This window comes from Polypterus senegalus, chromosome 10 (assembly GCF_016835505.1).
Source record: "Polypterus senegalus isolate Bchr_013 chromosome 10, ASM1683550v1, whole genome shotgun sequence".
NCBI lineage: Eukaryota > Metazoa > Chordata > Cladistia > Polypteriformes > Polypteridae > Polypterus > Polypterus senegalus.
In genome coordinates, this window is record NC_053163.1 from 179,730,346 (window position 1) to 179,874,524 (window position 144,179).

At 41.8% G+C, this 144,179-nt stretch overlaps 1 protein-coding gene and 1 long non-coding RNA gene across 2 annotated transcripts; both read right to left on the reverse strand.

Annotated features, from left to right (window-relative positions):
* Positions 1 to 11,818: 11,818 nt before the first annotated feature.
* On the reverse strand, positions 11,819 to 110,559 carry LOC120538377. Its single transcript, XR_005635449.1, has 4 exons — positions 110,455 to 110,559; positions 109,514 to 109,575; positions 90,700 to 90,806; positions 11,819 to 13,323 (listed from the first exon to the last, which is right to left on the reverse strand). It is a non-coding gene; the product is annotated as an uncharacterized LOC120538377 (long non-coding RNA).
* Positions 48,095 to 61,148, reverse strand: wu:fa11c10 (protein FAM110A). Its single transcript, XM_039767866.1, is given in 3 exon segments — positions 48,095 to 49,899; positions 49,901 to 50,923; positions 61,041 to 61,148. Coding segments are annotated over 2 exon segments (1,038 nt in total). The 5' UTR covers positions 50,642 to 50,923; positions 61,041 to 61,148; the 3' UTR covers positions 48,095 to 49,602.
* Positions 110,560 to 144,179: the final 33,620 nt, after the last annotated feature.

Below are 144,179 nucleotides of genomic sequence, written 5' to 3' on the forward strand. Positions count from 1 at the left end.
CTGCCAAGCTGCCGTGTAGCCTGTCAGGTAAATAAGGACTTGCACGGACGTGGCATTTGCTTGTTAGGCTACGCAGCTCAAGGGGCTTTTCCATTTTAGTTGATGAGCCGAGTTGAACAGAATGTTTCTCACCACCCAGTTGTGCTGCTTGTATTCCCATAGAAACACAAAACCCTGCCGCATCAGGCACTTGGGTGATCTCATTCTTCTCATAAAGTATTACTGAAGTGAGATCATGGCAAATGAGGAGTGAAAGGGAGATGTGCCCACTGGCAAAAGGGCAAGCACAGTGCAGAAGACAGGCGCGTGAGGATCAGATAGGGTAAAGAATGACAATAAATGGGTGATCTACAAGACAGCTAGGGGGCGATACAGTGTGGAAACTAACATCGGGTCATTATACGCTGCTCAAGAAAATGAAAGGAACACTTAATCATCAGAGTCTTAACACCAAGTCAATGAAGCTTTAGGGATATCAATCTGTCCAGTTAGGAAGCAGAAGCGATTGGGAATCAACGTCAGCTGCTTTGGTGCAAATGAAAGTGACAACAGGTGACCTGGAGGGGCAACGACAAGACACCCCCCAAAATGGGAATGGTGCCCACAGACAATTGCTCTCTTCGTATCCTTCCTGACTGATTCTCCACTAATGTCCTTGTCCATACTGGTACCATGAGGGAGTACCTACAGCTGATTCAGGTTGTACAGGTAGTCCAGCTCCTCCAGGATGGCACATGTGCTGACGCAAGAAGGTCTCAAGAGCGTGGAGGAGATATCAGGAGAGAGGCTGTTACACGAGGAGAGCTGGACAAGGTTGTAGAAGGGCATCAACCCAGCAGCTGGACCGCTATCTGCTCCTTTGTGCGAGGAGGAACAGGAAGAGCTCTGCCAGAACCCTACAAAATGACCTCCAGCTGGCTACAGGTGTGCACGTTTCTGATCAAACTATCACAGACTCCATGAGAGTGGCATGAGTGCCTGACGTTCTCTAGTGGGACCTGTGCTCACATTGCATTACTGTGCACCTTGATTGGCATTCGCCAGAGAATACCACAATTGGCAGCTCTGCCACTGGTGCCCTGTTCTCATCACAGACAATAGAAGGTCTGCACTGAGCACATGCAACAGCCATGAGAGTCTGGAGATGCTGTGGTGAACGTTGTGGAGCCTGCAACATCCTCCAGCTTGTCAGTGATGGTCTGGGGAGGCAAATCCTTTGTGAGGCCCCAGAGGCACATGTTTATTTTCTTCTTCTACCCCTTACAGCACCACACACAGTGCCCCAATCAGCTACAACAGCTCAGTCCTTTCCCTTTCGTTCTTTTTCTCTATTCTTCTTCTCTGCTGCCCTCACTCCTCCACTCCCAGGCTCTCTCCTCTGCTTCCCGACTCTGGCTCCCAGAATGAAGTGAGGCGGCCCCTTTTATAGTTCACCCGGATGTGCTACAGGTGCACCCAGATTTTCTTCCGGCAGCACTTCCTGGTGTGATGGAAGTGCTGCAGTCCAGGGGTCTGGGATCATCCAGGCAGCGACCCCCAGGCGGTGGCCACAGTCCCCAATAGCATTGAGCTTCTAAGCACTAATCCCATGGCCCCGATGCAAACCAGGGGGGGCTGCACTCTTGTGTCCCAGGAGAGGCATTGTCTCTCTCCCAATCCTTCCATCCTTCAGGCATCCACTGCACCTTGTAGGGTCATACTGACCTCCTCATGCTAGGCAATGGTAACCTGAGTGCTGTTAGGTACCAGGATGAGCTCCTCAGAGCCATAGTCAGCCCTTACACTGGTGCAGTGGGCACTGAGCTCTTCCTGGTGCAGGACATGCCCAGCTTCATGTGGCCAGAGTGTGTAGGCAGTTCCTGGATGATGAAGACATTGACGCCATTGACTGGCCTGCACCTTCACCAGACCTGAATTCAATTGAGAGCCTCTGGGACGTTACGTATTGGTGCCTCTGATGACGCCACGTACCACCACAGACTGTCCAGGAGCTCACTGATGCCCTGACCCAAATCTAGGAGGAGATCCTCCCAGGACACCAACCACCGTCTCATCAGAAGTGGCTTGGTAGGAAAATAAAAATAAGCAAATAAAACAAAGCAAATATTGGTAGAACTAATTCGGCATACCTAAAAAACGTAACACTAAAATCAGCATACTGTCAGTCATCAGGAAACAAAGGAGCAAAGCCTTAAGCTCTTAAAAAAAATTAACACAAGAAACAGAACCATAGCAATTTCAAATTGTTACTTCATCATTGTTGTTGAAAGGACTGATGGGTTTCTTCTGATTCCCCATAGCCCCTTGGGATTAATAAAGTATTTATCTGTCTATCCAGCCATGTTCTGACCTTTACTCACAGGGTAGATGTGTTGGTTTTGGATTCTCAAGAGTTCCTCGATGTTCAGCATCGATTGATCAATAGAGATGGTTAGCTAGGGTGGGTTTCTTGAGTCACAGTTCCTTGGAGACCTTTGCATGAGATTACACTGCAGGAGAAGTGACTTCATCGGAGACTGCTAAATATGGCCGATTCGTTCATTGCTGTGCATTCTGAAAAGATCAGACTCAACACACTCATAAAGGTTTGGGACAGCCATCCGTGGATTGTCCCTGGCTGCAATGGGTTTTGATGCGATGGAGTCCAAAAACAAACTGACTTGAGTTTGTAAAGATGGCGGTTTGTAAAGACGTTACACCCAGAAGTGACTTTGTCCTAGGCGCCGGAATGGGAAGTGATGTATTCAAGGACGAATCAGAAAGTTTATCCCACGGCTGGTCTACAGAGACAACAGAAGGTGGTTTAGTGCACCCTGTCACCCCCTGGCCTGGCGTAGAATTACCCTCACTTGGTCCATACAAACGTCCTCCTACTCGCACTTGTGTGACAGCATGTATTTTGTGTTTCAGAGGCCTGTTGTTGAACGGATTTCCTTTTTACTTTAAAGTACATGATGAACAGGTAAGTGCAAGTTATAATTCCAAAGAATCAAGACAAATAAAATTAAACCAAACCACTTAGCCTAAAAGGATTTAGGGAAAGATGGTGTGGTTGGGCAACTTGGATTGTTCACTACGCAACACTCTAGATGTCACCTTCCTCCTTCATTTTTATAAGTTTCTTTTTGAGACGCCTCTCTCTTAACCACATCTTATATTTTTGATTGGTGACTCTGAACTTTCCCACTGTTTCTAACTGTGGCCTGTGACGGACTGGTGTCCCTGTTTGTGTCCGGTTCTTTGAGGCACTTGTTGGTGTGATTGTCTCGCTCAAACCCTCTGCCGTTCCTGAATTCGACCATAAAGAAGTATGAAGAGAAAATCCATTGATGGGTATGGCACATGCTGAGAAATTCACAATTAGAAGACCTTAAGAAGCTCACTACTCTGCATGCCAACAAGCAGCCATCTTTATTTAGTGTGGGTGGACTTCAGCCAGGGTATACCTGCACTGCTCCAAAGGTGACATCATGTCGCCTTTGGGGAAATTAGCTGAGAAACCTCCTGGGTGGAGAGACCAGAATTTGAACTCCTAACAGGGACAGAAGCCAGAAACGCAGTGCCAGAGGGCAGAATGTGTCTGCTGGCAGCTCGGTGGCACATGCAATTAAACACAGAGCTGGTGACATTGGCTTTCTCTTCCACAAATTTATTTCAGGAGGAAGAAAAATGTTAAATGAGATGAAGCTTGATGCAGCTTTTAGTAGATGTTGAGTGTTGCCTCCCTGACACAGACTGACGTCCGGACTCAATGTCCCCAAAATACCAACGTTTTATTTTCTTTTTCCTGCAACACACAATGCAAGCACAAATCTTTTCAATAACTCAGTCCTTATCTTTTTGTCTTTTTCTTTTTTTTTTCTTCACCGCCTCCACCCCTCTCCTGCAAGCACCATCCTCTTCCACCAGACTCCGGTGGCCCCTGAGATGTTCCTCAATTAAGTTCCGGCAGCATTTCTGAGTGTGGCGGAAATGCTGCATTTTAAACCCGGCTCCTCTAGTGCTCCGGAATTATCCCAACGCCCCCTGGTGGTGGCCACGTGAACCAAACGGCTTGAGCTTTACAGCCCCATGCTCGTGGCCCCGATGTAACCCAGGGTATCTGTCCTTTCACGTCCTGGGGAATGGCTTGCCCTTTTCTTGGCCCCCTGCTTTCCCAGGCTTCTCGACAAGGCACGATCCCCGGCCATCCGTCACACGGGTAAAAAAAAGTGAAATATAAAGTGAAGTATAAAGTTTTTATTCTCAATTTCCAAGCCACCTTCAACATCCAGCCCCGTGACCCAAATGAGTGAAGCGCAAATCAAGGTGAAGGTCTTTAAGGCCCCAGTCTCTGTCTCATGGCACTCCAGTCACTTGGATCCTCAGGGCCTCATTTCTCTAATCAATTTTTTTTTAATAGTCCATGAACTGTGTGATAAGGTTTCTTCTTTAAAAGAATAATACTCAAACAAAGAAAAAGTTTTGGGGACCGTCCCCAGATGTTGTCGTCCAGACAATCAAAGAAAACACGATTCAAAGTCTTAAAAATAAAACAATGAACAATCTTCCTGAGAAAAATGGCGACTTTATAGAGGGAAGGATTATGGGACAGGAAATGGTTGGCAGTAAGTGACGTTTGAAAACAGGAACCGGAAGTGACGTCATCAGGATGGGACGGAGGTGATGTGAATTGATGGAGCGAAGTGACGCCATCATGGTGGAACCGGAAGTGACGTCGTCGTGGCCAGTTTGGAATCCGGAAGTGGAGGAGTTATTTTTCTTCCAGTTTTCTGTCGGGCAAAAGAGATTCAGGTAAGTACCACGTGACAACCCTCTATCTCGCGATGTTTCACTCACCTTTTAGGCTCTTTGACTGCCTCCTAATCGCACATGTGTGACAACTGTTAAATAAGATCCATCACCTCCATGAAGACCAAACTTTGCATCTTCTGGGCGCTGATCTTGCCAATCCTTGCCAACGGATCAGAAGAAGGGACCTTGCTCAAAATGGATCCGAACAAACTCAGGGTATTCCAAATGTGACGTCTGTGACAGATCCTAGGAGTCTCACTTTGTGATCTCATCACCAACGAAACCATACAGGCAAGATGTCAACTGCAACCCACCATCAACAAACAAATCCAGCAGGGAAGGCTGAGGTATGCACAATAAAAAAAATAAAAATGAAAAAGGTGGAAAAGACAGAGTCTGTGATGGAGCAGAAAGAAGAGGCACAAAGTCATTTTTTTTTAATGCACGATGAGTCACTCTTACTGAGGATATGGTAATAAAAGATCTGAGGACAACGTTTTGGAGTGAATACACTCACTGACACTCACTGATACCAGTCAATCCTTAAATACATGAGAATGTGCAAACTCCATGCAGACCCTAGAACTATGAGGCAGGAATGACAGCTCTGCGCCACCACTCTGTCTGTGTTAAAGCATCTGAACTAAACTTACTAAACTTGAGTAAAACTAAATGTATGGCGATAACATGCATTCACGTGTCAAATGCACCCCTGTCTCATGACACTCAATGCCCATGTAGATGGTGGTTACCTAGCATTATCACCTGAAACCCACCACCTTCATTTTTAATTTAATTAGATGAACTGCGGTCTGGTAACGTTCTGCGGCTTATTGCTGGCATATCGTAGTGAATGTAGTGAAAGTCTTAACCATAACAATATTTAACCAAATGTATTACTTTGATAAAAGTGAGTACTAAGGAGCTTTAAAAATTTGAGTGGAAAATGCAACATCGCGTGACACGTGGACGTGTACCAGGTGGCTACCATACTGCACTCTCTGCATTTGCCACTTCATTTTTTTTATTGACTACTGAATTAGTATTTGAACATCGTTTGTCAGGAGAATGTTTTGATTTACGGGATTGGGATTGTGCATTTCTTTCCATATACTTCTACTATTTACTTTCTCGCATACGAAGTATAGCGAAAGTGATGTAATAGTTCAAAAATTCAGTTTTGAGACTTTGATGAATCTCATTGTTTTAGACCTCCCAGAGTCAGAAAATAGCACTTTTGGAATTACAGTCTGTCTGTCTGTCTGTCTGTCTGTGTGTATATACGATAACTCAAGTACGCTTTCACTTAAGTCAACCAAATTTTGCATACAAGTATTGGGTACAAAACGTAGATTTCTACCAGCTTCTGAGCTATTTCTGCTTACCGGAACTGGTACTTCAGCTTTTATACATGCAGCTGCAGAGTCTGATTTATTCAATTTTACTTTTATAATTTTTTAATATATTATATTTGATTTCATGTTGATGATTCTTTAATGTACATAATATAAAAAGACATAATAAATAATTGCCTTGCAGTTTACTCCTCAAATATCCATCCCCATATATGACAAACTCTCGGGGAGACCACTCCCGATTGTTTTTCATTATTTTTAAAGTTATGAGATTTCCACGCCGCCATTTTATTTGACATTTTGTATATTTGAGCAGTTGCAGCCATGTTTGTTGACCACTAGAATGTGACGAAGGTCCCACAGTAACTGATCACTATTTAAGATGGAAGAGTGCTGCTCATGCTGTTCAAGTTTCTCGACATAATTAATCTTCTCACTTTTAGGACTTTTGCTTGTTCTTCAACTTGGGTTTTCTGATTCATGGGTTGAGTTTTGGCTTTTTTTTTTTTTTGGTTTTTGACCTCCTGTTTTTTGATTCTGGATTTTTTTGGCTTCATTTCCTGATCCTTTTCGTCTTCCTGATGTTTTTAGCCGGCCAGATAAGCAGCTCATCAGGTAGCCCTCACAGCGTTGGAGTTGTGTGGTGGAGTCCCGGCCTGGTTTGCTGCCTGTGTGGCTTTTGAATGTTCTCCCGAGTCCACTTCCACACACGTCTCCACTTGTTGGGCGTGGATGTAGGCATGAGTGGGCATTGTGAGGGTTGGTTTGTGCCGTGCACCCAGTACAAAACTAGCCCGAGCCTCATCCCCGAGTCAGATAAAGCAGGTCAGCTACACGAGGTGCTAATCAAAGCGCAGACAGGAACAGGACCCTTTTCAGCAGTCATCTCTAACTTGTCACAAACATTTTAATTCCGTATTCTTACCTGCAACTCTGCCCATTGTTTCATTTTCTTGCATGTTTAACCAAACATTCCCATTCCATCCAACGCTGACATTACAGGTTGGGCCTGGTGGACTTGGAAAGTGAATTTACAAACAAGCAGGAGCCGCACCGGGCTCACTGGCTCGCTTGCCTTGCAAAGAAAAGGAAGGTCAAGAAGTCACATTCTAGTGACAGAGGGACGCTGCGCAGGCGATTGTTGCCGAGCCCGGAGCTGCTCTTTGTTATGCATTTTTGTATTCGCCTACGCGAGGCTGGTCAGGACTTGTCTGGTGCCTGCAGGGCGGCCAGCGCAAGCGTATAAGGGCGACCGTCGTAAACGTGTATGCTGTGGGATTGATTTACTGGGACTGGCGTCGGTTATAAAGGCACTTAATAAAGCAGGAACAAAATCAGGTCTCAACATTTAAATGCAACAAAACCAGGGCGATGCCATAGTGAATATTTAAAAGTCAGAAGCTGGCAAGTTAAGAAACAACACTTCTGGCCTCCTTCCTACAGTTTCAGTCACAAGTGCCACTGGTGACAGCGCGACGTGCCACCGTGTAATCTTTTTTGAATTCTTTTACTGTCATTCTACGCTGTTCTGCATATACTTTTTTTTCCCATTCCACTATGACAATGCTTACCATGAAAGATGCTATACAGTCAGCTCCATAAGTATTTGGACAGTGACACAATTTTCATCATTTTGGCTCCGTACACCAGCACAATGGAACTGTAATGAAGAAATAATTACATGATGGAAGTGAAGGCTTTCAGCTCGAATTCAAAGGGTTTGACAGAAACACAGAATGAGCCATTTTTATACATGGGCCCCCAGTTTGAAGGGCTCAAATGTATTTGGACAACTGACTGACAAGCTCTTCCATAGCCAGATGTCAGCGGGTCCCTCATTATTTCATTAACTATTAACTCTTTGAGGGCTGAATAACTTTTTCCAAAAAACACAGTTCTCTGAAAAGTATTGAAAGCAACAGTTTCCCACAGAAATCAACATACAATGTCAGTTGCTGTGTGCCGTGGCCGCCAGTTCACCAGAAATGTCTGGCAAGCTGCCTGCCAGGCTGTCTTTGCAATATTCAGGGGTGGCAGCAGCTATCGCGGTCACAGTACATGACAATCTGGTTTGTACTTCTTGTCACTGTAAGTGGCTGTCCTCCGAGGCGAGCACTGCCACAGGCACATCAGCTACACAAACCCGTTCAGCACCACAATCCGCTCATGCTGGTGGTACCTCACATTCATTTTCAATCACTTGTATCAAAAGTGCAGTCTGAAACGTCAAAGTCCAATTCAATTACACAAATAATAAGTAAAGCGTCATCCACAGACTATTTTTCTTTACGCGTTCGCCTTGATCTCTCGTCAGATGTTGATGCCATGTTTGCTCCTCGCTACTCATGTGAACACTGGGAATCTTAGTGAAACCAATGAAGCTAACATTCTTTCTAGAAAAGAGAGTCCAACTAAAACAGAACAGCGGGTTTGGTCACCATTTAATTACCACCGTCAACCCCTTCTTTTGACAAAAGTCGACATCAGCCCTGAAAAAGAGTTAAGCAAGCAGAAGGTTTGGAGTTGATTCCAAGTGTGGAACTTGCATCTGGAAGCGGTCGCTGGGAACTCTCAATACGGGGTCCACAGAGCTGTCCATTCAATTAAAAACAGGCCATCGTTAGGCAAAGAAAACAAAACAAGCCCATCCCGAGAGATCGCAGTACCAGCGGGAGGGTCAAATCAATCCTTAAAAAGTAGGAACACGCTGGTGAGCTCAGCAACACCAGAAGGCCTGGACGACCATGAAAGACAAGTGTGCTGGGTGATTACAGAAATCTGTCGTTGATGAAGAGAAGACAATTCACAACATTTTGTCTTGGGAGTTCGGCCCATCACTGTCAAAGTCTGCAATCAAGAGAAGACTTCATGAAAGTAAAGACGGAGGGTTTGCCACAAGGTGCAAACTACTGGTAAACCTCAAGCACAGGAAGGACAGATTAGACTTTGACAGAAAATATTTTTAAAGAAGAAGTCCAGTGTTGGAACAGTGTCCTTTGGACAAAGAAAACGAAGATCACTATGTGCCAGAATGATGCCTAGAGAAGAAAATGAACAGCTCATGATCCGATGAATACCACATCATCTGTACAACATGGTGGAGGCCGTGTTATGACATAATCAAGCATGGCCGACAATGGGAGAGGGTCACTGGAGTTTACTGAAGATAGCAGAAGTAGCAGGATGAATTCTGAAGTGGCGAGGCCTGTACGATCTGCTCAGATTCAGCCAAATGCTCCGAAACTGAATGGACGACACATCACAGTACAAATGGACAATGAGCCAAAATGTACTGTGAAAGCAAACCAAGTGCTTTTCAAGGCAAAGAAGTGGCGTTTTCTTCAACGGCCAAGTCAATCAACTGCCCTCAACCCAACTGGACATGCATTTCACTTGCTGAAGGCAAAACTGATGGCAGAAAGTCCAACGACCAAGCACCGACTGAAGTAAAGGCCTGGCGAGGCATCAGTAGGGTGGAGAAGGCCATGGGTTCAGACTTCAGGCAGTCATTGACTACAAAGGATTTGCAACCAAATACTGAAAATGGCCAAACTAATATACTCGGCAAAAAAAGAAACGTCCCTTTTTCAGGACTGTGTATTTCAACAATAATGTTTTAAAAATCCAACTAACTTGACAGATCTTCATTGTAAAGGGTTTAAACAATGTTTTCCATGCATGTTCAATTAACCATAATCAATTAATTAACATGCACCTGTGGAATAGTCGTTAAGACCTTAACAGCTTACAGAAAGTAGGCATTTAAGGTCACAGTTCTAAAAACGCAGGACACTAAAGAGACTTGTCTACCGACTGTGAAAGATGCCCAGGGTCCCTGCTCATCTGCGTGAACGTGCATTAGGCATGCTGCAGGGAGGCATGAGGACTGCTGATGTGGCTAGGGCAATAAATTGCCATGTCCGCACTGTGAGACGCCTAAGACAGCGCTACAGGGAGACAGGAAGGACAGCTGATCATCCTCGCAGTGGAAGACCACGTAACAACACCTGCACAGGATCGGTACATCCGAATATCACACCTGCGTGACAGGTACAGGATGGCCACAACAACGGCCCGAGTCACACCAGGAACACACAATCCCTCCATCAGTGCTCAGACTGTCCGCAATAGGCTAAGAGAGGCTGGACTGAGGGCTTGTAGGCCTGTTGTAAGGCAGGTCCTTACCAGACATCACCAGCAACAACGCCGCCTATGGGCACAAACCCACCTTCGCTGGACCAGACAGGAGTGGCAAAAAGTGCTCTTCACTGATGAGTCACGGTTTTGTCTCACCAGGGGTGATGGACGGATTTGTGTTTATCGTCAAGGAATTGAGCACGCCTGGGACCTGTTGGATCGCAGGGTGAGGGCTAGGGCCATTCCCCAGAAATGTCCAGGAACTTGCAGGTGCCTTGGTGGAAGAGTGGGGTAACATCTCACAGCAAGAACTGACAAATCTGGTCCAGTCCATGAGGAGGAGATGCACTGCAGTACTTCAAGCAGCTGGTGGCCACACCACATACTGACTGGTACTTTTGATTTTGAGCCTCCCTTTATTCAGGGACACATTGTTAAACATTTTTAGTTTATGTCTTATGGTGTTGACTCCTTTAGTGTTCATACAAATATTTACACATTAAGTTTACTGAAAGTTAAAACAGTTGAAAGTCAAAGGACGTTTCTTTTTTGCTGAGTATATAATCAGAACTATAATGACCAAACAGTTCTGAGCCCCTGAATACGAGGAGACCAAGTATAAAAATGGCTGTCGTTTCTAAGCAGCTCATACAACACTTTTGTTAAACGCCTTAAATTAAAACTGCACTTCAGTCACATCTTAACTGCTTTGTTTCAAATCCATTGTGGAGGTGCACAGCACATATTTATGGACCCAACAGTGTATGATAAGATTTTCATTTAATACGTTCAAAAAAATACCACACTTTTTCTTTTTCTTTTTTACTCTATTAAGAATTTCAAAAACAAATGACATTGCTTTTCCACATAGTCACCTGACACTCTCTCTTGCATGTTCAAGCTTTATAACACACTGGTGAGGCCTCGTCTGGAGTCCTGTGGATTTAGGAGTCATAGTGGACTCCAAGCTATTGACTTCCCGACAGTGTTCAGAGGCCATTAAGAAGGCTAACAGAATGTCAGGTTATATAGCGCCTTGATGTGTGGAGTACAAGTCACAGGAGCTTCTGCTCAAACTTTATAACACACTGGTGAGGCCTCATCTGGAGTCCTGTGTGCAGTTTTGGTCTCCAGCCTACTAAAAGGACATAACAGCACAAGAAAAGGTCCAGAGAAGAGCAACGAGGCTGATTCAGGAGCTACAGGGGATGAGTTAGGAGGAAAGATTAAAAGAGCTGAGCCTTTACAGTTTAAACAAAAGAAGATTAAGAGGTGACCTGACTGAAGTGTTTAAAATTATGAAGGGAGTTAGTCCAGTGGATCGAGACCGCGATTTTAAAATGAGTTCATCAAGAACACGGGGACACAGTTGGAAACTTAAGGGTAAATTTCGCACAAACATTAGGAAGTTTTTCTTTACGCAAAGAATGATGGACACTTGGAATAAGTGACCAAGTAGTGTGGTAGACAGTAAGACTTTAGGGACTTTCAAAACTCGACTTGATGTTTTTATGGAAGAAATAAGTCGATAGGACTGGCGAGCTTTGTTGGGCTGAATGGCCTGTTCTCGTCTGGAGTGTTCTAATGTTCTCTCAAACACGACCAATCACTGCTGCTCCCTCCTTCACCATTTCCAAACGAAAATATAAAAGTGAGGAAACGTTTTGAACGTCCCTCGTATTTGAGATTCCGGCCAGAATGAAAACCGATGACCGTCACAGGCGTAACAAAGTCATTTAAGGAGACGCTCAGCAGATCTTTTTGCCATTGTATTGATTAGCAGTTGGTTAAATGACCTCTTGATGAGCACCGCAACTGTGGAAAATGGCCTTTGGGGAGTGTTTCTAAAGGGCATCAGGGAAATCAAGCGAAAAGCTCACTTATCTGAACAAAAAGGTTTTAGAAGGCAAGTAAGTGTGAATTTGTCACAAATGCCAAAGCATAAGTCTGTAGAGATGAGAGGATCTACCCACCCCAGAGACCCCTTCAGTGTCCATCTGTCAGCCTGCCACCGTCTATACACTTGGAAGTTGGGCCCAAGCCACGGATTGGTGGGTTCAGGTTGGGGGTTAGAGGGGGGTGGTCCGTTCACTGGTGGGTCACATGACTGTCACTATTACAAACATTGTAAGTGTACAGCAGAGCAGCTACAATGGCAGAGGAGCAGCAAAGTGAATGTATAGAAGTGAGAGGTGACAAGGTACAGTTAGCACTTTTATTAAACACACACACACACACACGCACGCATCTAACGTCTTGTCATGTTTCTCAAACCATTCTTCAACAATTTCTTTTGCAGTGGGTACATGACAACTGGCAAGTCTTCCTGGGCACATGACATCAGCCAATTTCTTAAGCCACCATGACAGAACGCTCTGTCTCTTTACTTACCCATTTCAGCAGTCTCTTCCTGCTACTCTTTTCAACGTGTACTGCATTCAGAACACTTCATTTACAAAAAGCCATGTTACCCCTTAATGGTTCCCGTTATTCTCCCACAAAATCAACACATCACACATTAAACCTGAGAACTGATATTGTTTTATGGAAGGTACAGTATATGCTCATTTTGAACCGGATGCCAGCAACACGTTTCAAACTAATTTGAGACAGGGGCCTGTTTACCACTGTGTTGTATCTCCTCTTTTGTTAACAACACCGCTGTGGGATGCAGGGAGCCACACGCATGCGCAGTGAGGACAACTTAAAGCTTCTGGTAAAGGTAATATCCTGCCACTCCAGGGGGGCTGGCACTGTGGACTGATGTCTATTCTCTTTCTCGGACTTCAGACTGGAAGATTGATGGCATCGCCACCACTGATGTCACTTCCTGTGTCCGTCCACCTGGACCTGCCTCTTCCTCCAGGAAGTCCTCAAAAACCGGATGTTCCACAATCTTAGAGCCGTTGCAATTGGACTCGTGTCTACAAAGTCATTACCCGGTTTTCTTCGTTTTTTTGTTTTTCCCAACAGTTATACGGGGTTCGCCATTTGGTACTCCAAACCTTTATGCTTCTTTGTCTCTTTTCCTACAAGGCTGAAAAATAAAATTGGCAGCTATGAGAAAAGCAGGCACTCCAAATAGAGAGTACAGTTGTGCTTGAAAGTTTGCAAACCCTTTAGAATTTTCTATATTTCTGCATAAATACGACCTAAAACATCATCAGATTTACACTCAAGTCCTAAAAGTAGATCAAGAGAAACCAGTTAAATAAATGAGACAAAAATATTATACTTGGTCATTTATTTATTAAGGAAAATTATTGAATATTACATATTTGTGAGTGGCAAAAGTATGTGAACCTTTGCTTTTGGTACCTGGTATGACCCTCTTTGCACCAATAACTGTAATTAAACATTTCCAGTAACTTTTGATCATTCCTGCACACCAGCTTGGAGGAATTCCAAGAACAGCTTCAGCTCTGGGATGTTGGTGGGTTTCCTCACATGAACTGCTCGCTTCAGGTCCTTCCACAACATTTCGATTGGATTAAGGTCAGGACTTTGACTTGGCCATTCCAAAACATTCACTTTATTCTTCTTTAACCATTCTTTGGTAGAACGACTTGTGTGCTTAGGGTCGTTGTCTTGCTGCATGACCCACCTTCTCTTGAGATTAAGTTCATGGACAGATGTCCTGACATTTTCCTTTAGATTTCTCTGATATAATTCAGAATTCATTGTTCCATCAATGAAGACAAGCCGTCCTGGCCCAGATGCAGCAAAACAGGCCCAAATCATGATACTACCACCACCATGTTTCACAGATGAGATAAGGTTCTTATGCTGGAATTTAGTGTTTTCCTTTCTCCAAACATAACGCTTTTCATTTAAACCAAAAAGTTCTATTTTGGTCTCATCCGTCCACAAAACATTCTTCCAATAGCCTTCTGGTTTGTCCACGTGATCTTTAGCAAACTGCAGACGAGCAGCAATTTTTTTTTGAGAGCAGTGGCTTTCTCCTTGCAACCCTGCCATGCACACCATTGTTGTTCAGTGTTCTCCTGATGATGGACTCATGAACATGAATATTAACCAATGTGAGAGAGGCCTTCAGTTCCTTAGAAGTTACCCTGGGGTCCTTTGTGACCTCGCCGTCTATTACACGCCTTGCTCTTGGAGTGATCTTTGCTGGTCGACCACTCCTGGGGAAGGTAACAATGGTCTTGAATTTCCTCCATTTGTACACAATCTGCCTGACTGTGGATTGGTGGAGTCCAAACTCTTTAGAGATGGTTTTGTAACCTTTTCCAGCCTGATGAGCATCAACAACTCTTTTTATGAGGTCCTCAGAAGTCTCCTTTATTCGTGTCATGATACACTTCCACAAACATGTTGTGAAGAGCAGACTTTGATAGATCCTGTTCTTTAAATAACACAGGGTGCCCACTCACACTTGATTGGCATCCATTGATTGAAAACACCGGACTCGAATTTCACCTTCAAACTAATTGCTAATCTGTGAGGTTCACATACTCAATAAATAAATGACCAAGTATAATATTTGTGTCTCATTTGTTTAACTGGTTTCTCTTTATCTGCTTTTAGGACTTAAGTGAATATCTGATGATGTTTTAGGTCATATTTATGCAGAAATATAGAAAATTCTAAAGGGTTCACAAACTTTCAAGCACAACTGTAGGTGCAGAATTTGAACCCAGGACACAGCAAGGCACCACCATGCATACAGACTAGTTACCAACTGAGCTGACACGGACTCGCCGTTTTGTTGTGCAAGTCCAGTTCTGCGCAGAGGCCCTCATACGCAGCTCCTTGTAGGGACAGACTGTGGTGCGATTCTGCAATAAAACTCACACACATCTTAAGGGTGGGAGAGGACATTCCACGCATGTATGCTGTCAATTCTGAACAAGATTCATTTTGTATTAGCAACCCCTCAAAAGACATGGGGTTCTTTATTTTTGCTCCGCAATGTAATCTTGTCGGCTTTTAAAGTGTGCTTCACAAAATAAAGACTCGATGATTAAACACGTCTGTTTAGTTAGGGTGCGACTGTGAACTCCCCAACTGGATTCTGACCCGGCGTTACACTCTGCACAGCCTTCGTCGTGTTCAGAATAATTTCATTTTCCCTTTTCAGACGGGTCTGTTCCCAATCTTCTACTTATTCATGTGTCCCTTTCGTCAATAGCCTTTGTAACTCACTTCTTGTTTCTTTTTAACTTCCGCACAGGCGGCTTATTACACATTATATTATCTTCCTCCTTTCTTTGTGCTCGCTTTATCACTTTCACTTCCCAAGAGTACTTTGGCTATTAAAGAGTTCAACGGAACAAATCGTGCATCCCTTCGGACAGATTTGTCGATAAAGTGTGGCACAGATTTAAAATAGAGAAGTCTCTGTGACCAGAATGACTTATCCGTCTGTTAAATTTGTTATTTCGTTCTTTAGAATCTTTCAAGGGTGAAGTCTCAGTCAATGCAGGAACCTTCATCTAAATTAATTTTTAGTTACTGGAATCCCTCAAGTGCTTGTGTCTCAGTAAGGCCTTTCCTTTAAGATATAAAATTCAGCTCCTTCATCATTTATATCAATCATGCCGTGAGGTCATATAGGACATGTCTCTGATATGCAGGGCTGGGCTCAAGTGAACACTACACACCTGGGCAATGGTGGGTAAAAACTCCCATGATTCATCGATTCAATCAAAAAAGTCCTCTTGAAGATTAAAGTGCACTGCACACTGGTAGCCATATGGGATATCAAAGAGTGGGGAATAATGGGGGTGATTAGGGGCACCCCACCAACTCATGGCAACCCTACAGCCTGGCCGATGGCCATGCCCACTAACCATGCGGAACAGCACCCAAGAGCTCCAAAATGGTGGCCCCCATAGAAACAAATACACAAACTGGCAGCGCTCATAAGAAAACAAATACACACAGGAAAAAGAGAATAATAGTAAAAATCATGGACACAGCTCTACTCTCACCAGTCGAACTGTCTCTGTGTACACAGGTTTAGATAAATTAACACATGCGAGAGCATTTCAACTCCTCAGAGATGGTGGCCATGTCACAAGCTGAGAGAGCGTTACTGGATTTGATAGGTACCGACATCCAGTATTGTATTTATTAGTCATGCTTGTTATAGTCCACTTCATTAGCAGCAGTGAGGAGTAAACCCTGCTGAATTTACGTCACCTTAAATATGGCAAAATGCGGAAATGTTTGAGAATTTTGGGAAAATGCTATTAAGTCAATGGAGGAGTTACAGAATTGTCAGGAGTAGCAGAAAAGTATGTGAGGGTGATGCAGGACATGCCTGAGGACAGTGGGACTGAGGTGAGGGGTGCAGTAAGAACGACAGCCTGGGTCAAGGGGAGAGTGGATTACATCAAGGAGCAACTCGGAGCCCTTTTCGGTTTGCAATGGTGATGGCCAGCTTGACACACAAGTCTCTGTGGAATGTAATGTTCATGGATGACATTGTGATCTGGAGTGAGAGTAGACAGAAGGTTGAGGTTAACCCGGAGAGGTGGAGGTACGCAGTGGAGAGAAGGGGAATGAAAGTCAGTAGGAGAAACATGGAGTACATGAGTGTGAATGTGGTAGAAGGGTACAACTGCAAGGAGTGGAGGTGGCAAAGCTAGATGAATCTAAATACTTGGGTTCAACAGTTCAAAACAATGGAGAGTGCAGCAGAGAGATGGAGAGTGCAGGCAGGGTGGACTGGGTGGAGAAGAGAGGCAGGAGTGATTTGTGATAGAAGAGAAACTGCAAGAGTGAAAGGGAAGAAGTATAACGGTAGTGACACACGCTATGTTGTGTGGTTTGGAGACGGTGGCACTGACGAAAAGACAGGAGGCAGAGCTGGAAGTGGCAGAGTTGCAGATGATACAATTTTCATGTGGGTAGGCAGGATTAAGAACAGTTATATTAGGAGGACAAACACAGGTAAAACACTTTGGTGACCAAGTAAGAGAAGCTGAACTGAGACGGTTTGGGCACATGCAGGAGAGAGATGAGGGGTACATCGGGAAAACAATGTTGAGGTTGGAACCGCAAGGCAAGAGGAAAGGACAAAGGCCAAAGAGGAGGATCATGAATGGGGTGTGGAAGGACATGAAGGTAGCTGGCTTGGCAGAAAATGATGTAAAAGACAAAGATAGATGGAGATTTATGATCTGCCGTGGTGACTCTTAAATAGGATCAGCCAAAAGAAGAAGATGATGATGAAGAATTTAAGGCAAAGGAGGAGACACTAAACTAGTTGAGTGGATTATAATGGTGCAATTGTCTGTCAAATATTCCTGAGGGCTAGAGAAGTGTCTGCCAACTTTGCTGGACCAAATATTGTGGCAAAAATGTGACACTTCAAGTCCACAATACTCTGAGTACTTTATAATCGCCATGCACCTCCTGACTGACAAATACCCATAAAGCCTGTGATGCAATGGATCAGAGTTTAACACTAGGGAGATGCTGCTCCTGTCACTACCTGATCTGTGCTACATAGAGAGAAGTGTAACATGCTTAATCTCACAGTGAAGGCACAATGCACAATGAACCTATGTAAAACAGTAATTTTTATAAAAGTCTCATTATGGTCAACTAATCTACATCTCAAATAAAAATGCTTCAGGTTAATTTAAATGAATGCTGGGTATAAATTTGGTTGGAGTACCAATTGTGTAGTGTTATCATGCATGTGAGTATACACCCTAACTTATTCATGCATGTGTGAAGCAGGTCGAACGGTGACGAAATGTGTGAGGTGGGGTCGCTTACAGCACACATGCTTGAACGTTCTGAGTATGTGCAACACAAACTGGCCAGGTAGTGCAGATTGTGTAGTGATATCCCCATCCAACAGGGTTGCTCCAGCTCTGTGATATCACATTGACCTCAAAAAGCATCATGGGGCATCGGGAAAAATCTAATCTAAATTGGCTGCACAGGCTACTGGTGAATGCAGGAGATTCACTGGAAAATACACTTTGAACTTGAGTTCACAGCTCACCACCGCACAAATCTTCAAATTAAGATGCTTCATGGTGCAAGTCTACAGCAACTCAGATGTCGGCATGGGTGGTATTTGCACTGTGGATGGGTGGAGTGTAGTGGGCGCTGCTCAGAGAAGGAGGGGGCTGACACAGAGGGAGATTAAACTGACGTGATCAGGGAAGTGCACCACTCACAGTGGTCAGAGATGGGCTCTGTAGGACTGATGAAGGGACCCCTCCATTTAGCTTATGCCACATAGTGCTTGCTTTGAGGCAGAGAACAGGAGTTTGCAGTTCACCACCACGCTTTGAAATGTATAAACACAAAAATCCTAGGCGAACGAAACAGTAGAGAATGTGTACACTGTCAACGCTGGCGACACACAGACAATAGCCAAGGGTCAGGTGAGTAAGTCACGGCCACATTCCCACAGTCACCTGCTCGTCGACTGCTCATTCAGCACAGTTAAGGTTAAAGGTATAGTATTCATGGCAAAGCTTTTCTGAATTAAAAGAAAATTAGTGTGTCACACTTACACGTCTGCCTCGGATAATGTAGAACTTCAGATAATCAGGGTTCTACTGTATTAGTATTAGTGCCAGTAAAAAAAATTACAATTGTTGTATACAGAAAAGTACTCAACTACATTGAACTTCTGCTACATCTGAAGGACAGATACAATAAGTCCCTAAGCCTGATGGAACCTGGAGATGTTGCAATGTCTTCTGTCGGCTGAAGCGGGTTTCTCAATTTGATGCCTACTCCATACCAAACTATAACCGAAGCCCATTGTCTTAGGGAATTTCGAAAGGCGAAGCCAGGGAACACAGCTAACCGAATGCGGTATTCAAAAAGACACTCATCATCAAGGCTGACAAAATCCAATTTGGACAGTAGAAAAAATTTAAAATTTTTCAAATCAGTTGTAGGACATAATTAAGCAAAACAGTTAAAAGTGAAGCCACAGTGATCTATAAATCTTTACTGGGGGCACTCCATGATTGTTAAAAGAGGAGCAAAGGCAGAAAGTGTAAAAATTGTGAGTGGCCCATCGACACTTTTGTTAATAGTGACGGAGACAGGAGTTACATTCTGAATATCTGACATTATCGTGTCATAAATGTCTAAAGAGATAAAAAACCAAGAAAATGGTCTTCACATGCAGCTGAATCATAACAGTGATGTGTGCCATCGCTACCCTGTCTGTGCATGCAGCCATTATCAAACTCAAAATCACAAACGCCACACAGACGGCACCCTGACCAGGGAGCTCACAGTCAGCATGGGATATTACCAGAAACACTAAACCAGTCTGTCACCCGGCCACTCGACTACTGCTGCTGCTTCAGCTCAGACCATCAGTGATCAAACTGTTTTTTTCGACAGAGCTCCCTGGTCTGAGTGCCGTCTGTGCGGAGTTTGTGATTTTAAGTTTGATAATAGCTGCATGCACAGACAGGGTAGCGATGGCACACATCACTTTTATGATTCACCTGCATGTGAAGACCATTTTCTTGCTCTTTATCTCTTCAGACGTTTATGACAAGATAATGTCAGATATTCGGAATGTAACTCGACAGAGTTCAAGTCACTCATTGACTTCTTGAATGCTGGGAATTCAGAATAAATAAACTGTCGTGTGGCGCCTTGAACTAAATGATAAAACATTTGTGACCAACCAACACAACACACATAAGTACAATAAAATGAAAGGCTTTTATTCAGTGGAAACGTTTTCCACCCGTTTCCCAGCAGCACCAAGCACAGTATAGTCCAACTGTCTGTTTCCATCTGCCTCCACTTCTCCTGGTAGGCTTCATCCCTCTTCCTCCCAACTCTGGCTCCCTGAATGCAGACAGGTGGCTCCTTATGTTCAGAATCCCAGAAGTATTTTCCGGTGTCGCATAATTGTGGCCCTGGAGCACTATATAAAAGGGTTGAGCAGTTCCTGCAGCACCGCCTGGCGGCACCCCTAGAACCCAACAGGGTTGAGCTGACAAGTATCAATTTCCCATAATGCCCTGTAGGAATCTGAGGCACCGTTGCACCCCAGGGGGCTGCCAAACAGCAGCTTGGAGGAGACAGAGCCCTTCATAAGCCATCTCCCTCAGTCCTTCTATTGAGGAGGAGTCCCAACCAGGTAATAGTCCCGGCCGTCCCTCACACATTTTAACAGTGTAGCACACTGACTGAGCATTCGCGCTGCTGTTTTGTCCAATCCCAGTTAGGACCGTGGCTCCTCATCACAACGTAGCCAGCGAGGAACACCACTGAATTTACCCCCCAAAAATTGATATACAGCCTCAATTCAGCTTTTCTGCCTTCCTCCTGGAGTATTACAAGGCCTAAGGATGAGAAATGGGTCACCAAACTGCTGGAGCAGAAAGTTGGCAAGCGGGCCACGCTGTGCGGATGCCAAATGCAAAGCACCAGGGAGAGCTTAGCACAATTTCAAAATGTCACACTAGCCTCTGAGTGCCCTGGTGTCACGGAGGAATTAGCAATTAATCGGCCAATTTAGAGGGCCGCACGTGGCGCTGCATGGGAGAGTAGCTGCTGTTGCCATGGTGGAGAAACCTTTTGTACCAGGAGGAGGATGGCTTGGAATGTAAATCACCAGGCCCAGACTGCCTTCTACAGAAGAGAATCTGCTGCTAGACAAATTATTTTGCTATTTCTAAATAAACCAATTAAATTTAGATTATGAACATACTTGTAATGCTCTACACGACTGCTGGTCTCCTTCAGAAAGGTCCCCTGTCCTAAAGGCTCGCTTTCACCCTTGCAGTGCAATTTGCAGACCACCTTCGATGTCTCAAGGGGAGCTCAGCTTTGAATTCTGACCTCCTTACGCTAAGGATGTGCGTCAAAACAAGTCCTAGAAGGGGACATAAATCAAGCTGATACAGTGAATTCAGAAAGACCTCTGTCACTTTCTTGACACTTTATTATGTTGTAGGATCGTTGATTTGACCTCAGTTCCCTGAACGTGCATGAATTGCGAAGAGCAAACAACCTCTAAAATGGCATCAACAGCTGGTGGGAGGCCAAAGCGAATACACAAAGCAAAATACTATGTGGACCACGTTTTACGTATTATGGCTGAATTGGATTCCGATTTTGATGCAAGTGATCAGGAGATGAAGACTGGAAACAAAAGTGAGGTCCCAGCATCAGCTGATCATGGTGCTGAACACGTTCGCCCGGGAGGTCCGCCACCTTACAATGGCAAGAGGTACAAACCAGATTGCATCACAATGCGACCTTCACCGGCGTGCGAAGACAGCCAGGCAGCTGACCCGCCACACATTCCTGCTGGCCATCGAGCCGCCCGAGTCACAGCACACAGCAAAAGATGTTTTATATTTATTTATTGGTGCATCATGTGCTTTTCACAAAACTGAGTTTTTTGGAAAAAATATCTAGCCATCAAGCAGTTAAAATGATGGATGGTAGCAAATCTTCTCCGGTTACATGAACTGTTCAAGTTACTTTCAAGCGGTCTTATTTCAATCTGAGCTCCTTCCATTGTCTCATTTCAAGGCAAAGCATATTGGTCCTTCAACATCGACTTATGTTATTGCACATAATCTGGGATCACTGACTCCATATATTAGGTCTCATGTAAGAAGAAAAAAAAAAAAAATCTACGTGCAATTTTTGATACAGAACGTAAATTTGACAAATGGATGAATGCCGTGGTAAAGAGCTGCTTTTTTCAAATTAGGGCTACTGCAAGAGTCGAGCCATTTGTAACATATGACTTGCAAAAGCTTATTCATGCTTTGGTCTTCATTACCACAATTCTCTTGATGTTGGTGTCTGTTGATCATCTGTGATCAGCCTCCAATTGGTTCTAAAATGTGTCTGCAATGGTGTTAACTGGCACCAAAACAATACAGGTACTCGCATTTAAGTTCTCCCGCGGATAAGTCGGGTCTTGATTTTACTGTATAATGTCTGGTATTTTATAATGTTGATTGTATAAGTCGAATGTGGAAAACTCACACTATCGGTCCATGAGATTACGATATGCTAAACGCCCAGCTCAGAGAGAGTAACCACGGAGCATACTGCCTTTATGTATTGTGCCTACGTGACCACTTTTGTAATACCCGAACTATTCCGAATGACGTTTACACCGATTTGTGTTTTTTGTGTCTCACACCCTCATACACCTTTATCGTAAGAGCATCCGTTATCTACGATGGAGCGTTCGATCAGAAGAAAATATGAAGCTGGTTTCAAATTAAACGTCGTTGAAGTGGCGAAAGAAATTGGCAACAAAATTCAATATGTCTGTGAAACTGCTGCGAGATTGGAGGAGGCAAGAAGATGTAAAAAAAAAAAATTTTTTTTAAATTAAAGTGTCGTATTTTTGAACGGGCATGCGTATAAGTCGGGGTCTGATTTTATGATTGATTTTTCGTTTCAAGACCAGACTTATACGTGAGTATATACGGTAATTCACCTGCGTTGGCTTCCTTGCACTGGCTTCCAGCCGAGTATAGGATGAATTGTAAGAACATACGGTTTACAGCACAGCATGGATCTGCTCCTTCATATATTGAACTACTTACTCCGTATTTACAATCGGAGCACTCACGTCTTCAGATTACGTATGATTATGTGTTCTGCGGACATATTGGAAGCGTACAGGTGACCGTGCTTTTGGAATGCTCTGCCATACGAAATAAGAGCTGCTGCTGTGATTAATAGTTTTAAAATCACAATTAACAACGTTATTCTCTGGCATTTGGCTCCTAGCAATGGGCTTATTTTATAAACTTGTTAAATAAAATACTAATAGATACAAAGTGTACTTATTTGGCTGTATTTACATGTATTTGCTTTTACCTTTGGGAACTGTGTTTTTACGGAGTATTTTTTTTTATTATTGTAAAGCACTTTGGTCAACATGAACTTGTGTTAAATGTGCTTTATAATGCAAAGCTTTGTTGCCAATTCCGTAGTTGCGTTTGCAGAGAGTTTTCAAAGGTTTCAAAACTCAGCTACCAGAAAGGCTTCCCGGCAGTTAGTATGACTTGTTGTAAGGATTCTACAGACCAAGAAAAACTGAAAAGCTGTACTGAAATTAAAAACAAAGTTAACACAAAAAATAAAAGTCGATAACACACACACAAGAAAAAGAAAGGAGTTCACGTCCATAATGTTCCATTTAAGGATTAAGCGTCTACATTACATTTCTTAAATTTTCTCTGTTATTACTTACACAAGGACCTACGTTTGACACAAGTACGTATGTATGAATGTTTGGTCAGAGAACTATATGCCCCTAAGGCCTTGAACAGTTCAAGTTTCTTTCAAGCGATCTTAAATCAATCTGAGCTCATTCCAATGTCTAAAGACAGAAATACAGCAGAGCATTAAGAACATTCTATTACATTTTCAGCTCAGAGCAGGTTAGACGGAATCTTCCATTATCTATGGGAAAGTGACATTCTATTCAAATTAAGCAAAAATAAGGTAAATTGATCATTAAAAGATTATTCTTTTACAACTTCTGCGTGAGCCTTCTTGGGTTCTCAACTTTGACACACTCATGAGTCTGCTCCTACAATTTAAGACAAAATTCAGCCGGTTTGATTTTGACAGAACAGCTCCCAGACTGGCTGGTTCACGGGACTACACTGCAGCTGACACCGACTAACTGGGATCATCTACATCAAGTCTATGACTGGGAAACTGTTGGGGAAAAAAAATAAACATTTTGTAGCCATAAACTAACCAAACAAATTCCCTTCTCCTATTTTGAGCAAGGTTCAATCCATCTTAGTACCAATCATTCTATTAGAAACGGCCATCGTGAAGAAACGCACTGCGTACACCCAGAAATGAAATCACATTGTTGGCAACAACCCTGATCACTTCGCTCGCCAACCCCCGGGCGGGTGCTATGCGCTAGCTACTTCACGGCTCTGCCTCTCGTGTATGCATAATTTAAACAGACTTATTTTCATGGGAATTGTTACATATGCATAACAGACCGAACTAATTTACATTAAGGCGCGTAATTGACCATAGTAAAAAAATAGTAAAACGTAATAATTTGAAAGTAAATTATGTTTCATGTTGCATTAGGGGTATTTGTTGCGTTATACATTTTTTTTCTGTTTGACTTTGAAATTAACATGCAAATACTTTCTAACCGTACACTTTTACTGTAAAACTTCAGTACAAACAATTTTTTTAATTAACGTTTTGTCAATATTGCATTCAATTTTGATACTGGGTTTGGACTTACCGGCAGTTGTACGTTGAGTTGTCACGATGTGAGTGAATATTGTTTCTCTCTCTAATAAATAAACCGACTTTTTTGAATGTTTGTCCCTGTGATTTGTTCATTATCATAGCAGAAGCTATTCTAACAGGAAACTGTAAACGTTTTAATACGAATGGCATATCAAGATCTCCTTTGGTGTCTAATGTTATCCCCTGAAGATGTACTACGTTACCTTTCTTGTCGCCAGTTAAAATTTTACATGTCAGAATTGTTCGACCAATTTTGAATACAATTAATCTTGTCCTATTGCATAGCCCATCACTCAGACATAAATTATGCAATAACATTACGATACATCCTCCTTTCAACAGTAATTCAGCTGGTGGGAGACCAGACGGTGTTAACGGTTGTAGATATTCTATGGGATATTGTAAGTTGATATTTTTATCTTCCGCACCATCACCACCAAATGTTTCAGCATAGTCTACTGATACGCATTTAACCAATTTGTCGTGTAACCGATCGACAATTGTCGCGTTTATTTGTTTGACGTCATCGTTTCTCAGTGCTAAGATTGCCCATGCACTCATTTCTTCTGTTGATAACCCTTCAGGATGAAATTCTTCAATAGGATTTGGACATAATACGTCTTCTTTAACTCTTTCAGGGCTGATGTCGACTTTTGTCAAAAGGAGGAGTTGACGATGGTAATTGACTGTAAACTGTGACAAAACCAAACGTTATGTTTTAGTTGGACTGTTGTTGCTAGAAGGAAAGTGTTGACCAAGATTTCCTGCACTCCCATGAATAGCAAGGTGCCAGCAACGGCAAAAATGGCACCGACATCTGGCGAGAGATCAAAGCGAATGCGTAAAGCTAAACACTCCGTGGACGATGTTTTGCCAATTATTTCTGAACTGGACTATGACTTGCCGGACTCAGATTTTGATACAAGTGATCGAAAAGGAATGTGAGGTTCCAGCTTCAGCTGACTGGTCCCCAGCTAATCGTTATAATGACAATGTTCGCCAGGGAGGACAGCCACTTAACAATGCTAAGAGGTAGAAACCAAACTGCAGTGCACTGAGACTTTGTCTCAGCCCCACAGACAGCCTGGCAGCAAGCCTGCCACATATTCTTGGCAAACTGGCAGCCACAGCATGCAGCAACAGATGTTTAATGTTGATTTCTGTTTGCTTTACAGAAAACTATGTTTTTTGGAAAAAAATATTCAGCCCTCAAAGAGTTAATTGGGAACTTCAAGTGAGGAAAACATAAAAAATTATAAGAGCTGAGCGCACAGGAAGTGTGTCTGTCAAAAGCATTCACACGAATGAGAGGACTGTGGGCGTTTGTTGTTAACCAGAAATGGTTGAGAGTTGGGCGGGACTTGAAAAAAATCTCTTGGCAATAGCCTCGTCTCTTTTCTTTTATAAGAGATATATAGAGATATCGATATAGATAGATATAGATATATGAGAGAGAGAAACAAAACCCCAAAACTCAAATGAAATGCGTTCAGAGTCTGGCATTTAGAAATCACATTTTGGAAATAACTTAACCACTTAATAAGGTAGCACTACACCACAAGAAAAACAAAATTCAAAATTATAATAATGGCATAGAGACAATGTGATCACATCCAGGGTAAACTTGATATGACACGTGTCACACACGTGCACATGGGAGACTGCTTAAGAGCTTAAAGAACTGTAATTATCCGCCAGACCAGGGGTTGGCACTGTCCTCTGATGCTTTCTCTCTGCAGACCAACTGAAGGAACCTCCCTCTGATGACATCACTTCCAGCTCCCCTGGACCCACCCCTTCCACCATTTTGTTACTCTGTAATCTGTTCGTTGCAGACCTCTGTCTGTAGAGACCTTTTATAGTTTGTTTTGCAAACTGTTCCAAGTATACAGGGATATATACAGTAGTATATCCCAGGCCGGCACCACCATTAAGGCAAATTGGACATTCGCCTATGGTCAGATCATAATTGGTGGGGTGCAGGCTAGGGAACCCAACCGTATGGGTTAGTTACCAAACAGTTGGTTGGTACATTAATAAGCTTGGCCTGGGGCTCAAAATAATCTAACACCGGCACTGGGTAAACCCCAACTCTTTATCCTGGTTTTGTCTCCATTTATTCCCCACAATGTAATGTTGCCGAGAAAGAAATGCATCACCATAGAAAAATGTCAATGTAATTATAAAATAAACAAATCAGGACGTTTCCATAAATCACCAGAAATCCATTTTTTACACTCTAGTCGTCCTCAAATTTCTGGTAGCACAGATCACCCGTCTCTAATGTAGAGGACTTGCTAGCAGCGGTGTTTTAGGTGGGAAGCTGCGTTGCCAGGGGTCCGTATGGTGCTACTAACCCTAATCCTTCTCTTCTCCAGTTCTTCACTCTATTTTCAAGCTCCCCATTTCCATCAGGCTTCTCTCATCGGTCAACACCAGCAACCTTCAGAGACCCCCTTCAATAGGGCAGTTTTGCATGGTGGGTGTTGCTTACAAAACTCTGCTAATTTTTCAGAGAATGTTGTTTTTCCTTATTGAAGTCAAAGAATGAAGTTAGGCTAATGAAATAATGCAACAGCAAAGGATGCTGGAGTGAGAAAAACGTGAATAACCCACATGGCCTGCGGGAGTCTACCGACAGGTCAGAAATTCATGTAAATGTATGAAAGCAGGACTGGGAGCGTCTCATCATGAAACAAACGTTTCATTCGCTCTGCTTGCATTCATCTTTCACTGGGATTAAACCTAACAGACTGCATAGCATTGTGGGAGTTTGTGCGACGGTATATGAATTAAACTAGCATCAAACTGCAACGTGTCTTACCTGGCAGGTCACTCAGAAACAGTTGTTTCAGTTTTAATCAATGAGCTGCTGGTTTACTCGTTTGGCACCAAAATAGAACAAAAAAAGGACGTTTTAATGATATCAATATTTCCAACTAACCTGAAAAAGGTGGCAATGGGTGCCGTGCTCCCCATTGTGCAGAGCAATGTCAAGTATGGCTGGAAGTCAGACTATGAAGCGACTCTCGTCAGAGGACAGCCCAAGGCCAGGAAAGCAGTTCGACAGGCCACATCAGGCGAGGCCTCTTGGGACTGTGGGATGCCAGATGGGCTTTGCTCGGTGACAAGCATGAAGCTTTGACAAGCTCTTCTGGACACCGCTTGTGCAGGACTGAGTACAGCTGTTCACCTCAAATCCCCCCGCTCCCCCATTTGACAGTCACTGGCTTACATGGGATTAAGCCAAACCCTGGGGCTAACATTTACGCGATCGTTGGCCGAGACATCATAGGGGCAGGGTGGGGGGGGCAACAGCATTTTCATAAAAAAACAAAAAAAAAGCTAATTTCAGAGCAGTCTGGTTCAGAAACCACAGGAGAAATCTTTTCTGATAACTCTTCAAAAAAAAAAAGTGTCTACTCTGAGGACCATCAGAATTCATTTCCCTGACCTTGTAAAAACTATACATTTGGTTATGCTAATTTCTTAGTTTTTAAATCTACTGGAATCATTTTCCTCAGGTAGGTGCCATTATCTACTTAGAGACAAATTCCTATGCAAGAAATATTTAGGAAAAAGAATATTTCAAATAAGTTATCGCATATACTCACGTATAAGTCGGGTCTTGAAACCCGAAAAATCGATCATAAAAATCAGACCCCGACTTATACGCCTGTTCAAAAATACGATGTCATAATTTTTTTTCTTTTTAACATCTTCTTGCCTCCTCCAATCTCGCCTCAGATTCTCAGACACATCGAATTTTGTTGCAGCAGCGCAGTTCCCAATTTCTTTCGCCACTTCAACGACTTTTAATTTCAAACCAGCTTCATATTTCCTTCTGATCGAACGCTCCGCCCTAGATAAGGGATGCTCTTACGATAAAGGTGTATGAGGGTGTGAGATACAAAAAACACAAATCAGTGCAAATGTCACTTCAGAGTAGTTTGGGTATTACCGTGTGGTCACGTAGGCACAATATGTAGAAAAGAAGGCCGTGTGCTCCGTGGTTACTCTCTCAGCATATCAATCTCTTGGACCAATAGCATGAGTTTTCCGCATTCGACTTATACGACCGACATTATAAAACACCAGAAATTATATGGTAAAATCAAGCCCCGACTTATCCGCGGAAGAACTTATCTGTGAATATATACGGTATTTGTTCCCCCAGCCCACATCAAGCCCATACAGATTTGTATTTCCCCTTGGATTAAGCTTCATGCATCTCCATGTATCCCAATTCCTACTCCTTATAAAACCGTTCAAGGTCTGACGACTTCAACCGTAAACATTCAAGACTCTCCAATGGGATTCCACTGAGGGGTATCATTATGGCTCACTCTGCTACCCCAGTGATGCTTTAAACTGTGTGCCTGGATTGACGCATTGAAACTCTGATCGTAAATTGACCCCGTCTTTTAACACCATCCCCCTAACAATTCTCATATCCGACTACATCTAGTGGCATAGCAGTCAGTGCGGAAGCTTTACAGCTCCAGTGTGGCGTTCAGATAAGTCAATAGCAGGACCAAGAATTGAAGTATACATATACTCACTCCATCATGTCTCATCCCACATGCTAAAGACGTTCAACTTAAATAAATAAACTAGATAGAACTGTGGGTGTGTTCAGGGGGTAGATAGATAGATATTGCCCGGCCGGGACACCCTTTTGAGGAGAGGACCAGGGGAGTGGACATATCACCAGCAGTACCTCCCCCAGGACACGAGAGGGCAGCCCCTCTGGTTTACATTGGGGCCACGTGACTGGAGCTTAGAAGCTCCACCCTGCGATGGCCCTTGGCCACCACCAGGGGGCACCTGGACTGTTCCGGAGCCGTGGTCTACAGCACTTCTGCCACACCCGGAAGTGCTACCAGTAGAGGAACCGGATTCCCTTGCAGCACTTCCACCACACCTGGAAGTGCTGTCAGATCAAGGAGCACCTGGAGCACTTCTGGGTACAGTATAAAAGAGGTCACCTCACTCCAGCAAGCGAGCCGCAGTCAGGTGGAAGAGGATGGAGCTTGTGAGGAGTGGAGTAGAGGTGGCAGAAGAAAGGAAAGGTCTGTGAGCATTGTGACTAATTGTGCACTGTGATATTGTGTTGTGGAATAAAATGTGTGTGGTTTGGACATCTGGTGGTCTCAGTGTCTGTGGCATCTCCCGATCTATAAACAAGAGAACAATTATAAAGATTTGGGGAGACCACCCCATATATATTGTCGCTACCAACACAATATGGTCACGAGTAATCATAAAAGACTGAGTCTCATGAGACTGATGGGTTTGTTCTTCTACTTTCTTGGCAGGAAGAGGTGGGATAGGAAGGGAAGTGAAGTCAGTAGAGAGGTGTGGTCTAGAGCCAGAAAGGGGTGGGGTTTTTTTTTTTTTTTTAAAAAAAGTGGTCTTCCCTTCTGAACGTCGGCAGAAAAGGCATTAGTGCTGTTCATCAACCCGTCTCTGTTGCTTACCCTCATCTAAGCCCTTAGACTGCCTTCCATGCACACGTGTGTGACAACATATACACACACACACACACACACTTACACTGGAATGACTATAAAGCAAGAAAAATTTATAAGAAAAGTTCTGACTTGGTGGTCACAGTCACAGTGAGGTCAGATGTAGACATATTGCAGTTGATATAAAGGAGCCCCCGTAGTGTTTCTTGACACACTTCTGTTGAATGATTCATTGGCTGAATGTCCTCAGTATTGGTGTGTCACAGAGATGACGTTTGGCATCGTTCATAATGGCCACTCCAGGTGGTCCAGAGTGTGTCCTATAACTGAGCCTGCCATTTTAATTAGCTTGTTGATGCAGTGGGCCTCTCCTGAAGTGATGTTGCCAGCCCAACACACCCCCAGCACAGAAAAATCAAACTGACCATCACAGAGTTATAGAAGATGTGAAGGAGGTCACTTTACATCCTGTTTTGTCTCTTCTCATATAGTAGTTCTTCTATGTTCCTAGACCAATCCAACCGCTCATTAACACGGACCACCTCTACATCCAGTCCTTGATCAGCGACAGGACGTAGAGGCTCTTTGGTGCGGTGAAAGTCAATAAGCAGTAATAATGAGTGAGTGCTCATAAGGTTTGGCTAGCGCATGTGCCCGATGCCATACAGTCAATGTAGCGGAGGTTAAGCTAAAGTCCCGAGTGGAAATAAGTGGATTCAGAAATTTCTGAAATCACCAGCTTATCGTTTCATCTCTTTTGGTCAAATGCCTAAGTGTTTCTAAGAGAATGTTAAGACTTTAAGGCCTTGACGTGTCCAAGTTCCATTTTGAAGCTTTGTTTTATATCCATCTTCCTATATAATACGTTACCATGGCTGTTCATTTGTCCGTCCAGGATTTTAAATCACTGCTGATACCAGCATAGGTGAGACATCCCCACTCACAATTACAGCAGCGGGTCCAGATGGTGTATCGCCACGACTGCTGAAGGCCTGTGTGCTGGAACTGGGGAGTCCTCTACAGCGCATCTTCAACCTGAGCCTGGAACAGCGGAGAGTCCCAAGGCTTTGGAAAACATCTTGTATCATCCCAGTCCCAAAAGGTATCACGTCCTAGTGAGCTGAATGACTTCCGGCCTGTTGCTCTGACGTCACATCTGATGAAGACCATGGAGTGGCTGCTGCTTCACCACCTGAGGCCACAGGTCCGCCACGCCCTCGACCCTCTGCAGTTCGCATACCAGGAGAAGGTGGGAGCGGAGGATGCCATCATCTATATGCTACACTGATCCCTCTCCCACTTGGAGAGAGGCAGTGGTGCTGTTAGAATTATGTTTTTGGACTTCTCCAGCGCCTTCAACACCATCCAACCTCTGCTCCTTAGAGACAAGCTGACTGAGATGGGAGTAGACTCACACCTGGTGGTATGGATCGTGGACTATCGTACAGACAGACCTCAATATGTGCGTCTTGGGAACTGCAGGTCTGACATTGTGTTCAGCAATACAGGGGCGCCGCAGGGGACTTTACTTTCTCCGGTCCTGTTCAGCCAACATACATCAGACTTCCAACATGACTCTGAGTCCTGCCACGTGCAAAAGTTCACTGATGACACTGCTATTGTGGGCTGCATCAGGTGTGGGCAGGAGGAGGAGTACAGGAAGCTAATCAAGGACTTTGTTAAATGGTGTGACTCATCTTAATACCAGCAAGACCAAGGAGCTGGTGGTGGATTTTAGGAGGCCCAGGCCCCTCATGGACCCTGTGATCATCAGAGGTGACTGTGCAGAGGGTGAAGACCTTTAAATATCTGGGAGTGCAGCTGGATGACAAATTGGACTGGACTGCCAATACTGATGCTCTATGTAAGAAAGGTCAAAGCAGACTTTACTTTCTGAGAAGGTTGGCATCCTTCAACATCTGCAGTAAGATGCTGCAGATGTTCTACCAGACGGTTGTGGCGAGTGTCCTCTTCTACGCGGTGGTGTGCTGGGGAGGCAGCATAAAGATGAAAGACGCCTCACGCTTGGACAAACTTGTTAAGAAGGCAGGCTCCATTGTAGGATTAAAGCTGGACAGTTTAACATCTGTGGCAGAGCGACGGGCATTAAGCAAACTCCTGTCAATCATGAAGAATCCACTGCATCCACTTAACAGGATCATCTCCAGACAGAGGAGCAGCTTCAGCGACAGACTTTTGTCACCGTCCTGCTCCACTGACAGACTGAGGAGATCGTTCCTCCCCCACACTCTTCAATTCCACCCGGGGGAGTAAATGCTAACATTAATTTTATTTTAATTTTTTTCTTTTTTTTCATTTTTATTACTATTTAATTTAATATTGTTTTTTGTATCAGTATACTGCTGCTGGATTATGTGAATTTCCCCTTGGGATTAATAAAGTATCTATCTATCTAAAACCGTATGAACTATTGACCTGAAATTTGGTACATATATACTACGTTATCTCTACGATCCACTTTTGGGGTGATGTTTGACCTTCAAGGTTATTCCTCTTTTTATTTTATTGTAGAATCAACTCTCAGCAGTGGCTAGCCGTGCGACGCATGCGTACGGGTGTCGTTCTCATCCCTACCACCTTTGCCGTCACTTCCTCTACCTCTTCCTATCTTTAAATTATTCTTGAAGCAGACTGAAGACTTAAGTGCCTGCTTAAGTGAAAAATTAAGAAAAACGCACTAAGTAATTGCAACACAAACACCGATGTAAATCAGTGTAAATGCGAAAAGATGCCAATGGAAGAAGAGAAGAAGCGGGCCGCTAGGGTGAAGAAAAGAAGAGCTGCTCAGGAAGCAGCAAGAGCATCAACCTCTGAGCAAACGGATGCTAAACGTACAGAGAAAGAGTATCAAGTCAAGTGTATTCACTTCACGTTATCGTGTGGTGCGTCGTTACTGGTGGATATACTGTATAATTAAAATAAATAAATAAATAAAAAGTCACGTTTTCAGTTCATTTACAATGTACTTATTTGGCTTTATCCAAAGTGACATACTGTACAACACTTATGATACAACTGATAACAATTCATTTTTGTTCTTCCAGTGGGTGCACAGACACGTCAAGCAACTTCCTTGTGGTCACAGTGTCAGTAGCGAGATTTGAACCCACAACCTCAGGGTTTGAAGTCCAATGTATTAACCACTATACCACCCACTTCCCAATGTCTTAATGCCACTGCTGCTTATTTCAAAATGCATTTTTTTCACAATAGTTTGGCCTCTTGTCAATCAAGACAGAGACCACCAGTGCCTACTGGTTAATCCGTTGCTTATTGAAGGAGGAAGTCTACCCAAAGATCTTTAGCACTACTTGCCTTCCCACTGGTGACAATGGTTGGTGGGCACAGTTCCATTTTGCAGATGAAATAGAAAGATCATTTAACACACACTACTAATCTGGGAGAAAATCGATGATGTACTGGAAATTCTCCTGACAACATTTACTGCATCGCTACGCCACATTTTCATACAGCGGATGTAGCAAAAAGTGCTTTACACAATGGCAAAGAAATAGTTTCATGTAACTAAATTTAAAAAATTAGAAAGTAATGTACTCTTAGCATACAAAAAAAAAAAAAGAAAATACATTTCTTACGTATATAAGTGTGCAATTAAGAGAAGAGGAGCCCTTAAACATTGACAGATAAGCGCTGTTCAAATGTTGATTAAGATGTCATTGAGCACTGGACTCATCAGGTAGAAGGGTGCTTTCATCCGATTGGCCAACCCAGTTGTAGAACAGCCAATAGCAGGGAGGCGGCTTGTTGGCCGAGGTATGCAGGACTCTGAACAAATCAGAATCCTTTCATGTGATGTAATCTGCTCTTGCATTTTGCTTTGTAGCGTGTGCTATTAATATTTTACTATTGTATTGTGTTTAAGGTGGCAATGTTAACAGATCTGAAGAGGACTACTTGTGTTCTGTTCCGTGTTGTATTTACTAACCCACTACACGCTCAACCTTCTTCCATTTTTTTTTCCACCCCTACAATGTTTTCTTTTTTGATTTTGGGAGTTAATTTTTTGTCTTTTTAGGGAGTCGAGGCTGGGGGGCTGTCACAAAACAGGGCCTGTTAAAGCCCATTGCAGCACTCCTTGTATTGGCTAATTAAACAGATTACAAATGCAAGCTTTCGAGGCAGCGAAGGCCCCTTCATCAGGCGAGGTGCAACAAAGAAACTGAAAAATACACTGTGTGCACAATTATTAGGCAAGTGAGTATTTTGACCATATCATCATTTTTAATGCGTATATTCCAACTCCAAGCTGTATTAACTTGAATGCTTATTGGATTTAAGCACGTCAGGTGATGTGTATTTGTGTAATGAGGGAGGGTGTGGCCTAAGGAGATCAACACCCTATATCAAGGTGTGCAGAATTATTAGGCAGCTAGTTTTCCTCGGGCAAAATGGGCCAAAAAGAGATTTAACTGACTCTGAAAAGTCAAAAATTGTAAAAAGTCTTTCAGAGGGATGCAGCACTTTTGGAATTGCTAAGATATTGGTGTGTGATCACAGAACCATCAAACATTTTGTTGCAAATAGTCAACAGGGTCGCAAGAAACGTGTTGAGAACAAAAGACGCAAATTAGCTGCCAAAGATTTGAGAAGAATCAAACGTGAAGCTACCAGGAACCCATTATCCTCCAGTACTTTCATATTCCAGAGCTGCAACCTACCTGGAGTGCCCAGAAGTACAAGGTGTTCAGTGCTCAAAGACATGGCCAAGGTAAGGAGGGCTGAAACCCAACCACCACTGAACAAGAAACATAAGTTGAAACGTCAAAACTGGGCCAAGAAATATCTGAAGACAGATTTTTTTCAAAGGTTTTATGGACCGATGAGATGAGAGTGACTCTTGATGGACCAGATGGATGGACCTGTGGATCAGTAATGGGCACAGAGCTCCACTCCAACGTGGAGGTGGGGTACTGGTATGAGCTGGTATTTTTAAAGATGAGCTAGTTGGACCTTTTGCATTGAAGATGAACTCAAAATCAACTCCCAAACCTACTGCCAGTTTTTCGAAGACACTTTCTTCAAACAGTGATACAGGAAAAAGACCATGATTTTTATGCAGGCCAATGCTCCATCACTTGCATCGAAGTTCTCCACTGCGTGGCCAGCCAGTAAAGGCCTTAAAGATGAAGGAATAATGACATGGCCCCCCCTTCCTCATCTGACCTAAACCCTATCGAGAACTTGTGGGCACTTCTTAAACGCTAGATTTACGGGGGAGAAAAACAATACACCTCTCTGAAGAGTGTCTGGGAGGCTGTAGTCACTGCTCCACAAAAAGCTGATCGTCAACAGATCAAGAAACTGACAGACTCCATGAATGGAAAGGCTTAGGACTGTTATTGGAAACAAGGGTGGCTATATTGGTCACTGATTGATTGATTTATTTTTTTTGAAATGTCAGAGATGTTTATTTGTAAATTTTGATGTGTTTGTTTATTATTCTCACTATAACAGATGAAAATAAACAAGTGAGATGGGAAAATTTTCATTTTTCCTTTAGTTGCATAATAAATCTGCACACTAATAGTTGCCTAATAATTGTGCACATATGTATTCCCCTGATGATGTTCACACTCACATTTCCGTTGTGAAACATTCAGGTTTATTAACATTTTGGATTGACTGATAGCACTGTGTTTGTTCCATATTAAAATTAATCCTCAAAAATACAACTTGCCTAATAATTCTGCACTCCCTGTACTCTCACTCCTACTGGGACGGCAAAGTGATTTTTTTCTTTCATCTTAACCACCTTTTTGTTCAAATGTTAGCAAAATGAACACATCCGAGATGAATTAACCCTGAAAGAAGAGAACAATGCACTAATAAAATGTAGAGATAAGATAACCAGCACTACAGAAAGTCCTGTAAGGATTTTGTTTTTCAGGTGTATAGGCCTCTGATGTAGTCAGCTGGTCTGTTAGTCCACACGTCTGCTCATAAAACTCTTGTCTCTATTCAGACCATTTTGCCGAGTGTACTGCTATGCACTCCTTGTGTGATTTTGGGCTATATAAAAACCAAATACGAGTACTAAAATTTCAACAGGTCTTCAACAGATGACACAGCTAGAATGAAATTTAAATTAAGTTAAAAATGAAATGTAAAAAAGATTGCAGAAATGTTAATATGAGATAATATACAGTACAGGTGTTTACTGCTCACTATGATGGGAAATTGCCCCCTCGATCATCTATCATGGCCCAATGCGGCTACAGAATATCAGTGCACAAATACTGCCAATCTCCCCTAACATCACGTGCTCTACCTGCTAAGCGGGTCTTTAATTGGTGGTGGGCACTGTCAAACTCCTCCTAGCAGCACCAGCCACTCGGACTTTTTCACACATTCGCTAACTGAACGTTAGTTTCTTCCTCCACTGGGCCTTTGAAAATGTTAGCTTCACACCGCAACATTAGATTTGCTGAATCAGCCTGGTGGTCTGGTTTGTGTTCTGAAGACCCGATTAGGTGGGCATGGCTTGTGGTGCCCTGGCTGCTTCATATCATCATTGCGAGCCCAAGCTTTCAGATAGCCTAACTTCACGGTGGGCAGCAGCTGCCCGTTTCTACACATGATATTGCAGATTAGACGGGTTGCATTCCCAAAGTGGGTTCTTACTTGCAGATGGCAGTGGAGACGTAATTAAAAATAAAGCAAATCATGAGTCAGATTCATGCACAATTTATAAAACTCTTCCTTTTTTTTTTTTCTTCTTAAAAGCCCGTATACACAAAGCCTCGCTCTCCACGGAGAACATCGCCGAAGCTTCTAAAGCTCCGTGACATACGAGTCTTTCAATACGCTGGGCTGCTCTCGTTTATTACCACGATGCATAAAACATGAAACAGCACTTACAGCAGCACTTTGGGTCTCTCCGATCTGGTTCTGTGCCTTTCCACTGAAAAAGTGTGCCGTGTGGAGTCTTTCGAGCTTTTCTCCAGGGACAGGTATTTGAATTGGGCGAGAGGAGCCCTTGTGCCTCTGATCATCCAACATTTCTTACTGTTGCGACTTAAAGGGGCTGCTGTGAACTGGTTCAGGTCATATCTAACTGGTAGACACTATTCTGGGACTTCAAATTCCTCTTTTTCAACTACTGCTCCTCTTAAATGTGGTGTTCCTCAGAGATCCATTTTGGGTCCTATTTAATTCTCTATACACCTTCACCCGATTGGAGCGATTTTTAGGAAATCTAACATTTCTTTCCACTGCTATGCTGATGATACACAGCTTTATATTCTCGTCTGCAACTCTGCAATAAATCAACTGCACAACTGTCTTTCTGAACTATGATCCTGGATAATTTTCTTGATCTGAATCAAAATAAAACGGAGGTGCTTATAGTGGGTCCATCAGCTAAAACCCAAATTGGTCTTGGACTTCTCGGCTCTCTCTCTGTATTTTGCAAACCAAGTCTTCAATCTTGGTGTTATCTTTGACAGTAAGCTCTCTCTTGAGAAACAGATTAATTCTGTAGTTAAGAGTTGCTTTTTCCAGCTTCATCTATTAGGTTAGATCAAGCCTTGAGAAAGCTACTCATGCTTTTATCTTCTCTCACCTCGATTACTGCAACTCGCTGTGTTCTATGATTAGCAAATCCCTGATACGCAGGTTACAGTTGGTCCAGAATGTTGCTGCTCACTTTCTGGTTGGGGCAATAAAGTCTGATTTTGTTTCTCCAATATTAGCTTCTTTACACTGGCTGCCTGTCAGTTTGAATTGATTTTAAAATCTTGTTGCTAGTTTTTAAATCTTTACATGGGCTTGCTCCTGCCTATTTATCTGAATTGTGTGCTTTACACCAGCTATCTAGAGTGCTTAGATCTTCTAGTCAATTGTCTCTTGTTGTCCCTCGTACCAAGTGTCAAACTAAGGAGGACAGACAGAGCATTTACAGCTGCTGCTCCTCGTCTGTGGAACTCTTTACCTCATCACATAAAGGAGTCGTCTATAATTGAACTGTTCAAAACGAGATTAAAGACTCATTTCTATTCACTTGCATTCCATGACCTTCAGCAATACTGATGGTTTCCTCATTGTGATTATGTAACATTACTTCCATTTATTTATGCTCATTTTATTTATATTTTTCAGATATCTCTAGATATCGATAGAGAGATAGATATATATATAGAGACACAGAGATATAGATATCTGTACAGTTAGGTCCATAAATATTTGGACAGAGACAACTTTTTTCTCATTTTGGTTCTGCTCATTACCACAATGAATTTTAAATGAAACAACTCTGATGCAGTTGAAGTGCAGACTTTCAGCTTTAATTCAGTGGGTTGAACAAAATATTGCATAAAAATGTGAGACAACTAAAGCATTTTTTAACACAATCCGTTCATTTCAGGGGCTCAAAAGTAATTGGACAAATTAAATAACTGCAAATAAAATGTTCATTTTTAATACTTGGTTGAAAACCCTTTGCTGGCAATGCCAGCCTGAAGTCTTGAACTCCTGGACATCACCAGATGCTGGGTTTCCTCCTTTTTAATACTCTGCCAGGCCTTTACTTTCAGTTGCTGTTTGTTTGTGGGCCTTTCTGTCTGAAGTTAAGTCTCCAACAAGTGAAATGCCTGCTCAGTTGGGTTAAGATCAGGTGACTGACTTGGCCATTCAAGAATTTTCCACTTCTTTGCTTTAATAAACTCCTGGGTTGCTTTGGCTGTATGTTTTGGGTCATTGTCCATCTGTATCATGAAACGCCCAATCAATTTGACGCATTTAGCTGGATTTGAGCAGACAGTATGTCTCTGAACACCTCAGAATTCATTCGGCTGCTTCTGTCCTGTGTCACATCATCAATAAACACGAGTGTCCCAGTGCCACTGGCAGCCATGCACGCCCAAGCCATCACACTGCCTGCCTCCACCGTGTTTTACAGATGATGTGCTATGCTTTGGACAATGAGCTGTTCCACGCCTTCTCCATATTCTGGTAGAGGTTGATCTTGGTTTCATCTGTCCAAAGAATGTTTTTCCAGAACTGTGCTGGCCTATTTAGATGTTCTTTAGCAAAGTCCAATCTAGCCTTTCTATTCTTGAGGCTTACGAGTGGCTTGCACCTTGCAGTGCACCCTCTGTATTTACTTTCATGCAGTCTTCTCTTTATGGTAGAATTGGATATCGATCACGCCACCCCTGGAGAGTGTTGTTCACTTGGTGGGCTGTTGTGAAGGGGTTTCTCTTCACCATGGAAATGATTCTGTGATCATCCACCACTGTTGTGTTCTGTGGACGTCCAGGTCTTTTTGTTGCTGAGTCCACCAGTGCTTGCTTTCTTTCTCAGGATGTACCAAACTGTAGATTTTGCCACTCGTAATATTGTAGCAATTTCTCGGATGGGTTTTTCTGTTTTCGCAGCTTAAGGATGGCTTCTTTCACCTGCATGGAGAGCTCCTTTGACCGCATGTTGTCTGTTCACAGCAAAATCTTCCACATGCAAGCACCACACCTCAAATCAACTCCAGGCCTTTTATCTGTTAATTGATAAGACATAACAACGGACTTGAACACACCTGCCCATGAAATAGCATTTGAATCAATTGTCCAATTACTTTTGGGCTCCTGAAATGAAGGGATTGTGTTCAAAAAATGCTTTAGTTGTCTCACATTTTTATGTAATCGTTTTGTTCAACCCACTGAATTAAAGCTGAAAGTCTGCACTTCAACTGCATCGGAGTTGTTTCATTTAAAATTCATTGTGGTAATGTACAGAACCAAAATTAGAAAAAAGTTGTCTGTCTAAATATTTATGGACCTAACTATCTATCTAATTCTGGCCAGCAGCCCACAGTGAACCAGAATCAACTTCAAACAAGAAAGAAAAAAGTAGGCCAATGTGCCCGGGCGACAAGGGAAATCAGCCTCCAACTGAAAGAGCTCGACTGCTCTGCCATCCCAGCTGGGCAGCGGGCATAAGCAGCTTTCAGGGATTGCTTCAGATGGCAAAAATGAAAAATGGTTTTTCCCTCCCCTCCTTCCCACGCCCCACCTACACGACTCTAAATTAAAAACTCACACTTTAAGAATGAAGCTGTGAGTTTACACTTGGCAGAGGCAAACAGGCAAAGCCTGCCTCGTGGCTTCCCGATCAGGTTCATGTCACCTCACGTGCTTCTGTCAAGGGAAAAATTAAAATTTTGCAGCTCGGAGTTGCAGGTTAACTCTTATTGGGGACATAACTCTGCACAAAGGAGAAGTGAAGACAGCAACTGCCAAAGTTACAATTAGAAATGCCAGGAGGAACCAGTCTTACCGGCTTCATGGAGGCAAAAAAGGTAGAGCAGCACATACAGTACCCGGAGCAAAAAAAAATAAATAAAAATGACAAATCACAGAGAACTTCCATTCATTAATCGGTCCTCCTCTTTCACTGCAGGAGGCGAGCCCAGCTACGGAAAACGAGAGCAGTAATCAGTGCTGCACAGGAGGCCAACATCACAGGGGACGCTCTGGAGGGACTGCAGGAAACCCAGAGAGAGAAGAAGAAAGGGAATGCTGGACATCAAGGAAGACTCTGTGCCCAAGCACCCCAACACACCCTCTTCTCACGATGGACCAACTGGTGACCAAACCAGACAGACTCGTCATTAGGGGGCAGATGCAAGTAGTGGGATATGCGTGTGTGTCAGCAGCACTCGACACAAAGCAGAAGGGTCTCACCATACGGAGGCCATTCCTCTAACAGACCCACCATTAGGTTACCAGAGGATGACAGCCCAGGTGGATACATGGGGCCCATCTTGAAAGCACGGGACACAAGTTTTATGACCTCTTTGTTAAATATTGACACAAGTGGGTGAACACAAGGACAACCACGAGGAGAACTATGAGAAGGTGGCAGCACAAGGCACAAACATCAGCAGCCAGTCATCGGCCAGGCTTTAAAACCCCTTTCATTTTTGCCACTTAAAATCATTATGTGACAAGGTTCATAACTGAAAAAAGAAAAGAGAGTTGTGCTTCCCTTAAATCAGCAAAATGAAGTCCTTAATTTGAATACATCTCCGGTTTTGCATGTCCGTTAGACCACACAGGTGACAATCTCACTGTCGCCTGCAGACGTGACAATTTAATACCACCTTGCTCCCTTCACAGGGCCATCTTCAGTTCCACCTGGGGGTGGTAAACGTTAACATTCTACAAAGCAATTGTCTGTTTTACCTTCATTTTTATCACTCTTTAATATTTTTATCAGTATGCTGCTGCTGGAGTATGTGGATTTCCTCTTGGGATTAATAAAGTATCCATCTCCGGCTTAGTCCACACCAGCATTTTCACAGAGTACCTGAAAGTATCTTCACCCACACTAAAACAACCAAACGCACCATCGGTGGAAAGCAGCAGAGGACGTTTTCCCCCCATGCTAGACATTCACTGGCAGCTTGCATTTACACATGAACAGCAAAAGGCAAATACTAAATAAATATATAAAGAAAGTTGTTTGGACAGGGGGTGGCACGGTGGTGCAGTGGGTAGCGCTGCGGCCTTGTAATTAGGAGACCCAGGTTTCCATGTTCTCCCCGTGTCTGCGTGGGTTTCCTCCGGGCGCTCCGGTTTCCTCCCACAGTCCAAAGACATGCAGGTTAGGTGGATTGGCGATTCCAAATTGTCCCTACTGTGTGGGTGTGTGTGCCCTACAGTGGGCTGGCGCCCTGCCCGAGGCTTGTTTCCTGCCTTGTGCCCTGTGTTGGCTGGAATTGGCTCCAGCAGACCCCCCCAACCCCGTAGTTAGGATATAGCGGGTTGGATAATGGATGGATGTTTGGACAGGCGGGTGAAAATGTTATTGAGTGTAACACACAAGTGTGAGAAAATGTAATAAGCGGGATCCAATCAGGGCAGGGCCATGTGATATGCATGAACCAATCATAGCCCAATTACAGTCTGCTTTAATAACTTGTCATCTGCAATGTTGAGCTGGCATTCTCCAGAGCAATACAGTTTGGGAAAGCGTTTTTTTAAAAAAAAAAATCTGTTTTCTGGGGTTAAACAAACATCAGGGTAATGTGTACAAAAGGCAAAGATCTCTAATCTAAAACCTGCATCTATAAACAGAAAATAAAAAATTAGTAGTGTGGCTGGAGACTCCGTTAACATTCGTACCTTTGAGATGTTCCAGCAGGCAGAACAGGGTCACAATGCAGACTCCTTGGTCCGCCGTTCAGCCACACCGACTCGCCTAACGTACAGCAGTGGCGGTGGTCTGACGTGTGTGGAGGTGCAAGTAGGGATGTGCGTTTTCAACGTACGGCTTCAAGCTCAGTCTGGGATTTTGAAAACTGGACAATACAGATCATATGGGGGCAGTGGAGCAGATATGCACTTTTAAACAAAAAGTAGGAGGTTGAATTGAATTTAGTTTTGTTAAGCTTGTTTTTACGGAATGTTACAATGCTCTTAATTTAAAAAAAAAAAATTAAATTGTAATGCTGCTAAATTCCATTTTTAAACCTACATACTGCCACTGTTTTGTACCACGGTAAACAAGAATGCAATAAAACTGAGAACTTTACCATAGTTAGTAGACATTATTAGGATGCAAGATGGATAAACAAGAATACAAGGCAGAAACTTCAGTTAATGGCGTTCATAAACACACACACACTGCAGGCCCAACTACCTAAAACAGAACGCCTGGTATTGTCGGGCTTCTGTCAGTCCTTGAACAAAAATCACAGTCGTCATTCCAGGACAGATGGTCATTCCTCTTACACCCAATGATGTTTCAACTCTACTTTCAACCTCACAACGCTGGAAGTGCACGAAAAAGCACAAAAAATTGAATTCAAAGTATATTAATAATATAATGAATGAATAATATAATATAAAGCGCCTTTCACTAACCCAAAAACAAAAAAAAAAATTTTTACACAGAAGACAAAAGTTCATAGAAGAGGAAAGTTTTAAGTGGAGATTTAAATGGCGACAGAGAGACGGAGGAAGAGAGTTCCAGAGTGGAGGGGCCAGAACGCTAAAGCAGTGCTTCCCAAATTCAGTCCTGAGGACCCCCTGTGGCTGCAGGTTTTTGTTCCAACCCCGTTCTGTTTTTAATTAAACTCCTGGGCTAATTAAGTGATGTGTTATTTCCCCAAGTTGTGTCTTGGGAACAAATATAGAAATTAGAAATCTAAGTTTGGTTAAAAAAAAAGTTCTCTCTCTCTATATATATATATATATCTATCTATCTATCGATCTCTCTCTCTCTCTCTCAGGGGGGTCGAACTCCAGTCCTGGAGGGCCGCAGTGGCTGCACGTTTTCATCCTAACCCTTTTCCTAATCAGTGACCAGTTTTCACGGCTAGATTTTTTCTCCCTTCATTTTAAGAGCCATGTTTTTAAAGATTCAGTCCTCTGAAATGACAGCCAAACAGAAATGAGAAACAAGCTAACAGATGACCAGCTAAATTGGGGCTTCAAACTCCAACTAGATTTTTAATGAGAATCCCATTCATTCTGCTAATTAAGCTTGTGTTTTGAGCACCATCAAGATGTTCTGGTGACCTGAGAGATCACCTTTACTGAAACCTTCACTTTTATTTTCACATATTGTGTGATGGGCACAGGTGAGCTAGCCATGTGGCAGCTCGTTTTTTGCCTCATTATTGTTTGGCTGCTAATTAAGGAAAAAGAAACTACTAAGGGGGCCTGAATCAAGTTAATTAAAATTAAGATGAAAGAAGCTAATTAGCAGCAAAAGCTGGTCACTCATTAAGAATATGGTTAGAATGAAAGCCTGCAGCCACTGCAGCCCTCCAGGACTGGAGTTCGACACCCATGATATTATATCTCTCTATATATATACTCGGCAAAAAAAGAAATGTCCTCTGACTTTCAACTGTTTTTACTTTCAGTAAACTTAATGTGTAAATATTTGTATGAACACTAAAAGAGTCAACACCATAAGACATAAACTAAAAATGTTTCACAATGTGTCCCTGAATGAAGGGAGGCTCAAAATCAAAAGTACCAGTCAGTATGTGGTGTGGCCACCAGCTGCTTGAAGTACTGCAGTGCATCTCCTCCTAATGGACTGGACCAGATTTGTCAGTTCTTGCTGTGAGATGTTACCCCACTCTTCCACCAAGGCACCTGCAAGTTCCTGGACATTTCTGAGGGGGAATGGCCCTAGCCCTCACCCTGCGATCCAACAGGTCCCAGACGCGCTCAATTCCTTCGACGATAAACACAAATCCGTCCATCACCCCTGGTGAGACAAAACCGTGACTCATCAGTGAAGAGCACTTTTTGCCACTCCTGTCTGGTCCAGCGAAGGTGGGTTTGTGCCCATAGGTGGCGTTGTTGCTGGTGATGTCTGGTAAGGACCTGCCTTACAACAGGCCTACAAGCCCTCAGTTCAGCCTCTCTCAGCCTATTGCGGACAGTCTGAGCACTGATGGAGGTATTGTGTGTTCCTGGTGTGACTCGGGCCGTTGTTGTGGCCATCCTGTACCTGTCACGCAGGTGTGATATTCGGATGTACCGATCCTGTGCAGGTGTTGTTACACGTGGTCTTCCACTGCGAGGATGATCAGCTGTCCTTCCTGTCTCCCTGTAGCACTGTCTTAGGCGTCTCACAGTGCGGACATGGCAATTTATTGCCCTAGCTAGCCACATCAGCAGTCCTCATGCCTCCCTGCAGCATGCCTAATGCACGTTCACGCAGATGAGCAGGGACCCTGGGCATCTTTCTTTGGGTGTTTTTCACAGTCGGTAGACAAGTCTCTTTAGTGTCCTGCGTTTTTAGAACTGTGACCTTAAATGCCTACTTTCTGTAAGCTGTTAAGGTCTTAACGACCATTCCACAGGTGCATGTTAATTAATTGATTATGGTTAATTGAACATGCATGGAAAACATTGTTTAAACCCTTGACAATGAAGATCTGTCAAGTTAGTTGGATTTTTAAAACATTATTGTTGAAATACACAGTCCTGGAAAAGGGACGTTTCTTTTTTTGCGATTATATCTCTATCTCTATCTCTACATCTATCTATCTCTACCTCTACCTCTCTCTATCTATCTCTATAACTACATGTGACCTGAAAACACAAGTGACAAGACAGGATGCTTGACACCTTTGACTCCAGTCATGGGTCCGTTGCCTTTACTGGGTATATATGAGCTAAGCCTCCTCTTTTGAAAGAGTGTTACCAGTTACCCATAGTTCTCTGGGTGAAGAAAAACCACTTCATGGTTACGCAAAATTTTCCCTGAACAAGTTAACCACGGTGTCCAAGTGATCTTATTGAACGCACTCCTTTAACACAAAGATTTGATTTTCACACACAGCAGAAAGTATTTTTTCTGGGATTTTAATCCCAAAAAGTATTTACATGTTACACCCTTTTCTTTTGAACACCATGTATATTATGATCCAAAAAACTTGTCTTGTAATCGCCTAAAATGTGCCCAACATATACTGTAAATATTTACACTGATCAAGGTAATTTGCCATTGAATGCTTAATTGCCATGTAGTAAAACCCTAATTGACTCTTAATTTCTCAGATGGCACATAACTTGATTTGTGAAAATGAATTTCAGCAGGGAAGACGGTGGCACAAATGAAGGGCACAGTTTGTTTTTCTGACAAGTCTGCCATTCTAGTGCACTCAGTCAGTCTGTCGGGTCACGCAGCGCTAGAGTTTAGAGCCTTAATTATTATTATTATTATTTGACCAGACTGAGCTAATTGACACCAATCGTTGGTGCACTGGATTAAACTTGCGTTGCTAATGGCTAGAATGGACGGCGTACATTTGTCTTTTTAAAAAGAGATTTTAGCCGATTTCAAGCCACTGATACTTTTCCTTGACCTTGTGTCCATTTTACAAACCCAGGTTGCCATTAGAACTGGTCAGTGGCATTTTACATTTAAAATATATTCTCTCAGGGTGCTTTACAGAGAAAAACATGGTTACTGTCAGAATAAAACAAACTTTTTTTCGCTCTTGCCTTAATGTGCTTTGTGTTAGTCTGACCTTGCTGCCTTGCCAAAGCATATTGCAGATTTATCTAATGCTGGGAAGAATGAAGTAAGCTCCACCAAATATTATACTATTGAAACATTTATAGATATTATACTATGTAGGAAAGGGTAGGTTGCTTTTTAGACTATCTCTATATATTAAAATGTACCAAGCAGTTATATGGGAATAATGTATTTTTTTTCTTCTTAATATTTTCATCTTGATTGTCATTCTACTTTTCTAGGTGCTCTGATTGTTTAATTAATCCACTATTTACTGATTAGTGGGTCTGACGCTAAGGTAGCTGCAGCCTTTGATTATTCCATGTTGTTTGCCAGCGTGTCTGCTCTGCTCATTTTTAATTGTCATTAATTAGATTACAATGAAGGAGAAAAACTGCACAGAGAAAAGGGCAAAAATAGAATGAATTCAACAAAAGAGAGTTAAGCATTTAAATCAATAGCAAATGCAGAAATATTTCCAAATGTCTTATAAATGTAAAAATCATGCTGCTGTGCTTTTCTGAATGTCGAATAGAAGAAAAACTAATCCCAGCTAATTAAAGGAGCTCAGTGCAGCCACAGGGGGTCCGCAGGACTGAGGTTGGGAAACAGCGCACTAAAGGACCAGCCCCTCAGGGTGGAGAGTCTGCAAGGCGATGACAGCTCGAGGACCTCAGAGAGCAACAAGGACTGTAAGGAGGTAGGAGCCGAGTGAGGCAGAGCGGGGCAAACGTTATGCAGGGCTTTGAAGGCGAGAAGCAGAATCTGGAATTTAATCCTTGATGGATGCTCGGAGAAGATGTGAGCAAACAGATCCATACTTTCAGATTTATAAAAACGTTCAACGCTTCCGATGTTGCATGTGCAAAGTCTGTCATTTAAAATTTCAGAGGCAAGTTTTTAAATCCGTTGTTGTTGAGGAATTGTTTGCCTTTAAGCCTAAATCCCTCCGGACAACAGAGGCAGAGTTTAAAGCCGACTGGCAGAAGGTGTCCAGTCCTGGAACGAGAAATCTAATGTCAATATAAACTCAATAATATGCGATCTACCAACCTAAACACACACACACACACCCCTTTAGGATATGAAATGCAAACACAGAAGCCGGCTGAGCTGACAATCAAACCAATGCGTTGGGCAGCACGTCCATCACGCCGCTCTCACAGGCGACTCACTGGAAAGAGGAAGACAAATCAGGCATGCTAAAGCACAAACTTTAAAAAGCAATGAGGACAAAGCACACCCCACTTTAGGAATGTATATTTATTTTACCATGAAAAATATTTACAGTACAGAAAAAAAAAAATTAACAGTACTATTTTCTTTTCACAAAATGAAGCTGGTGTTCTAAATGCCCTACACGAACAAGAGGGCATTACAAATGCGCTGTTTCATTCATGTCGGTGCCAATCTGAAATGTCTTAAATCAATCTGTAGACAGTTTAATGTAAACTGAAAATAAAAAAGGAGCAAATGCACAAAACACACACACGGAAGTGTAACCTTCCAAGGCAAAGGCGTCTCCCTTTTGATGCACTGGCAAAATTACACAACAGACGTACACACCCACCACCACCCTACCACCAGCTGGGCTGGGTGGCACTTAAAGCCAACGGCTCCCTCGTCCGTCTCTTCTTTTAGTGCTCCAAAAGAAAAAAAAAAAAAGTCACGTGTACACTTATGAACTTTGTCAAACATGATATATAAGCTGCACAAAATCAGCCCAGAGCATAGATTTATGAATATTAGAACCACAGTGCAAGCGCAATGGAAGACAAGAGCCCCTTTGTCAAGTGACCGGTGGGTAATTCCACAAAGCGGCCGTACATTTAGCCTTTAGGTTGGCTTCACTTTCTATTTGGGGGGTGATGAGGTTAAGCTTACAAAATAATAAAACTGTAAATGAACAAAAGGAAAGACGACAACTGGACTCACAGCTGGAGGTAAAAAAACAAAAAAGTGGGAACAATTGTCGGCCTTTGCCTAAACGTTCAGCTTCTGCCCCTTTATCACCCTCTTCACTTCATTTATTCAGGTAGCTGTTTATGTCTAGAAACACATATATTACTCTGGCTTAATAAATATGAATGAAAAAAAATCTATTTCAATTTCAAATAGTTCTTTGATATACCCCTGCCTCCCCAACTTTACATTTAAAAAAACACATTCATTTTCTTTCCAGAAACAAAACAAAAACTGACATCAGTACACTAAGAGCGGAATTTCCCCAGAATGCTCGACAGGACCAGAGTTTAACTTGATAACAAACCCACATGTTTGAAACTCGGCCCACATGGTGAAGTCACGTTTGATTCATGCACCTGGTTAGGCTGCCCCCCCTTTTCAAAACGACAAAGCTTCAAACTTCCAGGATTTCGTACCGTTAGTACCAGTTCTTTTTTTTCCCCCCCCAGTGATGCGAGTAAGCAGTGGGTGTAATAGGTCGTGTTTCATTTCTAGTCGTAACCAATCGTACGTGCTGTTCAATATTTACCAGATACTGTGCCAACCTTTTCCCAACCCCCCCTTATCTGCATCTTTCTGTCTGGCTAAACAAGAAACTGCTCTCTCTGTGCCACACACACACACACACACATATATATATATATATATATACACACACATATATGAAATAATGGAGAGCAGATGTAAGCAATATGTGCTCCAGGCTTTCGGTCGAATCTTTGGTGCGAGATGAAAAGATCCGACCTGTAGTGGTTGTGCAAAATCTGATTACATAAGTAGGGTGATGGTGCCTTTTGCTACTCCTCTGACACAAAAGGCGCCCTAAAAGCTGTCCGATTCTAGCACGGGAAAAGCGGACAAACATCTGTTCACAGTCCATTCATATTTCCTCAGGACCTGGAGAAGCTACGATTTTGGTCTCATCACAGTCGCTTAATCTGTCAAGATCAACGACACCGTCCCTTTTTGTCTTTCCATTCACTTGCGTGACCGCTCGAATGCCATTCCCCACATATTTTCCATGTGCTCCCGGCTGGCTGTTGCCTAACCCAAAGCGTGTGACACCTTGTGAAAGCTCACCGGCGAACGGGAATAAGAAGCAAAACTAACGGAACACCAGAAAGAGCAACTACACCTCCCCACGGTGAAAGAAAGAAAGGGGGACTCAATCTGCACTCCGAATCGCCAGCCCCTCGCTGCTCTAAATGAAAAGTTGCAGACATAAATGACATTTTGTGGCTTTAACTCACTCACCGCCCCCCCACTACCCCTCGTGTTGAAGCTAGACTAACTAAAGATTAAACGTCAGGTTCATCGGTGGCATTGACCAGTGACGACTCTCTTTTGATTACATTTCACCTGCAGCACTTCTATTGTAATCTGCATTTTCAGCTCTTTTTGTGGATCAGCAGCCAGGCCTTAAAGTCTCTTTCACTTTTGCCACTTAACACTTTTTTTTTTCCCCCCATTCATTTTAAGGGCACTATATTAAGAGAGAAAAAAAAAAGGCAACAAACCCATTCTTTAGAGGTCAATCATTTCAAAATAAAAAATGAAAGCAGTCAAATCAATGGGAAGTCACTTAAGAGCGTGCCCATTTTGTCCTTTCAAAACTACACATTGGACACCTTCTGCGTTTCCCTGGCTTGCCGGATGCCATACAGCCACTTAATGACCCGAGCATTCCTCTCGATGATGGAGATGCCATAGGGCACACGCTCATTGGACTTCTCCTCCGTGTGGTTGCTCTGTTGGGATTGGCCGCACTCCGAACTGGGCGTGCTGACACTGGGAAACTTGTTGGAAACAATATCCGAGCTGGCCCGTACAAAGTGTTCGACGCCAATGTGCTCAATCTCCTGGGGGTCTAAGCCACAGTAGTTAAAGAAGCGCTCCAAGTCAGCGGTGGCCCCGAGAGTACCTGTCACTCAAGTCCGATTTGGAACGGTGCAACGAGGGCTGCTTGCGTCCACTTTCTGCCGTGCCCTTTCGAGAACTTCTGGAACTGGTGGATGAAATCCTAGTGATGGCAGGAGATGGAGGAGGGGGGCTGATGAAGCCCAGGGTTTTCTGTTTCGGCTGTTGAGTCACCAGAGGTTTAACGTCCACTCTCCGTACTGTCACCGAACTGGGTGCATTCTTGCACAGGGTGCTACAGCTGTCCGAAAGTTTGGAATATCCTGTGGGCTTGTCGGCAGAAATTTGCTTTTCCCATTTAGGCGTCTGCGGTCTTGTGACAGCAGGGCCGTCGGGCACAAGTTTGGGAGAGGACAGGGGGCTGTCACAGATATTGATCAGATTATTCAAGATATCCACATTAAGAACGTTCCTTCGTCCTTCCCCCCTTCGCAGTGCCAGAGGTGCTTTCCTGGTGGGGGTGTTTTGCAGGAGAGCGGGCGTCAGGGGTTTCTTAATCACCGGCGGTTTCACAGGCTCCTGCCGAGTGCAGACAACCTGCTGGCTCTTGACATACTTTGCCTTGTCGGCCTCCAGTCGCTCGACTGCGCTGGGCTTCTTGCTGCTGGGCTCAGGCGGTCGACGGAAATATTCCGGCCCCTTGTTGAGGATTCGGAAAGGCATGGCAGATGTGAAGGTTGCGCTGGATGAAACTTGCCGGACCATTCTGTCTGCTTGCAGAGTTTCTACTGGCATAGTGAGAAGACCAAAAGCTTTTTTGTGGCTTTTGTCCCCACTCCCTTTTCAGCACTGATCACTTTTATTCCAAAGCACCCAGCTACGCAGTGTCAGGGGTCACATTCCATATCAACTCGCCTCAAAGAACAAGACCGCAAAAGGTTAACAGCAGATGCTTACTAATCAGTCTTTGGAGGCAACAATCCACAAGGAAATAAAACAGAAGGAGGCGCACGGCTTCTGCTCCGCTGCTGGCAGTTCACAGCACTTTCTCAACTTCCTCTTGTAAGCGTCCGTCTCCTAAAAGGGAACAACAGAAACAGAAGATGTGTAACTCTTCGCTAAAAGCACTTCCAACACTACAAAGCAGGCAGCTCAGCACAATACTATCCTTTAAAAGGGAGCAGGGCTCTGTTTAATATTTGAAGCCGGCCCCTCCTCCTCTCAGATTCCCTTTTTCCAAATGGCTGCCAATAAGTCGCTTCGGAAGGCGGAGTTCCCAGACTTCACTCTGCCCTATAGGCTACGTCTTGGACATGCCTTCTAAGTTGACACGCCCCTCCATTCAAATCAATTCCCTTTGAGTAAAAAGGATAATAGAGCCTTGAAACCACCACCACCACCCCCCACCACATTAATCCTGTTGTCTCAGCTCCAGCTAATTGCAAATTCTCAAATAGAATTAGAGTTAGCTGGTTTCGTCTGTTCTGGAAGACCTGTGGGGTAAGGCCGACAGTGAGTGACGCATTTCACCTGCTGGACCAATGGGCGCTTCAGAAGGACAAAAAGCAGATGGGATGTGGTCCTTCTGGTCCAAAGTGAAGCTGCACCTTCAGGCTGTCAAGTTAGCCTTAATGGGCCCCCAATAATCACATCACGCCAATGTGGCACCCTTTCTGCACAGTTCAGCTGCTAATGTCATTAAATAATTGAGAAGTTAAAATGGCCAGATGTTATATTTGTCTAGGAAGCCGAATCCCTTTTTCGGAACTAAATTGAGAAAAGGGAGCATCACTTTGGCTTTGTTTAGAGCTAAATGTCTTTTAAGAGCTGTAGCCCTGCTGCGAGCACCACGGGACGGTAAACATTTTCATTGTTGCTACTCGTACTTTCACACGCTCACACAATGCCTTTTATCAACTCAAAGAGTGCACGATTTTAGAACACTTTGTTTTGCATTGTGAGCCAAGGAGTCCGGTTTGCTAGGACTTTTTTTTTGTTTTTAAATACAGTCACACTCCCGATACACAATTACAAAAACAGCGGCTTCAAGACATGAAGGAGAAAAGGAAACCTCAAATACACTGGGATATTCAATCACTTAACAAGAGAACTGCACCTCAGATTTAAAACAACGCAACTCACTGCATCTCCTAACCCTGTACTTCAGGTCACAGCAAGTTCCCCCCAATTTAACAGTGGCTTCTCCAGAATACAAGCTGGACATGCCGTGTTCCTTTGTACCTCCATAACACTGAATTGTGGCAAGAAAACATCTGCAGCCAAAGAAAGAAAGAAAGAAAGAAAAAGAACCGGGTTTTTGGGGGGGGAATTGGGGGTTGAAAACTGGGTTAAAGAAAACCAATCTTTATTGTTCTATTTAACAATTAGAGATCTGGGCCACATTACCAAACGTGCGTCTGGAAGAACATTAATCCCCCCCCAGATGTCGATTTCTCCACACCGATCAGGATTAATTACACATTTATGAGTGACTTCCATTGCAGTTTGACCCCCCACCCCATAGTTCATGAAATTGCAAGCCAGAGTCGTTTCCATAGAGCTAATAGAAAATCAAATTCCTCTTTAGATGCAAGCTTGGGGTGGAGATGTGGAAGGGGCACGTGAGATGACGACTTAACGCATTAAACCGTGAACGTGCTTCATGTAATATTTAAAAACTAGCAGATGCAAGAACAGCAATTCTTTCCACATAACCACCGCCAAATCTACTGCGACCTAAACTCCCCAAACTGTCCCAAGGTTTTAAAGGATATTTAATGGGGGGGGTAAGAGAAGTGCAGACAGAGTGAAGTTTTCTTCCTAGTAATTCTGTGGATCTCCAAAATAGAGAAACAGGAGACTGCTCTAAGATTCGTCATCTGTGAGGATGGCAGAGTGATGACCATCAGGTCCACAGAAGGCCTTTAGAAAGTCGAAGGACGCAAGGCTAAAAATGCCTTACCCCAGAGTGTGTGCCACACAACACATTAGGCGCTTTTCCACTGCATAGTACGGCACAGCACGGTTCAGTACAGCTCACCTTGGTTTGGCTTGGTTTGCGTTTCGACTGCAGTTTAGTACCGCTTTAGAGTGGGCGGGATTATTCACGTGGCGTTATAGTTGCACCGCCTCTACTGCCGTGACACCGTGGAACTTTTACAACAACACGCAGTCAACGACAACACTTTAGCTCGACGACGCGCAAGGGTAAGCATCTAAAAAAAGCACATCACTAGCTAACTTTTATCACTGTTGCAAAGCATAAAATGAACTTAACTGCCAGTGTAACATTAAAATCCTGATTCTGTATATTACAGATCTTCCACATTTTGCAAAAAGTCGCCGCAACAGACCATCTGTTTGGACATTTAACCGTGCTTCAGAGTGGTGGGATGTGATCGTTCCCGGTTTTACAAACACTCAGTGGCTGGAGAACTTTGAATGTCTGAAGAAACATTCATCCACTTATGCAACAAACTGCGTCCAGCGATGGAGAGACGGGACACAAACTCCTGCGTGTGTGTACCTTTAAAGAAAAGCCAGTGACGCAGTAATGACGATTTTCTCCGGCCAATCAGTGACCAGCAGAGTTTACACGTCATGTTTTGGTAACGGTTCGGCGCGCTTGGAACCTCGGCTGAGGTGGTACTAAAAAAAGCACCAGGTACCAGGTACTGTTCCCAGTGGAAAACCCCCCAAATGTGAGCTGAACTGAACCGTGTCCTGCCGTACTATGCAGTGGAAAAGCACCAATTGCAGCGGACGATTATGGTACTAGAGTCCTGGTTTCAAATGATCTTTGGAGCGTGTCAATGTTTCTTGCCATGTCCTCGTCCTTCACCTTCTCCCACACTCAGCACTGGGTAAGCAGATTACAAAATGGATGGACAATGAAAGAAATGTCTGTTTTCTTCCATTTCACACCACCATTTGACTGCAAGCTCCAACAGCAATATTAAACCAAACTTGCATAGGGAGGGCCAGCCAGGCTGAACCAGCGCCAAGGTTGTTGGGGTGATTTGTCAGGCCTGCAAGATCAAAGGGCTTACAGGCCCCTGCCGAGACTGCATTGCATGCGACACATTTGATTCAATTTGAACAGTGCTATCTATGCAGATAAGTTAAACCAGGCACCACCATGATGTTGCTCAATTTTTACTCAGACTCGATGGCTTCACCTTTCACCTACTATGCCATATGGACGAATAGTGAAATTGACCATTTGTGTCAAATCCGCACAATGTTTTACTGAAACTTGTCATCTCCATGCATCTTTGAGGGACTCGCCACATCCAAGATATAGTCTACTCTCTTATGCGATGTGTGGGCACCATAAAAGTTTAGGAAATGGGGCTGTGGTTTTACCGCTTTGGTGTGACACAATCTGCCAGTCCCTTTTGGAGAAGCGCTTACCGAATCCAAGACATTAAGAGGACAAGCAGGCCCAGTAGTGTAAATGGAACTAGAAGCCCTGAGGCTTGCAGGCCAATGCTGTAGACCAGGGGTGTCAAGCTCTGATCCTGTAGGGCCGCAGTGGCTACAGGTTCTCTTTCTAATCATCATCTTCTTCATTAGTGACCTTTTGTGGCTGCTAATTATCTTCTTTCGCCTTGATTAACTTGACTAAAGCCATTTTTTTTCCTTAATTAGCAGCCAAACAATGAGACAAAAACGAGGTGCCGCATGACCAGCTAACCAGTCCCCATCACACAATATGTGAAAATAAAGAAAGGTAGAGGTCTCAGGAAGGCCGATATCCGAGATCACGAAAACAGTTTGACGGTGTTCTAAGGAAAAACAGAAAAAATCAACAGCTTTGGAAATGTCTGCTGTGGCTGAATGAGCCCAGCAACCACCTGTGGAATTAAATGATGAATTTAATCATCATCAGCAAGAATTGGCTCTCTCATTAAGAAACTGGTTGGAGTCCGAAACCCCAATTTGGCTGGTCATCTGACAGCTCATTTCATGTCTCATTTCTGTTTGGCTACTATTTAAAATGATTGAAAGAATCCAATCAGAGGACCGAATCCTTAAAACCAGATATTAAACTAAAGGGAAAATAAGTTAATTAGCAGTGAAACCTGGTCACTGATTAGGAAAAGGGTTAGAATGAATGAAAACCTACACCCACTGCGGCCCTCCAGGCCTGGAGTTCGACATCCGTGCTGTAGACTCTTGGTCAGCAATAAATGGGTCACGCCTCACTGCAGGCTAGAGACAAACACGCCCAGGTCATCTTTATTGCAGGACTAACATTTCCACTTTAATAAGACACTCCGACAATAAATTCTAAGTTTAGCAGCCTTGTGTATCAATAAGTTGCAGTGCCGTTTCCTTTCTGTTTAAGTGGGCCCCATTATTCACTAAAGAAAGAAGCGGAGATGTCTTATTGGACAAATGTAACAGCAGAGGGAAGGAAGCTAAAGATTAGACAAAAAAAAAAAAAAAAAAAAAAAAAGACAATTTAGAAGGGCACTAATAGCAGGAAGTTACTCTTCTTCTACTGGCCTTGTGATGCAAACACTGAGTAGACAAGCAAGCAAGGAGGAGAGACAAAAATAAAAAATGTGCAAGAAATGCAAGGGCAGGAAAAATAAAGCACGCTCAGCAATTTGTTATCTTGCACTCTGCAACCTTCAGGCACAATGTTTCAGTAAGGACATAGATGGAGGAGCTTTTACTCCTGCACAGATTTTTTCCAGGGCTACGTTGTGAAAAGGGTTGAGCCACCAGCCCCATTGTTGCGGAATAGAACACGGGAGCGCCATTGAACAACAAAACGAGTGAAAAGTGACACCAAACTAAAAATGCACCCCTCCATGACGGCAGCTCTGCTCCCACCTAGTTAAACCAGACAATGCCCGAGACGTTGGCACTCTTGTTGACAGTTTTAAAATGGTCGTAGGCACTGACTGTAAATGGGAAGGGGGAGAATCTGCATTAAGAGAACAGTCCTGGAATCAAAAGTTGAAGGAGGCTGGGGGCCGGAGCCTAACTTGGCAACATCTGATGGGTCATGGCACTCTTAGATTACTGGGCATACTCACAATCTGCAAATTTGGGGTAATAAACAAAACCTGCATGGCTTTGGAATGTGGGAGGACACCCAGCATGCCCAGAGAAAGACATGGGGTGAACATGCAAAGCCCACAGTGAGCCAAACTTTGAACCCAGGAGGTGTAAGAATGCATCACAAACAACTACAATAAGCTTATTGTTAGAAACATCTCTGGGTAGCACTGTGGCCAGTAACATTTCCATCCTCAACAGAACAGTCTCACAGACATGCTACGCAGAATATTTTCAATGATATCCCATCATTTACAAAACTTGATCCCACATAATGGCAATTCACCCATCATCATTTACCCCCCCAAGATGGAGTTCTTTATTAGAGTGCGTGTTGGGGAGTCAGCTTTGGACAAGGATTGAACAGTAGGTCATGGGTTAAAGAAAAAGTAAAAATTAAAAACAAGAGACCCTCTACAAGTATTATAATTAGAAAAATGTTCTTGGATGCACAGACGGACCAGTAGAGGCCACTAAACCACTTCAATGGCAGAATTCCAGTTCAAAGTTAAAGCTGGCTTCAAGACAATAAAGATAACATGTAATGAGCATAAAACTAAGAGGTATAAGAAGGAATTGAACCTTTTCAGTTTAGCAAACAGATTAAGAGGACATGATTGAGGTGTTTGAAATTATGAAGGGAAAACGGTACAGTGAACCTCAGTTGTTACTTTAAAATAAATTTTGCCACAAGTACAAATGGCCACAGATGGAAACTTGAGTGGAGATTTTCTACAAACGTTGGAAAGTTTTTCTTCATGCAAAGAACCACAGACATGGAATAAATGACCAAGCAGTGTGGTGGAGGGCAGGACTTCAGAGCTCAAATTGCGGTTATTTTAAGCAATCTGTAAGAATAGGATGGACAGGCTTGTTGGGCTGAATGGTCCATTCTAATGTTCTAACATGATGTACTGCATATAAATGCTACTAACTGATACCTTACTGTAACTGCTCTGCATAGACCCAAAAGTCACATTCCCTAGGTGTATGTGGCAACGTGTTTCTGGCAATGTATGAAAAGCACACACACACACACTCCCTAGGCAGTATATAGAATGACAAATGCTATTTAGGCAAAGTATTAAGAGAGTCATGAAAAGGCTTTTATTGAAAAGATGTATATGAAAAGAAAAAATACAAAAAATATAGGACTTTAAGGAAAAGAAAATAAAATATGAACCTACTTGTTGCAACAAGGAAGGAAAAAAAATTGTTGCACTTAATTGTCTTTCGCACAAATGAGTACAAGAGTCCATGATGTAGAACTTAATAGCACCAACGCCTTCTTTAACAGGATAAATCAGTTTACTTTTGTTTTCCACTAACATCACATCATAGCGATTCAGCAGCCAATGGTCCCGTGGGTTCCTTCTTAGTAGTCAGCTTGGCCTTTTTTTACATCGCTCACTAACTTCTGGTAAGTAGTTTCGGTTAGGAAAAAGAGTTTTTTGCAGCATTGGCTCGCACTTCAGACAGTTCATTGTAGAATCGTCGTTGCATGTCAACATCCCACAATTCCTTCTCGGACACTACACCTTGCTCTTCCATTTTCATACAGCACAGTAAGGGCTAGAGTCTTTGCTGAACAAATTCAAAGTAGCGTATTTTGTCACTTCCGTACAAAGACTGAAATGCAAATGAGGCAATTCTCCATCTGAGGTGAGCGTCAAGTCACGGGACATTAGAAACGTCATTAGCGGAAGTATTTTATACTTTAACCGGTTTGTCTTTCGGCATTGCATAGAATGCCTAGGAAATGTGTGAAATATTAATCGTTTCATATTTTGACATCCAATTTTTGGCATTCTATACAATGCCTGCTTTTCATACATTGCCAGTAACAACGTGTTACCCTCCTGAAAGCTATTTGCCAACTTTGATCATACCTCCGTTTCACTTGGAATGGCTTGGTAGCTCACAGCTTCAGTAAACAGAGTTCAATTCCCAAGCCTGCCCTGACTTTATGCAGTTTGCACGTCATACCATAAACACGTCTGGTAATCGTGTACGTAGTTGTAAAGTATGTTTACCACCTAAACTCCTATTTATTGCATTTATCTTCTGTGACTATATTTACGTATGCATCAATGCAAATGTGGCACAAGAACTTCACCATGCTCTTACAGTGTATGTGACAATAAAGATCTCTAATTCAATCGAATGAATTAGCTTGGCCAAAAACTGAGCCAGTGGGAGCAAAACACATCAGTGCTTCTGTCTCACCTTGAAGCTTACATTATGTAAGTAAATGAGTGGAGACATGGATTTTGGTAGGTTAAAATTTAAGTGGCCGGCATAACACACAAACGCAGATCTCAGATGTCAGGAATGGAATGTACACTTATAGAAAAATGGGGAAGTGATGGTTTTTTCATTTTGTGGTATGTACATAAAAATTGTCAATGTAGCATTATGAAGGAATTTGGCTTGAATTTCCAGTGAAAATTAAACAAAAAAAAGTACAGCTAGCTTTAAAATGATACCCACCAAAGTACCACCCTGCTAATCCAGGAGAGAACTGCAGACCAACTTGTTTAGCAGGCATCTATACTAAAACTGCAAAGGAGAGTGAAAGATGGCACTATTCCATGCTTGGCTCTAGGAGTTTGCTTACCAGGAGGTTTGAACCTTTGTATTTGACACCCTCCTCATGGAGAGTCCTGGGATTGCCATTTTATGTCCTGTCCTTGGTCATTATCAACACATCTTTATTCTATCAAAGATCATTTCCATCTTTTCTGGTTGCAAATCTGCGTTCACACTAAAATTTCAAATGCCAGTCTGTCATCATAGCGTTCTTCTGCTGGGGGTGGGAGACCAAATCCCTGCCCAAGGGCTGCTGTATGGCGTCGACAGGTAGACCCTGCGGTCTGCACAAGTTGTGTCTGGGTAATTCCATTTCCACCCTATTATTGCCATCTGTACAGACAAGAGTGAAATTCTGAACATATGTGAACACCATACACGTGTCAGCACTCTGGCGCCATGATTAGGGAGTATAACTATTAAATTCATTAAGATAAATTTGTGAAACAAGGCTGGCCTGCTGCGAGGGTGCAAAATGATTGTGCCCTGCACTGGACTAACAGCCCTTCACTACCTCTGGAGGAAGACTCCCATTGCCGGGGGCAGATTTAGATAAAATCGATAGGGTATACAAAGGCATGTTCAGCTGTCTGCAGTCAACATGCACATGGTGAAAGCCAACTGGGATTAGAACGTGCAAGTGACAGGTAGCGTATGTCCAAGGCCACTTTTAATGGCACGTTTTCATCATTTGCTTGTTTTTATTTATTTTTTTAAACTAAATGTGTAGGTAAATGGTACTATTTACAGGCAAGGCACAGACAAACACACACTTTAATATATGTATGGTACTTGTACTCTTCAGACACACTACATACCAGCAGTCCTCAGTTTCACTTGGGTTTACATGGGGTTAACACAGCAGGACACACGTTATCACTTTCTTTCATCCTCAAGCCACAGTCAACACACCAGAACCATACGGAGCCTCCCATTCTGTGGTGGGGACAGTCAGGCCATCAGTTACAAGTTGTGATGCAATCACTACGCAATGAAGGGATTATCCATTTCTTAGCAGAGTAAGCATTTTTTATATAAACACTTCTCCAAAAGGGTTGAACGACCAGACAAACACACAGAAACGGTAAAGACTATGACTTGGAATACAAGGAGATTAGCAACTTGTTAATAAACTGATAAGATCACAGCTATAACACATCAGTTCTCAAAATAAAAGCCTAACTTTTGCATACAAGGCAATAGCTATATGAAAAGAAATGACCTCTAATATTCTCTTCTCGCTTACCAACGTCACAAAACACGTAAAAATATTCAGACAGAGTTAAGAATTGTGGGAATTTGATGCCCAACGCAACAACACCGGGCATCAAACCCTGCTGAACATACCTACAAGCTACGGAATCCGAATTCACCAGTCCAGTTTGCGCTTCATTTTCTGGGCGAGTTGTGCTATACAATTCTGAACTGACCGAGTTCAAAAGTGTGACGGCGAGTGTATCCACGTGCAAGTAAGCCTGCAATTAAATTCTGTGTAAGCTTGGTTTGTGCTCGGGATGGCCAAGATAGACACTGGGTCAATCGTGATTTTAAATTAGATTAAGAAGTTTTAAAGAAAAAAAGTTACATTTTCAGTTGCAGTAAAAGGATAAAAAAACTCATGTGTCCATTTCTTTAAACCACTTCAAATCAATACTGGGTCACGAGGACACCTAACTCTACCTTGAGCACAAGGATAGAATAAAATAGTGGCAGGTCACCATCAACCTATCATAGAAGACACTCCGAGCACCTAAAGCAAACTCGCAAAAAAAGCCGAGGACAACAAGCAGACGACACAGGCAGAAACGGACCCGGGAGGAAAACTTCTGTGAGACCGACCACAAGACTTTGTACTTTTTCCACTGTACAATCAATTCTATTACAGACAACTTTGGTATAAGTACCATGTTTAAAAGAAAGATTAAAAAGTCGCAAAGAAATATCTAATCTACCTGAACGGAGCAGCATGAATAGAGACCTCAGGAAGACAAACATGCAGAGGTTAAAACAAATGAATCCTTAGCAATCTGATAATCGCTTGTGCTTTCAGAAAAAGGTAGAAAAGCAAATTCTTTCTATTACCCTGCAAGATATACTGGTTTACATTTTAACAAGAGCCGGCCTAGAGTAATAAAATATCCTGCAAATCTGATGACTGGGCTGCTTTTGTACCAATTTTGACTGAAGCCAGCTTCTGTGTAATTATATAGCAAATCTATATTTACAAAATAATTACACTTGAGGGAGACTTTCATTCAGCCACAACTGGCAAACAGAGAAATTGCCACAAAAGTTATTTATACACCTTTGTCTCTACATTGCAAACTCCCTATAAACCCAATGAGCAATACTGTAAGTAAAACACACAAGATTGTAATCCAATTAAGCTTTGCAGGCCTGGCAGTCTGCATGTTTCCTGGTACAGACCGGGACTTCTGCCTTGCAAAGTTAGAAGAGAAGAAAAAAAGAAAAAAAAAAAAGAAAATCTCACTGAGGGGTAAATACTTAAACATGAAGCAAACCCTTTACTTACAGTTTTAATGAAAAACAGCAGCAAGATCCAAAAGTCACAAAGTTGAGGCAGACAGAGGAGACAGCAGCTCCTGCTCATGACAGCTCCTACGCAGACAGGCAGTTGTGCAGACTGTCGCTGGAGTTAAGAGCTCGGCAGCTCTCATCAGGAAGGAGGTGGGAAGGCAGGAAGTAGTGCACTAGTCACATGGCACACCTTACCTGTGTGAGCTGGAATTCCTGAACGCTGCTGCCCTCCAGGCACTTTCCAGTTCATCCTTCACTCAGCCTTAAGCACAATGTGAATTCTTCAATGTTTATAGGTCTCTGAACGCAGAACTATATTTTCAGCCGTCTGATAGCATTACTGACATAAGAATTATTGATATTTGGGAATGACTAAACTGGCCTGTTTTGGTCTTTACCCATTTTATTGTTTTCGGTTTTGTTTTTTTTTATATAAAATAGGGATACAGTTTAATGAAAAGTTACATTTTCAAATATATGTCAGGCACAAGTAGTTGGAGCAGTCTTCTATCCAAATTAATATTTAAACCACACAAACGCCTGGCATTTCAGATGTTTTACAGTAGGGAAAAGTGGCAAGGATAGGAAACAAAAAACTGTCATGAAGAAAAATCAAGGTTCACACTTCCAATAAGAGTGGCATAGCTCTTGTTTATAAACCAAGTAAACTGACAGTAAATTGTCATTCAGCTCTTTCTGGTAAAGGAATATTCAACCTGAAAAGTTACATTGTTATGTTACTTACCAGATGTAGTTTGTAGGGACTGCAGAAAAAAAAAAAGTTTCAATGAGAATGAACATAATGTTCCTATTTATAACAGGAGCATATGGTCACCAATGCATGCAGAGAGAGAGAGAGAGAGAGAGAGAGAGAGAGAGAGAGAGAGAGAGAAAACAAAACACACAAACTTTATTCATGTTGCATACTTCATACGCCAAGTAATACAATCGTTTGATCACTATGTGCAAAACACTTTTTTTGGCTAAAATTATTGTTAAGCACTTCACAAACTGAAAAACTCCTTACCATGGGGTGTCACACTTAAATTGAAGACTTAATTCAATGGAGTCTGGTCCTCCGTTCAAAAATTGGCCTGGTGATGAGCGGTGCCTGGTTTCCTCCAAACGTGACGCCTGGCATTCACACCAAAGAGTTCAATCTTTGTCTCATCAGACCAGAGAATTTTGTTTCTCATGGTCCGAGTGTCCTTCAGGTGTCTTTTGGCAAACTCCAGGTTGGCTAACATGTGCCTTTTACTAAGGAGTGGCTTCAGTCTGGCCACTCTACCATACAGACCTGATTGGTGGATTGCTGCAGAGATGGTTGTCCTTCTGGAAGGTTCACCTCTCTCCGCAGAGGACCTCTGACAGAGTGACCATCGGGTTATTGGTCATCTTCCTGACTAAGGCCCTTCTCCCCCGATCGCTCAGTTTAGATGGCCAGCCAGCTTTAGGAAGAGTCCTGGTGGTTTCAAACTTCTACTTACAGATGGAGGCCACTGTGCTCATTGGGACCTTCAAAGCAACAGACATTTTTCTGTAACCTTCCCCATATTTGTGCCTCAAGACAATCCTGTCTCGGAGGTCTACAGACAATTCCTTTGACTTCATGCTTGGTTTGTGCTCTGACATGAACTGTCAACTGTGGGACCTTCTATAGACAGGTGTGTGCCTTTCCAAATCATGTCCAATCAACTGAATTTAACACAGGTGGACTCCAATGAAGCTGCAGAAACATCTCAAGGATGATCAGAGGAAACAGGATGCACCTGAGCTCAACTTTGAAAGTCATGGCAAAGGCTGTCAATACTTATGCGCTTGTGATTTCTCAGTTTTTATATTTTAATAAATTTGCAAAAACCTCAAGTAAACTTTTTTCACATTGTCATTATGGGGTGTTGTGTGTAGAATTCTGAGGAAAAAAATGAATTTAATCCATTTTGGAATAAGGCTGAAACAAAATGTAGAAAAAATGATGCGCTGTGAATACTTTCTGGATGCACTGCAGATGGATAAATATGAAAGGCACTATACGATATCCTTTAAAAATCTGTGTGATACTCTCTGATATTGTCCAACTTTGATCAGCACATTCCTGTTTGATCATAGAATTTCTCTGTTCTGCCTGAAAAAAAAACAGCAAATATTCTCTCTTCCATCACTTCGAACTACATGGAGTTAGTAACATTACAAAAGTAGAGCATTCCTTTCTTAATTATTCATTAATCTTGTTATTTATACAGCACATAGTAAGTCCAAGTGCTTTAAGAACATATTAAAAAGAAAAAAAATCTAAGAAAGCAAAACATCTAAAAAAACACAAAGCTTTGTTAGCCAATGAAAAAACGACAAAAGTAAAAGGTTCACCCTAATAAAAAAAATGCTGTAGTCTGATCGCCACCGAGAAGAGCAAAAAGAACTCTAACTGGCAAGTATGGGGAAGACAAGAAACTTCTTTGGGTTCCAAGGCCAAAAGACCACCTACCCTTTCCTACATATTATAAATACCTATAAATGTTTCAACGGTATAAAGATCATTTTGTGGAGCTTACTTCATTCTTCCCAGCATTAGATAAATCTGCAACGTGCTTTGGCAAGGCAGCAAGGTCAGACTAACACAAAGCACATTAAGGCAAGAGCGAGAAAAACATGGTACTCGCCTCAAGTTTGTTTTATTCCGACAGTAACCATGTTCTCTCTGTAAAGCAGCTTGACAAAAATCTATATTTTAAATGTAAAATGCCACTGACCAATTCTAATGGCAACCCGGGATTGTAAAACAGACACAAGCTCAAGAAGTATCTGTTGCTTGAAATCGGCCAAAATCTGTTTAAAAGACAAATGTACACGTCCGTTCCACCCATAAACAACCCGGATTAATCCAGTGTACCAACAATTGGTGTCAATTAGCTCAACTCGAAACTCTAGCACTGCGTGACCCCGACAGACTGAGTGAGCTTACTAGAATGGCTGACTTGTCAGAACAACAAGAAACTGCACCCTTCATTTGTTCCACCATCTTCCCTGCTGAAATTCATTTTCACAAATCTGGTCAACTCAAATTATGTGCCTCTGGGAAATTAAGAATCAGTTAGGGTTTTACTACATGAGAATTAAACATTCAATGGCAATTTACCTTGATCCGTGTAAATGTTTACAGTATATATGTTGGGCACGTTTTTTTGGATCATAATATATATGGTGCTCAAAACAAAAGGGTGTACCATGTAAACACTTTTGGGAATAAAAGCCCAGAAAAAAAAAATAAATAAATTCTGCTATGCGTGAAAATCAAATCTTTGTGTGAAAGGAATGGGTTCAATAAGATCACTTAGACACAGTGGATAACTTATTCAGAGTAAATTTTGTGTAACCGTGAAGAGGTTTTTCTTCACCCATAGAACTATGCGTAACTGGTAACAGACTCTTTCAAAAAAAGTGGAGGCTTACCTCATATATACCCGGTAAAGGCAATAAACCCCATGACAGGAGTCAAAGGTGTCAAGCATCCAAAGGTCTTGGCACTGAGTGTTTTCAGGTTTGGCACCTACGACAACTTTGCTAACACCTCAGCATTCAGTATCCTGAGGAAACCCAAGTGTAATTCCTGATAAATTGGTTATTAAAAATGGATAAATGAGTACATACACAGTAAGCCGAGAAAACGTGATCTCTCAGCATATAACTGAGCCACGCGTGTCTGTTCTACTGCAGCTCCTGCCCAGGCTTGGCTACACACGACCTCAAATCTAGTCCTTTCTAATTAGCCCTTCCAAGATGGACAAGCCCTCAAAAAGGGATCAGGGATTATGGGTAAACATGGGAAGTGATGTTGCAAAGTTTCTCAGAGGCTCTAATGAGACAGCCAGGTATTTGTAATGAATGTTTACTCTGAACAAGGCAAGAGCAGTCTTGCAGAAATTCCACTGAGCCAATCACCATTCAGTGTTCCCCCCCCCCACTTTCAAGCACCAGTGTTTCACACTTCAGGATAAGCTTAGGTGGGATAGAAAGGTAACAGCAGACCAAAGGCTATTCAGCCCTGCTAAGTTGAAGATTTGCTAGTTAAAGGTTTTTAGATCCCCCAGTAACCCAAGTTGGGTGTACAACTAATGAATGTAAAGCAGTTAAGAAAATAAAAGCAATGCAAGACCAAGGTGGCTGATTTGTGTAAATAGAAAAGGGTCATTTGCATAACCTAATTACCCAGCCGGCGTAAGACTAAATCAATTAGCAGTCTTTGAAACGACTGCATTTCAGGCTCAAAATCCACAAGCTAATCAGTAAATGAAACAGGTAGGACAGGATTTGAGCAGCAGCTTGCAGTGCCAAGGAGGTCAAGAACCTCTGCTGCTATTTCCATGTTAATATCTGAAGGACGGCAACACAGCGTCAACGGAAAGATTACATTTAGGCTAATCTGGAAGATTAGTGGAAAAACAAACATGTTAAAAAGGGCAAAAAACCATTATAGAAAAAAAGAGGGGTTGACTAAATCAAAGGGGAACAGAAAATGGATGGAAATACAGAACTTACTTTGCCTGAGCTAACATTTATGCTGCTGAATTTCTGCTTTAATAGACCCAGTCACTAAAAATTACATTATTTTTTTTTGTCTCATTTAGAGTGTGCTCTGGGCTTCAAGTAGCCACAGACTAAAAACAAGACTGCCCAGCAGTGGATTTTCCACTTTAATTTAAACTGAAGAAAGCGGAATTATATTCCCATTAGTACTGTAAGCATTTTGATTTATTTTTAATGCCAGAAAACCAAATAAAAATGAGCGACTTTAAGTGTAGCTCCAATATGCATTTTCTACTTTCACAAACAAATGACTGAAAACAATGTAAACTTGCTGAAATAGGATGCAGGGCAGCCAAATCTAGGTTGGGCTCTGGCCTTGTGCCCAATGCTGCCAATCAGGCACTACCCGCCCCTTCAACTAAGAATTGGATTAGGCAGGTTTAATAGGAAATGGTAAGAGTGAAAGAGAGTGAAACCAAAACGGACTACCATAATGAAGGATTCTGCACATCCTCCCTCTGCGATGCCAACACGGGGGACTTTCAGCCAACAAATGATTCAGCAGAAGTGTGTCAAGAAACGTGATGGAGCTCCATTACACCAACAGCAATGTGCCTGTATAGGGTGGTCCAGTTCTAATTATGCAATTTTCATTACGGTATAACTTAAGTTTATTACATAGAAAAATTGCCCGAAAAATCCCAGACCATCGAGAAGTGCGCGAACGGACATGAATCATCGGCGCCAAACTGGAATAATACCCGCATAAATCAAAGTAATCCAGACGATCTGGACCCGCATAATTAGATCTGGACCAGCCTGTATAGTGCCTCACTAGGACTGCTCTTTAGATGTTTCTAGTCATTCTGGTGTATATCTGAAAGGTGCTCCGTTAATGAAATCTACTCTATATACAGAATATAAAATCCTAAACCCAAAAATGCAACGATTTTATGTGATGTTTTTATGTCACACTTTAAAAATCGGGCTTATTGTAAAACCTACATACTGTATATATGTTTGATATTCTTTTCAGAATTTATCAAACTTTAATGTGATGCTGCTATACTTTCAGATTTAGTCAATTTTTTAAATTATAAACTAAAAAAATATCAATAACTCCCATCCCGTGAAACGAGACTTTGTGCCAAGAGATTTAACCAGGCTCGGGGCCAGAAATAAAAGACAAAAGAGTAGAACAGCTGCTGTACAGGCTTTTAAATGTTCGAAGCGCCGTGTAAAATGCAGATTACGCGACATGGTGGCAGCAGCAGCAAATAAAACAGCTGATTGAGCAAAGAGGAGGCTTAATTTAAAAAAAAATAAAAAATAAATATTCCCATTGTATCACCATTTAAGAGGTGTTTCGGAGGAGTGACTGCATCTCCTTGGGGTGCATTCAGCCCCGCTCTTCGCAACACGAGCGCCAGAGATGCGGAGTACAGTAGCTGGCGTGTAGTGCAGGCCGGGGAGGTTGACAAGCAAACCCTCTATAAATTTCTCTTTTGTACATTTACAGATTTTACCAATATTCTGGCCGCAAAACTACAAAAGGTGCAACACAATTCAGGCAAGCAGACTAAGATGTTATTGTATGTACTGTCTAAAATTACCTTTGTTCAAGGTGGAATACAAGATGTGGATACATTAAATGACAGACATTGTATATATACTCTTATTCAAAAGTTTGGAATCATCCCAAAAAATGTGTTTGCTAGAACGGACGAAAGAACTGTTAAATGGATTACAAATATATAACCAGTGGGGTCGCCCCACAATAGATCACCACAAATTGTTTCTTTGGATACTTTTATAAATTTTATTTAAAACAAACTACTTAATTTTGAATTACACTATACAATAAATATTTTAAAAACACCTTTCGCACAGTAGGAGCACAAAATGTTTAAGCTGTGGGGACTAAAGTCTCTTCTGAAGCCCTGGAGTTTAATTCATTAGGTTCATAGTAGATCCTCCCCTGGCCATTAGCAACACAGGAAAGGTCTTGGCTAAAATTTTTAAGAATTATTTTAATTTATTATTATTTTTTTTAATTCAAAGTATCAATTTCTACTTAAAAATATTACAATTTGAGTAACTGTAAAACTTTTGAACAACAGTGTTTGTTGATTTACTATTTTTTTTTTTTTATTATATAAACCTGTTGCACATTTTAAATAATCTGCTCCAGGCCACAGAGTGAATCACAAGCATTAATTGAATGAGAATACTCCACCCAACATAAAATACTATACACACAGACACACACAAAAATGTCTTTAAAAAATGTTAAAGGGTTTTTACTCTCTGAACCCAACTACCTTGGAATAGCTGCACTCTGCAGAGAATGGCTGCACAGGCAAACAGTTACAGAGAAGATCTGGCAGAGTCCAGCTTTAACATGTTCATCCCAAGGATCAATACATGTAAATATAATTAAAAAAAAAACAAACACACAGATGGAAAAGGAAAAGGAAGATGGGGAGCCTACAGTGCCAAGAAAAAAGTACTGGCCCCCTACTTGATTTCTTCGGTTTAAAATTTGCGGCAGGGAGGGCTTTCAGATTTCAACCAAAATCTCACATTAGATTAAGGGTACCACAGAAAACAAAACATTTTTGATTTAGTTATGTAATTTATTGAATTAAAACTGTGGTGTTGCGTTAAAAGTAAATTGTCCCGTTACATTTAATGAATGGTTATGCCAACTTTAGCTGCAAGGAGTACTACTATTATGTTTAATTGTTGGCATGATGTTCATTCTGTAGGATGGGTGTTTGCAATGCACCAGACAGGAGACGCATCATCTAAAATGTTTCACTTTGGTCACATCTGTGCCCAAAATATTCTCCCAAAAAGGCATGGGGTTCATTGATGTGCTTTCCAGCAAATGAGACAATCATTTATGTTCTTCTAAGTAAACCATTGCTACTGCCTTGCTTCTCCTCTAGTGAATACTGCCCACTGCCGAAGCCAGTAAATCCTGCAGTTCTTTAGATATACAGTACATATTTTTTTTTAGGATATCTTGCAACTTTCTGGATGCTGTATGGAGTGCCCTCAAGAGGCATTTTGGCAGGATTCACTACTGTTGCAAGTGTTTTCCATTTGGACATGATGGCTTTCACTGTGGTTTGGAGGAGTCCCAGGGTCTTAGCTACGAAGGCATTACCATTTCCAGACCAATAAACTTTTCCCTGATGCCTTCTGGAATTTCCTCTGATCATGGCATTATGTACTTGGTTAGCCTTTGTGCTGGTAACTTGATGGCACAGTGAAAATAAAGGAGTTCTGTATTGAGCAGGGCCGACTATAAATCAACCCTGACTGTGTTCAATCAGCTAACTTTGGTTATCCCTTTATGTTGACTAGGATAAAATTTTTACTTTCTTGTATACAAAATATGGAAAGTATTGTAAATCGCTGAAAAATTCAACATCGAGATTGACAAATCCACATTTCAGACCTTCTTGACTTTCTCGTATGAAGTATAGGGAAAGTATTAGACTGCTCCAAAAATTCCATTTCGAGATTGACGAATTTTGACATTTTAGACCTCCCGCAGTACCGTCTGTAAACACGATAACTTAAATAGGTTTCCACTTCGCTCAACCAAATTTTGCATACAAATATTCGGCACAAAACGTAGATTTGTACCAACTTTTGAGCTATTTCCACTAACTTGAAGTGGTACTTTTATTCATGCAGCTGCAGAGTCAGATTTATTCAACTATACTTCAAATTAATAATATATTGAACAATTATTAGATTTGATGTTGATGCTTCTTTAATGTATAGAATATAAAAATATAATCTGTCTTGCAGTTTACTCCTCAATATCCATCCCCATATCAGAGTTGTACGAGAGTGTCTAGGGGAGACCACTTCCAATTATTTTAATAAACACACACACCTCCATATGCAGCAAATGTAGAACCTCAGTAAGACAAAAGAATATTGTATGTATATATCATAAATGTTGCAAGCCTCCTTTGATAAAAGGTGTCGGGCAAATAAGTAAACGTAAATCCCTTAACCACCCCACCCATTTGAAGTCAACTTTCCAACCATTTGTTTCATCTCTCTAAAGCAGTTGGTGGCATAACTAAAGAAATATTCTTCTTTTTAATCTGTAATGATGGCTTTTTGAGAATTACACTTCCTAAAAAGAACAGGTCCAAGGAACAATTCCCGAAGGTTTCCATGCCAAATCACTGATGCAGCTGATGGCACATCATTTTCAGGCTTCTATACATATTGAAACCTATGTTGTCAAACTAAAGGGCCCCATCACACCCTCCAACAAGGCTGCAGATTTCATTTACAGGCGGTCGAGACCTTCACGATATCCCTAGCGACTCAGTCGGACTGGTCTGCAGCTCATGCCAACAAAACCAATTGGGTTTAATTTTATCTTGCGTTGTAGGGGTGGGCAGTGAATGTCTGCGAGATTTAATCACCAAGGAGCACTCAACCCAGACATGCAGTGCTCATAAAGGCAGTTACAAGAAATAAGGAACAAAGGTGTTTTTGGGCTTCGCAAAAGGAAGAGGGAATCATCTGTCTGATTTCCAACATTTTATATTCAGAAGTGGAAAAGAGACAAGCCAAGATGGCAAGTGAATTTCCCGCAACTGTAAACCCTTTGCACTGCATGGTCAGGGAAAAAAAAAAAAAAGCACTCTCAATGCTTTAGAAATGTAAAACTATGCTGAAATGTTATGGAGTGGTGTAGTTTGTCCTCTCCATCTGCGATTACCAGTTGTGTAAGCAGACATCCTGAACATAACATGAACAGCAACTTCGAGGGAACCTAGAGGACAACAAGCCCGATATTTGGGGAGGTTGCACATTTTACCAATAATTTGCTTGGGATTTCTCAAAGTTTGAACAGTTTCCTGCCACATCCCAGAGAGACACATTTGTTTAACTAGAAACTTGGAAAATTGTGTCTTCACTTAATCATCATGGAATATTTTGCATGATCAATGACAAAAAATAAATAAAAATAATTAACTGCAAAACTATGTATTCACAACACACTTGCAGTAGGATGAATTTGTCTCATGGGCACTGCAGGCCACACAGGATACAAGGATTATTTATTTTGACTGGATAAATGGAGTGGCCTTCAGATATGTAAAGAAAGAGAGCTTTACTTGGGTCACTTGTTCTCTGAGAATTGGTCAAGGTCTAGTCATCAGGATAAAGATGAAACCTATAAAAATGACAACTATTGCAAAGAGATAAACGAAATGATTAAATGTACATGAAAACCAAAATTAAAGCCGAGGGTGCTGTAAAAATCAACCATTTTAAAAGGTAACAAATATTTTGCATGGCAACCAGGGTAAAGCAAACAAAAGATGGGATTGAAGAAAAAGTAGAATGCGAAACAAAACAGTTTCAATCTTTTACGTCCATCTTAAAAGTGTGCTGGAAAGGGCAAGGCACTGAATGTTAAACCTCAAGGGTTCCGGTTTAACTTCTGGCTGTAACCCACTGTGCGACACTAACCAGATCACTTAATCTGTCGGTGTTTCAATTGTTAAAATAACTGAACATTTCGTATTGTATTCCAATTTTGGAATTCATCTTGAATAAAGGCCTAAAAGAATAAATAACATTGTGTCTACAAACCAAGATCAATATTCATTTTAAGGCAAACTACAAGTTTCTTGAACACACACACACACACACTGAAATTGAGTCAATGAAAATAATGCAGATATGAGAAACAGCTCTTGAAAATATATGAAATACTGCAATATTGCTGCTCTAACAATTTAACAGATTTTTGGAGTTTGATTAAAATGTTCACTAAAGTGCCACCTCCAATCAGCTATGCTTAGGTCCATTATATGCCAATACTTCCAAAAAATAAAAATTGCAGAAACAGATTAGATTTCTGTAAACCTCCATTGTGATATTTGATATATTTCTAGGCTCACCTTAACAGCACAAGTACAGGGAAGCAGGACTCAGCTTCCTTCCTAGCTCTCACTTGTTGCGGCATTTCCATTTCGTGCCTCTAACTGGAGTAACTCTGGTTCCTCTCCTGTCCTATGGGTAAAGTTATATGCCGGAGAACTGATGTTCTGTCCAGGGTTACTTTCCCACCTTATGTCGTGTGCTACATACATATTTGTATCATCCAGTGTATGCACTGCCACTTCAAAGGATAAAGACTGGAAGTAATAAGGACATAATTGAGCTAGGCCAGGCCAAGCCATGAGTGCACTCCGTTTACAGTCACCAATTTACCTACCCTTATCTCTTGGGGAAGGTGGAAGGAAAACCACAAGCAGGTAGGCAGGACACACATACTCCACACTGACAACACCCAGTGCAATATTAGCAACCCCATTTTTCTTACAAACTGTTTAGTTTGAGGCAAAGCTGCCCTCTGCATTACACCGGTCACTCTGCTTTATCAAAGCATGCCAAAAAGGTAAAGATTTTACTATCTATATATCTGCAGTGGGCTGGCGCCCTGCCCTGGTTTGTTTCCTGCCTTGCGCCCTGTGTTGGCTGAGATTGGCTCCAGCAGAACCCCCCATGACCATGTAGTTAGGATATAGCAGGTTGGATAATGGATGGATTGATATAGATATTAGGGGGGTTTTGACCACTAAAAGTGAAACCCCGCTCGCTTCGCTCACCATCCCCCAGACAGGTGCTATGCGTTATCCACTTCACGTCGCTCGCGTATGGGGAAGCATATGTACAATTTAAACAGATTGTTATTTTCCTGGGAATTGTTACATATGCATTGAACTATTTTATATTACTGCGAGTAATTAACCATAGTAAAACGTAATAAATTGAAAGAAAATAATGTTTCATGTTGCGGTAGAGGTATTCGCTGCGTTATACGTTTTTGTTCTGTTTGACTTTGCAATAAACATGCAAAGTTACACTTTTGCTGTAAAATTTCAGCAAAACAATTTGGAATTAACTTTGTCAATATTGCATTGAATTTTGATTCCATTTTGGACTTCCATCGTGACAACGCAACATAACTGCCCGTGAGTGAATATCATTTCTTTCTAATAAACAAACTGACTTTTTTGAATGTCGGTCTCTGTGATTTTTAATTGTCACAGCAAAAGCTGTTCTAAAGGAAAACTATAAATGCTTTAATAGGAATGGCATATCAAGATCTCCTTTGGTGTCTAATGTTATCTGCGGAAGATGTACTACATTACCTTTCTTGTCGCCTATTAAAATTTCACGTTAGAATTGTCCTACTGCATAGCCCATCACTCAGACATACATCACGCAATAACATTACGATACATCCTTCTTTCAATAGTAATTCGTGCAGTGGAAGATCGGACCGTGTTAACCGTTGTAGATATTTTTCATGATATTGTAAAGTTGATGTTTTCATCTTCTGCACCATCACCACCAACTATTTCAGCAGTCTATTGATACGCATTTAACCAATTTGCCATGTAACCGATCAATAATTTGTGTTAATCGTTTGACTTCGTTTCTCGATACTAGGATTGCCCGTGTACTCATTTCTTCTGTTGATAACCCTTCGTGATGAAATTCTTCAATAAGATATGTACATAATACGTCTTCTATTATTGTTAACTTAAGTGAGGAAAACGTTAAAATTTATAAGAGCTGTGAGAGCAGGAACTATGTCTGACAAAAGCATTCACATGAATGAGAGGCGAGGACTGTGGGCCATTAACAGGAAATGGTTGAGAGGAGGGTGGGACCCCCTCTACCAACCTGAAAAAACATCTCTTGGTCAGGGGTGGGAGTTGATTTGTTTTCAATCCTATTTTTGTAAAAATTGGATTTATTTGTATGGAATGTTGTGTGATTTCAATAAAGAAAAAAAAATTTTGCAATAGTCTCGTCTCAAGATTTACTTTTATAATAGAGATATACTGTACGGATGTACATGTTAATCATTGAGTGACATGTCTGTTATATTGTTTAACAGAATGTGTCCGTTAATGCATATAAAATGTTCATTAGTTAATTTACTTTTGTAACCAACTTCTGTATGGGTATACCCTCTAAGCCTGTATTCAGTGAACACAATACAAATAAATAGAAATAGAAAACTGAGAAGATCTCTTACAAAACACACACATTGTCTCTAAGATGCAGTTGAGGTTTCAGTTTGGTGACTTCGCCTAACTATGCTTTCCATATTTACACTGTAGCAGTGCCTTTAATTGACAGCATGTGGAGATGAAAAAAGATATCACCAAGCCACTTCTCTCACGAGGAAGCTGACAGAGATGTCACCTTAAGTGTGGAGTAAGAAGGCCACAGCGATTTACTTCATAGCATCCTCAAATCTACATGCAGGTATTTGGGATAACAGTATGCAGTCTGCCTCCCAAATATCTGCTCTACTTCAGAACGCTTTTGTCACGCACCTAACATGACCCCAACAATGCCACACCAAGCTGAATGGTGCAGGAATGGCTTGGCTTACTAGTGGGGAAATCAATGAGGCAACAGCAAAGCAATGACCCAAATGGGACCAAAGAGTGCTGAAAGGAAAAGGCATCAACAAAAAAAAAAAAAAACACACAACATGAAGCAGTGTCGAAATCGTTAAAGCCTCTAAGCTTGGTTTCATAATGTCACTTTATACAAAGGCACACACTACTGTGAGATATGCTAAACAGGTTTTTACTAAAATATTACACAATCAAAGAATCAATGCATGGATTAAAATTATCTGAATGGAAAATGGTTTTGGAACAGCATTCTCCAGAAAAGAGAACAAAGTTTGAATCTGCACACACATTAGTTAAATAAATAGTAAGAGACATCTTACAGGAAATAAAATGACTCCTCTGAAGTAATGGTATAAATAATACAATAAAAAAAAAAAACGGGCTGGAAAAATCTTACCACATTAAGTGAATGTTAATTGACAGATTTATAGGAGCTCATATCTGAGTAACTCATTAACGAGTTATTCTGAAACTTGTTGAATAGCAAAAGCAGCTGCTGTATGAATTTACCTCCAAGATTACGGAGGACCTGGGGCCCAAAAAGGTAGACAAATGAACAGGGAAAACAAAAAAGAAACCAACTCAACAGGCACCCCTTCATTTTTAGCTCACTTTTCAAAAGATCATGGATGTGGAAGGTAGTGCCCACGTGAATAATGGAGAAACACTCCTCCAGTCAATGTTTCGCATGATATTTAGGACATTTGTATTGTAAAAACAGAGCAAACAATGACAATGTATGTGCCTTACCGAGCCCATGTTATTGCTGAAGGGCCAGAAAATCTGATGGTATTGAGAGAGGAAAAAAAAAAAATAAGTGTGTTGGGGGTTAAAATTCAAGTCCGCGGACAGGCTTTTAATGATATCAATTTAACCACCATTTCGTTCATTTACCTAATTAAAGTGATCAGAATTTTCAAATTAGGAGTCGAATCGGGTGGATTCCAACTGAAACATACAATGAGTTCGTCAACAAGAACCCAGATGAAAACATTGCTGTGAAATTTATCCTAACCAGTTAACGTTTTTCTTCAGATAAAAAAAAACACAAATTCATAATCAAGTAGCATGGCTAAAAATGAGTAAGTTGGGGGATTTCAAAACTCAACTTGGTGTTATACTGAAGAAGCTGAATAAATAGGATAGAGTGGTTTATCCAAGTGAATGGCCTGTTCTCACCATGACTGAGCTAATGTTCAAAAAGGTGTACAGCTAGGAACATGCTATTTAACCAGAACAAAAAAAACATATAGTATAAAAGTTTCCGAAGCTAAAGAGAAGGTTCCCATTAACATATGTAATACATGCTGCTTAACTCAAACAAATGTCTCCAGATGCCACGAAAGTGGACTATTTCACATGACTCTTCACATGATAGCAGCAAAAAGTGGATCCAGCAATTTGTAACTGCAAGCAAATAAAAACCATCACCCATGCATTAACGTGTAGACATGAAGAAATCCAGACTATGCATAGACCACTACTAAGCATCCGATTCTGACCCGAACAGCAGCACTAGCCAGTGTGTTACTGTGCCACTCTTAATACATATTAACTATTGGGTTACTAGTATTTCATTGAAAACTACAATGTGGAGAGGGGTTGGGGGGCGTTATATAATGATTGTAAGGTTTTTTCCAACCCCCCCTAATGAGGACCTCAGCTGCAAATGTTGAAGGTCATTACATATCATCTCATTTGGCATAGCAGTAAAACCTGCTGCCTCAAAGATCCAATAACCTGAGCTCCACTCCCACACTCAGCCATTATATTCACATGGTGCTACAATGTTCTTTCTTTGTCTAAGTCAGTTTTCAGTCTACAGCCCCAAATATTGTACAGGTGTCTCTGATGTGATCGAGCAAGGATGTGTTATCTACAACGGCCTTGTGCCCAGTGCAGCCAAGATAGACCCCATCCTCCTGTGAAGTATAAATAACATTTCCACAGGGACACTTTTTAAACACACATCCATGAAAAGCCCTTACTAAAGTATGCATAAAAGACACAAAAACAAAATGTATATTATGCAATGCTATTATATAAAATACTTTTTCTTTTAAACCCAGAATGGTGTAATCCAGGAATGGACAACTTCTCGGGCAAATCAACCGCATCTGTTAAGGTCCAGCACCACTATTGGTGATACCAACTCCAAGACAGACTAAGAATCATCACCACAAACACCAAGAAAGGTGTAATTGGTTATAATTCTTTGCTTTAATGACTTATGTTGGGTGCAAAGAGAAAACCATTATTTCACATCAAAATTTTGTATCTTTGTAATTCAAAAGGAAAAGCACACTGAAGTTTCTACATTCCTTTAACTATTGTGTGGCCACACTTGACTAATTCTGCAGGATCTTTAATGGTGAAAAAGAAAGCATTCTCCAGTGCAAAGACATTTTGAAAAATTGCTTTAGTTTTCTAAATATTCTCATGAAAAGTAATAAAATGAGAAATCTTTTAGGATAAAACTTTTAACCAGAGATGCTTTATGAAACTCGGCACAGAGCTTCTGTTCAGAATGCAGATCTTGAGCCCGGTCACTCTCTGTATGGCGTTTGCACACCCTCCCCATGTCTGAGAGGGTTTATACTACCCCAGCCACCCCATTCTCAAACATGGGCAGGTCAGCTTAACTGAAGATTGCAAACTAGCGCCTGTGTTTAGGGTGGGGGGGAGGCTATGAAATGGTCTGTCCAGAGCAATTTCCTGCATGACAAAGAGGACAGAAAGACTACCCCACCTCAACCCTGAATTGGACACAGGTCAAGTGTTCTGGTTCAGTCTCTGTCTGTATGAAGTATCTACTTTATTTTTAAAAATCTGTACATATCCGCTCAGCACTACAGTTTTGGATCTTTTTTTAGTTATTAGTAAAACTACATGGCCATCATGTAAGGGTGCAGGGTGTATTCACTCACACACACAGGACTTCCATCTTCTCCAGGTCTGACCCCGATCTTGCACCCAGTGCTGCTGCTGTACGGTAGGTTCAGATTTCCTAGGACACTGAATTGAATCAAGAGCACTGGAGAAATGTCAAGCCACACTTTACGCATATGGGAAGGCAGCAAGTGCACATGAGCACTGGAACAACCTGCGAAGTGATGATTCATACGGCCGCCTCTGGAACACACCCATTTGACAAAATGTCCCAAGGACTCCTGCTTTACCCAGAATTGTTATATGGGTCACTTTGGGTGACAAAGGAGCTGGAGCCAATCCTGCTTGGAGGTTACAGATGCCAGGAAAATGAGGTACAAAGATTTGCCAGAGAAAGAAACTATACATTTTCTATAGAGTTTTCATTGTGAACACCAAATGGCAAAGAGGTATCAGAAATTAGCATACAGCCGAAATACTGCATTATACAAGCAGGCTAAAAACAGTCTGCTCAGGTGTGCAGGAGACTTCGACTGGTAAAAAAAAAATAAATAAATAAAAAGCAGGAATCCATGTTCCTTGTTTTTCAACTCCCCAGTCACACCCAAGTCCTTGTTCAGTGTTTATCAACATTTGAGGAATTTTTTTTATGACACCAAATGGCGTTTAAACTTTATAACGTTTTCTGTTTATGACCGCCATTTACTTCCTCAAACAAAACCTGTAAGCTGGTCAAATAATTCTACAATTTATTAGTTAGCCATTGCAAACTATAGCTCATCCGAACGATGAAATTAAATGCAGAAGGTAGAACAAACACATGATAAATAAACTAGACAAAAGAGGTTAACCAAAAATGAAAACCCATTAGGATGCCAGAGACCAGAGCTTTGCGAGTCAGGTTATGTTTCAGTAAGGAAGAGTGAAATATCGGCCACTCATTTCAGCTCCTTTTGTCAGCTTAGATATACAAGACACACAATACGTTCCGGCCAGTGCCAGCTTGTCACGCATCCTACAATTAAATAGTAATGTGTCAAGTGATTACAACTCAAAGCAGTGAGTGCTGGAGGATTCTGTAATCTTTACCAGACAGACTTATTGGTGAAGAGTCCGAAGTCACCAAAGTGTAAAACACTCATCCTGCTGAACTACATTTTGCATTCAGATTTTTACATACCATATGTGTTTGGGCTGAACATTAGCCACACCATCTGTTGCACACACTCAGTTCAGTGAACTGGATCAACAAGAGTTTTTTTTTTTATCATCATTAGAAATTAAACCATCTTTGTTAAATCCAAATGATCATTTTACATTGAATGTGCATCTGTGGATCATTTCCCACTCCTTCCAGATTTCCAGGAACTTGTCAATACCAGACATTTTGTCTATAAGGATAAACAGTCTTTTGTGGGCATGTCCCTTAAATGAAAACTTCATCAAAAATAAAAAAAGGATATAAATTACTCACTCCAGGTAATTTAAATCACTGGCCAAGAATTTTAATCTCATGCTTTCCAGCAAAAAGAATAGAGAAAAAAAAAAAAAAAAGGTTTGATATAACAGGCCGATGGTGACCAAAGCTGTACAATGGCAAACAATGTGAAAAGTATCCAATGGGTTTGGGAAATTCATTACTAGTGCCACATAATTCAAATGAAGTCACCCTTTCATATGTACAAAACACATGTTTACAAAGAAATAAATAAAATATAAAGTTAAACAGAAAAGAATCCCCACACATCATAAGCCTGGAACTAAAGCCACATGGGATTGACTAATTGAAGACAGGACTCTTGACCAACAATTATGGAGGAAAGACAGGTATTCAATTCAAAAACTCTGTTTAGTTTCCCACAAGTGACATATTTAACATGTCAGCAAAAATACGGACAATGTTTCGGACAATGTAAGGCTAGGACTGGATGACCCAACGTGAATTATGCAACATGAGAAACAAGACGTTTCATGGATATTTTTGAGGTTTGCTTTTATCCACGGTTTGTCCCCACAGATGCCTATTCCATAGAAATGTTATTTTCATTAAAAACAAAATTCATTCAATAAAATAAAAATTTAAAACCAAAATCCACCCCCCAAAAGACGAGACACAGCCAACAAAGCAAATCTTTGAAGCAGCAAGGAAGAATATCCTCCCTCCCCAATATGGAAGCTTGTTCTAAAAAAGTTTTGAAAAGAGAGAGAGAGAGAAATTTAGCTGGACTATTCCATTTAACAATACCACTGATGATGTCAACAATCAATTCATATTCTGGCCAAGCTAAAAAAAATCAGCAGAATACACATATATACATACACATGTACACACACACACCAAATATTTCAATGTATTGGCTCCAGTGTCTTGTTTGACATTTTTCACATTTGAAAGTCCCCACGGTTGTTAATTTAACAAACATTAGCAGGATATGCTATGTGCCAAGTCCCAATAATGTTAATCAGTAATTTGCCAAGCCCAGTTTTTTCCACAGGCAGGACTGTGGGAACTGAAGCCTATGGGACACAAGGCAGTTACCAAGCAGAGACCCTAGGGCACAGTCATAGACACACAGAGGCAAAGGGAGGAACCTGAATGAATTTGTGGGGAGAAGCAACGATTGGAAGAATACGCAAATTGCTACTGGGTGAGGTGGCTCACTGTGTCCAATTAAGATTAGTCTGAAGGGTTTCAATTAAGAAAATGTACAAATAAGACTATTTTAATATTTTCGGGGGTGTAAATCACTTTCACAGGATTCAATATTGCATGGATTTTAGTGGGATGATCCACTGATTTTCCAGGTAAATGTTCACAAGGGAAAGTGGCAGTATCCATGAATCTGTGTACAAACTTCAACACTTAGATGTTTTGTTTCACTATACCACTTTGGAATTCAGCCGTATGCAGTTATATAATGACTAACTCCTCATGTAACTGCAGACTTGTATGCATTATCACTTAAGCCTCCTACAACTAGATTACTCCCATTGATTGTGTTTTAAAACACAAAACAGTAGTAAGAAAAAGAAACAAATGAATGAAATTAGACACAGGTTTAGAACCTTGTTGGGAAATGCTAGTATATGAAAAATTGTTATTTAAAAACTAATGCGCAAATCTAAAAGAGCCTAATAAAGTTTTTTTTTTATTTTTGCTCTGCACCATTATTTAGGTCAGATAAGAAATAGTGATCACTACTCTGGCGTGGCATCCAAACCCTCACTAACTACAAACCTCTGCCACAGGCTTGTGAAGGGGACATCACACTGCTCAACTACCTAAATGACTTCTTTGGCCGGTTCAAGACACCAACATAGAAAACCATGACCCCATCCAATCCCCAGTGAACAGGCTATACGTCTGGCCCCAGCCAGCGTGAAGAGAACCCTTTCTAGGATCAAGCCACGGAAGGCAGCTGGACCAGACAACATACCTGGTCATACTTTGAAGGACTGTGTCGAGGATCTCAAGGATTTCCTTGCCGTCATCTTTAACATCTCCCTGAACCAAGCTGTTGCTCCTACATGTTTTAAAGTCACAACCAAAATTCCTGTCCCTAAGAAACCCTACTCATCGGCCCATAGCACTAATTTCCACCATCATGAAATGTTTTGAGCAGCTGGTTATGCAGAGCATTAAGTCCATTTTCCCCCCCCATGACCCGTTTCAGTTTGCATACAGGTCAAAACAGGTCCACAGAGGATGCCATTTCTGCTGCTCTCCATCCATCCCTCACTCACCTGGACTCAAAGAACTCCTATGTGCAAATGTTGTTCTTAGATTATAGTTCAGCATTCAACACAATCATTCCCCAGCAGCGAATACCAAAACTCAGTCACATGGGACTCAAGACCGCTCTCGGCAACTGGGTGTTGGACTTTAGAACATTAGAACTCTCTAGACAAGAACAGGCCATTCAGCCCAACAAAGCTCGCCATTCCTATCCACTGATTTCCTCCAAGAAAACATCAAGTCGAGTTTTGAAAGTCCCCAACGTCTTACTGTCTACAACACTACTTGGTAGCTTATTCCAAGTGTCTATCGTTCTTTGTGTAAAGAAAAACTTCTTAATGTTTGTGCGAAATTTACCCTTCACAAGTTTCCAACTGTGTCCCCATGTTCTTGATGAACTCATTTCAAAATACAAGTCTCAATCCACTGGACTAATTCCCTTCATAAATTTAAACACTTCAATCATATCACCTCTTAATCTTCTTTTGCTTAAACTGTAAAGGCTCAGTTCTTTTAATTTTTCCTCATAATTCAACCCCTGTAGACCTGGAATCAGCCTCATCGCTCTTCTCTGGACCTTTTCTAGCGCTGCTATGTCCTTTTTGTAGCCTGGAGACCAAAACTGCACACAGGACTCCAGATGAGGCCTCACCAGTGCATTATAAAGATTGAGCATAACCTCCTTGGACTTGTACCCCACACATCGTGCTATATATCCTAACATTCTGTTAGCCATCTTAATGGCTTCTGAACACTGTCGGGAAGTTGATAGCTTAGAGTCCACTATGACTCCTAAATCCTTCTCATAAGGTGTACTCTCGATTTTCCAACCACCCATTGTGTATTCAAACCTAATTTTTTTACTTCCTAAGTGACTTTCTTACAGGGAGGCCACAAAATGTGCGAGTCTGCAAGAACACCTCTAAGACCATCACGTGGAGCACAGGGGCCCCACAAGGGTGTGTGCTCAGTCCGTTGCTCTTTACTCTGCAGACCCACGACTGTGTACCAATTTACAGTTCCAAACACGGTTTGCGGGTGATACAAACGTAGTTGGCCTCATCACCAACGACGAAGCCAACTATAGAAACGAGGTGAGCCAGTTGGTCCAGTGGTTTAAAGACAACAATCTCTTTCTGAATGTGGGCAGGACCAAAGAGATTGTGGTCGATTTCAGGAGAGGTCATCCACAGCACCCACCACTGACCATCGATGGTGTAGCTGTGGAAAGGAGGAGTAGCACTAAGTTCCTGGGGACATACATCTCCAAGGACCTCTCCTTGTCAGATAACACCACATCACTGGCCAAGAAAGCCCAAAACCGCCTCTACTTCTTACGCAAGATGAAGACAGCACAAGTTCAAACCCCCCATCATGTGATCTTTCTACCGGGACACAATCGAGAGCATCCTCACTAGCTGCATCCCAGTATGGTATGGTGGGTGCACTGCCTCCTGTAGGAAGTTCCTGCAACGCATAGTGGATGCAGCCAGTAAGATCATTGGTGCCACACTGCCCTCCCTCAAGGACATTTTCCACACCCGCCTCACCCGTAGAGCCATTAGCATTGCTGGGGACTCTTCCCACTCCTTATATTCCCTCTTCAGCCTCCTCCCCTCAGGGAAAAGGTATCGGAGCCTCCAGGCCCACTCCACAAGACTGTCAAACAAAGCGGTCAGGATGTTGAACTCTGTCCACTATCTCCCCCCCCCCTTGCCCCCTGCCCATAGACCGTAACAAGAGTCCTTATCTACCAAGTACCCTACTTTAGCTGGTATTATATAAGGACTCAATCTTACATTTGCTGCGGTCTGTCTTTTTGTACATCTCATAAGCTACTCTATAATGCACCTTCTCACTTTTTACTGGAAGTGGCTTTTGCATTACTGATTATTGCAAACTGTACTTAGGTTTACTTTACAAGTTCTAATTTTATTTATGTTATACTTATATACTTTTTTTATATTTAATTTTCTTGTATTACGAAGACGAGAGAGAAACAGTATTGATTCTTCTGTATGTTCTGTACATATAGTGAATTGACAATTAAAGGCTATTTGATTTAAACAAAAATCAATATTTATATAATATCCCAGAAACGTTAACCACATACTCTCAATTCTTTTCAACAACTGTGCATAAACTGCCATTTATTTATTTTTTTTTTAATGAAAGTTTAAAAATGTAACATTCAGTTAAAGAAAAAAAAAAAAAAAAAATGTGCCTAATATCCATTTCATGGAGTATTATAAACGGGACAAATTTTAAACATATTTGGGAAATGAATGGTGAGCGATAACTGATAAAACCACAGTAAGAAAAACAAACACACATCCTTTACAGGAAGCCTGGAAAATGCAGATACCATTCATATGACATTTTGATCATGAATTAGATTCACCAGCCAAGAAGAAGAAGAAAAAAAGGTTGAAGATTCATTTATTCTTATCCAAATAATTGTACTTACCTAGCCTGAGGTTTATTTTAGAATTTCAATATAAAATTAAGACATTAGCAGATTTAAAATTAAAAACTGTACTGATGTTTTACTTAAGTTGCCTTTTATTTCACTGAATGTTCACACAATCCTGCATACCAATTTACACCAAACAATGGGTCGTTTTTAATTTTACATTCTGTACTCATTGTAGCCAAATTAAAGGAGGCTTGAATTTGTTACATTAACTACTAAATAACAAATCAGAAAGTGTTGGAGAATGTCAAAAAAAAACTCAGAAAGAAAACTTCTGCACCACCCCTTAACCTGTGTAAAGACAGTAGAGTCTTTAAAAATACTGTATAAACCGTAACAGAGACCAAAATGACATGCAAACAAATCAGACATGACAGAAAAGATGGACAGAGAGCTAGAGAAGAAAGGCACCATGATAGATGGGTAAGCAGACGATAGGTTATGGACACCAAGGTGAAATGGCAGAAAAAGAAATCCAGAGACTGTTTGGTACTAAGAAGCCAGGATTAGCCATTCTGGACAATACTCTCTCTCTCTTTTTCTTCCCATATAAGTAATGTTTCTCAGACTGCCTTCTTCCATCTCTGAAACATTTCTAAACTTAGTCCGATTCTTACCCAACACAGTACTTAAGCATTGGTTAATGCCCTAGTTACCGCACGTATAGATTACTGTAATGTTATTCTATCTGGCATCCCACAAAAACTTATTCACCGCTTACAACTTCTTCAAAATTCTGCTGCCAGGATAATAACTTGTTCTAAATCCACTGAACATATTACACCTATTCTCCCTCAACTTCACTGGCTCCCTGTTAACTACACAATACAAAATACTGCCGTTAACATTTAAAGCTCTCCACAACCTCACTGATCTCCTACAGACTTACACTCCCTCAGATCCTCATCAGCAGCTCTACTTTCCGTATTACACATCAAACTCTGTTCTGCGGGAGCTTGAGCATCTGTCATAGTGCTGCTCCTCAACTCGGGAATTTTCTTCCCTCGCATTCGTCAGCTTGATTCAATATCACATTTTAAAATTTTGCTCTAAAAACTTTTCAAACTGGCATACCAATTGTGAATTTTGCACTGTTACTGCCGGTTATCTTTGTTTGTTTGCCAATTATTGCTTTTAATTTATCGTTTTGTTTTTATTTGACTAATGTTGTTTAATTTCATTGTAAGGTGACCTTGAGTGCTAAGAAATGTGACTATTAAATAATATGTATCATCATCAACATTTGACTTAGACTGTACATAACTGTTTTTATTTGGCCAAGCCCACTAACCATAAAAGCTGGTCACCTAACACAACATTCCCAGTGACTCCATGCCACTAGTGTGGGTCTCAATCAGAAAAACAAAACCCAACAGGGTTGACTGTCTTTAATCGTAGGGGTGGGCTCTGTGTGCAAGAGAGTTGGACAACCAATGAAGGCTCACCCAAAACGTACAACGCACATAATGCAGCCATGTGGAATAAAGAATGCAGCTGTTTTGGGCCTCACAAAGGAAGGGAGGTCCGGAATGGTAAAATAAATAAATACGTAAATAAATAGGGCAGAGAATTTGTCTGAACGCCTCATAGCTATTGACCCATTGTAAAGGTCCAGTTCCATTAAGTATTTTCTTGGCTAGGAGAAAAAGGCAAGCTCACCTGTGCTGGAAGGTCACCACTCAGTTGGTCAATGTGTCATGGGCAGGGATTTTTCAGTCAGTTAAATTGGCATGGAGTGAAGTGAAAGCAGCAGAGATGCTGCAGTTCACAGGGGTTAATAAGTTACTTGTATTTGTACTCTCTCTCTCTCTACACAGTCCCCGCCTGGAGTGCCAGCAGGAAAGATACTTGAGGCTGCTTTTAAAATGGAATCCTTTTTATGTGTGTCTCCCTTTTGAGCACAGACACCCTCAAAGCATTAATGGCTCCTTAACGTGCTAATGTCTGCATTTGTTCCATGGGGGTGTGATATTTGCGTGTTCTCGTAAAATTTAACACAAACCCCATGCTTACGCTTAAAGGTATCAAAATGTTTTTGGATCTACTGTAAATCTACTTTCCAGCCATCAATGGTTAACCACTAATGCTAGAATAGATTTGTGTCTCAGTTAGTGGGGAAAAGACTGGAATTTGCGCATTCTTCTGCCTCTGTGTGTTGGGCTTCTGCAGGATATGGAAGGAAAGAGCAGAGCCCCATAACTCACTAAGTACTTCACCAGTTTGAGCGTCCCCTATGATCGGTTATTGACTTGAATCCAGTTTTGCTGGAAATGGCCTCTGTACCCAAGAGCCCGACATGGAAAAGCACTTAAGAGTTCAGTACAACAATTACAAATAAGGGATGAGATGACAAAAGTAAGGCATACACACAAAACAATGTTAGAAACAAGAAATAAGCAACATGCACAAAAATACATAATTCTACCTACATAAAATGTGAAGGGTTGTCACACAAACTTGTAAACCTCTGGACTTAAAGTCTGGGTTTCAATCAAGATCATGACTCAATGCCATGATACGCATTAACAGGCATCTTTTGAAGGAGTGGGCTCCCTTGGCCATGAAACCGAGCTTCAGGTCTTTTAAAGCAAATCGCCCACATGGCCACACAAGGTGGCCGACACAGCATGTGGTTTTGCCGACAGGTCAAGACAGCACATTGCACAGGCAAATTGATCTTTTTCATCACAAGGACCAGTCATACACACCGAGCACAACAGAAAGTTATACAAAATCAAAGGAAATATTGGTGTGGTCTCCCCATGCCACATTCGTAGCCTTCAGGTCCTTTGCACAAAAAGGGACATGGCGGTCAAGAAAACGGCCATGCATGCACATAGCACTTCTGACAAGCACAGACCCACAACAATATCAGAAGGCAGTGACAGACATTGTAGCAACCTTGGCAGAGTGATCTGGGGAGCTGCGTTTAGTGAGAGCATGCACCACCTTTCTTTGAGAACTAAGGGTTAGAATATTACTACTAGGTACACATCACAGGCAAGTATTATAGACAGCTATTTAAATAAAAGCTGTCAAATTAGTCAAAATGTAAGGTTCAAATGTTCCATCTACATCTATATATAAAATCCAATGTCTGTCTGTTTTTCACAAGAGAACTACTTAACGGATTTAGATTGGGTTTTTTGTTCCTATAATATGCTTGAACATTCCGGTTGCACAAAGTATCAGAGTTCACTTGCGGTACCGATTTGCGAGATTCCGAGAGAACGTCTGCAGGCCAAGGGGATGGAGAGGACGGGGCCCACCTCACTCACGCGCCAGCCTCCGGTCGAGACGCTCTACCTCTTGTCACATGTTGGAGTGTACCTTGCCTCCGCGCTTACCTAGAGATACCCGTTTGTTCAGCACACATCATCATCTAGATATTGTTAAGGAGTAACGTTTGACGTGTTTAAGAGAGAGATCACAGCTACGTGCATTTTAGACGGTACCTGCTCATTGGTAGCGATATTATGGCCAGGTGCTTTACTCCCCATGCTGTCGAAGCTCTTCCATCAGAGCTGAACACAATTAGATATGGTGCAAACGCTTGACACTGGAGTGTACCTACCTTCAGCTTGGCCAGAATTACATTTTTTATTGATTTTTAAATTCTGTCCTGTTTCACTACTACATGGGCAGAGCCGTGGGAGACAGCTACTTAAAAATAAGTAAATACTCAAATATGACTGAACGCAGCCTATGTAATTTGTGTGCAGGACCAGGTCTCACTATTTGTCAGCGAGGGAGGCCAGCTGTATACCGTAGGCATTACAGTTACAACAAAATATAATACAGACGAGCTTAATATTCTATGATCTACATACTTTATATTTATAATATTTTATATGCAGGCGGAGTGATGGCTCGGAGGTAGGGATCTGCACTGGTAATCGGAAAGTTGCCGGTTCAAATCGCATAAAACGCCAGAAGTGACTCTACTCCATTGGGCCCTAGAGCAATGCCCTTAACATGCAATTGCTCTCTCCTGGGTATGACGTTAATCTGCATCCAGCCCTGCATGTAGACCCTCAACCCTGAAGGGAAAAACCTGGGATTTGGTGGCAGAATTGGCACTCCAGTCACCATAAAAAACCTCACGTTGTTCCACTCCATCTGAACTAGTGTTGTGCTGAAGGGGTCACCCGTCACATGGCTGCACTCGGGTCCCAATTTGGGATCCCGAGTTGGTTTGTCATGTGGTGGTTGCGGCAATGCGCTGTATCAGCAGGTTCTCCTAACCTCTCTAAATATAATGTGTTTGTAAAGGATTACGTGCTTATGAATCATGCACTGTTGCATAAAAGATGTACATGAAGATTGATGAACAGGACACCTAATAAACAGACCTTCTCAATAACAGAATTTCCAGCATGCATTAAGTTAACAAAACCAAATTCAGGGACACTTTGCACTGCATGGAAACCCCCAAAAAATGCTCCCGAATGTTTGAACAAGTTAATATAGACATTGATAGCTAAACGTTTTGTTCCTGAAGGTCAGAAGTATACATTTTCATCTCTCTTTCTTTGGGTTTAAACAGTGTAAGCCTGTACATGTTTCATAAACAAAGCAAAACTGAAAGTCAAATCTATTTTAATATTAACTATATAATAAGTAGATTTTTCCTAAGGCAGTGAACTTGTTTAAAAGCCTCCAAGACTGACAAAAAAAACACCCAACACCACACGAACAGTGCAGTCTTCTGTCAACATTAAAATTTTGCAAATTAAAACAATGTTGTTCTTGAGGTAGTGCATTTGTTCAGAAGCCACGGACATTAATGCACTAGGATTAAAAGTTAAGACGGAAGTAAAAAACTTAGGGGTAACCGTTGACTGTAATCTGTAAGTTAGACCTCTTATATCATTGAAAGATGCGGAGAAATTAATTCACGCTTTTGTTTTCAGTCGACTAGATTACTGTAACGCACTCCTCTCAGGACTACCAAAAAAAAAAAAAAAAAAAAGACATAAATCACTTGCAACGAGTGCAGAATGCAGCTGCTAGAATCCTAACTGGGAAAAGAAAATCCGAACACATCTCTCCAGTTTTGATGTCACTACACTGGTTACCTGTGTCATACAGGATTGACTTTAAAATACTGCTTATGGTTTATAAAGCCTTAAATAATCTCTCTCCATCTTATATATTGGAATGCCTGACACGTTATATTCCAAATCGTAACCTTAGATCTTCAAATGAGTGTCTCCTTATAATTCCAAAAGCTAAACTTAAAATGGTGAGGCGGCCTTCTGCTGTTATGCACCTAAAATCTGGAATAGCCTGCCAATAGGAATTCGCCAGGCTGATACAGTGGAGCACTTTAAAACACTGCTGAAAACACATTACTTTAACATGGCCTTCTCATAACTTCACTTTAACTTAATCCTGATACTCTGTATGTTCAATTCATCACAATAACTATTCACAGTGGCTCTAAATTCCGTACTGACCCCAACTCTCTCTTCCGTTTCTTTTTCCGGTTTCTTTGTGGTGGCGGCCTGCGCCACCACCACCTACTCAAAGCATCATGATGCTCCAACAATGATGGACTGAAAGCCAGAAGTCTACGTGACCGTCATCATCAAGTCCTTCCATGAAAACCCTAAATACAGAGAGGACTGTTTGACTTATGTTAGGTAGATTGCCCAGAGGGCACTGGGTGGTCTCTTGGTCTGGAACCCCTACAGATTTTATTTTTTTTCTCCAGCTTTTGGAGTGTTTTTTTTTTTGTTTTGTTTTTTCTGTCCACCCTGGCAATCGGACCTTACTTATTCTATGTTAATTAATGTTGACTTATGTTTATTTTTTATTGTGTCTTCTATTTTTCTATTCATTTTGTAAAGCACTTTGAGCTACATTTTTTGTATGAATATGTGCTATATAAATAAATGATTGATTAAGGAAAACAAAAAATTCAAAGGCATAAGGGTATGACCCGAGTAAATGTTTAAAAGCAAGGAACCATGCACAGAAAACAGACGAGAGCATTTTTCATTGGTGTGTATTTTAAAATGTCTTTGTTCAGAGTTCTTGGGTGTCAAGAACCAAAGTATTACTGTTGTTGTTGTTAACATTAATCCTATTCTACTACTCTTCCACCATATTTGTACATATTTTTGTTGTTTGAAGCTTGACAGAGAAAACCATATACACAATAAACTGATTGAAGTTTAACTCAACACTTTCTGAAAAGTAGCAGTGTCAGACACCCTTTAAACAAAAGTTTACTATCATCTTTTAAAGGAGTGCACCGCTAAAACAAAAAAACACACAAGTTAAGATGTGAAGAGACATATTTAGGTCTGTGGTGAAGCAGTGTTTTAAATAAATAAGGTGCACTTGGGCCTGAAGGGTGAACTTGCTGGCATCAATGATTGCCAGGCAATGACGGCATGGCAATCAGAAGGCACCTGCACCTGAGAACAATATGAAGTGTGCCCAAGTGGAACAGAAAAAAAAAAAAAAAAAGAGAGAGACAAGACAGATGGCATGAAGATTAAATCAAAAGAGCAGGAAGAGGCAGCTAGTGTGACGGAGTTGCTGCAGCAGTGAGAAGACAAGCTATCTGCTCCTGGAATGCTCAGCAACTACCCCAAGTGAACTCGGACGTCAAGGCAAGCCCTGCAGAATGGCGGAGAGGGACACAAGTCTGGCTTAAGGGGCACGTTAGTCATTACTGAAATGTGGTGACTGGGGTGCAAGCCCATGTATTTAACCCCATTTATATGATTTGACATTTTAGCCTCTGCACAAGACAGTTATTGAGAAATGTCGAATTTATCATGGAAGATTGCACATCTTTTTGAGCTGTGTTTCCTTGGACTGGCCCATCTCAGTTAGAATGATCCAGGAGTGAAAAAGCAAAGGAAATCGGCCGGGTATTCAGATTACTGACAGGCATGACTGCATTTGGCATGGAGCATGTGTATAAAGGCTGAACAACTTCCCCTTCTTCAAAGAATGTAGTGCTTACAGTATGTCTTGCTTTAAAAGATGTACCATGGGGCAAAAAGGTACAGATATGAAAAAGGAGGAATATCATAAAGCATATACATGTAGCAATCAGGATATTTAAGCTACATATGAATATATAAGAATATACTGTGGGCCTGCATTTACTTTTATTATCAGTATGTCAAAAATGATGACCAGCAGCACAGTGAGGGAAAGGAGACGGGGCTGCAGCTCATCCATGCAGGGTGCATTTTGTTTGTGTGTGTGTCCCTTTTATGGTAGTCTATGGTCCTAAACTTGCAGACCAAAAAAAAAAAAAAAGGGAGCAAGAAAGTGCAACCGACACTGACGAATACTACTTAACGAGAATTGCATTCAAATAGTTACATTTGATGCGATAGCTGTAATACAGGTATATGAAGAAATATGCTTAGAGAGTATTTATGAATGAAATCACCAGTTGGAGGTACTAAAAGGCAGAACACCATCACTAACCCTACTAAATACAGATTAGACCCCCCCCCGTCCCCAATGAGAGGCACCAGTAGAGTATTAGATAGGTTAATGCTCCTACCTCGCAGCTTCAAGTAGTTGAATCCGTATTGTGGTTCAGTCACTGCCCGTTGGAGGTTTGCTTCTTCATCCATTTCAACAGGGCTTTTGTCCTAGCACATTTTTTTCCTGCAGAAAATGTTGTTACTGCATTTAAGTATTGAATATAAATTCAGATGAGAAACTCTCAGCTGCTCACTGTCCAAGAGGCTTAGAATTGGCTTTATACCACTTCCTAGACCGAACAAAATTGTTGTGCTCCGTGAAGTCTTTATGCCTGTTTGGCATTCAGTATAAAATTCAAAATAGAGGAAAAAAATCGGGTAGGGGGCAAAAATTCTTAAAAGATACCAATTAGGTTAATAGTCTAGTAGAGTGGAGTAGAAATCATTTTGGTTCAATTGTGACTCCCAAACTGAATAATTCAGGGGAACTAAATGTTCTATGGAAGCCAATAGGAACTTCTCCACACAAAAGAGTCAGAAGAAATTGGGTGGAATCAACCAAATCATGCAGTTGAAACAAGAAAACTGGCCTATTTTAAAAGATATCTGGATGAAATATTGGGCCAGCCAAGACCGTCTGATAGATTGGTCTCCTTTGTTTTCAAGCACATGTCCTTACATATGAAAAAGGCATTTTTCTTACTTCAATTGATTTTTATTTATATTTATATTTATATATATATATATACACACACACACATACACACACACAGTGTCATTAGTAAAGATCTATTTAATTTTCTATTTATTTAAGATCTATTTAAATTTTCAAAAGCTTGGAGAGTTGAGACTATAAATGTATTGGTTCTAAGAGTACTAGGGTGTTGTGTTAGCCATTATGAATGTAGTGAGAAGTCGAGCAAAATGACGACACCTTTTATTGGCTTACTAAAAAGATTACAATATGCAAGCTTTTGAGGCAACTCCGGGCCCTTCTTCAGGCAAGATGTAATCATTACATGTTGCCTGAAGAGGAGGCCTGGGTTGCCACGAAAGCTTGCATATTGTAATCTTTTTAGTAAGCCAATAAAAGGTGTCGTCATTTTGCTCGACTTCTCACTTGGTTCTAAGAGAAACTGATCAAAAGAAAGGTGCAGCATTTCCAGTACTCAAGTCCGTTACTCCAACTGCGGATTAAACATGCTACATCAGACGGAGATGTTTGAGGATGGGGTTAAGTCAAAATTATATGTCAGGTTTTAAACATTTTTACAGATATCCATTATCTTCAGTGCACATGACCTTCAAGATTCAATGCTAATGGATCAAAATTAAATAAGATTCGCAGCGCGCACACACGGTTTCAGGTTTGAAAGAATATCATATGATCTCTCCAGAATTTATCCAAAATGAAATGCAATACAGCTCACTTATTCTTCAACTTTAGTAATGTTCTATGCAGCATGTCTCGACAAGCTACAGATACAGAGGACAGAAGGGTGTGAAGGAAAAAAAAAAAAAAGTCAGAAAATGCAGAAGCCTTTAGATGGTTTAATGTAACATTCCATACTGATGAGCGGTGCACAGTGCAAAGGAAGGTCATACAACACTTGCGCTATTCCTTACTGTATTCAATGTGTTGCCACTATAATTCAATTTCACTTAAAGCAATGCACCTATAGGACGTGTGAAGCCAGGACACAACTGCATTTTTATTACTGTGGTCTTTTCTTGCCAGATTGTACATCTGCTGTTATATGTTCAGTGCTTTTTGGGTCTCCAGATAGGACCTAGATGGGTCACTAACTCGGCAGTAGTGCTAGGTCGATATTAAAATTCTGACTGAGATCGATACCAGGTTTAAAAATACAGGGCGAGTCAAAATGATGTTAACACTAATGGTACTGCTATGCATATACTTGTATACAATTTATGTTCCCCATATGGTACATGTGTTCAACATGATGGCTAACAGGTTGAGACATTCCTGTAAATCTTGCACATATGAAGTTTGCTTTGTGAACAAACAGTTTCCGGTATTCAAATGTTAACAATTGTGCCTTAAACTGTGGTTCCAAAGCAAACAACAGATAACAACCCTCCAAATAAAATCTTACCCAACCCTTCCCAGTGTAACGTGCTGTTGCGCTGCATTATACACTGCTTCCCTCTTGAAGGCCGTGAAGTTCCAATTACGTCAAAGCAATAAGGGTTTCAATAAGGTTCCAAACACGTTGGAGAATGTAATTTACTTTCACGAAGTCTGTGAAATGGAGGTTTTTCCACAACTGCGATAGTGATTGTTGATGGCAGAGGGTTTGTTGGGGCATTAAGATGAAACAGACATTTACTTTCAATATCAAATCTCTAAATTCAGTTACTGTTCTCATTTTAAAATTTGGATTTTGTTTTTGGTGCTTCCAATACTGGTATACCACACAACCCTACTCAGCAGGCAACAGTAGCAACTTGCATTTGTTCTTTGCTCATATGGAATTTCTTGGACAGACTCAATGTCATTCAGTTACGCAGCAGTAAAACAGAAGTTCATATGAAAGCCAAACGTCACTTGGAATGTGGCATTCAATACTAGGCCTAGCACGAGTTCACATGAAGCCACCAGCCTAATCGTTCCTCAGAAACATGGTACACTAATGACTATTCCAGAAACAGGAGGCAGCAGGCACCAAAACAAAGCATTCCACTTAATTCCAGATATTACCCCATTATACACAAAACCACTGGAGGCATTATTTGTAAATTGCTTATTTCAGATTAATGTTATCAATACAGGTGCATCTCAATAAATTAGAATATCAAAAAAGTTCATTTATTTCAGTAATTCAATTAAAAAAAAGAGTGAAACCTCATACTTATATAGATTCATTGCACACAGAGTGATACATTTCAAACGTTCATTTCGCCGATTATGGCTTATAGCTAATGAAAACCCAAAAGTCAGTATCTAAGAAAATATTACATTAGACCAATAAAAAAATTAATACAGAAATGTTGGCCTACTGTAAAGTATGTCCATGTACACAATCAATACTGGGCTCCTTTGGTATGAATTACTGCATCAATGCGGCGTTGAGCTTGACAACATTTTTACCCGAGATACGAGTTTTACCTCCTCTTTGACCTGAAGGTAACTGCAACAAACTGAGGTGCTGTATATCAAAGTTCTCAACTTGCATTGAACATCTGCCCAAACTGACTGACGCAAAACCAACCCAAAAAGTAAAGAGTTTAGAATCCACATGAAACCTAATAATGATTCAACTACACTCATTTACCTGCATGATGAAACCAATGAATGGTTGCAAAATCAACTCAATGAGGTGTTTCCCCAGAAGTTCAACAAGCTGTACCCCACAGAAACAAGCAAATTCAGTTTTCTTTAGTTCCATAGCACCTTAAGAGTTGGACCTTTGTGTCCATGCCTGTTTGTGTCGGGTAGGGTGGCTGAAATGCCCCCTGATGGTCCACAACATACACATTCCCCCCTCCCCCACCCATACATACACAAACCTATTCAAAGTGAAAGAGCAGATTTCAAAAATTTTATTTTAAATTGTATAAGACATACACCATTCCGCACATCACTGAATAGAGGAAAGTTCATATTTTGGTCCTCTGGTCCTTAAAGGTTGCTTGCACTCAACATGAGCACCATGTGTAGCACGATAAACATCAAAATGGTAGACCATTTCTTGCCACACTCGAGTCAGCTGGACCCTGGTTACTGGATTCATAGCTTCCTCAATTCGAGGTCGCAAATCTAGAAGATTAGCGGACATAGGTGGAAAAAACAATCTAATGTACCCACATAGATTTAAAATAAAAAAATAAAAAATCCAGGGGGCAAGGTGAGCTGGAAGGCCATAGACGATGAGCAAGATCTTGTTGTCCACCTCTCCCAATCCATCGTCCTGGAATGGTGTCATTCAGAGAACGCTGGACCTCAACATGGAAATGAGGCGGGGCACCATTTTGCATGAAAATGAAGTCATTAGAATCTTCTTGAAGTTGAATTTCTAAACTTTCCTCTATCTAGTGATGTGCAGAAGGAGTTTGTTTTATACAGTTTGTTTGGAATAAATTTTTGAAATCTGTTCTTTCATTTTGAAGAGTCGTGTGTGTATATGTATACTTTTAAATAAATTATATACACACTAGACATTAAGCCCGTTACAATAACGGGCGCTAGAACAGTATTGTATAAACATTAGTAGGAACAGTCTATATTAAATGGCAAGAGACCTTGACCTCATTCGGTTTGTTGTCTTAATTTTTTTGTTAAAAATATTTTTGCAAGAAGCCGAAAGTAAAATATTAAAAATAAAATAGAAACATACAGGTATATGACAATACAGTAAGTATAATTAATATTGCCTTCATGTAAAACTTTATAACAATCTGTAATACACAATATCTGAAGATGATATTTAGGAAAATGTTTTTATTTTTTTACCTCAGGAAATTTTTCAATAAAATTTCATTATAGACAACATTTTTTGCAAACACTCTTGTTCAGGACCATCTACAACGTTGACAACAACATCTGTAAAACGTCTAACTCTTGATAATGCAACATATAACTGACCGGGGCTGAATACTAGTTCTGGCAAGTAAATGGCAACTTTTTCTAAGGTTTGCCCTTGAGCTTTATTAATTGTTATGGCAAAGGCTAATGTAACTGGAAATTGTCACCTTCTTATGGTGAAGGGTAAATTAGTAGAGGATAGAGCCAAATTAATACGGGGAATATTCTGACGCTCATTTTCTTTTTTTACAATCGATCTATTTGCTCGTATTTTTCTTTGTCTTTCAGCCTCTCTTTTGTTGAGGTTTACTTGCTGAGCTGACCGTTCTTCCAGGAGATGTTGCTTATAGGCGATTTGAGTGTCTGTGTCTTTTGTCCTACTTGACGCGTCCTTTTTTGGGTGGCATGTTGTTCGTAGATAGTTATTTAGTAAACATGCACGGGGCAGTATGTGTGGAGTCTCCCCAGCAATAGATTTTATGTGCGCAGCCGTGACTACCCAATCAGCACTCTCCCCAGCAATGCTGTCCTTTATTTGCTTATCATGCGCGGCCGCGGCTACGCCATTCACTGTGTGCTCAGCTTCCAGTGTGTGTGCGTCCACGATGCCGGTCGTGCGTGTTACACCGAGCCTCGCGCATGCGCACTTCACCAAATGACACACACACATACAGACACTTGGACGCACACAGGGGTTTTATTAAAGAGGATATATACACACACGTTTTACAACACCTCAGCTTTTCTTCAAATGTAATCAATTAGAATGCAATGAATGACCTAAAATTGAGAAAAGGTAAGAAGTAAACGGCTAGAAGTTTAAATTTGAATGAAATTTCAGAATATTACAAATGTGCCTTCTTCAGGGAACAACTAATTCATTACAACTAAACAGGCTTGGCAGGTATAACAGACCAAAATGAATAATAATGTTCCTTAAGGGGGGCGGCACGGTGGCACAGTGGTAGCGCTGATGCCTTGCAGTTAGGAGACCTGGGTTCGCTTCCTGGGTCCTCCCTGCGTGGCATTTGCATGTTCTCCCCATGTCTGCGTGGGTTTCCTCCCACAGTCCAAAGACATGCCGGTTAGGTGGATTGGCGATTCTAACTTGGCCCTAGTGTGTGCTTGGTGTTTGTGTGTGTCCTGCGGTGGGTTGGCACCCTGGTCCAGGATTGGTTCCTGCCTTGTGCCCTGTGTTGGCTGGGATTGGCTCCAGCAGACCCACGTGACCCTGTGTTCAGATTCAGTGGGTTGGAAAATGGATGGATGGATGTTCCTTAAGGGTTAAAATTGCTTACCAATGCTGACATTTTATGTAAAAAAAATAAAAAAATAAAACCTCTGTGGCTGAATTTCAACAGCCCAAAGAATATTTACATATCTATTCAAACAAACAAAAGGAAACCTAACAAATGGTTAAACACAGCTGCTAGCCATCAGGTATCTTAAACTTACACGTCAAGCTCAATTTATGCAGCTTAACTCAAACGTGTGGAAATAAAAACAGGTTAATCAACCTGTAATGCCGATGGAAATGTGAGAAACGACAATGTGCACCATGAGGCAAGAATGAAAAGCTGTGGGAAAGAAAGAGACAATAACCAAGTATTCAGTTCATTTCTGAAATGAGTTTCAAAGACAAAGATGAAAGCACTCACCGAAAAGTGTTGCCTTTGGGAAGTCAGAAAAATATTGTACGTCTTTTTATTTATTTTTTTTTTAAAAGTATATAAATAATAACTTCATTTGTTAAATTTACCCACTAACAATATAAAGTCTAATGCTCACAGTGACCAGTGCACTGTGCTGGTCATTTAACTTTAAAAATGTAACTTCTTAGTCAATTCTAAGCTCTGCTTTGCTTCGATATGAATGTTCTCGGATTTCCTCCAACAATTTCATTTTAACTCAACTTTGCCCAAGGGGTGTAATCACCTTGCAAAAGACAAGCATTCCTTTCAAGGACTGGAACTGCCTCGAGAACCAATTCTGCTAGAGAAGTTTGACTCATCCAAATGTTCAAGAGATTAAAAACAGAATTGAAGCTGATCCAATTCATTTATATTTGAGATTTTTCTCTCAATATAAAAAACTCTCACATCATGTCTTCTGCTTGTTCTGTATATGGATGTGATAGCAGCTGAACTCTGTCACATTAGACAAGCTATCCAGCAATTTTCAGTCGACGCCTTCATTCACATAATTTAAGCAGATCAGAGGGCAGTTGGCATGTTCCCGTTCTCCTAATGTGACATACCCAACTATTCCACAACTTGCTACGATAAAAATCAAACCGATTTGATTTTTTACTTAGTCCGAGGGGATGGCTGTGTGTCTAGGAACATTCACGTTTTGAACCTCGTAAAACAGAAGAGAGGTTCTTCTTTCGGATGCATCATGTTTTACCTACTAAAACTAAATGGAATAAAAAAGACCAAAGGCTTAATCTGTATTCACTGTAGCCAATCTGTTAACCCTCCATACAGCAGCACGCTATTGGCCATCATAAAATGGGAAGAACACAACAGTGCAGGATGTGATGAGTAACGCAACCAAATTTCTTTTAAAGGCGATGTACACCACACTGCTCAGGAGAGAACGTCTCCACATTGGCTTTTGGGTTCACTACGGCTAACCAGGATGTTTAAATCCTATTGTGCAGCAACAAGAGCATTTGAACATGGGAGAACACCATTAATGGACTTGTGCATGTAAATAGGGGGCTTTTGGGAGACCAGGTTTCTGCCTTAGCCATATTCTTCTCCTTAGTACATTCACATGCACACACAAAACGGTGACTTCTGCACCCGATTAAGAAAATGTGGATGGTGTCTTAAATGGTGCCAAAACCGGAATCATTGTACCTACCTTCCTCCTCACCAATCTACCCCCCCTTCCTCGAGAGCTACTTTTACAAAATGAAAATGGCCGACTTGAGCTACTCATGTTTTCTAACATTTATTCTCCTAGCTCATGTCAACCCAAACAAACTGAATAAGCTTGTTTTGCCTGAACATTTACAAGATGTTGGTGAGCACAACTCACATTTTGCATTAAAACATCATAAACAAATATTTAGTTCACCTGCAAGTGCATTTTGTATGTCTGTATGCATTTTCTAGTGTATCTCACACTATTGAATTAAAATATGAATGCTGTCAAAAAAACAATGTAGTTCCAAATACACAGATACGACTTATTAATTTGCCATTTTGTTCCATGTCACTGTTTCACTTTATTCACAGGTCCAGTTGCATGTGTGATGTGTTTAGCTAGTTAGTCAGATTACTGGCACTGCTTGCAGTCAACAAGAGGCGCAGGTGTCTCGTGGAGTGGAGCCACTTAGGTTCACTCTTATGAAGTCATTTCAATGTTTATCTCTCAGTCTTGTTCTGAACTTTGATTTCATGACATTCATGTCAGAAAAGGCAGATTCACAGAGGTATGGAGACCCAAACAATGAAGACATTTTCAGAGCTGCTTGGTAAAGATTCGCAGTTATCTGGCTCTACTAAGCTCCAGAAATGCTGAGAATGCTGTTTAAACTTTAACTGCACATTTTGAAGGTTTACTAATATATAAAATCCAATGTCTCTGTCTGCATGTCTGTCCGCTTTTCACGGGAGAACTAGTTAACTGATTTAGATCGTTTTTTTTTTTTTCCTAGAATTTGCTTGAAAATTAGGCTGATTTTGCTACTTCTCTCATTTCGCGATGTATCATAGTTCACTTACGGTACAGATTTATTTATTTGCATGAATCTGAGAAGCACACAGCGGTTAGGTGAATTGCTTTCCTCACTCACTCGCCAGCTTCGGGGCATGTACCTTAACTCAGCTTAGCTAGCTAACAAGAGAACAATTGAATTCAACTTTGTTTGATATTTAAAATAAAGTGTTACTTATGGCGCTTTTCCACTGCATAGTACGGCACAGCACGGTTCAGTACAGCTCACCTTGGTTCGGCTCAGCTCGGCTCAGTTTGCGTTTCGACTGCAGTTTAGTACCGCTTTAGAGTGGGCGGGATTATTCACATGTCGTTATAGTTGCGCCGCCTCTACAGCCGTGACATCACCGTAAACGCGCCACAAGCGACCTCCTGAAAAACTTTTTCATTCCACGTCGCCCCATCCAGCTCTCGCTGGATCCGATCCTCGGCTACCAACGAGAGGAACGTCTGTACTTCCTCAATAGACCACGAAACAGCCATTTTTGGTTAAAACAAAATGGTACGTCTGAACCTTTGCTGGCTGTGCTAAAAATCTAGCGGGTCTGTTGGGTCTCGTGTCGCAAGTTCAGTGACGCAGTAATTAAGATTTTCTCCGGCCAATCAGTGACCACCAGAGTTTTCACGTCACGTTTTGGTAATGGCTCGCGCACTTGGAACCTCGGCTGAGGTGATACTAAAAAAAGGACCAGGTACTGTTCCCAGTGGAAAACTCCCCAAAAGTGAGCTGAACTGAACCGTGCCGTGCCGTACTATGCAGTGAAAAAGCGCCATTAGGTCTTGATGAGATTGAGTTCGGATATCCTCTTAAGTGTATGCCACATTGAAAAGCTACATTGCAATTCAGACTGTGGATTGTGATATAATTTTTTGGAAAGATCGCCCACCCCTAACTTGACTAATCAAGTTTTCAAATTTATGTAGGATTCATCAACCCTTTGGCGAGCAACTTGGAAAGGGGTTGTGAGCTACTGGTAGCTCGCGAGTGATGTGTTGGAGACCCCTGACTTAAAGTGACAAATTAATCTCTCACTGCAGTCATTTTGGAAAATAAAGCTCTTAAATTACATCAGCCACATTCATTTTCATCACACCACTAAGACTAATTAGAATCTGTCAATGGCAACTAGATTTAAAAAAAAAAAAAAAAATAGATTTAAAAAAATTGGCTAAGCGAATTTGTTTCAGGGTAAATAAGTGCAGATGTGTGTACCCCTCAAAGACCTTACACCCACTGCTGCTAAGATTGACTCCATCTCCTTAACTATGAATAGAATAAACATGTTCTAAAAGGAATAGAGAGACAGTAGTGTAGAAATATTCATATTGTTCAATATGGGGAACACAGAACGTCAAACCTTTTAATGGAAAATAATCCACCACTTTAATAAATAAACCCAAACCAGACCTGGGGACTCCTGCATAATGCCGTGCGTAGAATTTACACTAAAACATGGCGCAAGGACAAAAGCAGAAAATGTGCATACGCAAAAAAAAAAAAATCCAGATGCATAAATCTGTGCATTCGCCAACTTCCACGTTCTTCTGCTCCATAAATTCCAGTCAGCATGAAAAGTAACACACGTGCACGCACCGGCTGCCCCACCCAAACTTCTCCCAGAATATGCAATTCAATATAAATAGCCCTTAAGCTCAGCGTTCTGTGAAAAGGCAATGGCAAAAGCACAGGGGGAAAACGGAAGAATTTCAGTGAATACCAAGTTTGTGCAAAGAAAAACGTACCATTTGTTGGTTTAAACAACAAAAGGAAGTTCGAGCGACAGCGTCGGAGAAACTCAAAAGCCCAAGTTCAAAGTCGCACAGTGCCCAAAATTAAAAAAATAAAGTAAAAAAAAGTCGCAGTGAAAAGGCGAGTCGCAGTCCACCATCTGAGTGTCATATAAAAGCTTATTAGGGTACAGAGAAAAGGAAAAAAAAAAATAAAAAAATGGGCACACAGTGAGAAGCTCAAAATGTCAACTTTAATCATCTAGTTTTTTTTTTTTATCATTAAAATAGATCACCACAAATCTTTAAATCGTTTAATTTACTAGTTTCTCAAATCCCATCGTAACTAAAGTAACACATTAAATGCTTTGTTTTGTATTTGATCTTCTATGTGCTCTGAGTGTGTGAATCACTACGTGCTTCCGGGCTTTCTCTTCATCCGACTGGACACAGAATCCATTACATTCGTGATATTACAGCTCTTGAATTAAAATACAGAGAAGTATACTTGATATAATTTTCATGATGATAGGAGTTAAAGCACATTATTAAACATGGGAACACGATGGCACAGTGATAGCGACGAGCTGGCGCCCTGTCCAGAGATTGTTCATGCCTCACACAAGATGCTTGCTGTGCCGTGCGCAACCTACAATAAAATAATTGCAGCAGTACTGTCTCTTTCAAAACGTACTAACCTCCAATTCCAGTCCTTCCTTTTCTTTCTCCAAGTATCCAGACGCCACACAATCAGCTCTGTAATAGGCATCAAGCCATTTGTAAGCTTAGAATGCCGATTCTTCAAAACTTAAGGAACACTGAAATATCTTTATAGTATGTGTTTAATTATTCCATCCATCTATCCTTCCAGTGTCATGCCAGCCCCAGCAAGAATACAGCGCGAGGCAGGAACATTCAGCGAACAGAGCACCAGCTCCTTCCTAGCGCTGCAATACCATGTCCTCACATGTTTAATTAACAACAATATAGATTTAAATGTTAAGATTTTATCTTTATAATGTAATAAACATTTTGCTGCATTTCCTTGTAAAAATGATATCGTCACCATATGCAAGTACGCACTTTATAAAGTGGCTCAGGTTGTGCAATATTATAACTATCGCAAGTTTACAGCGAGGTAAATTGTACATAACTACAAACAGTTCTGCAAGGAGCACTTGATGGACTGAATGCATTTATAGTTCTTGGAATGAAACTTTCTGAACCACGAGGTCAGTAGAGGAAAGGCTCTGAAGTGTTTGCCGTGTGAGAGCAGTTCAATAGACAGCATGTGCTAGATGCTGTATACCGATCTGCTGTAAATCGGTGATTTCACACTCAGATACAGTGATATAAATACTCCGAGTGGTGCAGTGAGAGTAATATGGAAAATGATGATCCGCTGTGGCAACTCCTAACAGGAACAGCAGAAAGAAGAAGGTGCAGCGAGAGTAACAACACTAAATCAGCTATTTTATTTAGAATTGTTTGACCATTCTGTGGACCATTATATTGTTACAGGTTAATTACAATCAGATGCCTTAAACTAATACACAATATACGGTTAATTTCAGTGTATTTAGAAAGCCACGTCAGGGATGTGCATCTAAAAAAAAGAAAGAAAAACCACACTGGAACAGTAGCACTGCTTTAACGCTGGGTGCCGCCAGTTTGCAAAACCAAGCGGAGAACTTGCATATGCCAGGGTTTGAGCTACCGTGAAAATGCGCGTGGCTTTACGCCAAGTTTAGGTTTTATACATCGTGATTTGAGAGTGGAAACTGGTTTACGCAACATTTTTGTGCGTACGCACCGTTTAAACACGAGGCCCCAGGCGTGACTGTTCTGTGAGCTGGGGCTGTCACACTTTGCTTAAACCCACCATGCAGCCCTAAAATGAAAGCGGACATGGGCATACTATGAGGAAAGGCTGTATTAAGGGGTGACACCCAGAATACAAGAAGTGGCAGATGGGGATGCTAAACAAGTCAGTAAATGAACTGCTTCTGAAGAACCATCCCAATTACAGTTTCACACACAGCAGACGAGAAGTTATTTTGAACCACTCTCCCCAAATGTGTACATGAACGTTACAAAAAGGCAGTAGGCTCTCATTTTTAGCTTTGTTATTTCACACACAAAGTGTGCATTACGTGTGGTTTGCATCTTTATTTTTTTTATTTATTTTACATAGATACTTCTCAGATTCAGCTTTTGGATATGAAGCAGCATGGGATGTTGTAGGAAAGCTTGAAGTTAATGGTATGACTGGAATGAAATTTGCTGCTGAGCTAATCAGTAAATTGGTGATCGTAACCATTTAGAAATTTGACCAGACAGCTCAAAAGCTTTCATGGAACTATGCCTACCACTAAGCTGTCACATTAACAGGCGGATAAATGAGTTTTAAACTACTCAAGTAATGTTACTGAAGTGGCAACATGAGCACATGCTGTTAAAACCCTGAAGAGTCAACGGAGGCAACTGAAAGACTGGCTCGGGTGGCCATTTGCTCTACGTGGGGAGGACGGGACATGAGGAGTGTTACACCTTGGATGGGAAACAACTTGCAATTAGGGGATTGGCTGTAATAGAAAGATCATCTATGACACAAGCGTGTGCGATGTTCAAGCGTTACTTTGATGCAGCTCTGTATGGAGCTTCCATAGGATTCTAGTGCTTGCATTGGTGTAATCTGTAAACTCCAGGCTCCAATTACATGTTCAGTTACACCAAATTACTCCAGTAGAACTTAAAATAATTTAGCATGTGTGACCTTGGAGGTCAATCATCACCCCAAAAGCAGATAGTAGACATCACACAGTATATGTGTACCAAATTTCATGTCAAAAGTTGACGGTTTGCGAGCTACAGGCGATTTAAAATCCTGGACAGACAAACTAACAGCCACGGTAGTGTATTATCATATTGCACCCTTACCATGTTCTCATATAAAATTATCTAATAGATAGACAAACAATTAAAAAAAAAACCAATGTGCTGAAAGAAATTTTCCGAATCTTTGCAAGCAACTACATTAGAAAATGTCCAGATCTCTGTGGAAAACACAGCACCTCATTACATTTCTGATAATCAAATACCAAGGCCACCACAGCATAACAGAAACAGCAAGTGGAAGACTGTGCCCAGGCCAGAAAGGCCCCAATCATCTCCTTTTGTGGACAATATTCTAGTCTCCTTGTTAGATTGTTGATGGATGTACTGAAAATGTGTTGTCTTGTGGGCCCAAAACTGAAATATGCATTGAACTGGAAGACTTGCAGATTGTTACAACCCTGTCGCCAAGCAGAAGCCCAATGATGTCATAAACGAGGATTACGACAAAATACATTAAATGATCTTGTATTTTCACTCAGTCTTTAGACTATGAAACCCTAGTTAAGAGATTAAAATGTTCGATTTAATTAAAAATACTGGATTAAAGTGCCAATGACCTTCATAAGATACTCAGTAACTGAATTTCCTATTCGCTCCTGTCATGTTCCAGGAATCCTTTAACTTTCCTGAAATTTAATGACTCATGAGTCATTTTAATACGACACCATCTCCTCACATGGGGACTAGCCAACAGCAGTGACCTTTCCTTGCTAAAAGCTATTTTGACAGCATCTCGGTTATTCCTGTAACGTGCAAATAAAGAAAAAAAAACACAAAAGATATTCCTGGGCAAAAATTAAGAAATAGCTCTCCAGTAGTGCAAACAGAACATGACAATAGCACTCACAGGAAAAGGTGGGTGAGGAAGACAAAATTCCAGCCCTTAACAACAGTGGTAAACTCTGAATCAAACAGATTAAAAAAAAATATATATATCCTTTTTGTGACAGAGGAGGAAAAAAAGGAAAAAATAAGACAGGCTTGAGCCCACATTCAAAGGAATCTAGGCTCTTGCTGGCTCACTGCAATTTCAGGAGGTAGGAGAGACATGTGATCTCCTGGAATTTCAGGCACGCATTCCCATAGTACATACAGAAAGTTACCAAGCCTCCAAACAGGCAGACACTTTTAGAAACTATCATACAAGAAGCTGTTGCAGACATATTATAACAGAGATTAACTGCATTAGTTTTATTTTTTTCACTCCACAGAGCTGACAATTACCTTTCCATAATATAACTGATCATTTGTGGGGTCCAGGATGATTCTGCGAATGTTATTAAGGGCCTGAATTATTAATGCCTAGCTGTTTTAACTCGGGTCTTTGTATTTTTACAATTAGCACTACTGCCTCACTGATGCAGCATCCTGGGTAACCTGCTCTGCATGTGTATCGCGCCAACATCTTTGAATTCTTTACGATGTTCTACTTTATCATCTACTCTTTTGTCTTTTATATCCGGCCCTGGGCGTGGTTAAATCTCTTGGCACAAAGTCTCGTCTCAAGGAACGTGAAATTGTCTCTCTGAGAAAGTCATGTCTCGTTTCTCTACCCAAGATTTTTTTTATTATAATAGAGAGAAATGGTGGCCATAGGTTAACTGGTTATGTGTTGGCTTGTTTTAAAGAAAAAACAAGGCATTACAAGTGACAGTGCAATAGAGAACATACATTATTTAGTGTGGATTCATTTACAAATTCAAACAATTTCAGCCCATTTGACAAGGTTATGTTGAACTTAAGATGTCTTAAGGGTCAAAGTCATTTACTCATTTTTTAGCAATTCAATAACACGATGAGCTGAAAAGTGGAAGAAGGATTTCCATCTACTCAGTAAAAAATCATTTTGTTAAATGAACAAAACAATGGATTAACCTTTGTGTAAAAAAAAAAAAAAGTGGCTGTGGACAAAATCACATCCATAGATAAAGGCTGACTGTGCAGACTCCAAAGTCTTTAATTGTATTTGAAGAAACAGGTAAAACAAATTTTGTTAAACACAGGGCTCTCTGTTGGCAAACAAAGCAGATAAATTCAAAATTCTTAACCTCATGGGACATTTATTAACAAGGAAATAACAGATTAAGAAGAACAAGTTAAAAATTTATGAAAGAAAGGCAACTGGCAGTAGAATCAACTTTCGAAAAGATCTTCTATTGAACAATTAAGCAAGCTGATCATTTTCTGAAACAGTCGATTCCACCTTTTAGGTTGCAGGGACTTAACTATTGTAAGAGAAGGCTGGCAGCTCGACCCGGCCAAGACGCCCTTGAGATGGAAGGACGGGCAAAGGCAGCTTTTGCAAGACACTGCTGTCCCCAAAAAACGCTAGATGACAGCTCCGTTGAAGTGTAACCGTGCCCCAGATTCCCACAGGGCATCTTGGGAGTTGGAGTTCAGTTGCTCAGCCCCGTTGGGTACCATGGGTGCTGCCAGGAGGAGCTGTGAGTGGAACGGAGGAGCGATAACTAATCCATAGGCCAGAAGTACAACCAAGTCACGTGGACAGAAACCCTGAAGTACTTCCGGGCTGATTAAAGGATTTTAGTTCTCCGTTTGACCCGGAAGTGCTAGTAAGTCACATGGACAGAAGAGTAGAAGCACTTCCAGGTTGAGCACTAGATAAAGGACTGCTGGAGATCCAGCAAACGAGCCAGAGTCTGAAGGAGTAGGACAGAGCTTGCTGGGAGGTGTGGAGGAGAATATTGTACTGATTATTGTTGGTTTATTTGTGTATGGTGGCTGCAGTGCTTAAAAGGCACTTTGAAGAAGAAAAAATTAAAAGATCTTTGTGCTTTTACCCTGTGTCTGCTTATCTCTCTGTTGGGTTTAAGAGGAGACCGTGTCCACTAGCGGTCTTACACAGCCTATACCAGAAATACTGGGGCAATATAAACCCTCCTATTAACTCAAGCCGACTGCCACTGGCATGTAACCAAAGAAAACCGAGGCAGACACCAAGTGCCCGTGCAAACTCTAGACAGACAGTCAAGACATCGGGTCTGAAACCAAGTCCTTGGAGTTGTGAGGCAGCAGAGCTAAACCTGAGTTTACCACTTGGGAATTGGTTCAAGTGCATTGTGAATGGGAAAGGTTCAATATGTATCAGTCACTTAATGACAACAAAAACAACCTACAGATTGTGAATAAAAATGCATTGGAGAATAAAGTCAATTACATTACAAAAAAGAAACTGTTGACAAGAAAATTTCAGAAAATGACATACCTAATAGATATATAGTTATATAGTATTTATTTTTTTTTCCCTATATCTAACTATATATCTATACATACACACACACACATATATTAAAAAGGACACAGCTATGAACAAAGCCTTTACTTCAGAGAATTATGCCTGGCTTAGCAGCACACAAGAATATCAAGAACCCAAAATGAAATGGCCTCCATTAGGTGGAATCAGGGGTGTCTCAAGAACCGATACTTCGGTACCAAGTTGACACCCAAGTTCCCAAAAAGAAACAGGTAAAGGTAAGAGGTAAAGAAAAAGTCGGTACTGCACTCACGGTGGACTGCAAGTAGATGAATTAGTCTGGAAGGAACAATAATACACAGGAAAAGTAAGAGTGCAGACTACACATAAAAATGACGCCCAGTGGTGACGATGCAGCACAGCGCATCTCAAAGAGAAAAGTAGCAGAGGCCATGTCTGGAAACGCTTTGTGTTTATGGCAGGAGAATTCAGTGCGTGATTGCTGTAATCATGGTTATTATTAAAATTTAAAAAAAGGGCCAAAAAACACACGAACGACAGACTCGCACAAAGGCTCATCGTCGCCACTTTTATTCCTTTATGAAGTTAGTTAAGAAACAGATTAATGTGTGCTTTGACAGTGCAATAACATGAACAATCAGATGCTAGATGTAACAGTCTAACTTGTAGTGTGTCATTAAGTTAAGAGGAGACAAAATGGTAAGACAAATCACATTTTAATATAGTACCCTACACATTAGTCCCAATAAAGAAACTGAAGCTTTGCATTTATTCTCAGATTGTGCTCATCTACAGACGTCCATCTCAGCTAACGGGAAACACTGCATGCACCCATAGTTAAGCATATGGAAACTGAGCACACCGGCAGGGCTAACAGTTTTAGCAACTAAAAATCAAGGAAAGATTCAAACAAATTGGCTATTTGGTTGGTCTACTCCGGTGAGGACTTGTCCCGCTACATTTGTTAATACCAAAATAAAATTAAATTTTTTTGCATTGAAGCACAAAGCACTATTATGCATATTAGCAGAATAAGCAAAACAGCACACTTTATCGCTAAATACATTTATGCAAACACTTTGTCACCTGTTTGGTTTTTGAAACCAATATAATGTTTGAGTATAACCCATAAAACGTAATGATTGTAGATGAAGCACAGACGTCACGCATTTGAAAGGTACGAATGAGAATGCAACATAGTTTTCTGTTACACTGGATTAGTATGCGATTCTGAATCAGTACACAAGTTGACCAATAGCACAGTCTAATCGGTTCAAAGTATCTTATACAGTTTGAAACAGCACAACAAAATGTTTTACGGGAGTTCTAAAACTGTGGATTAATGGAAAACAAATAAGCTTAACTTAACAAATAAAATGAAAGTTAGGAGTAATGTAAAAAAGGAGGGACCGATTTGGAAAATTAAAGCACCAGGAGTTTGTAACATTGCAAAACCGAATCAATTTGACTCATCCTTTAACACTAGACTTACCAATGTCTACGAAAAAAACTCGGAAATCCGGCCCACCTTAAATCCCTTCGCACCTCACCGTTGGCATCTTTTGTCCTGTAAATGTGCCAATCAAGACAAGCAGCTTACTATTCCACCCCCCCAACCGCCGCAGAACGTGCACACAGTTCTCCCAGCTCATGCCTGGATTATCTGGGAGTGAAGTGCTGGAGTTTTAGAGTGGAATTAATAGATTGTTATTTTGTAACAGCCGGTGTACATTTATAGTACTTGTAAAAGTTAGCGTTTTTCTTCCCCCTCCCCCCCCACTTTTATTCTCTCAGTTACGATCACCATGAGGTTGGATGTTTCGGCGACAGTATGTATTGTGATCGTAACAGAGAATAAAAACACAGCATTAAAAAATGTTTAAAATTAAAATATTCTGAATTATTTTATAATTAACTAATTCAAAAGTACAGCTGTTTGACTTATTTGTAGTATTGACTTCGCATATTTGTTAGTTGCTGGAGAGAAAAATGTCAGAATAAATTTAGAATGTCCTCATTGTAAGATATTAGGGAACCCACAAGGTTATTCTTCCTAAACGCTTTGCTGAATCCCACCCAAGAGTTTAAAGTACCCCCATTTGTTGTTACTCTGGGGTACCCCTATGCCTACAAATACATTAAAAAAGTCAATTCCCGCACTGCATTTTGATATTTATGAATACCCATTTACTTAAAAGATTGGAGTAACTACTTGATAGATACCATTTTAAAGCTGCTGTTACCATTTATAAATTTTATATTCTACTACAGAGAAACGCACGATATTGTTCAGTTTAAAGAGTGGTACTTTTATTTTTTTATTTAAAAAAAAAAAAAACACATTGAACGAGATTTCTGTCTCTCCTGTGGTATTAAATAGGTAACGAGTATTGTCAAATTTTACTGGAATTGGTATCAATTACAAAAATTCTGGTATCTTGACATTAAGTGAGAACATTCACAACATGGTCCACCCAGCCAAGAAAAGCCCTCCCCAGTATGGAGCTTGAAATGTATACTTTGGCTAGTGCTTTAGTGAAATGCTGGCTATTATTTATAACTTGTACAATTAAGTGTGACCTTACTAGCATTATTTTATACTTGAAAGTCTATGCACCTGTGCTGTGGCAGCCTTTTTATCAGGACCACTTTAGGAGAACAAACTGAGCACACTGAGGTTAGCCTTGCAGGTAATCCCAGGCAGTTACTGTCTGTAGAGTTTGACCATTCTCTTTGCGTTTACAGTATTCAAGTTTACCTTCCTTATCCCAAAGACACACAGGTAGTGGTCTCTAAATGGGTGTCCTCCGTGATGGTTCCCTGCAACAGAACAGACGGACACCTCAGTTAGTATTGTCTCTTGACTTGTACAAGTGTGAGTTGCTCCAGTTCCCGCCTAACACCATAATCACAGTTAAGAAGATTATAGAAATTAGGGGATGAACTGTGTGTGTGAGAAGATGAACCCCACCTGGGGTGGGTTCTTTAATAACACCCCATATTGTCTGGATAGACTGAACTGGATTAACCCAGGTTAAAAATGAATGGAAAGTTTTCAACTGGCTAGAAAATAAATCATGTTAAAATAAAATACAGCCATGTCCTGACCGGCATGGCGAAATGCATAATGTTGCCCCAGCAGACATTTTTAAGAAGTTCTCACAGGGCGCTGCATAGAAACGAATTTAACCAACGTGTTAAACGTGTCATCGGCATGGTTGCTCCAGATCTGGGGGGCAAACTTCACGGAAGGAGCGGAATAAGCGACACCCTCGCCCTCACGTCTGATGCTGGATGGAATGGAAGTGCGACCCCACGCCGTGCATAGCGGCACGTCAGCTTCGAGCCCCTAAGAACAAACCAAGCGGTTTCTATAAACTTGCCTCTCGAACCTGTTATTTTCCCATCACTCATCTACAGGTCGGCTTCAAATTATCAAAGACTAAATCACAAGGCAAAGCTTCATTAGTTACAAGTTCCAATTACCGGCCGCAGGCGAGAGGGAGACAGGTGTGTATTGTGCGCTCACGACTGCCGGTTGAGCGGAAGGAGTGGCCGGGATGAACCGAGGTAGCCAGTCGGTAGAACCCTGGTCGCAGTGTTCGCAGCCATGCTGTCAGACTCCGAGTCCCGGCCCCGACTGTGTGCTACACCGCTATGAATCTCCCACAAGATCACTCTTTTCGTCATTTCCCTTACCTCTTAAAATTCATCCATTAACCCCGATTCAAGGACACGCCAGGTCAACCCTCGTCCACATGTCCGTTAAAAATAACTAAAGTAGCGTGAGGAACGTGACACGTGACATCAGTCCGAATAAGTTTGAATCGCGGCGCGGGCGAGACCATTGTGGACGCTGTGGGTCAATTGAAAAACTAAAGAACAGCGAATATGCCCATTTTTCAGGAACAATAATGATGAAGATAATGTTTTATTGTAGCTAGCTAACGTCGTCATTTCATTATGTGTAATTGTTACGGAATGCTGTTCAGTGGATAAACGTTTGCAAGACCCCGTTATGAAACATGGTACGTCCGGAACGCTTTGATTCGTGAAGCGCCACGGTAAATGATTAGGCTCAATGGGACGGCTGTTGCCAAGCAACGCGTCCGCGTGTCCCAGATCGATTGCAGGAGGGTCGGTTTGATTAGAAGCAGCAGTCGGTAGTGCAAAGGGCAGAGATTCAAAAAATAACAGCCCGAACCAGTGACGTTCTACCAAGGGAGACCTGATCCATGCACAAAGCAAAAATAACCGCCCGCTTTTATTTATTTATGGTTCAGCCTTGAGCAGGACCCTTGGTACGATTCCGATAACAAGGCACGTTTACCGACATCGTGCCTGTCCAGATTGTGAGGCAGCGGGATTAATTTCTGTGCCGTCCCTCTGATGTTTTGAGAATCGATTTAAAGTGCAGTCTTTCTTTGGGTGCCTGTGTCAACGATCATGAAGGATTTTTTAAATTCAAACAAGTTAAACACATTTACAAGAGAAAAAAAGAAACTTTAAAAAGCTAGAAAACATAAGACATAAAAATATACCAAAATAATAATGTCTGTAGTACTAGGGTGTTGTACCGTGTTAGCAATCTTGCCTGAAGAAGGGGCCTGAGTTGACTCAAAAGCTTGCATATTGCAATTTATTTAGTTAGCCAGTACAAGGTGTTTGCTTGACTTCTCACTACATCCAAAATAATAATGTAAGAATTATCACTGCATCATGATTAGTGGATGAAATGATTCACCTAAGAAACGTTTACCTTCTTGTTAAATTATAAAAAAATGCATTGGCTAAACGTCATAAATAAATATCCTCAAACCTGCTAAATCAAATTCAGTGTCATTGAGCTGAGCAGGGGTTACATGTCAATGGTGCTGACCTCCATAATAATGAAGTCATCTGAATGCCTGATTCTTCAGCATCTCAAGTCTGTCACAGATTCTCTTCTTGACCGACTTCAGATTGCTTACTGTGCCAACAGGTCTGCTGAGGATGCAGCAACTACTAAATTTTGCCGCGTTTACACAGCCTCAGCCACTTATGCCAGGATCACACTTGTGGATTTCAATCATACCAGAGCTCCTCCATAGGAAACCTCTTAGTATGAACTTGGAGTATGCCATGTGTCTGGATCTCTGACTTTCCAAAAAACAGGCATCAGGCATCAGACATCGGAGATGGGTCCCTGACTCTGAGCGCTGGGTCTCTTCAGGGCTGTGTTTTGTCTCCTCTCCACACTCGACTCCAAGGACGACACCTCCAGTGACCCATCCGTCAAGCTGCTGAAGTTTGCTGATGACACCACCCTGGCTGGCCTGATCACACATTGGAAGGAGGTGGATGGACTGGGCATTTAGTGCACCCTCAGTATTCTTAACTTGAATTCCTTGAAAACAGTAGGGATAATTGTAAATTTTGAGAGACACTCCACTGCCAAGAGGGTGGAATCATTGAAATTTCTTGGCACTAAACTGGGATAAAACCATAACTGCTTCCATCAAAAAACCACAGTAATGAAGTTTTTTCTTTCTATGTCAGCTTAAAAAGTTTAAACTATCCCATTCAGTGCCGCTCCGGTTTTATCAGGTTGTCATTGAAAATATCTTCACTTTCTCCCTAAGAGAAGTATGACAATAACAAGCATAAACTTCAGTGTGTTATTATGGGCCTGTGACCAAACTCTGCTGATGTCCTGTATACATCACAGGTCAGGAAACGTGCTGGAAAATTAAGCTAAGACCCCAACTCACCCAGGCACCCACCTCTTTCAGTTATTACCACAGAGGAAACATTAGCAGTCACTGAAGACAAGAACGACTGGACATAGAAATAGTTTCTTTTCTATTGTAGTCACTCTGGTTAAACACAGTCTCTGGTTCATCTCTGGTTTATTTTGACTTCTAAATTCCTCCTCCCAAGCTACAGTAAATTCTATTTATTTTGTGTTTATGTTATAAGGACTTCCTTGATATATGACTGGGCAGGAGTGCAATTCTCCTTCACTATATTTTTTTTTATAAAAGTCAAGCATTTTCACCCTTTCAGTACGGTTTTCACTCTGCTTGTTTTGATGAGGGTCGCAGTAGTCACACGCTGAGCTGGACTGACCAGGCGAACCTTTTCTCAACAATTTCTTCTAAGCTCACCTGGCAAATTCCCAGATGGTTCCAAGCCAATCAAGAGATTCAATCCCAGAGGTTGCTCCTTATGTGCCTCGTATGACTGTCACTAACCACATACACTCACCTAAAGGATTATTAGGAACACCATACTAATAAGGTGTTTGACCCCCTTTCGCCTTCAGAACTGCCTTAATTCTACATGGCATTGATTCAACAAGGTGCTGAAAGCATTCTTTAGAAATGTTGGCCCATATTGATAGGATAGCATCTTGCAGTTGATGGAGATTTGTGGGATGCACATCCAGGGCACGAAGCTCCCGTTCCACCAAATCCCAAAGATGCTCTATTGGGTTGAGATCTGGTGACTGTGGGGGCCATTTTAGTACAGTGAACTCATTGTCATGTTCAAGAAACCAATTTGAAATGATTCGAGCTTTGTGACATGGTGCATTATCCTGCTGGAAGTAGCCATCAGAGGATGGGTACATGGTGGTCATGAAGGGATGGACATGGTCAGAAACAATGCTCAGGTAGCCCGTGGCATTTAAACGATGCCCAATTGGCACTAAGGGGCCTAAAGTGTGCCAAGAAAACATCCCCCACACCATTACACCACCACCACCAGCCTGCACAGTGGTAGCAAGGCATGATGGATCCATGTTCTCATTCTGTTTACGCCAAATTCTGACTCTACCATTTGAATGTCTCAACAGAAATCGAGACTCATCAGACCAGGCAACATTTTTCCAGTCTTCAACTGTCCAATTTTGGTGAGCTTGTGCAAATTGTAGCCTCTTTTTCCTATTTGTAGAGGAGATGAGTGGTACCCGGTGGGGTCTTCTGCTGTTGTAGCCCATCCGCCTCAAGGTTGTGCGTGTTGTGGCTTCACAAATGCTTTGCTGCATACCTTGGTGGTAACGAGTGGTTATTTCAGTCAAAGTTGCTCTTCTATCAGCTTGAATCAGTCGGCCCATTCTCCTCTGACCTCTAGCATCAACAAGGCATTTTCGCCCACAGGACTGCCGCATACTGGATGTTTTTCCCTTTTCACACCATTCTTTGTAAACCCTAGAAAGGGTTGTGCGTGAAAATCCCAGTAACTGAGCAGATTGTGAAATACTCAGACCGGCCCGTCTGGCACCAACAACCATGCCACGCTCAAAATTGCTTAAATCACCTTTCTTTTCCATTCTGACATTCAGTTTGGAGTTCAGGAGATTGTCTTGACCAGGACCACACCCCTAAATGCATTGAAGAAACTGCCATGTGATTGGTTGATTAGATAATTGCATTAATGAGAAATTGAACAGGTGTTTCTAATAATCCTATAGGTGAGTGTATGTACTAGTAACGGCGTACTGCATTATAACGTGCAGTGAATACGCTTGACTTGAGCATTCCTAGTTTTCGTCCTCTTTCTCTGTCTCTGTTTAGCATTTGTTTGCTCTGAGGTCGATGCGCTTGCTGCTTCCTGGGCAGCTCTTCTTTTCTCCACCCTAGCGGCCCACTTCTTCTCTTCTTTCATCAGCATCAATTACTTTGTATGTTTTCCTTAATTTTTCACTTAAACTGGCACTCTTCTTCCGTCTGCATCTTTTTGTGTTAAAACTGATTAAGTCAGTATTTGTGTTGCAATTACTTAGTACATTTTCCTTCATTTTTCACTTAAATCTTCAATCTGCCTCAAGAATAATTTAAGATATGAAGAGGTAGAGGAAGTGACGGCGAAGGTGGTATAGAATGAGAACGGTGCCTGTATGCATGCGCCGCATGGCTGCCCTGCTGACTGCTAACAAAAGTTGATTCTACAATAAAATTAAATAAAAATAAAAACTTCCCAGAGCTCACAGCCAGCGGTAAGGATAAGGATGTAGATGGACTGGTAAAATGAAAACTACAGTGCCCCCCCCCTCCCATTATAATGCAAATACATGTTTTCCCTTGATGTCAACCACTGCTCCACAGTTTCAAATTACAAATCAAACAATTCAGCCATCATGATTAAATTGCACATTGCAGACTTTCCTTTAAGGGGATTTGCAGGCATTTCAGTCTTACAGTGTAGAAATGACAACACTTTTTCTATGTGGTTCCCCCCCTTCCCATTTCAGGGAACCATAATGTTTGGGACATTTGGCTTGTGACTACTCAGGTGTGTTTCATGGTTTCATAAGATACCCTGGCTTGTTTCTACCCTTTGGAGTCTGCAGTTGTCATTGTTCAACATGAGGACAAGAGCTGTGCCGATGAAAGTCAAAGAAGCCATTATGAGGCTGAAAAACAAGAATTAAACCATTAGAGATGTCAGTAAAAACTTAGGATGACCAAAATTAACTGTCTGGAATATCATTAAGAAGTAAGAACACACTGGTGGGCTCAGTAATGTCAAAGGGACTGGTAGGCCAAGGAAGACCTCCACTGCTGATGACAGAAGAATCCTCACTATGGTCAAGAAAAAACCCCAAACGCCTGTCCAACAGCTCAGAAACAGTCTTCAGGGGGCCGTTGTGTGTGTGTCAGAGACGACTATCAGCAGAAGACTTCAGGAACAGAAACACAGAGGCCACACTGCAAGATGAACACCACAAACACAGGATGGCCAGATTACAGTTTGTGAAAATAACTTAAGAGAGCCTGCAGAATGATGACAGATGAGACAAAGATGAACCTCATCAGAGTGATGGCAAGAGCAAAGTGTGGGGATAAAAAAGAAATACCCGAGATCCAAAGCAGACCACCTCATCTGTTCGACACAGTGCCGGGGTGTTATGTCTTGGGCATGTATGGCTGCCACAGGTCCTGCTATACTTCTCCTTATGGATGATGGAACTGCTGACAGCAGTGGCTCAATAAATTCTGAGGTGTACAGAAACAGCCTGAGCTGAAGATGGCTGCTTTAGAGGTTTGGCAGAGCATCACCAGAGAAGATCCTGGTGATGTCTATGAATTGCAGACTTCAAACAGTTGGGATATGGGAGAAATTATTGAATATGATGGCTTTAATAAAGCTGCCATTGCTGTGTCCAAACATTATGGTGTCCTGAAATGGGGGGAATGTGTTGAACAAGTGCTCTCATTACTACATGGTGTGACTGAAGCCAATACAAATCCCCTCAAATGAAAGTCTGCAATGTGCACTTTAATCAAGATGTCTGAATTGTTTGATTTGTAATTTTAAACTGTGGAGCAGAGGGAGAATCAAGGAAAAATGGGTCTTTGTCCCAAACATTATGCAGGGTACTGCATGTTTGCAGAGTTAGCTTTTGCTTCCTTGACACATCCTGGTGTGATTTCTGCAAACCCACTGCCACTGTACAGTTTCGTTGGTCAATCTCACAACCACTTCTGATGACTCCTTACCAGTGGAGAACAAGTCTTTTCTTCCTGGGGAAAAAATGATGATTAAGACTGGAGGAGCTAATTCCCTTCACAACGATATGACACTCAACTGCAGACCAATCACTGGATATGTAAAGTCTTGGTGGTTTTGATGGTGAGGTCTTTAAGGAGTGCCACTTAGTTGGGGATGAACCTCGATCTGGTCTCTGTCTTGTGTGCATGTATAAGATTGTTTGCAGCTTTGCACCTAATGGTGGTGGTGGTGATCCCAGTTCCCTTTGGTCCTGAATTAAAAAAAAAATAACTATAAGAAATCTTTACATTTATATGGTGCTTTTCTCTCATCTCAAAGCACTTTTCATATTGAGTGGGAAGCCACTTCAAAAAGATTATTATTATTGATTGAGCAGCGGCCTTTATGCAAGACCACTTACAGAGCAAGTTATAATACACTAGCTGTGTAAGTCATGTTTGTAAAAAGCCTGGGCTCCTAGAAACTATTGAAATCGTCAGAAAAAAAAATGAAATTAAGAGTAGCCGGTTTCGTTTTGCTGATGTGCTTATCTCCCTTGTCCATCAGCAGCTAAGTGAGTTTCTCTCTCATCGGAGGTTTTGTTTTGCCAATGTTCTCGCCTCGCTTGCATATCAGTGGCTAAGCAAGTTTCTCTTTCCTCGACAATTTTGTTTTGTGGATGTGCTCGCCCCTCTTGTCTCTCAGTGGCTAAATCGCCTTCTCTCTCCTTGGAGGTTTTGTTTTGCCGACGTGCTCGCCTCACTTGTGTATTAGCGGCTAAGCGAGTTTGCCTTTCCTCGCCAGTTTTATTTTGGCGACGGTGTCGATTTCTTTCAGCTTCATGCTGTAGCCTCGCACTTTTTTCTGCTTCCAACTTGTTAACTTGGGGCCGCCTTGGCATGATTTAAATCTAAGCGAAGATAATGGAGAAAAATGAATAGACACAAAAGAGGAAAATAAAATGCATATTCAGTAAAAGTAATATAGATAAAAAAAAGAAAACTGAAAACGACTAGATGGAGAAAAACAGATAAAATATTAAAGCACAGAGAGTTGTGTTGACACGATGCAAGTAATGTGGAATGAATGAGAGGTAACGTGAATATGAGGTTATCGCAACCAACAACCACACCTTTCCTAGCAACAGTCAGGCCGTCCCCCCAGGTGGTGGGGTGGGGAGCCCTTACCCCCACTCCACCTCCACCCGGGCCGGACAAACAGACACACACACTTCTATGTGTAGATGTTTATATTTGTAAGAGCCATTTTCCTAGTTCTATAAAATGTATGAATATTTACTAGATGATAATGCATAAAATATGGGAGGTTCCTAAAACCCCCGTAAACAGAATTGAGTTGGTATTTTCCTGTCATCTCTTAACAGTTTTTGAGTAAACAATGTTCTTTAGTAAGTGTTTTGCCTTACCTTGTGTAAGGTATAGAGGCATACGGTTTTTTAACCGTGTCCTTGAAAGAATTCTTTTTATGCTCGCATTCGTGCTTATGCACGGCACTGAGCTTGGCGCATATCTAAGTGCCAACAGCCTAAGGGTCTTTGAGTGTAAAGTAACTCGTAAATTAAAAGATCTAAGTTTTGAACCGTATGTTTAAAGCATACAGAAGAAGAAATAAATAACCTTTAAGTACAGAAGTAACCAAAGCTTCATAAGAAAAACTAAGTTTATAGAAGATACATTTTTCCCTTTTTTTGCCTTTATTCTTTGTGTGTAACTATTTTTCTTTTTATTCTTGTATGGATTATTTGCCTTTAACTTTCACTAAATATTTTTAAAAACGAACTTTTGGACTGAGAGATTTCTTTGACACGCGTCTTACCCGTGCCTGACTTCACCTTACGCAAAGCGGCTACAATATTTAAGATACAGGGTCGATTAAAAGTTGCAATAGTGTTGGATTGGTACTAAAATTAGGACTTTGGTATCCATTCTAGCTTGCGGACCTCAGTAACGGTGGGGTGGAGTGGTGGCCCTTGAGCAAGGCCCTTAACCTTAAATTGCTTCAGGGGGGCTGTACAATGGCTGACCCTGCGCTCTGACCCCAAGGGGTATGCGAAAACTAACAAATTCCTAATACAAAAAATTGTATAAGGCGAAATAAAGAACAAAAAAAAAATGGTTCCAAAGCAAATAACAGATAACTCCAAAAGCAGCCGTCTTACTCCAGCCTCCCTGGTACACCACACAATTGCTCGCATCCCTGGTGCTCCGAGACATCGTGCCACATTATGCACCACCTCCCTCTTGATCACTGTAGAGTCCGAATCATGTTGAAGCAGTGGAGTAAGGGAGTTTGCTGATGAGGTCCGCCGCACATCAGAGCAAATGGGTATAGGGAAGGTTAGGCTTAGGGTTAGTTCTAGTCCTCCCAAACCATGTAGTTTTGTTTTGTAAAGTTTCAGAAATGGACATCTATCCACAACTGCAATAGAGAGTGTGGAATTTCAGAGAAAAGCTGCCATTTACTTCTGAAAATTCTGAAATGTTGGTCCCACACCATTTTGGGTTTTTCAGGGATTTTCCAGTACCGGTATATTGCACCACCCTAAGGTGTGAGCATCAAAAGCAACAGAGAACCAGATAAAACCGAGCAAGCAGGAGTCATAGTACCACTACTACATAATTATACCTGCAATTAGACTAAGACAAACATCGTCATCCTAAACTCTTTGTCAGTACGACAACAGCTATCCTGTTAGTAGAGTTCCGAAATGTTTAATGAAAAGTTGCTTTTTTAGAAGACGCCTAAATATGAGTAAGTTGGGTGCAGTTCATTTAGACAAAAGGAGAACAAGAACAGAGAAGCATTGTCCAGTCTTGACATGTCTGGCAAGAGGAGGGGCAGGCAGCGGTAGAATGAGGACTTCTTGAAGGGAGACCTGGAGAGACCAAAGACTGGAGATACTGAGGACCAGAGCCATTCAGAGAACCACAGGCCAAGACAAGAGCATTAAACTGGAACTTTGCAACAACAGGATGCCAGTGAAGAGACCGACACAGAGCAGTAGTAGGACTGGAAATCGGGAACAGAGAACACCAGTCGAATGGATTAGGTGGGTCTGAAAATGGATGAATGGGAATAGCAGCCTGAGAGTCACAGTTATATGCACAGTTTGCTTTACTTTTTGCCAAACTTTAAGTCGTGAGGTGCTTATGCAAAACTGGTTGTTTCAGGAAAAAGCTAGCAGGCATCAACTTTTATTTTATATATTGTTGAGCAAAACTACTGGCAAGCAGTAACCTGAGTAAACGATCTGTGGTATTATGTGTGCCTTAATCCTCCCCAGAGTGTCATTGCTGCTCATTCTGAGACAAAGGATTAAAATGAATAAACAAAAAAGTAGCAGAACAGCATTTTAGATGAGAAACATGAAGACGTGAATTTAAAACGGGTCTTATATTGCAGCTCTCCTCTCATGAGAGTTAAGTTATTCAACAGCAGTGGACAAGTCTGCCTTTTATTTTGATAAATTTGTACAAAAAAAATTGTTAAGCTTTGATCACCAGAGATACTCCGGCTTTATTTAAATCATGCTGGCCAAGAATGATGCCATTCCAGCCCATATTCATAATGTTCTCTTGCACTAGCTGTGGACCAGTAACATGCAGCAAAGGGGCAACTTGTTGCTAATTAGTTGCAGCAGAAAACCCTCAGATTCCAGGGACATAACCAGGTGGGATTCGGGTAGGTCATTCAACCAACCCCTTATTATTAGCAGTCCAAAAAGTAGAACATCTTCCTCTTTTGGCTGCTCCTGTTAGGGGTTGCCACAGCGGATCATCTTCTTCCATATCTTCCTGTTTTCTGCATCTTGCTCTGTTACACCCATCAGCTGCATGTCTTCTCTCACCACATCCATAAACCTTCTCTTAGGCCTTCCTCTTTTCCTCTTACTTGGCAGCACTATCCTTAGCATCCTTCTCCCAATATACTCAGCATCTCTCCTCTGCACATGTCCAAACAAACGCAATCTCGCCTCTCTGACTTTGTCTCCCAACCGTTCAACTTGAGCTGACCCTCTAATGTCCTCCTTTCTAATCCTGTTCATCCTTGTCACGCACAATGCTAATCTTAGCATCTTTAACTCTGCCACCTCCAGCTCTGTCTCCTGCTTTCTGGTCAGTGCCACCGTCTCCAGCCCATATAACATAGCTGGTCTCACTACCGTCCTGTAGAATTTCCCTTTCACTCTTGCTGATAACCGTCTGTCACAAATCACTCCTGTCACTCTTCTCCACCCTGCCTGCACTCTCTTTTTCACCTCTCTTCTACAATCCCCATTACTCTGTACTGTTGATTCCAAGTATTTAAACTAATCCACCTTTGCCATCTCTACTCCTTGCATCCTCACCATTCCACTGACCTCCCTCTCATTTGCACACATGTATTCTGTCTTGTTCCTACTGACCTTCATTCCTCTCCCCTGTAGAGCATATCTCCACCTCTCCAGGGTCTCCTCAACCTGCTCCCTACTATCGCTACAGATCATAATGTCATCAGCAAACATCACAGTCCAAGGGGACGCCTGTCTAATCTCATCTGTCAACCTGTCCATCAGCATTGCAAATAAGAAAGGACTCAGAGCTGATCCCTGATGTAATCCCACCTCCAACTTGAATGCATCCGTCGCTCTTACTGCAGACCTCACCACTGTCACAGTTCCCTCGTACATATCCTCTACCACTCTTACATACTTCTCTGCCACTCCTGACTTACTCATACAATACCACAACTCCTCTTGAGGCACCCTTTCATATGCTTTCTCCAGGTCCACAAAGACACAATGCAACTCCTTCTGGCCTTCTCTAAACTTCTTCATCAACATCCTCAGAGCAAACATTGCATCTGTGGTGCTCTTTCTTGGCATGAAACCACACTGCTGCTCACTAATCATCACCTCACTTGTTAACCGAGCTTCCCCTACTCTTTCATATAACTTCATGCTGTGGCTCATCAATTTTATCCCCCTGTAGCTACAGTAGCTCTGCATGTCCCCCTTATTCTTAAATACCATATTCTTAAATACTTCTCAGGCATCATCTTACTTTCCAAGATTCCATTAAACAATCTGGTTAAAAACTCCACTGCCATCTCTCCTAAACACCTCCATGCTTCCACAGGTATGTCATCTGGACCAACGGCTTTTCCATTCTTCATCCTCTTCATAGCTGTCCTTACTTCCTCCTTGCTAATCCGTTGCACTTCCTAATTCACTATCTCCACATCATCCAATCTCTTCTCTGAACTAGATAAATGGATTAGGAAAAATGCACCCATGAGTCTTTCAACGTTATAGAACATTACTGAAAAATTAGACAAAGCAAACTGCTGTAAAGAGTTGAAACAGAGAAGAGGATCATCCCAGAGTTGGTAGAAATGGCATTTGTGTGAAGTGGTACCTTCAGAGAGGGGCCCTCTTGGTCTCCTTTGGCCTCTTCACTTTTACTGAGATGTTGTTTATATGGGCAGCAATGTGGTGGGCTTGTTGACACCGCAGCTACACAGCACAGGCCTGTATGGGGGGATCAACAGCCTTTGTATAGAGTAATGTAAGACAAGCTGACTACTTTAATTTTGTGTTGCTTCTCTGCTCTGATTGGATGCTCCAAAGATGAAAGTTCGATAGTAACCCTTATGTTTGTGTTGAAGCACCAGTATGGTGAAGATTTGTTTTTGTGACATAAGACCCACCTCAGTGGATGCACACTACACTATATGGGCTTATTGAATTTCTTTCTGTAAAATAGATAAATTACAGATTGCGAAAAAAAGCAACATGCACATCAAAAGTCTTGACAGTGACAGGATCTTATGGAATGAAAGCACCCTGGGTTTGTGAAAACTCACTTTCTCAGTTGTCATCTCAGGTAAAAACAGATACCACTTGTGCCCCAAAGAAGGATATTCCAGGACATGGCTACTGGTTTATTACCCCATATTATAAATCTCTTGGGACCGCCAAGCTCTTTTTTCCGGTCATGTTCTTTCCCAGAATGCTTCTTTACGTTCCCAGGTCTACCAGACTTTGATTTTCACACAGCCAACCATCCATTTTGCAGTGAAATCTGGACTATCAGTAAGAAGGTTCAAAACAGGAAACATTTGGAGAGGATGTCAGTGCACCTCAGCACACAGCTGTACACACATCTACATGGGCAGCATGAGACGAGACAGGGGTCTATAAAGGAAACCCACTCAGGCAGGGGGGCAAACATGCAACCAGCTTAAGAAAGGTACCCCAGCCTAAGTACTGTTAGATGGCAATATTAACCATGGTGCACCTGTGACATATTAAACATACAGCACATTTTTATATATTCATTTTGGGGTTTTTGGAACTCCAGCCATCACTTACCAAATGGCATGTCCACCTATGGCATAACAAGTGCCACTCAAAGCCATCAGTTTTGGTGCTAAGTACTCAGGCCTGTACAGTTTTCATTAGTGTGTCCCTCATATATGGTTTTTATGGGGAACATGGTGTGGGTTGGTTCATCACACATGTCTGCTTCTCGCTAATCTACTGCCTGTACCATAATGAGACGGCTTTGTACCCTGAATTCTGAATGGACCTTTTCTTAAAATGTCCTTCAGTCTGATTTCCATGCAAACATTGACTTCGACACATCAGCAAGTTAACGTTTCATGGTCACTAAGCTCCTGTTAGACTTGGTACAACACTCATCCCTTTGAATCCAAGTTTGACACATAAAAGTTAGCAAGGCCTGTAGCATGGTCTGTTCACAACTTTCAGCACAGTGAATATTAATTGCTTCACTTATTTTTGTGAAATTACCTTTATTTTTATTTTTAAAGAGTGCTGAAAAATGGCCCGAAAGTCATGGTCCATTTCATGTGAAAACTGGTATATTAGACATTGGCCAGGAATGATTAGCATTGTCTGTCTGGGGCATTTATGACTGCCAACAGTGTCTCATACGTTACATTGGCTATAAAATGCTGTTAACTGGATGTGTTGAATCTTGGTGACCTCAAGACACTTGTACTGCAGCAAGATGACATCAAGAATATCTGGACAATCAGCTGATCCCTCATATAAATAATTAAGAGAGTATGATACAGTGTGAGGCTGTGGTCAGTCTAATTCAATGGCATGGCTTTGCTATATGGATGTGACAATATCAAGAGGATGACAAAAATGGTTGTAAGAAGGCTCTAAAAGGATGTGACATGTCCAGGTAAACAAGATCAACAGCATTGTTCAAGCACTTTCATTAGCACTTTTAACCTCCACAGACTAGTAAAGGCCTCTGGGGATTACTGGGAAATGTATGGAAATATGGATTAATGGCCCCACTATATGCATTACATGATAGATAGATAGATAGATAGATAGATAGATAGATAGATAGATAGATAGATAGATAGATAGATAGATAGATAGATAGATAGATAGATAGCATGGTTCTTGCTCCCAAAACACCCAATACAGACAGGCTTATAACTCAAATAAAAAATAGAGGTTTTACTGTGGGAAACTCTTGGCTAGTAAGCATTTGCCACCACAGCCATAGTACAAAGCACAGTATACAGCACTCAGCAATACTTTGTCTTCTGTTCTCTGTCTCTCTATCTCTCTCTCACTGTCTCCTCCACTCCTCTACGTAAGCTTGGTCATCCTTCCTCTTGACTCTGGCTCCTGGAGTTGAAGTAGCCGGCTTCTTAAATGCTACACCCAGAAGCATTTCCAGTTTACCAAAGCTGTAGTTTGGAAACACTTCCAGCTGAGGTGAGAGTCTGACAAAGTAGAGCTCCCAGTCCCCCAAGGCACACTCTGGCGGCATCCACAGAACCTAACAAGGCTGAATCCAAGAACTCCAGTTCCCATGAGGCCCTGTGGGAAACCATTGTGCTGCTGCAACCCGGGGGGCAAGGTTGGGGTTTGCGGTGGGATTGCTATCTAGCAGTCTGGGGGAAACGTCTGACTTACTTGGCTAAAGATAAATAAACCAGTTCCAGTCCCTGTGAGGCACTTTCAAGGCGTATCATGATTGGTATGAAGGAGTTCCCACAGTGTTTCTTGACACACTCCTGCTGAATACTTTGTTAGCTGAAGGTACTCAGTGCTAGTGTGTCATAGAGAGGATGTGCAGCATTGTTTACAATGTCTTCATTGTCTTTTCCACTACTACCTCCAGGAGGTCCCATAAGTGAGTCTGCCCTTTTAATTAGCTTTTTAATTTCGTGGGCCTCTCATGAAGTGATGTTACCAGCCCAGCACACCACAGTACAGAAAATCACACTGGCCATCACAGAGTTATAGAAGATGTGAAGGATGTCACTTCCCACATTAAAGGAACACAGTCTTCTAAGAAAAAAGAGCCTCTGTGTTGTAGGACCAGTCCAGCCTGTCACTGTGAACCAGTGCACCACCTCCACATCAACTCCCTGAATAGTGACCGGGTGTTGAGGGTCTTTGGTGAGTCGATATTTAATAACTGGTTCTCCACCTGACTTCTCTACTTTAATGACCTTTTGGGCCCAGCCATCAGCACTGTGTGTGTGTGTGCGGAGAGAGTGTCGACCATGTTGAGAGGTTTACTTACCTCAGCAGTGACGTTCATGTCTCTGGTGATTCTTCTCATGAAGTCAGTAGACAGATTGGGAGAGCATGGGGGGTCATGAGGTGATTGGAAAGGGGTGTATGGCGCTCCCGATATCTCTACAAAAGGACGAAGGTTCAAGTCTTTAGAGTTCTAATACTTCCTGTCTTCCTATATGGTTGTGAGACATGGACGCTATCTAGTGACCTGAGATGAAAACTGGACTCCTTCGGTACTGTGCTTCTTCCGAGAATCTTTGGGTAGCGTTGGTTTGACTTTGTGTCGAATGAGTGGTTGCTCATGGAGTCCCGAATGAGGCATATTACCTTCATTGTGAGGGAGCATCAGTCATGGTAGTACGGCCATGTGGCACGATTACCCGAGGGTGATCCGGCTTGCAGAATACTGAACGATGGACCAGGTCAAGGGAATGCCCACGTAACACCTAGCTGTGGCAGATAGATGGTCATTTCCAAAGGGTGTGACTTGACCGTGTGTCCTCCTGGGGGGTTGTCAAACAGGATCCCAAGCTGTTTCGTCATGTGGTGGGTGCGGCAACCCGCTGTACCAGTGGATGCTCCCCACTCTGACCTGACCTGTAATTAACAAACTTATTAAGCAATCAAGCTTGTAGTCAGATCTTCATTTTTGTTGCGGAGAAGGACAGCACCACAAAGGGGTCAGTACTGATCTGACAGGTTAGACATTTTTTCACCCAGAACTTAGCGTGCCTGCAAACTTGGTTGAGCCAAAAGCTTTTCGTGAAAATGCTGCGATTTAGGAATATGACCTCAACAAGCAAACAAAAGGGAAAGGTTCCTTTCTTTTGATGTTGTCAGTTACTGTCAAACCCTGTAAGTACGAGATTATTCAGGACGACCCTCCCAAAAGATTGCTGATCTCAGGTCTGTTTCACCAGAAACCTAATACGCATGCCCTCCAGTAATCCCTCTTTATTCTTGAACAGTCGATAAGAGTGACTGACTGTAAATTAAAGGAAAAAAAATGGAAGTTATTTTTAATAAATCTTTTTTTTAACTTTCTTCCAAAGCCTGAAACAATGAAGAACAAAAAGAAAATTTGGTCTATACAGCCAGTGGCAAAGGAAGGAAGGAAGTGAATAGTAGCTGGAGAGAATAGAAAAGATTTGCCTAAGAGAAACAAGGTGAGAAAGGTTAGCACCCTGGGGTCATTGCGTCTGGTGGCAGGATGTGGAGCCTCAAGCAGCAGGCGTTTTTCGCACAGAGCCGTAAAGCAAATTACACTCCAGAAAACTTTGCAGATAATTCCCTTTTGTTTGCAAAAAAAAACTTTCTACGCTTTAAGGCTTCATGATAAACTTCCTAGACATTTGTCTAGTAAGCAAAGATTGTGAATACTTAATTTTGAAGTACACACTGAAAGTTTGCTTTGAATTCATCCAACCATTTACTGAACCTGCTAAATCCTTACCTGGCAGTATTAGATGCAAATTGGGATTTGAACCAAGATGGGGCACCAGTAACTCCGCAGGATATTCATTCATACACCAAGAAAATTTTAAAAAGGAAGAAAAGGAAACATTTGACTTGGCTGTTACAGTCCCAGTGAGGCGTTATTCAGGTGTATTGCTGTTGGGGTTTAAAGGATTCCCCCATTACGTTTCCTGACACACTTCTGCTGAATGATTTGTTTGCTGAAAGTCCTCGGTGTTGATGTGTCTGAGAGAAGATGTGCAGCTTTGTTCATAATGGCACTCAGTTCTGCTTTAATTCTCTCCTTCACTATGACCTCCTGGAGGTCCACAGTGTGTCCCATGACTCAACCTGTCCTTTTAATTAGTGTGTTGATTCGGTTGGCCTCTCCTGAAGTGATGTTACCAGCCCAGCTCTCCACAGCATAGAATATTTCACTGGCCATCACAGAGTTGTAGAAGATGTCAAGGATGTCACTTCAACAGGAACCTCAATTATAAATACAAGATGGGTAACACTGTCCAGCAATGAGCAACATCTGAAAGCGATTTAGGGGTTTATGTTGACACCAAATTTTCACCATCATGCGCAGAAGTGACTACTAAGGCAAATAAAGTGTCAGGTGATATGATAAACACTGTCCTGACCTGGCAGTATTCGGTACAAATTGGGATTTGAAACAAGATGGAGCACCGGTAAGTCCACAGGATATTCATTTAAACACCAAGAAAAGGAATCATTTGACTTGGCCGTTACAGTCCCAGTGAGGCGTTATTCAGGTGTATTGCTGTTGGGGGATAAAGGATCCCCCGTTGCATTTTCTGCAAAATAATTCATTGACTGAAAGTCCTCAGTGTTGATGTGTCTGAGAGAAGATGTGTAGCATTGTTCATAATGGCACTCAGTTCTGCTCTAATTCTCTCTTGCACTATGACCTCCTGGTGGTCCACAGTGCATCCCATAACTCACCCTGTCCTTTTAATTAGCTTGTTGATTCGGTGGACCTCTCTTGAAGTGATGTTACCAGCCCACCACTCCACAACATAGAAAATTTCACTGGCCACCACATAGCTGGTGACACTGATGATGGGTAACACTGTCGTGTCAGACAATGAGCAACATCTGAGAGCGGTTTATGTTGGTACCAAATCTATCTATCTATCTATCTATCTATCTATCTATCTATCTATCTATCTATCTATCTATCTATCTATCTATCTATCATTACATATCATTGTGAGGGAGCATCAGTTACAGAACTATGGCCATGTGGCGCGATTTCCCGAGGTTGATCTGGCTCACAGGATCCTCATTGTTGAGGACTGGAGTGGCTGGACCAGGCCAAGGGGACACCCATGTAATACCTGGCTGCTGCAGAGAGATGGTCAGGTCCAGAAGGTGGGACTGGACTGCGTGTCTGCCTGGGAGGTTGCCAACCAGGATCCAGAACTGTTCCATCATGTGGTGGGTGCAACAATGCACCATACCAGTGCATGCTCCCCAACATGACCTGACCTACTATTAGGACAGATGAGAGCACCAACTGTAATAACAAAGCTCCTAAAGAGCAAATGACACAACACCAAGCGAAAAATCACCATAAGGATTGAGTGATCACTCATTAAAATTCACAGACTCACATTATGACACACAGACAGACAAACACAGAGATGAGCATCTCTCGGAAAGTGATGAAAATGTTTTCCAGGATACCAAAAGCATGTTAAACAATCAAAAATATTGTCCTCATCACAGTATATTTCTCCATCATATTCTTCTTGTAAAACAGATTAAAAAGGCCTTTTCTGTGCCCTCAGACATGGTGACAACATGGCAGGCATCATGACTAACTGACATACGGGAATGTGTGACCGTCTGCTGCTCTCACCCTCTCTTTTCATGTGCACTCCTTTCTGTGGGATTTTAAACTAACAGTTTGCCACTACACTGCCCCACAATGAAAACACAAACCAAATAATCGGTCAAATCAAACGGCTCTCCTCTTGTGTTCTCCCTCAAAATAAACATGCCAGGCCTTGCAGGGCTTTCTACTTGTTGGCTTCAGACTTTTCTGACAGGGAGATTTTTCTGCTTCATTGCTGGTGCTTTGTCCAGCATGGTGGAAGTATGTCTAGGTTCATTTTCTGTTGAAATGCGGGGGATTATCAAAGCTCAGCCTAACAAAGAGAAAGAGAAGCTTAAGCCTCCTGAAAAAAAACCCACAGAATTTGAGAAGGCTTGTTTTTACAGTGTGAATTTTTGAATATGTCTCATGAACGTTGTGGCTTTCAACTCATTCCTGGCAAGTCTTTAAGCGTTGATGAGCTTAGAATCATCAATAGAAATGTGCTGAAGCCCACCTAAAATTGCACTGACAGTGGGCACCAAAAACAGGAACTAGTCAGAGCTTTGTATTACTTCATTGGTAGCAATGCATACCTGCTGCTGTGCTTCAGCCAGGGGTCCTCCCAAGCTGGGGTTCAAATGGCACTTTAATTTCTCTTTATTAACTCTTTATTCTTTGGTTTATATTAATATTGTTGATTTTAAAATTTCTATGTATCTTCCTGTGTGTCCTCTCTGCTTTGTGGATGATGCCCCAAGATGCAAGATCACCTGCCCGTCACTGTCAAGGGACAGGCCTCAGCCCTGTAAAGGTGCGGACCACCCTCAGTCCCTTGTGTTTCATTGTGAATGTGCTTGTGGTGTGGTGACCTCTTTTTACGTCATTCTGTATTTTTTCATATGTTTTCTTTGACTTCTGTTTTGAACTTTATTTTGGGACTTTGTCCGCTTTTGGAATTGCCTTTTGAAGGCATTGTCTTCTATGCCGCTGGTGCTCTTCTGAGCTTACAGTACTTTTTCTGTCACGGGGCACATTTGTGAAAATAAATCTTTTGATTTATAAAGAATCTACGTGGCCCTGTTCATTACTAGCCAGGGTCTGATGGTGATTTCCCACTCTAGTGGTCCTTTTTAGAATTTTCGGGACATTGTGTGTTTTGGGAACCCTCTTGTTGATAGCAATTTGATTCATGGAGTGAATCATTACCCAAGATGTTGCATGATTTTCATTGTGATTCTGTAATGTAATGTCTTATATTAATTACTAGCAAAATACCCGCGATTTGCAGCGGCGAAGTACTGCATTAAAATTTTTATTAAGAAGAAAATTAAACCTTTTTAAACTGAGGAAAAATATGCCAATAATTATTTGTTAAGGATCTCTTTGTATACCACGTTGTCAGTTCGGCCCTCCGGTTGTAACATGACCAAGCTGTGCACTGAGCTTACTCTTGAGCATGTAACGTACAGTTGGCCATGTGAACAGTAATCTTGTTTCAAATCTCACAGCTTGGATTGCTGCTGTCATAATCGGTTTGAGTTTCATGGTTTGTTTCAATTACGACAGTATTTGCAGGATTTGTTGTGTTGAAGTAACATTCGGCATCTGTCAAGCGTTGTAAGCACACAATGGTTTCATCGATAACTTCACATCCAGCTTTTGAGAGTTTAAACATTCATAAACATCAAATTGTCCTCTACTGAAATCGTCACCGGTGAATCTAAGATGTTTAAGAGGCATTGGCGGTTGTCGAAAGGTGTAAAATATTTGGCCATTTCGGTACACTTGAAAGCGACTGTAGACTATGAATGCCGTGAATGTAATTACCCAGATCTACATGCTGTCAGATAAACGAACCACACGCCATGGTGCAACGTAAAGAGGCTTCGCCACTGACGTCCGAGGTACGATCCCCAAGAGGGGATGCAGTGAGTGTGTATGCCTGATGAACCCAGAATTAGGGCGAAACATGTGTCGCATACTCTTTGTATTATTTGACAGTAAAACTATACAACATACATATATATATGTATATTTATATTTATATTAGATACTCCTAAGGACAGTTAGATGTCCTGCCCAGAACAGTGCTGAAATCCTTACCCAACTGGGATGTCCTAATGGAAGGATGGACTAAGTGGGGGCAATACCCAGCCGGGACATCTGATGATTTCTGTGCCGGTTGAGATGGCTGAAGAATACAAGAACTTGCAGTAAAGATGGCAGGGAGCAGTTCATCCCACACTTTAATAGGTGGCAGTGTCCCTCATATAGAGTCCCAGTTGGGACATTTGCAAGGCTGCATGGGAGTTGGAGTCAGGATCAGCCCTGTACCGATCCCAGGCAGATGATAGAGGGGGCTGTCGGGGAAAGGACTCCCTGGCTTTCTTATGACACAGAAGTGCTTCAAACTGGCCATGTTATGCCACTGAAGGTATGCTGCCATGTCCAGGTGAGTTTGGAGCTGGGAGGAAGGAAGACAACATTTGAATGGAGGAGAGCAGTGCAGTGGGAAAAGAGAGAGCATGAGAGTGATAGAGAAACAGAAGGAAACAAGCTCTTTATTGTGTACGAGGTATTTTTGTAATAAATAACCCTTTATATGAACCTGGGACTGAATTGTGTCTTTGTGTTTTGAGGTTTGGGGCTTACTGGCACCTCCTAGTCTTCACTAGGCTAGACAGGAATTGTTGTTTTTTAATTAATTCTAGCCTCCTGGTCAGGTAATGGTTCAGTATCCATCCTGGAAGTGATACCTGTCCAACATTATATATACTGTATATATATATATATAAATTGTTTCAATCAGTAAATAATATATTTATGATGCAATCAGAAGGGATTCTACAAACCCTCAACTCCCATGGACTTCACATAAGCACCAGCCAATAATCCAATAAATGCATCAAACAAATCAAATGACTCAAATAAATCAATTCTCTTAAATGAAAGAACTGAACCAGGAAAGTGAATCACTAGTTCAGGTTACACTGCAGCACTGTGTTTGCCATCACATACAGTACATAATCACCCATAATACCACCTGCACTTCAAAAGAAGGTCATCCACCTGAAGCTAAGTGTGTTCGGGCCCAGCCAGTACTTGGATGGGAGACCACCTTGGAAAAGCTTGGGTTGCTGCTGGAGGAGGTGCTGGTGAGGCCAGCAGAGGGCACTTACCCAGGGGTCTGAACGTGGATCCCAGTGCCACAGTGCAGTGATGGGGACACAGTGCTGTAAATATGGCACCGTTGTATAACCAAGATCCTGACTCTCTGCGCTCATAAAAGATCCCCGAGCCTCCTTCATAAAGAGTAAGGCGTACCACCCTGATGTCCTGGCTAAATTGCCCACCATGGTCTTGTCATTCTGGCCCTCTAATCATATCCCCTATCTCTAATTGACTATCTCTCTCACCACTTCACCACCTAACAGCTAATGTCTGGTGTGAGTACTGACACAAAAATGGCCACTGTCACATCATTCAGGTGGACTGCTACACGTTAGTGGTGGTTGAAGTGGCTCCCCGCTCACTAAAATTGCTTTGAGTCATGGGAAAAGTGCTATATAAATATAATAAATTAATTATTATAAACAGACACTTCATACCTGCAATGCGCAAGTACAGTAGCTGGAGTAATACGGCAACAAGTAAAATTGGTAGCAGACACCCTCGACCAGCGTGCCCACTTGTGTGGTGCCCGCCTTCTAGTAATCATCTCCAAAGCAAGCCCATGAGAAGTCAAGCACCCTGACACCTTTTATTGGCAAACTAAAAAGGTTACAATATGCACGCTTTCCAAGCCCCTTCTTCAGGCAAGATGTCGGTACAGCACCCTAGTACTAAAAGCGTGTTCATGAAACTCTTTTGAACACTCGGCAGCTGAATGCTCATTTTACAGAATTGTAACCCCACTTTGTCCTCCTCCTGTTCATTTTAGGGCCCCCCTAAAATATCTTTTTACTTCAAACGAGCACTTTGCATCAGTGCTCCCCAAAGAGGGTCTTACATAAAGTGTTATATTGTTCAGTCCTAACATGCTTACTTTTCTGACGGTACTTGGAACGATTGGAGAGAGCCCCCATTCCTGATAAACGTCCAGCCTGGTGAATTCCCCTCTCTGCCCCACATTAAAAACAAATCTTTCTTCTGTTTTATTTGTTTAAGGAAGAGTCTGGATAAAAGAAAGCAAACTGTTTTCTAATTAGATCTGTGAGGTCATGATTAGGCCAGCCAGACTGGGAGCTTTCCTAATCTAATGTGCCCAGCAGATCTGGACTGCTGTGACAAAGTGAAGGGAGCCACGAAATCCGAAAATGAGCCTTGTTTACCAATAGAGGCAATCGGACAGAAACATTCCAGAGAGATCAGGGTTGTACCCAGAAACACAACTCCTGTCGGCAAGTCGTAGCACATCCAGCCTGCAGCTGAACAGCCCAGCAGCCCACGACTTGCTCTGTAATCCTGAGGGAGTCGAATCATTAGAGCTAACCCTAGATAAGATTTTATCTATAGATCCAGATTCCTAGATGTCACTGTGAATAAAACAGTGGTACGTACCTCATCCTTGATCTTTTATCAAAACACCCGACCATCTGTCAGCCTCTGCTGAAAATAGCTATTTGGCTTTTAAAGATCAAGGATCATCTTTATGTGCCTGATGCTGCCAAGATAAAGTTCCTACCCTTCCATCCCACAACAGAATACTGGAATGAGCGGGCTGAGAAAATACAGTGGGTCGATCCTCCCCTTCAAAAATATTCACATTTTTTTCGCTTTACGGCCTTAAATGAAAACACTCACAAAAAATATTTCTTCTCAGCTTTACTTACTCCATGGTGGTATGGATCGTGGACTATCTTACAGACAGACCTCAATATGTGCGTCTTGGGAATTGCAGGTCTGACATTGTGTTCAGCAGCACAGGAGCGCCGCAGGGGACTGTACTTTCTCCAGTCCTGTTCAGCCAACGTACATCAGACTTCAAATATGACTCCGAGTCCTGCCACGTGCAAAAGTTTGCTGACGACACTGCTATCGTGGGCTGCATCAGGAGTGGGCAGGAGGAGGAGTACAGGAACCTAATCAAGGACTTTGTTAAATGGTGCGACTCAAACCACTTACACCTGAACACCAGCAAAACCAAGGAACTGGTGTGATCATCAGAGGTGACTGTGCAGAGGGTGCAAACCTATAAATATCTGGGAGCGCAACTGGATGATAAATTAGACTGGACTGCCAATACTGATGCTCTGTGCAAGAAAGGTCAGAGCCAACTGTACTTTTTTAAAAGGTTGGCGTCCTTCAACATCTGTAATAAGATGCTGCAGATGTTCTATCAGACGGTTGTGGCGAGCGCCCTCTTCTACGCGGTGGTGTGCTGGGGAGGCAGCATAAAGAAGAAAGACGCCTCACGCCTGGACAAACTTGTTAAGAAGGCAGGCTCTATTGTAGGAGTAAAGTTGGACAGTTTAACATCTGTGGCAGAGTGACGGGCATTAAGCAAACTCCTGTCAATCATGTAGACTGCATCCACTTAACAGTGTCATCTCCAGGCAGAGGAGTAGCTTCAGTGACAGACTTTTGTCACTGTCCTGCTCCACTGACAGACTGAGGAGATCGTTCCTCCACCACACTATGCGACTCTTCAATTCCACCCGGGGGAGTAAATGCTAACATTATTTAAAGTTATTGTCTGTTTTTACATGCATTTTTATTACTATTTAATTTAATATTGTTTTTTTTTTGTATCAGTATACTGCTGCTGGATTATGGGATTAATAAAGTATCTATCTATCTATCTATCTATCTATCTATCTATCTATCTATCTATCTATCTATCTATCTATCTATTATATAGTGCCTATCTATCTATCTATCTATCTATCTATCTATCTATCTATCTATCTATCTATCTATCTATCTATCTATCTATCTATCTATCTGTCTATCTATCTATTATATAGTGCCTATCTATCTATCTATCTATCTATCTATCTATCTATCTATCTATCTATCTATCTATCTATCTATCTATCTATCTACTCAATGCAATCTCTAACATCCAAGTGAAAGATATCACAGCTACAGTTCAGAAAAATTATAAAAAGTCAAAAACAAGACCTACTGACATTAACTCTTTCAGGGCGGATGTCGACTTCGGTCAACAGGATGGGTTGAGAGCAGGAAGCTACTGCAAACGGTGACAAAACTCGCCGTTATGTTTTAGTTTGAGTCTCTTTGCTAGAGGGAAAGTTAGCTTTGTTGGTTTGGCCGAGATTCCCTGCGCTTGCGGTAGTTGTGAAGAGCAAACAACGACGAAAACGGTATCGACATCTGACGAGAGATCGAATTGAATGCACAAAGCAAAATACTCCTCGGACTCTGATTTTGATGCAAGTGATTTGGAGATTGAGATCAAAAAAACAAGGCGAGGTACCGGCATCAGCTGATCGATCTCCAGCTAATCGCGATGCCGAACACGTTTGTGTAGGTGAAGACCGCCACACATAATGACATGAGGTACAAACCAGATTGCGATACACTGCGACTGTGACTACTGCTACCATCCTCACCCCCGTCACACAAAGACAGCCTGGCTGCCAGCCTGCCACACATTCCTGCCAGCCGTCATGCCGCCCATGAGCAACTTGAGCCACAAGGGACTGTGAACTGGCGGCTACAACACCCAGCAACTGATATTTTATGTTGATTTATGTGTGAGACCCTTGCTTTGGGTGCTTTTCAGAAAACTGCATTTTTTTGGAAAAAAAATTCACCCCTCAAAGAGTTAATAAAGGATCCCCTAATGTGTCAATGCCATTTTGTTGACCTACCTTTTGCTTAAATGACAGCCTTGAGTCTGTTGGGATGTTTCTCTATTGGCTTTGAACATCTAGAATGAGTAATATTTGCCCCCTCTTCTTTACAGAACTGTTAACGTTCGGTCAACGTTGGCGTTGGTGGACGGCTGTCTTCAAATCTTTCCACAGATTTTCAATGGGATTTAGGTCTTGGCTCTGACTGGCCACACGAGGACATTCACTTTTTTCTCCTTCAGCCACTGTGTGGTCAATTTTGCTATGTGCTTCGGGTGAACATTCTGCCCACCTTCAACTTTCTGGCAGAGGGTAGCAGGTTTTCCTCGAGTATTTGTTCCCATCCATTTTTTCTTCTACCCTAAAGAAGGAAGGCCCTGCGGCAGAGAAACATCCCCAAAACAGCGTGTTGCCACCTCCACGCTTTACTGTAGGTATGGTGTGTTGTGGATGGTGAGCTGCCGTTTGGTATTGATACAAATAGTTTGATTTTGGTCTCATCTGACCATAAGACCTTTTTCCACTTGGCATCAGAATCTTCAAGGTGCATTCTGGCAAAGCTCAAATGAGCCTTAATGTGGCCTTTCTTGAGAAGTGCATTTTTCCTTACGACCCTCCCGAAACAATCCACAGTTGTGGAGCGCTTGTGAAATTGTTCTCACGTGCACACAATGACCACTCTTTGCCATAAAATCCTGTAACTTCTTCAAAGTGGCCATTGGCCTCTTGATAGACTCTCTTACCAGTTTCCTCAAAGCTCTTCCATCCAGTTTGGAGGGTCCTAGTAGTGTCAAAAACTTGCCACTAATTTATTATGGACTTTACGGTGCTCCTTGGGATTGATAAATCCCTTGAGATTTGTTTGTCTCCATCTCCTGCCTTATGTCTGTCCACAACTCTATCCCTGAGATCTTTTGAAAGTGGCTTGCCACCCATAGTCAGTTGTTTGCTGTCAGTTGCACTACCAAGCAAGGGAATGAAAGCTCCAGGAACAGCTTCACTAATCACACTCTTTACAATTGATCACAGCCAGTAACCATGATCTGCAATGGAAATGGTGGCTACTTACACCTGATTGAGTTTAGAAGGGGGTGATCCTTTATTCATCTCAGCATTTCTTGTTTTTGATTTTTTTAAATTCTACTGAACTGTAGCTGTGATATCTTTTACTTGGAGGTTATAGATTGAATTGAGTAAGTAAAGCTGGAAAAAATATTGGTTTGTGCGTTTTCATTTAAGGCTGTAAAGCAAAAAAAATGGGAATATTTCGAAAGAGGGGATTTTTTTCTATACTCACTGTACATGCTACCTGGTGTTGCTTAGATAGCCTCCACTAGCACATACCTCCACATACGTGTACCTGCTGTGAGTGTCATGCGGGATGGACTAGCGTCTCGACTCGGTGTGACAGTGTGGGTCGGCTCCATGCTCCCACTTCCGCTTTGGGAGCCTCTTGAACCCAACACTATCGATAGTCGTGACTGGATGAGCTTGGCAGATGAAGACAAACACACACAAAGCAAGGGGACTGTGAAAGAGTGCTCCAGTGCTTTAACTTAAAATCATTTGAAATACAAACAAAAGTGCAGTGCTCAAAATCTTCCTCCAATAAATAAATAATCCATAAAAAGAAGGTGCCTATATGGAGATTAAAAGCATTCAAAATGAATAATCTGTTAAAGCAAGATTCAAATTTCTTTAAAAACATGAGCCCTGGTGCACCCCTTTTAAAATGTCCATCCCTTCAGCTTATCCTGCATGGACCTTACAGCCGAGGAGACAGCTTTCTAACTGGAGCCTCCCATCCTTCTAAGGGTCTGGGTCTCTGCCACTCCGAGGCTATAAGAGAGTGTACACTCCAGACTCAAGGCCCGGGTCCCCAAAGGCCATGGCACTCACAATGGGGCTCCCCATCTGAGCCTCACTGACTCTCACTACCCCCCCTGGACTTCTGCGGTGAGCCATCTGCATCACATGGTCACTACCATGTTCGCTCAGCTGGAATGATCCTTCAGGACAGCCCCCTAAGCGGTGGCCACCCGCCCCCTGCCTTGGCTCTCCTCACAGCTGCCTACCTCTTGGTTCACTTTCTCTCCTTCTTGCTCACACCTGCACTCTCTCTTTCTCTCTCTCTCTCTCTCTCATCTTCCTGCTATCTTCTTTCTCCTTCCTTTCACCTCTGCTCTGATGTCTGTTTTTCTTCCTCATTTTCACTCCTTTCTTTTCCTGCACTCTCCTTTTATTTGCTGGGGAGCAATCGCCTGACTGCCACCCCAGAGACAATCGGACCACCCGCACATGCCGGCAGGGCAACGCATGGACTGCTGACCGCCTCGCACCAACCCGGAGAAGAGCCATCTTCTCAACAGATCGCTCACACCTGCTCCAATCCCCAGAGTGATCACGTCCAATTATTTATTTATTTAAAACAAACGTTTTCTTCTGAGCCGTGGACCGCCATACCAGGATGATTCTGTGAATGAAAAGTGAGACTTAGGGGTCACATTATCATTGAGGGGTAATATAGATATTATGCATAAAGTGTTTTGGTAGGCTTTCCACGTTAAAATATATCATCCATCTTAGGTTGAACTCTTACTAGCAATTTGTTCCGTACCTGAGCACGTTTGTCCACATGTTAAACCCCCTCCCTGACCCACGCAACTTTAGTTCATTTGAGTAGAGTGATCGTTCCATGACGGGCCAACTGTTTCATGCCCTGGACCGCTTGGAAAAGCTTATTAGGATTAGGGAACAGTGTGATTGCTAAACGTGCCCGGAAAACAGACACAATGTCAATGATGCGACAAGTCAGATTCATTCGATACCATTTCAGTTGTAAACAGGTTTTTATTCTCACCTTACAAATGGACGTGAATTGCAGTTGGCAAAAAAAGCTGCCAATTCCTCCCTTAACATCATTTGTCTCTGTAAAAATGTTCTCGCACGATTAACAGCAAAATGCTCCACTGCACACTTAATAAATCTGTGAGAGGGTAGAGCGTTATCCTGATCTACATGACTCCAAAAAACTCGCAAAATAAGTCAAATCATTTTGACATGCACGCTGTCGCTCAGTGTTTGGATCTTGCTTTGTGTTCACAAGAATTGTATGGTCATGACGAAAGCGGGCTCGGGACCAGAACGTTAAGCGCAGTGTGAGTGCAGACCAGCGGGGTTTTGGGGAGCAGGGACTCTAGTGTTCAGGCACAGCATGGAACTAATGGGCCTAGTGTGAGTGCACCCTTAGAAGTAGTAAAAAAGGGTTAAAAAATGTCAGAAACGCGTTTAAGAATATTAGGAAACCAGATAAAGGTCAAGTGAACAACAAGGAAATAGAAGGTCCTGGGTGATGGTGACTATCGTGTACCCAGTAAGACTTGACAGATGTCACATACAAAGGAGCTCAAGAAATATTGTAAGGACCAAGAGTGTAGTAGAAATAAGACTTTAATTTTGGGATATGTAAGCTGGTTATGCCCTCTGCTAAAACACCTCATGTCTTTAAGCCAATCAGAGTGAATGTAAGCTAGCGAACCAATCAGAGTAAGCATTAATTCAGCACTGTTATATAAATTCAGTTATCTCTAAATATAACTCTTTGGTGACCATTCCATCACAATTTATGATGGAGTGTATCCGTCTTCATGATGAGAAATAAAAGATGCAATGGACAAGCTTCCTCCTGCCTAGTTCTTTGGTTGATTATTAATAGATATATATTTCAGGTAACAATTTCTACCACCGTTCCCTGCCAAGAAGGAAGGCTGTAAGAGAAGGACAGAAATGGACTGCTGTCACGTCCGGTTTGGGGACTTGTACCTTTCAAGGAAGGGACATCTGTCTAGTGGGACAGATGGTCTCTGCTGGCCGAGGTTATGTGTTCCTCCAGTGTACGTGGTGGCAGAATCTCACTGGTGAATCACTCACATGGATACCTGCAGGGAATTGCCGCCCTGCGGGGGTTTCTGGGTGCTGCCAGGTGGAGCTACTGGGGAAGAGTTGTACTTTCTTTGAGGTGCTTCCATCTGACACAGAAGTGCTTCCAACTTGCAATGCTGCAGCACCAGAAGTTCTCCCAGGTCTGGCATGAAAGAAGACATTTCTCCTGCGAGAGTAGTCAGAGTCGGGAGGAGGCACATGAGATGTGGGAGGTAAGAAAGGAGAAGGAAAACGGATTACTTTGTTGTGCAGCCTGAAAAGGAGGAGACTGGAACCCTGTGAATGTCATGACTTGGGCTGAAAATGGATGTTCTGTAGCCTTTCCCTTTAAAAGAAGCCATATTGTGTACCGTTGTCAGGGTCACATCCCGAGTCTCTTGGGGTCGAGACCGTGACTCATTCAGCAACCAGCATATAAGGTCCGTCTTTCGGTATGAGCCTTAACCGATCTGCTGATAATTTCATTTCGACTTATTGTGTGTTTACTCTTCTTGTATTGCCTAGTTTTCAATTTATTTCCTCTGTGGCATCCGGCCGGGGCACCCAGGAGGACCGGAGGAGGGCTTGTACCTCCTCCAGACAACGAGGGGGCGTCCGCCCTGGTTATGTTGGGGGCCACGGGTAAAGGGCTTGGAAGCCTAGCCGGATCCTGAACAACCCTGGAGCCCATCACTTCCGCCACACCAGGAAGTGCTGGGAGGAAGACGACAGGGGACACCAGGACAGCTTCCGGGTGCACAGCCGGCACTTCCGCCACACTGGGGCGTGTCTGCGGAGGAGTGCCGGGGAGCAGCTGGAGCCCATCCGGGTTTCTATTTAAGGGGCCGCCTCCCTTCAGTCGAGAGCGGAAGTCAGGTGGAAGAGAGACGGAGCTGGAGAGAGGACTGGAGGCGGCCAGGAGAAGGAAAGGCACCAAGGACTGTGAGGCCTGGACATTGGGGGAATGGTGCAAGAGGCACTGGGGAGTGCACTGTAAATATTATAAAATAAACGTGTGTGTGGTGAACTTAAGATGTCCGTCTGTCTGTGTCCGGGTTCAAATCCACACCTCTTATTTGACTTTGATCTTTGCCTCTCATCTGAGTTTCGGTCACTTTTGCCCGTTTACTCACGAAATTAGTTATCTCTGAAGGCATTGTGTGGAAAAAAGCACTTTATATTGAACCTAGGACTGTGCTGTGTAATTGTGTCTGGGGGTATGGTGCCCCCCTGGTGGTTACACTGCAATCATGGCTAAAAATCTGCCAGGTACAAAATGAGTTTTATTGTCCTGGACAACACGATCACTTTGAACACATCATCATGAAGAGGAGGAGGTTAGGAGCAGGCACTGATACAGCGCATTGCCGTACCCACCACATGACAAACCAGCTCAAGATAAAGATTAGGACCCAAGTGCAGCCATGCAACGGGTGGGTGACACCTCAGCACCACATTAGTTCAGATGGAGTAGAATAGTGGGAGGTTTTTTTATGGTGGCTGGAGTGCCAGTTCTGCCATGTTGGTCTTCATGCCTACTTGCAGGGCTGGATGCAGATTAACGTCATACCCAGGACAGAGCAATTTCAGGTTAAAGGCCTTGCTCAAGGGCCCAACAGATAAGAGTCACTTTTGGGGTTTATGGGATTACCAGTGCAGATTCCTACCTCAGACCCACCACCCCGAGTTGCACCAAAACTAAATCAAAGCAGTTTAGTAAACCATCACCTCATTTTTGATTAAACAAATAATGTGTTTAAGTTTAAATGGTCGGCCTGAACCTGCAAATATGTCCCCTATTACCACTTTTAGTAACATGTTATGAATATTTTATTCTTTGTGGCTTCTGTTTATTTATTTATTTGAGCGTTCTACTTTTACAAGCAAGAGGCATAGAAAACGGCCAATATTTCATCGTCCAGCTCTACGTGAAAGAGGTCATTATTATCTTCACCTTCAAAGTGTCCATCTAGACAAGAAGATGTGGCCACTTTGACAATGAATACCTCTCATAAAGGCATCATTTTTCAGGCCTAATTTTCTATTTAAAAACCAAGCAAAGCCCGCCATACATCACAGCGTACACATTCTGTCTGCGGCGTGTGTCTTAAAGGCCTTCTAACTGCGAGCTGTAAATTTAGCAAATGAGACCCTCACTAACCCCATCTTTGGCTGCAGTCTTTATTTCTCCATCTTAGAAAGCGGGGTGGTGGTGGTGGAGGGGGGGGTTGCAGTGGCGCCACAGCATGTGCCAGCATATGTTCGGGGCTGAGTAGCTCATGTAAAATTAAACAGCCCCTTAAAGCAAGAGCTGTAAGGGAAGAAGAAAGTAAAGGAGCAAAGGGGGCTGAGTGCATGCAAGCTAGTGGCGTCACCATTTGTCATTCAGGACCCAGAAGGCACGCTCATTAGGTCGACAGGGTCAGGCTCTGGGCGTAAGTTTTGGATGACCATTGACTGGAAGAGCAGAGTCGACAGATGGAGATTTACAGCTTTTTGAAGCCGTTTCAGTGAAGCGCTTGCTAGCCAAAGGTGGCGGCCCATTGTCCATAGGCCTCACGGGGGATTTTGAAAACCCCAGGATCCCGCCCAGCAGCTAGCGGTTTGTGTCACCTGCCCCCAGACGTTCTCTTTTTACAAGTGCTATTACATTGAGCCCAGACAGACAGCTGCCAGCTGAGCCTCGAAAATGCAAAGGGCCGATCAACCTACGAAAAAGATGAAACCAGCCTGACTAGACAGTGGCAGCCAAAGGTCAGAGCGGCACACTTTGGGCTTTTTTGTTTTTCATTAACCTTGTATGGGGGGCTGGGGGGGCGGTGGCTTTCCTGCTGTGTCCTTCTTCAGTTGCTGCTTTTAATATGTGAGGACAATCAGCTCATTAAAATGTTGGTAATCACTGGCAGAACAGGGACGCAACAAAGAAAGAACAAAGAGTTAAAAAGCCAAGCGAAACATCAAAACAGTCCAACGTACCGTGTTGAAGAGATTCAATTGCATCCTTGTGTGATTTATAGTGCCTTAGGATGTGAAGTGCCTTATAAAAATCAAAATGAACTCACTGAATATCAAACGTGAAGCGAAAATAACAGAATAAAGTGGCATGATGAAGCCCGTAAGACACTCTGATTCATCCTTAAGCTCCCAATATGGGCTTCTTTCCAGCAAGGCATTCAGCACGTATTATGAATAAATGATGAAACCGTTTATTCCACTTATTATTAGCCTTTGTTCACATATAATTGGGGGTTGTGGGTAATCACCTCAACACCAGCCCAGGCTACTTGTTTCCTTTCATCCTCGGTTTACTTTATCGAATGAAAATTACGAGGATTAAAGAAAAGTACAGCGTTCAATGTGACGGCGCAACAGCACGCTTCAGAACAATGTGACAATTCCAGAGACGTTCTAATTAAGTGGATTATAGTGTCAATTACAGGGAAAATAATATTTAAAAATTTATAATCAGAATAAAAGGATTGTGACAATGGATTTTACTTCTTTACAGATTTCTCCAAAAGCTCAATGAGCAGCTCCTCTATTAATTAAAATGTACAAGCAAATATCATTAACGCCAATTCTGACAACTGAATAAGTAATCCATCCATCCATTATCCAACCTGCTATATCCTAACTATAGGGTCCCGGGGGGTTTGCTGGAGCCAGTCCCAGCCAACACAGGGCGCAAGGCAGGAAACAATTCCCAGGCAGGGTGCCAGCCCACCGCAGGGCACACACACACACACCCCAAGCACAATTTAGGATCGCCAATGCACCCAATCTGCGTGTCTTTGGACTGTGGGAGGAAACCCACGCAGACATGGGGAGAACATGCAAACTCCACACAGGGAGGACATGGGAAGTGAACCCGGGTCTCCTAACTGTGATAATAATAATACATTTTATTTATATAGCGCCTTTCCCAAGGTCCTTCAAAGAGTCTTAGAAAAAAACAGCAGGATATATGTAACAATTAGTCAGTATCCAACCCGCTATATCCTAACTATAGGGTCACAGGGGTCTGTTGGAGCCAATCTCAGCCAACACAGGCTGTAAGGCAGGAACAAATCCTGGGCAGGACGTCAGCCCACCACAGTATACTGTATGTAACATTGGATACAAATGTTTTCCTGAATAGAACAATGAAACAGATAACAAAGCCTTAAATAGAATAAAGGACAATAAACCAGAGTAAAATACTAAATTCAATACTAAAAAAAAAACCTAACTTGTGATATAACAGTCACACAAATTATCCTGAGCACCTGGACAGAGAGGTAAACTGAAAGAAAGGGCGGAATGTTAAGTTAAGTTAAAAGCCTTTCTAAACAGATGAGGTTTGAGTTGTTTTTTAAAAGAATTAATGGAGTCAGCTGACCTACTTAATTTCGGGATGTCATTCCAAAGTCTGGGTGCTATGGAGCTTAAGGCCCTACTGTCACCCATAGAGTGCAGGTTAGTGTGAGGGACAACAAGATTACCAGAAGCAGAGGACCTTAGTAGACAAACAGGAGCCTAGTGATGGAGAAGGTCGCTGATGTAGTCTGATGCGAGGACATTTAAAGCTTTGTAGATTAATAATAGAATTTTATATTCAATCCTGTAAGACACAGGGAGCCAGTGAAGGTGAAGCAGGATGGGTGTGATGTGCTCGCTGTTGCTGGTTTGAGTAAGGACTCTTGCAGCAGAGTTTTGAATCAGCTGAAGCTGACGTGAGATTAGAAGGGGCACCTGCCAGCAGCGAGTTACAATAATGTGATCAAAGCAGGGCCAAGTTTCACAGCATTAGAAAAGGAGAGGAATGAGCGAACACGGGATATGTTACGGAGCTGAATGTAAAAATGCTTCTTAATGTGGCTTATGTGGGCGGAATAAGAAAGGGATAAATCAAAAATGACACCAAGATTCCTTGCATCACAAGAAGGTCTGATGAGATCGCCATCAAGAGTGACTGAAAAGGAGCTCATTTTCTTAAGTGGTGCGCTTTAGTGCCAGTTTGCAGGAGTAATTACATAATATAGACGTGGACAATTGTGTTGGCACTCTTCCACAGATAAAGAAGAACCCGCAATTGTCTCTGAAATTACCTGAACCTGACAAAAGTAAATGCCGCCCATCATTGTCTATTCCAGCGGTATCATGGGAGAAGGGGGTCTTTTCCAGACTTCAGTTCTCTCCATTGATGTTTGATGGGATTCAAGTCAGGGCCCATAGAAGGCAACTTCAGAATAGTTCAATGTTTTGTTCTTATCCATTCTTGGATGCTCTTAGCTTCATCCTTGGTTTAGTTTATCAAATGAAGATAAGGAGGCTTAAAGTAACGTGCAGC